Source organism: Lepidochelys olivacea, assembly GCF_965140295.1.
Source record: "Lepidochelys olivacea isolate rLepOli2 genome assembly, chromosome: 7".
NCBI lineage: Eukaryota > Metazoa > Chordata > Testudines > Cheloniidae > Lepidochelys > Lepidochelys olivacea.
Genome location: NC_140417.1, coordinates 60435498 through 60542558, shown reverse-complemented (window position 1 = coordinate 60542558; position 107061 = coordinate 60435498). Strand labels below are relative to the sequence as shown.

General features: G+C 54.3%; 5 protein-coding genes and 1 long non-coding RNA gene across 14 annotated transcripts; 3 read left to right on the top strand and 3 right to left on the bottom strand.

Moving 5' to 3' along the window:
* Positions 1-15821: 15821 nt before the first annotated feature.
* Positions 15822-30784, bottom strand: ECHS1 (enoyl-CoA hydratase, short chain 1). Of its 2 annotated transcripts, none has more exons than XM_084633247.1 (8): positions 30646-30784; positions 23299-23558; positions 21581-21781; positions 20831-20930; positions 19546-19650; positions 17493-17612; positions 16307-16374; positions 15822-16217 (listed from the first exon to the last, which is right to left on the bottom strand). In XM_084633247.1, exons 1-8 carry the CDS (start codon positions 30731-30733, stop codon positions 16152-16154), a joined length of 1008 nt encoding a protein of 335 aa, XP_084489373.1. In that variant the 5' UTR covers positions 30734-30784; the 3' UTR covers positions 15822-16151. The 2 variants fall into 2 exon arrangements, with proteins under 2 accessions (XP_084489373.1, XP_084489374.1); XM_084633248.1 differs by having other exon boundaries at positions 21581-21708; positions 23361-23558.
* Positions 30785-35879: 5095 nt separating this feature from the next.
* Positions 35880-44055, top strand: SPRN (shadow of prion protein). The gene is made up of 2 exons (XM_084635400.1): positions 35880-36049; positions 40277-44055. Exon 2 carries the CDS (start codon positions 40297-40299, stop codon positions 40714-40716), a length of 420 nt encoding a protein of 139 aa, XP_084491526.1. The 5' UTR covers positions 35880-36049; positions 40277-40296; the 3' UTR covers positions 40717-44055.
* Positions 44056-45090: 1035 nt separating this feature from the next.
* Positions 45091-57227, bottom strand: MTG1 (mitochondrial ribosome associated GTPase 1). 3 transcript variants are annotated; one of them, XM_084635399.1, is made up of 11 exons: positions 57095-57227; positions 56262-56326; positions 54936-55040; positions 53148-53228; positions 52050-52106; positions 51236-51326; positions 50569-50630; positions 49431-49527; positions 48629-48710; positions 46624-46736; positions 45091-45987 (listed from the first exon to the last, which is right to left on the bottom strand). In XM_084635399.1, exons 2-11 carry the CDS (start codon positions 56313-56315, stop codon positions 45890-45892), a joined length of 840 nt encoding a protein of 279 aa, XP_084491525.1. In that variant the 5' UTR covers positions 56316-56326; positions 57095-57227; the 3' UTR covers positions 45091-45889. The 3 variants fall into 3 exon arrangements, with proteins under 3 accessions (XP_084491525.1, XP_084491523.1, XP_084491524.1); XM_084635397.1 differs by having other exon boundaries at positions 57016-57203; XM_084635398.1 differs by lacking the exon at positions 57095-57227 and adding an exon at positions 56901-57060.
* Positions 57228-57343: 116 nt separating this feature from the next.
* Positions 57344-58180, top strand: LOC311524364. The gene is made up of 2 exons (XR_014712537.1): positions 57344-57430; positions 57667-58180. It is a non-coding gene; the product is annotated as an uncharacterized lncRNA (long non-coding RNA).
* A 3718-nt stretch (positions 58181-61898) lies between these two features.
* On the bottom strand, positions 61899-97206 carry PAOX (polyamine oxidase). Of its 5 annotated transcripts, none has more exons than XM_084634089.1 (7): positions 97155-97206; positions 73435-73924; positions 72043-72242; positions 65425-65680; positions 64227-64339; positions 63321-63478; positions 61899-62366 (listed from the first exon to the last, which is right to left on the bottom strand). In XM_084634089.1, exons 1-7 carry the CDS (start codon positions 97180-97182, stop codon positions 62217-62219), a joined length of 1395 nt encoding a protein of 464 aa, XP_084490215.1. In that variant the 5' UTR covers positions 97183-97206; the 3' UTR covers positions 61899-62216. The 5 variants fall into 5 exon arrangements, with proteins under 5 accessions (XP_084490215.1, XP_084490218.1, XP_084490217.1 ...); XM_084634092.1 differs by lacking the exon at positions 97155-97206 and adding an exon at positions 87592-87717; XM_084634091.1 differs by lacking the exon at positions 97155-97206 and adding an exon at positions 75261-75279.
* On the top strand, positions 97165-102959 carry DEPP1 (DEPP autophagy regulator 1). Of its 2 annotated transcripts, none has more exons than XM_084634096.1 (2): positions 97165-97252; positions 102224-102959. In XM_084634096.1, the coding sequence occupies exons 1-2, from the start codon at positions 97173-97175 to the stop codon at positions 102906-102908; spliced, it is 765 nt and encodes a 254-aa protein (XP_084490222.1). In that variant the 5' UTR covers positions 97165-97172; the 3' UTR covers positions 102909-102959. The 2 variants fall into 2 exon arrangements, with proteins under 2 accessions (XP_084490222.1, XP_084490223.1); XM_084634097.1 differs by lacking the exon at positions 97165-97252 and adding an exon at positions 100591-100758 and having other exon boundaries at positions 102224-102958.
* The last annotated feature ends 4102 nt before the right edge of the window (positions 102960-107061 follow it).

Here is a 107061-nt window from a genome sequence, read left to right as displayed (position 1 = left end):
CAAGGCGGATGGGTTAGGGTTAGATCCTGCAGCCCCCTGTCCCCTGGCTCTGGGACCAAACTCTGAGTCCCGCTGGGGGTCCCAGTAGCATGTGAGCCAGTGGCTGGTGTGCAGCTGCCGGGGCCTGAGCCCAGGCCGGCTCTCCAAGGGGAGGCGCCCCACAAAGCTCCGCTGGGAACAGCTCGGCAATTACTCGCCTCATTTGTTGTGTGAAAGGCCCCTGTGCTGCTCTACGGGGGATGGGCCGGACCAACACGTCCATGTTCGGCCATTAATCAAGGGGGCAGGGTTGGCACTGTTCCTGCTCCAGCGGCCCAAACTGCCCCATCAAGCCACCGCAAAGAGGGGCCTTTCCCATACCACAACCCTGCTGAACCCTGCTCTGGCATGGAGAAGGGACCTGTGCCCTGGGGCAGCAACAGTGTCTACGAATAGGGGTGGGGCTGGGGGCACTGTGTAGCAGCGGGGTGGGGCTGGGAGGCTGTGTATTTGAATGGGGCTGGGGCAGGGGGGCAGTGTCTGTGAATAGGAGTGGGGTGGGGCAGTGTGTAACAGTGGGGGGCAGTGTGTAAAGGTGGTGAGGGGCTGGGGGCCAGGCGGGGGGCAGTGTGTAATAGTGGGGTGAGGCTGGGAGGCTGTGTATTTGAATGGGGGTGAGGCAGGGGGGCAGTGTCTGTGAATAGGAGTGGGGTGGGGCAGTGTGTAAAGGTGGTGAGGGGCTGGGGGCCAGGCCGGGGGCAGTGTGTAATAGTGGGGTGAGGCTGGGAGGCTGTGTATTTGAATGGGGGTGAGGCAGGGGGGCAGTGTCTGTGAATAGGAGTGGGGTGGGGCAGTGTGTAACAGTGGGGGGCAGTGTGTAAAGGTGGTGAGGGGCTGGGGGCCAGGCTGGGAGCAGTGTGTAATAGTGGGGTGAGGCTGGGAGGCTGTGTATTTGAATGGGGGTGAGGCAGGGGGGACAGTGTCTGTGAATAGGGGTGGGGTGGGGCAGTGTGTAAATGTGGTGAGGGGCTGGGGGCCAGGCTGGGAGCAGTGTGTAACTGGGGCTGTGGGGCAGTGGGATTGAGGGCAATGGGGTAGCATCACGTGCTAGAACTGCTTCACAGCAGCCGCAGCCCTGTGACTGCAGTGAAGTCCTGGCTCTGTGGAGCCAAGGGGAGTTGGGCTCTGACTGAAGTGGAGCAGGACAGCCCCCTGGGTGTCAAACCCAGGAACCCTAGCCCGGGGGGAGGAGGATGTACAGGGCACACTGGGAGGGGAGGGGGACACTGGCAGTGCTGGGAGGGCAGCAGGTTTATTGGTTACACGGGTGTGCCAGTACAATGCGAGGCCAAAGGCTCCCATGCCAACATGCCACCCAGCCAGCCAAGCCCAGCGTGCAGCTGCTGCCCATGCAGCGGGCACCTTAGCTGGCAGCCCCGGGGCTGGAAGGGCTCCCGCTCGCGTTCCCTGCCTGGGAAGCAGCTGCCGGGCCGGGAGAGGCCAGGGAGCGGAGGGGCTGTCTGCACTGCGCTGCTCAAAGGCCCTTTCTTGGCGCAGGCCCCATGCTGCTTGCCCTTTGCCAGAGGCGTTTATCACGCTCCGAGGGGCCGCCCGGCCCCACTGCAGCGCTCCCTCTCCTTTGTGTGCCCCGAGCGCTGCCAAGGGCCCTACATTTATTAGTTTGACCTTTGGCTGGGGAGGGGAGCCATCAAAGCAGAGCCGCCAGGGCTCCGGCTCTCTTGTGAGGGGCTTTGTGCCGGGAGCGCCCCGCCCCCTTTCATGGGCCTTTTGTCCCAGGCGCTGAGAAGAGAGCTCCCTCGGGGGCGGCCCTGAATGCCAATACAAATCGATTCGTCTCTGGGCCAGCGGAGGCGGGGAGGGGGGTGAGAACGGGGCTGCGCGCTAATCAAATCCGCCATGGTGCCGGCGCTGTGCAGAGCAGGGCGGGCGGGCCTGGCATGGGCAGGGCTGGCAACAGACGCAGCTTGCCTGGCCCGCCAGGTGGCAGCAGAGCACCGGGTGCCCTTTTCCTCAGGGTGTTTCGGGGAGACCCAGCCAGGGGCTACCCTGACAATCCTGCCATGCCAGCTGCTCGCTGCGAGGCAGATGGGGCAGCTCAGCCAGGACTTGCTGGGGGCAGGATTATGGTCCCCAGGCTCTGACGTCAATGGGACTGGGGTGACTGTGACCCCCAGTGGGCAGATCCCATAGATGGGGAGGGGCAGTGACTCAGGGAACGAGGGGGCATTGGCACTGCCAGCTGGCCCAGCCTACCAAATGCACAGGGCACCTGCTAGTCCAAGCCCTATCCCAGCTGGCTTCCCTGCAGTGCCCAGGGCTTGGGCCCCAGGCTCTGGTCTGCAGAGGTCCCTCTACCCTGGCTGTGATCCTGGGCTGCAAGCCAGCCTGGCACAGGGGCTTGAGGCTGCCCTCACCTCCATCTTTTGTTACCTCTACCTGAGTTCCTGCTAATGGAGCTTGGATTGGCCCCTGGCAGGGGCCAGGCTGCTTCGGGAGCCTCACACCTGTGGCAGCGGCTTTGCCCACCTGGCCTGAGCTGCGAGGTGAACCTAGACACCTGCCACCACTTCACTGCAGGCAGGGAGAACAACCCAGGCTGAGCCCCCGTCCACAGAGCATCCAGGGGCAGGACGCTGGGGGGCAGAGTATATTAGTGATTAACAACACAAAAAAGGGCTAATACCCAGGAATCAGCCATGGTTAATAATTATTAGTAATGAACCATAATCAGTAACGATCATAACCCCACTGCCTCCCTCACTGGCATGGCCTCTGGTGGGCCCTCACACAGAGCCAGCCGGGAGTGTCCCGGACGGACCTTGTTCCACTGCCTCGAGCCAGCTGTGGCCTGGGGAAGAGGGTGGGCCAGGGCTTGGCTGTCTCTTGCTGCCAAATCCCGCCCTGGTCTTTCCCCCACCGGCTGTGCCCACGCTCCTTGCCGGAACTCCTGATTTTTCTCTCTAGCTGAATTTCAGACACTGGCAGTTGATTTCCCTGCATCGGCTGCTGCCCTCTCTGATCACAGGCACTAAATATGGTGCTTTTACAACGAGAAAGAGCATGTGCTGGGGGCCAGGCTGGCCCCTCAGGGCTGAGGAGGGTCCTGGAGGCAGGTTCAGGGGTGCTGGGCACAAGCCACTGTGGCCAGGGATAACTGGGTCTGCATTGCCCAGAAGGCTGCCTCCAGCCCTGGATATTTTTGCCTTGGATTTTGCAAGGACAATGCATCCCCTTTCCCTGCCACTTCCCAGCCGGTTAATATTCAGCCCGAGTGCCAGACACCAACGCCCCTCCGCTCTCTTGTCAGCATTCTATTTTAGGAAGGGGCCCCCCCGTATATCCCCCCACACACACACACACAAGGGCAAACAGCAGCCGCTGCCTGAGAAGCCCCTTTCTCTTTTTTTGGCTGATGTGCCTTTGAAAACATCTCCCCTTCCCCTTGCTGAACAAGCCGGAGGCTCTTCGCTCTGCAGCCGGTGCTGGGTGGATGTTGGAAACACACACACGGTACAGGCAGACTTCAAAGGGAAGCCCCCGAGCTCTTCCCGCGCCCAGGCTCTCAGACCATGAGAGCCGTGACCCTGATGGACACAATATGTGGGGGAAGGCAGCAGGACTGAAGTCAGGCTCATGTGTTTGCAGGATTGAGGCCCTCCTGCCTGACACTCAGCAGCGTGATTTAAACCCTCACTATCATCCTCAACTTTTCATCCAGGCCTCTCCCAGCAGGTCAGCAGCATCAACCCCATTTTACAGATGGGGAAACTGAGGCATTGAGGGGCAGTGACATGCCCAAGGTCACCCAGCAGGCCACTGGTAGAGGTGGGAACAGAACCCTGTGCTCCTGTGTGCCGTCCAGGTCATAGAATCAAATCATAGAATACCAGAGTTGGAAGGGACCTCAGGAGGTCATCTAGTCCAAGCCCCTGCTCAAAGCAGGACCGAGCCCCAATTTTTGCCCCCGATCCCTAAATGGCCCCCTCAAGGGTTGGACTCACAACCCTGGCTTTAGCAGGCCAATGCTCAAACCACTGAGCTATCCCTCCCCCCAGGTCACTGTCTGCCAGGCCCTACTTATGTAATGGCTGGCAATCTTCCCTCACAATGGATTTTCATCTGCTGCCCCTGGAGAGGCAGAAAAGCGTGTGATTCTGCCCCCGGACTGCTGGGCTCCAGCTTGTTCCTGGCCCTTTGCCCACTTCACTCCAAGGAGACTGGCATCGACACTGTGCACAAAGCAAAACCCAGGCACCCGCTGCACTCTCCAGGCTGAGACAATCCCTGGCCTACCGGTTGCGTTTGTACGGTGTAAGTAGGGGGGCTGGGAGGGTACTGCTAGAATTCCACCAGCACCCCCTAGCATAGTTTCAATGATCCCAATAGAAAGGTGCCTTATACCAGTGGTCTCCAAAGTGGGGTGGGCGCACCCAGGGGGTGCGCCAGAGGATCCCAGAGGGTGCGTGGCAGGAGGAGCGCCACCAGACAGCACTCCGCCCTTTTCTTTTCTTGGGTGGCAGCTCTGCATACCTGCAGCAGGTCTTCCCCTCCAGCGGAACGCCTGCGGCAGGTCTTCCCTCCTTCTTTCTTCGGTGGCACCGTGGGAGTGTGTGATCCAAAAACTTTGGAGACCACTGCCTTATACAACAGAGCTTATTCTCCTTCCCGCATGGGAGTAACGAGCCTAGCATAAGCACTTTCATACCAGTATAACCGGGCCCACACCGGGGACTGTACCAGTATGATTACACTGGTGTGTCTACATCGGGCCAATTTTTGTGCAAGCTTCCTCCCCTCACCCCTGGCTGGAAAAGCTGGCCGGTTTCTCTCTGAGCTGGTGGGTGTTTATCAGGGAATTCGGAACAGGTGGGTCATTTTCAAATCCCTGTCTCTGCCTTTAATCATTTGGAGCCTGACCCTGCAGACAAAGCTGTCCCGGCCCAGAGGGGGCTTGAGGCTCCAGTTCTTTTAGGTCTGGTCTACGCTGGGGACAGCGCCTGGCCTATCACGGTGCCCCATCTCTGCACACTGGGCACAGCATCTGGAGTGGAAGCAGCTGCCCCATTGCAGACAAGGGAAGCTGCAAGGCTCAGCTCCACCAGTTGCCTGTGGGTTGGCACTGGGGCAGCTCCCCACATCACCAGCTCCCAAGGGCTGCAGTAGGGGGTAATTCACAAGGGTCGCCATGCCCACAGCTGCAAAGCGGGCATAGAGTGGAGAACTCTGCTCTGGGCGCATCTGGTTCTCATTGGAGTAACCAATGCCCATGCTTCTAGACACAGGCAATCAGGCCTCTGGGGCTCTCCTTTACACTGTCTAAATTAGGGCCCTTAACCCCAGGTTTGGCCTCATGGTTTGACTCCATGGTACAAACCTGACTTGGGAGCAGTCGGGGGCAGCAGAGAGGAATGCCAGCCCCAGCCCAGGGTGTGGGGATGTAACCACAGGCTCCAGCTGGAAGCAAGAGGCTGGTCCGGCTAGCCCAGACAGCCTGCCCCATCTGATATGTATTTCAATAGCTGCACCAGGACGGGAATTCAGCCTCACGTGATCTATTAGGCTGTGAATGCAGAGAGGACAAAGGCGATTAGAAGAGCACTGGCTCACAGCCCGAGGGGGGGGGGTTAATGGGCACCACATGGGTCCAACTGTGCTGGGGGTGGCGGGGGGTTCAAAGGATGAGCTGTTGCAGGCAACGCCAGGAGAGGCAGAGTGGAGCAGGGCTGCTCCCCCCGCCACCTCCGGCTCTTGCTTGATGGACGCACTGGCTTCCCGTGCCCAGGGCTATAGGAACAGGCAAAGGTCCCATCCCCATGCCAGCACTGAGCACCCTCTGCTCCTATGGCACCCAGCACAGGGCCATGGGCGCAGCAGAGGGCCCAGACAGACCATTTGGGAGGGTTTACTCATAGGACAGGCCAGCCTGCCACCAAGCATACCCATCACCAGTGCATGCCTCAGTCTTGCCCTACCCTTCCCCGCCCCAGCAGCAAGGCAGCCCAGACAAAGGGTGGAGGGGGGCAGTGGGTTCTGCTGAGCTGTAGGCAGCTTCCCCCCAGGGACTGGACTGAGGCCCGCCAAACTCACTGCACAGCAGCTAGTGGCACCCCCTGGCAGCCATTCCATCCCTGCACCACAGGGGAAGTGCCAGGTCCATGCCAGCCAGTGCCCCCTAATTGCTCTGCCATGGGGGATAATGGGAAGCACATATATTTATGCCCAGTCCTTATTCATGCTGAATGGACCAGAAATGTTTCAATAGGAACCCTGGGCTCTGGCTAGGTACCCCCTGCAGAGCAGCTGGGAGCAAAGCCCCCCACCCCTCCCCTCACTAGGGAACCCCCACACCAGTCCGCGTATCACTTTTACGGCGGTGAGATTTGCAGTCAGCAATGCAGGGGCTGGAGCTGAGGAACACTGGGCAAGCACAGGCCCGTTTGGCTCCATTTCCCTACACTTATCTGCACCAGTGCCCCCAAGGCTGCATCCGTGCCAGCCTTGCCCTGGCAGGGCCAGGGTCCATCCTCTGGGCTCGCTCTGGCAGGGGGGGAGGGAGCCGGTGACCTGGGGTACTCCTGGCAGGGGAGGGGGATTAGGAAGACAGACCTTGTTCACAGTGTAGGCAGTGCTTTGGGGGTGCATTGGTTAGGGCCCTGGGGCTACGTCTTTACTGCCTATAGTGACATACCCACCGCCTACAGCTCTAGCCCAGTGATTGCCATGCAGATCAGGGCTCGGGGCGGCAACCTGGACTCTGCCACTCAGCCGAGACTTGTGCCAAGGGGTGTTTGCACGGAGGCTAACCTATGGTCCCATGGACTGCATGTGCTCAAGGTAGCTATACCTGCCGTCTGTGCTGAGGAGGGAGGAGAATCTGCAAGGGGGAAGCACAGAGAATGCCCACGCAGTGCCAGACACATGCCCCACTTGGGGGGGGGGTGAAGGGCCCTAGAGCTCCCCAGCACACAGGGGGATCGCTGCTCTGCCATTCCCCTTCTATTCCTTGCCCAGCTGGGGGACCCTGGGCAAGTCTCCTCCCTGCCTGTGCCAGGGAACTACGCCCCTGCCCTCCTGGCTGAAACATGGGGAGAGCTGGGATGGAAAATGGCTAGAGGAGCTGGGCATTGGTTATTGCTGTTATAGCCCCGCTGCCCCCTCCCAGCCACAGTCTGGGCACATTCCATGCACCCGCCCTCAGGCTCCAGCCTTACCTCACCTCCTGGGAAGGCAGGAAAAGGCCCAAGCCCTGGTCAAAGCTGGGGAGTACAGTCCTTCCCAATCTACCTCCTGAGCCCACTATTACCAGTGTTTAACCCCTGGGGACCCAGAGTCAATCCCTCTGCCCCACCCTCACCCCCCTCTTCAGCCCCATTGCTTTCCAGATGCAGATAGAGGGACAGGAGCAGCCATAGGACCACAGGCAGCTTTGACGGGGCCAGTGCCATCTCCCCCCAAGGCCATCCTAATCCACTCTGTGAACCCAGTGGTGTGCGAAGGGCACCACACTGTGGAAGGCCCAGCGTAGCACACAAGGGAGGCCAGTGGAGGGGGCTGGGTTTATTTGCTTGTCACTGGGGCTGGTGACTGGAGCAGGGGGCACTAGCCCAGCATGGGGCAGCAGCCCGCACAGCACTCAGGTTGCCCAGCCCAAAGAGCCATACAACAACCATGTCTAAACCTTGGGCGCCACCTAGTGACAGCCCCGCGCATGTGCAGAGGGAGCAGGACCCAGCTTGGACAGATGCAAGTTGGGGGGTGGGGGAGAACCCTACAGTCTGGGGCTTGGGGGCTGCACACGGGGATCCCCAGGGGTGCACCCCCTGCTAGTGGCTCTGAGGCCTCGGGGCTCTGGTGCAGGAGAGCACTGCTGGAAGGGGGTCTAGTACACAGGGCAGGAGCAACAAAATGAACCATCTTCCCTGGCTCAGCTTGGGAAGGCAAATCCCCTGGCCTGGGGCAGGGCCGCTTCCTGTGGCTTGCAGGGGCTGCTCTGCCCTCACAAACATGAGGAGGGTGGCTCTGGGGCTAAAGCGCTGAGTTGGGACTCCAGTTAAGTTAGGTTCAATTCCCATCTAGGCCTTGGCCTCGCTGCCCCCTCTGTAAAATGAAGGCAATGACCCTTCTCTCTGTCAGGCCTTCCTAGGCCCATCCAGTGCCTGGCCCGAAGGGATGCTCAGGAATCGCCAGGGGCTCTCTACCTGCAGACCCCACATGGGTCTCTTGGTCATTGGGGCAATTCAGGCTCAGGTCTCACTGGCCTCTCTGAACCACTCCTGACCTTACATGCTAGCCCTAACATGATGCCCTGGGTACAGGAGCCCAGGACTGGCAGTGCCACAGCCCACTGAATTTTCTGTTTGGAGGCAGCTGGTCTGTGCCGTGGCCTCCAGTGGGAATGACCCTCTCCAGCCATGCTGCGTCTGGGTCATGGCGTTCTCCTCCTCCTGTTCCCTGCCAGAACCAGGCAGCATGTGGACTTTCCTGCTGCACCGCACAGAGACACCGCATGGCAGTGCGGGCTCCACCAGGACCACCAAACAGCCGGCACCCCCACCTGCTGGGGCTCAGGAGGGCTGCTGGCAAGGCCCGTCCTGGTACATTATTAAATGCACCAAACCCCCCTGCCTGCTGCCCCCCAAACCACACCCAGGACACAAACCAGGCTACCTAGCAGCGCACAAGCGAGAAACAGACTGAGCCCACTAGGGCATGGGGCAGCCCCATGTGGGGGTGAGCTCTCAGGGCTGGAGGCAGCAGGGCTGGTTCAGTGACCAGAGCCGCTGTGACACATTTGCTTTCCCAACAATATTAACCAGACCCAAAGCATTGCAAAGGGCAGCAGTTCATCCAGGTCTCAGCTAGCACCCCAAGCAGGCACTGCGAGCCCCACTTCTAGCTAGAACTGGTGAATGCCCAGGGCACAGCTGAGAGTGGACTCAGGGCCTTGGACAGGCATCCATCCCCGCTTTGCCTAGTGCAGCCAGCCCAGAGCTCGGGAGTCCTGCAGGGACTGCCTCCCTGCTTGGAGATTGGGCAGCACCTAACCTAGTGGGGCCTGGTCTCTGGTTCCTAGCCTCCCCCACAATACATCACACTAACTGCTGCTGGGAGGCTGGGTCCAGCCAGACCCGCACAGCGAACGTCAGCTGCATTCCCTGCAGCACCGCAGGGCTCCTGAGGGCGAGTGAAAGCATGGTGAAACTCAGTGGGCTTGGAAGGCCCGTCAGCGCGTGCAGCTGGCAAGGAGAGGCTGCCCACCTTGGGGAGGGATGGAAACCAGCTTCCTTTTCCCACAGCCATGACAGAGAACATTAGGATGAAACCACTCCCTGAGGCTCAGGCCCAGCCCTGCGGAGGAGAGAAGGGCTGTTCTCCCTGCTTTACACCCAGAGGAAACTGAGGCACGGAGCAGGAACGTGACTTGCCCATGATCACCCTACAGGCTATAGGCAGGAGCAGAACCCAGGAACCCCTAGTCCCAGCCCTGAGCTTTTCCCCCCCTCCCCCCATTTCCAGCCTGGTCGTTCTCATGCGCACCCCTTTCATGGGTCTCAGGGAATAGCAGCTAGAACAGCTGCTCCCCTTGGGCCCATTTCATCCTGTGCCAGGGCTTCATGCCACCCTCATGCCTCCTGCACCTCCTCCTCCTGTTTCAAGCCCTGGCAGGGATCAGAGCAACCTGAGGGTTGCCCACCTCAGCACCTGGCTACCTCTGCCCCCATGGGGCCATTGCAGTCACTGGGACAACTGCCTCCTCACCACCAATTCTGCTGAAATGAGGCCCCTGCCTCTAAGGGGCCAAGAATGGATCAATCAGGGTGCACTGGACTCAGGCCCCTCTAGTCACAGCACTGGGGCTCCACGCTCTATGGAAGCTAAGCAGAACCACTGTCCCCAAAGGCTGCTGCTCCCCCCAGCCCGAAAGGAGATACTGCTCTGCCTGAGCACAGCGCCTGCCAGCACTCCCGGGCAGCAATTTCAGCTCATGAAAAGCAACAGAGAAGCTGGCTCACCTCCTGTTGGCCATTGACAGGGAACAATGGACCCTCCTGGGTTAGCACATCAAACCCCTTGGCAGAGGGTAATGTGAGCTGCGGATTGCAGCCGCTGAAAGGCACCCACCTGGCAGCGAAACCCAACACGCCCCACACAGTGGCATCCATCAGCAGGGAAGGCAGGACAGGCGGCTGGGACAGGACTAGTGTTAATGCCCAAGTGGTTTTTAGCTAATTAGACTCAATGCTAATTAGCAAGAAGGAAGGGCGGCGGGGGGAGGAAGTCTGTGTCCCCAGCCAGCTTGCTTCCCACACTGACGCCAGTATCAAATGCTGGTGCTCAAAATTCAACAGCCAGGCCTCAAAACCTCATGAGGCTGGTTTGAAAAGCAGGAGGTTCTGTAAAAATACAGGTGGGGTCAGTTGTATTTGGCTGCCGGCTCGGTGGCCTGCAGCTCACGCACTCAAATCAGTTTCAAGCTTTTCTCTGCTACTAGCAGCTGTGTGTTTTCAATGCCCACCGAGAGTCCCAACTCGTCACAAGCATCCGGGAGCTTGAGAAAAACACCAATGAGCATGAGGCTTGCCACGAAATCACAAAAGCTGCCAACACTACGGAGAACATCAGGTCAACCCAATTCCACTCCCGCAAAACCCCACCGAGTCAGTGGAGTTGAGTTTGGCCCTTCCTAGATCCCCTTCACACTCAGTAACTGCAGGAGGTGACTGCAAGGCAGCAAAGGCAATCCGCGCTGCTGGAAGAGGGCAGGGGTGCTCTGATAGGAGGGCGGTGCACAAAGGGGAAAAGCACCAGCAGCCAGAGGCCAGGCAGGAGCAGGCTGAGTGCAGGCCCAGCATACCAACCTGGACACGCAAGATGCCAGCTCCTGCCTGAGGGGGCCTGTGAGGATGGCAGCAGGGCAGGATTTCACCCGTGTTCCACTGGAGCAGCTAGGAATCTCGGGCCTGGGGAATAGACAGGACCGGTGGCTGTGCACGGGAAGACGGCTTTGGAGCCGCTCTGATGGCTCCAGGGCGGGCGTCGGACGCTGAATCGTCAGGGGGAAGCCAGCACACACGAGAGGGTGGGCTGGGGAGCAGAGCGCTGGCCCGGCACATGAGAGAGCGGAGCTCTAGGCCCCCGCTCTGCCACCACCTCTCCAGACGACCTTGGCCAAGTCACTGTCTCTGCTTGGGCCTCAGTTCCCAGGTGTGCATGGGGGACAGCAGCAGTCCCTGGATCTGCCTTGCCTAGGAGTCTGCAAGCTCTTTGGGACCGGGACCCTGTTTCACAGCTGGCTGAACAGTGCCTCACACAGGGGATCCTGCTCCCAGCTGGTGCTCCTGGGATACTAAAAGGGCAGGGGTGTGGGGAGCCGGCACAGACCCCAGCCTACAGGCCTTGGGAGGGAACGATGCACTTTCCCTCACACTGCGCTCAGCTGATTCCCAGCGGCCTGCTGCGGAGGTCCATTCCCCCAGATTTGTTTTTGTACTGCTCGCTGGCCAGCTCTGCCGGGGGCCTGGAGAGCTAGTGGGGTTTATGACAGCTCCAATTCCACACAAGTGAGACCTGATCCTCCAAAAGGGGAATGAGATCTTAGTCAGTTTGTTTTTTTTAACTCAAATGCTTGAGATACAGATAGGAGGAAAGAACTCGCTGTGAAAGCTCCACCCCCAGGCTCTTGAGGTTAGATTCCTGTGATGCCTTCTGCTTGGGGTGACTCCGTGGGACTAGCTAAACAGGGCAGCTGCTCCTCATATGGATCTTTACCTTGCAACACTCTGGAGTTGTTCCCAAGCTGTGCAGGCTGGCTGGGGGCCTCTGCGGGGAACTCAAGGGGTTGGTCTTGCCTTTTAGAATCCTACATCATGCAAGCTTAGCCTCAAAGGCTTGTCCTTATGTTCAAGGCACTCACTGGCCTGGGCCCAGCAGATCTGCAAGAGCCTCTAGCTCTGGGATGAACACTGCCATTGGGAGCAGAGTACTTGAAAGGCGGAGCCTGTCTGTGCAGGAGACAGAGCTTTCTCAGGGGCCAGGGCTGAGGACCATCCTCAAACATGCCACCTGATGCTCCATATGCCAGCTGCTGAGAGAGTAGCCAGTGCATGAAAACCAAACCCCCAAACTGCAGTTTGAAGAGGAAGAGTCTCTCTACTCTGCCAGAGCTGAAGTCTAACCTTTCTCCCCGACGTTGTCTGTCCCAGTGATATGTGCAGTGCTAAGCAGGGGCCAGGTATTTTTCTATGATTTCAACTCTTTGCTAGCTTTGCACTTTGAGATGGGACTGTCAGAGGGTGGTTGTGACCATGCTTGTGAACTGACCCCAAACCTGAAATGCCTCAAACCCTGTGGGGTTCAGCTGCAGATTCAGGGATTTTCTGAGCCCAAAATTACTTCAAGGGGGAAGATGCATTGTTTGCATTAAGGTGACCTAATCAACCCTTGTTAGGTCATGCCAGAAGGGGAGTGCCCTACTCCGAGGCAACAAACCACTCCCGGGCCAGGCCACCATCCCCACAAACCGAAGGGAAAGCAGCAGCCACCGCTGTCTGGCTGTCAGCCTCTGGTATTCACTTGCTTCTGGCTATGCTGGTCTCCAGCCATGCAACACCACCATGCCGGATAAAGAGGCCTTGCTCCCTGCACCCTGCCGTCTCACCACCGGAGTCCCACAACATGCAAGAGTTGCAACAGCCGTGATCACTTTAGATAAGCTATTACCAGCAGGACAGTGGGGTGGGAGGAGGTATTGTTTCATGATCTCTGTGTGTATATAATGTCTGCTGCAGTTTCCACGGTATGCATCCGATGAAGTGAGCTGTAGCTCACAAAAGCTCATGTTCAAATAAATTGGTTAGTCTCTAAGGTGCCACAAGTACTCCTTTTCTTTTAGCCCATTACATAGCGCTTATAAAGGATTGGTGGTTTACTGTATATAGTTTCATCAACTTGATAATTAGACTAGCTCGATTATTTGAGACTCACCTGCTTCGTTAATCTGATTTGTTTGCATGTCTTCAATTTTATGCTTTTGCTCATTTACTTTAGTTAACACAAAGCTAGAAGCCTCACTTGTTTCTTACCCAGTTATAAGGGGCCAGGACCAATGGAATCCCAATAGAGAGCTCTGTTCCCCACCTAGTGGCAGCCCACAGAACTGCCCTGATAGTCCTCAGCATGTTTTTTTGACCCACCTTAAATAAGAAAAACAGAGTCCTTAAAATTTCATGTGATTTTCTCCCTATGGGGAAAATCACAGGTAACAAATGCCAGTAGTCGTGTTGCTTAAGACACTCTGGTAACGAGGGTGGTATCAGAACTGGAATAGCATATTAGCTCACACTACAATATTGCACAGGTGCCTCTGATGTCATAAGCCTACCAGGTCTGCTATTGTCCACAGAGTCTTCCATGGTCAACAAGACATGAATGCCAAAAGCAAAACAACCCGAGAAGCCCTTTACAAGCCCTCCCAGGCCTCCTTCAGACAGGGTATAAAGCAGCATGAAATCACAAAGAAGATGGAAGGCAGCACTTTCTCTCAGATCCCAGGTTGGTCCTCTTGGGCTGGAGTCAGAAAACCCTTGTCAAATGAGCACAGCTGATCTGGCATCACTGTGTCTACACTAGCAAACTCATAGCGGTGATCGCCACCACTGTAGCACTGCTGCCAAAAGCTGCGGTGTGCACAGGGCTCCACTATTCTTCCCATGAGGGCATCTAACCCTGGTGTTAGAGCAGTGGTGCGCAAACTTTTCCAGTGGCGTCCCCATTGCCGCTCATGGAATTTGTCGTGACCCCCACCATTATTTGCAATCGGAAGTCATCCCTTACTTCTGTGCTGCTGCTGGCAGCGGCACTGCCTTCAGAGCTGGGCGGCTAGAGTGACAGCTGCTGGCCGGGGCATTCATGTTGTTTGTGGTGTGGGAGGACTATTCTTTTTAATCCCACTCTGCAGTGGCCACTCTATTTTTATCCCGCTCCTGCTATTACGGAAGTGGGTCCTGTGAGATCCCAGTTTCTTCTCACCCCCTACCCCACCCAGAGAACCTCGTGTCCCCCAGGAGGGCACTCCCTCCAGCTCACGCACCGCTGTGTTAGAGCACACAGTGGTAAAACACTCACGCCTGCCCAAGCTAGCACAGTGCAGCGCTACCCAGTGGTAACAAGGGCAGGAGACCTGCTAGGGCAGCCATGATCGGATAGCTACAGCAGGAGTCTGGTGGGGCTTAGAAGTCATTGCTCTTGTTGGGGTCAGGATATGGATGGAGCCTCGTCACCACATAATCCCCAGGGATGTGGTGGAGTCCCTAGCAGAGCTTGCTGGTGTGACAAACTCCTAACAGGCTACTGCCAAAGGGGCTGAGCTGAACGCCCGTAAGGCAGCTGATGGGGCAGTTAGCGTGAGCTGGAGACCAACGTACACCAATAAGCTGCAATGTACCCACCTGGGACAGGATCAATAATTCCCTGCCGCAACGGCACCAGGATTTGTCCTCCACTGTATAACAAAAACTAAGGAAACTCCCACTGGAAAAAAAACTTGGTTAAATTGTTCAGGCAGAGAGTGTAACTGAAAGGGTTAGGTGATAACATTGCACTGTAGCTTTTCAAAGAGCCAAGGAATTCTACATTAAGCTCATTCAAATATCCTTAACTCTGCCCCTCCTTGTCACCCCTTAGCTCACAACTAGCTCAATAACGAGTTTAGCCACTGGCAGGTAAAGGAGATATTCAATGGCCAAGTGGCTTCCCCTCTCCATTTACCCTCTGTTGGCTGAGCTCATGATCTGCGCAGGGGTGGAGCCTCCTGCACGGCCACTAAGGGTATGCCTGCACAGAGGGGAGGCATCGATGCCAGCGCAGGCAGGCAGACGTGCTAGCAATCCTCCAGCTAGCGCATGACAAACAGCAGTGGGGCCGTGATGGCACAGGCAGTGGGGTGGGGTTAGAGTGTACTTGAGTGGCTCACGCACCCCAGCTGCTGTGTAGACATATCCTTAGCACGTCCAGTGCAGCCATCCTGGTGGTCAGCCCTGTGCTCCAGGACACAAGCCAACCAGTCACGATGGGTCAGGAAGCGACACCCCTAGGGTTATTCCCACGAGTGGGTCTCTTTGCTTGACACCTTCTCCCATCAGTGACAGGCCATGGGATGAGACAGCCTCCTGCTCTGATCCAACCTGGCCACTCCTACATTGTAAGAGTAAGAACACCTCAGCGCGTCTCTGCGAGCCGGGCCACCGGTCCTTCCATCCCGTCTGTGAGCCAGGGGCCGACAGCTCGAAGCCAGGCACCAGCTCGTGGTCACTCAGCACTAGGAATCAGACCCACTTCAGCACAGGGGCTTCCAAAGGCCACTGCCCCCCAGCCCGTAGGAGAGCACTGCACCAAGAAGCTGGCAGGCAGAGGGACTGAGCTGGCTCCAGAGCCCCCTGTCAGAGACCCGCATGCCCAGCCAGGGGAGAGGTGGGAGCCAGTTTCCTGCTCAGCTGGGCCGACTCAGAGCAGGAAGGAGTCTGAGGACAGAGAATGTCCCCTGAGTTGGAGGTTTCCTATTGTTTGTTACGCTCATTTTACCACGGCCACCTCCAAGGCTGGAGCACTGAGTCCCTGCCATGGGGAGAGGAGAGCAGCATGGCTGGGGCAGTGGCGTTTTGCTTAGTGACCAACCCAAACCCCAGAGCCCTCCTTTGTCTCCAGCTCTCAGAGCTGGAGCACCAAAGCGTTTGGCACATGAAATCTGAAGCAACCCTCCCCGGGCGAGGGCAGTGCCGCCAACACAGCCAGGGGAGCCCTCGAGTAAAGATCACACGACAATCTCCATTTCCGATTTTCTTATCGTGAACAAAAGCATTGGGTCATTTGAGATTCAGATCAGACGTGTTCCCTATTCTCCGTCACCTGATTAAATGGAAGGGCCCAAACTGTTAGGCTAGCCTACGGCAGCTCCTTCCCCAACACCCCGTGTAATGTAGCGTTTGTGAATCAAAGGGCCTTTCCTCCCAGGGCAATGGCACAGGATTTGCCACCCGCACTGGTTACTGCCGGGCGCAACCTGCTGCGACGGTTATTTGTTAGTCCCACCCTGCAAGGGGATCAAGGCAGAGGCTCCAGCTCAGCAGCTTCGAGAGGACGAGGCACGCTGGCATTCAGTGGTCTGTGAAGTTTGCCTTTCTCTTCTCCACGAAGGCTGCCATCCCTTCCTTCCGGTCATCCTGAGAGAGAGAGAGAGGGGCTCAGGGGCACGGTTTGTACAACAGTCGCTCTACAGACAAGCGGTCCACGGGGCAGCGCCTGTACTCACCGTAGCAAAGGTGGCATGGAAGAGCCTCTTCTCCATTTTATTCCCCTCAGTCAGCGTCATCTCAAAGGCTGAAAAAGAGGAGCCAGTGGCAGACGCAGGTGAACACGGAGGGCGTGGCTGGGTGTTTAACAATCTCATCTAGCCTGCTCCCTGAGAGGAGAGCCCTCCAAGGAGAGCGAGAGGGTTTGTACTGCCCCACCGCAGCCTCACCGGGGGAAGGCCAGAATCATGCACATTCCAGACCTCTCATCCCCTCCTTCCACGTTCCTTTACCAGGTCCTGGGTGGCCGGGCAGGGAGCTCTCCCCAGACTGCACCCAAAGCCGGCTGACATGAAACCAGTGAGGTTTCAAAGAACCCCTCGCTCACGCGGAGCCACAGCACATTCGATTCCCTGCCATCCCCACCTGTTTGTATGAACCCAGGACTCACTGTCTGGCTGGGGCTTTGGCAGGTGGGTGGACCAGCTGGGACGGCGGGATGAGCATGCCCGCTAGATGTTTGCGCGAAAAGCATCGGCAGTGAAAGGGTAAACGCTGGCCTGCCCATAGTCCCCGTTAACCCCAGGCTGTCACCCTGTCTGGGCTAGCGCACCAGTCTGACTGCACGCAAATCACTGCAGCAGCCACACTCGGGCCACAGTTGCAAGGTTTTAGGCCCAACCAGCAGAGCCGACGAACCCAGGCTTATCTTCAGAGATCATTATACTGAGATTGGCCAGACGTGAGCCTGCAGAACAGGGGTCACAGAGCTGAAGGCCAGAAGGGTCCCCCAGATCATCTCGTCTGGCCTCCTGTCTATCACAAGCCACCAACCCCACACATTCCCCACATGCAAACCCAGCAACCAAAACGAGACCGAAGCATTACAGCCCGCAGGAGGCTAGACTGCCGTGTGCCACAGGCAAGGAATAGGAGGGGCGGGGGACAGGTGACGGCTAGAGACCTCCGACCCGAGGGGCGTTCCTGGAGTGGGCCATGGCGGGGGGCTAAAAGGTGTAGTTGCCATTGAAACCGTGATATTACTTTTTTCATGCAAGTGCCTATTCCGGGACACCATTCCTCAGCAAGGCTGGCCTCTACGGCCATGGACCCAGAGCACCTCAGCCTCCCATTGGGTCCTGGTGGGGTCACTTCAGCCCAGTGAACCCACCCCCATGTTCAGCCATCTCTCAGCACTGCCTGCACCTGCATTGACAGCTTCCTTGGCCATTGCTGTTACGAGCTTAGAATTCCCTGCAATCTTCTCCCCACAATTGATGGCTTCTTCCAGCAGCTTCTCCACGGGGTAGATTTTGCTGACCAGGCCTAGGGAGGAGGGGGCACGTTACTGGACTGTCAGCACTTGGCGCTCAGCATTCCCGTGTCCTCCCCACACACCACCATCCGAGAACATGTTCACAACTCCCAGCTTCTGAGCAGCGGTGCTCGTCGGACAGTCTTGCCCGGGGTCCAATGTCTGACACCGGTAACGCAGAGCAGCTGCCGTCAGCAGACCCAGCGCGTGAACCTCGGGTCAGTTAGCAAGCTCTGCACATGGCACAAAGCCTAACTGGAGTACATCGTGGGCATGGCCCGAGGCGCGACTGTGCACGAGCATCCCCTTCCATCCCCTACACCCACTCCCATGTGTACTCAGAGCTGCGGCTGCCACCACTTGAGCTGGATAGTTCGTAGTGCCCAGCACCAGAGTGCGGAGGGACTGGAAGCAGAGCACGGAGCAGCATTCGAACCCAGCAGCTTCGGCCTGGCCACGCAGCCGTCTCGCCCTCAGGTGTGTGGGCTTTGCAGGGCTGTGTGAAAGGCAGCTGGAGTCTTGGCCCCAAGTCAGCTCTTTATTGCTGATGGGGCCAGAGCCCAGGCTGTGTTTCCCATTAGCAAACCCCTCTTCCTTCTAAACCGAGCACAGCTGAGGGAGACACCAGCACGGAGCCACGGGATGCCACTGCAGAGCCCACAGAAAGCTCCCACTGTCACCCCACTTTGGAGCTTCCCCTGCAGGAGAGAAATGCCCGAGTGAAGCCTGCGGAGGCCATGGGATACCACCAGCCAAAAGCCACCCCATGCCGAGCTCCCTTTGTGCTTCAGACTGAGCAGCGGGAGGCACCTCGCTCCCAATCCCCGTTTTACCTCCTGGCAGCGAGTCCACATGAAACTGTAGGATCCAGAGCGGACAATAAGCGTGTGCCCAGCTACAGGGACAAAGGCCAAACTCTGCCCGGGAGATGGAATGGGGGAGGGTTGTTACCCTTTCTATTCTAGCTACGAGGCAGAGGGCTGCTGTCTACACAGCCAATTGCACACCTAACTGCTGTTCCAGTTGACAGCAATTTGGTCCCCTCCACCCAGCATCAGCTGCTGAGTGCAGCCCTTCCTGCTGGGGATCTGGACACCCTCCATAAGGCCATGGTGTGCAAAGAGCTGCCTTCCTGGCTGGACCCCTCGCCTGCTGGGTTGGTCTGAAGAGCCCCTGAGCTGATTTATCACGATCAGCCGGGATTTGGGGAGTAATAGTGAAGGGAGAATGCCTGGGGGAGGAAATCCTACTCAGGAACGTCCCCTTCTCTCTGAATGATCTATCCCAGGACACTGAAAAGAGAAATAATGCGAGGCAGCAGACCCTCTGCACTAGGAGCGCCAGGGAGAGCGGCTGGGCAAACGCCTGACAGAGACGGGATCAGTGTGGAAGAGCGAGTCGTAAGACAGAAGAGCCACGTGCCCCTAGCAGCCTCCAACCAGGTATGTTCCTAGGGAACAACTTCGCATGCTGGCTGGTCTGCAGCCTGGGGAAGCCACCTCCTGCTCCGTGCTACAGGGATGGCTGGGCCACGCATGCAGCAGGGAACAGCCGGCTTTAAGGGACAGTGATGGATTTGTACTCCGGCAGGGCTCTGAGGCCCCGTTGTGCCTGGCAGCAGAGAATGCACTCTCTGCCCTGACTCATTTAGTTACCTGACACATGCCCAAGGCACGGAGCCAGGAGGATCTCAGTCGTCCATTGATCCACAGATGGGGAGCCCTCCCCAGGAGCCATGAGTTCTGGAGAAGGGCATGAAGTGACTTGCCAGCTTCAGTCAGCTCATCAAGGACCAGAAATGATGCGTGAGCAGCTCTCACGGATTGCCCTCTCACCCACAGCATGGGTACAGATACCAGCCCTGTCCTCAGCACTCTCCCCTCCCTTCCCACCTAGTGCCGCAGGAGGGGCCTGGTGGGAAGCCGTATACACTTGTGCCCATACCTGCTTCTTTGGCTTCCTGAGCAGAGATCCTGTCTCCGGTGAGGACCATTTCCATCGCCAGGGACTTGCCCACTGCTCTCGTGAGTCTCTGAGTCCCGCCAGCTCCTGTGGTTAATTAGAAAGGCTGCAATGAGCTTGCAAGGGTCAGTCAAGAGGAATTTCCTAAATAAACGCACCCCGATCACACACCTGCAACGGGTCAGGTCTGTGCACACGGGGGCGGCAGCACGGCAAGGAGAAGAGGAAGGGTGAGCAGGGAGACAAGCTGTTGGATCCTTATGTAACACGCAGTAAGAGACAGGCGCATTTCTACCTGTTGGCTGTTTTATCACAGGGCTCTAGCTTTGTCCTGGAGCTTAAGGATGTCACCATATCCCATACCCCCACCCTGTGGAATTATGGGGCACCCTTGACTGCCATTCACTCTGTATGTAACCACTTGAACTATTCTCGACACAGATCTAGGCAAAGGGAGTGTTCTGGACCCCGCTACAAGTACATTTCTTGAGCATCTGGGATCTGAGATCGGGGCGAGCTCAGGGATCCCATTCCTTTTATGGGTCTTTAAAGTGACCACATGATTGACAGCTGCCCTGTGCTCGGACGCAGGTCTATCAATAGCTACCAATCAAAAATCAGAGGGTAAATCAGGCTAATTACTGAACGCAAGGCTCCAGATGACCCAACAACAGCATCACCTGACCTTGGAGGAAATGGGGTGTGTGTCTAATGGACAAGAAAGTATCCTGACAACACATCTAGCAGGTGGAAGACCTACAGATTCCTGATGTTAGATACATACATGAAAAAAATGATACCAGCCAAGCCCAGAGCATTGAAAGGCAGCAGGAACAGTGAAGGAGGAATGGGACCAGAGATTGGTGTGGTCATTTAAAAAAAAAAAAAGCGGGAGGAAGACACATGCCAGAGATCTGAGCGGGCTTTCACTGTGAAGCAGGAAGTTGTCAGACAGTGATATTTGTCTCTGCACACCACAAGAGGGCTGTCAACATTTGAAAGCCTGGTAGTTCGGGATTCCGAACTAACCAAGCCCATAAGAGATGCCTTGGTCTGAACTGATTGCACTCATGTCTTTATCTGAGTAACCAGAAAGGGTCGGTTTCAATGCTTCGTGTACCACGTGTCACTGGGACTCTCACAGTACCTTTCAATACGTCCTTTTAAAAGCATTCATTTCCCTAATGCCACCAGCCAGTGCCAGAGCTGGGAAGGAGCTTGGCCACCCTAGACGCTCGCAGGCAGGAGTGTGCTCAACATGGGTTACCTGGAATGGTTCCCAGCAAGATTTCGGGTTGCCCAAACTGCGCCTTCTCACCAGCAAAGATGATATCGCACATCATGGCCAGCTCACAACCACCGCCCAGCTTCAGGGGAGAGAGGGGCACGGGTTAGAACTGGCATAGCGCCACCCGGCACACAAGGGTTTCTTGCAGTCGAGCTAGGTCCCATGGGATCAGAGGCCTCACAGTCTGCGCTGTATTCATCCAACGCAGGAGAGGGGGAACTAAAGTCACTTGCCCACAGTCACCCAAGGAGCGTATGGCTGAGCCAGGACTTGAATCCCCTTCGTCCAAGTTCCCCTCTGATGCCCTAACCAGCACAGGGCTATAGAACTCACTCGAGGAGCCCGAAGAGAAACAGCTTAGTACAAAGCATTCCACTCCTCTCTTCCAGAAGAGACTAGGGGGTGAGGGATGGGACATTCCTCAAGGGAGGAAGGCAGAGCTGCTTCCTGGGCAAAGCAGGAGCAAAAAACTCCACAGCCAGAGCTGCAGGGAAGGAGGTGGTGTTTGGATGCACTTCCCTTATCCTGCTGCTTTGACTCAGAAAAATTTCCCATCAGCCCTCTCCATAAAAAGTATATTAAGACTACCACAATTCCCAGTTAAGACTGGCATCTGGGTCTGCCCGGAGCTGGCTGAGACAATGACACAGAAGTTAACCACGGTACAATATTTACCAAGAAACATTTTAGACTGTGGGGTAGATTAAGGAACGGAAAACCCAAACTCACCGCATATCCATTCACAGCTGCTATGACCGGCTTCCGGACCAGAGAGACTCTGTTCCAGTGTGCAAGGAAATTGCCCCCGTAACATTCCTGGAAGGTTCTGTTCTGCATCTCCTTTATATCTGCTCCAGCTGAGAGAGAGAATATTGTGTAGACAGGTTGAACTGGGAAATGACCATCCTTGGGCCACGTGGTGTTGTAGCCCTGTTGGTCCCAGGATATTAGATGTTATGCAGCAGAATGGAAGAAGAGCTCTGTGTAAGCTTGACAGCTTCTCTGTCCCACCAACAGAGGCTAGTCCAATATAAGATATTGCCTCCCCCACCTTCTCGCTAACATCCTTTGATCAGTAAGCGATCAGCACTAGATTGGTTTGTCTAAAACTTACAGGGGCCTATTGAAAAAATTTCAGGTCCAACCCCTGTCTCCAAGTTGCCCTGATAAGATTTGTGATTTGCCCAAAAAAAAAAAAAAATCCCAGAAATCGTCCTATTTTGTAAAAGTTTTCTTGCCACCTGTTACTGTGTGAAAAACTGATAGATGCGGGAAAGGCGCTCAGACTGCGCTGGGGAACCCGGGAAACTGACTCTACACTCAGAGCGCCCCCACTGAAAGAGAGAGAAATACTATTTTCTCTACTCTCTTTCCACACAGGGATCTTAGGGCTTACTTGTAGGAAGAGCAGTAGGTAACATATGCTCAGAGAGAGGCGTGATGCTTAAGCTGAGTGTCTCTTTAACAAAAGCACCTGTCACATTGCATGCCAGAAAGACATGGTTATAAAGCATCTGGCCTTAAAAATAATCCCCCATCCTTGGGGGCTTCACACTGGGTTCTCAGTGGCAAAGCCAGACCCTCGCCATGATCCAGGTGCGATTTGTTTTTTCACCCAGGGGAAGGGCTGGAACCTCTAGTGTTTGGACATTTAAAATCCAACTGGACAAACACGGAGGGTACGTCTACCCTAGAAACGCTGCGACTGCGCCTCTGCAGTGATGAAGCGTAGACGCTTCCTGCAGTAGCAGAAGGGGTTCTTCCATCACTGTAGTAAATCCACCTCTGCGAGGCAGCAGCTGGGTCAAAGAAAGAATTCTCCCATCGACCTGGCAGCGTCTACACTGGGATGAAGGTCAGCTTCATTACATCACACAGGGGATGACAATTTTCACAGCCCTGAGCCATATAGTTAAGCCCACCTAGCTCTGGATTGCAGGCCAGCCCTGGGAAGCATCCTTCACTAACCCCTGGGTACGAGGGGGGCCTTTCCCATCTCTAATGCTCACAAGTCTCTGAACATTCTGGGGGAGCAGCCAACCACTCGGGATCCCCAGAATTTTCAGCGGCTTAATGCCTTGAATCTCTCACACAGCTGGGTTCTCCCCTTTCCAAGAGAAGTGGGGATGAGGCTCTTCCATCCAAAACCAGACCCACAACAGGAGTCAGCGATTCCCCTTCCTAAACTCAAGCCCTGTTTTCCTCTGAAAGTGCTCCTGTAAGGAACAGCAGAGCTCCCTAGCATCGCCATCCACAAGGGAGGGCATCCAGAAGGCAGCTCCCAGTTGGGCTCAGAGTTTTCCTGTAGTTCTCACACATCCTCTTCACCAGGAGACAAAACATTTAAAAGCGAAGCAGTCACCCCGAGGCCTTTGCAGCCCCTGCAAGCCCACCACCTGCCAATGGCAAGTGGGTGGCTAAGGCAAAGCATCTTCCAGCCCACTCACCTTGCTATGGGACGTGCTGAGTGAGCCGCCCCAGAGAGCCCCAGGGTGCCCTCTCTGCATACCTGCGAAGGCTTTCTCGCTGCCGGTGATGACAATGGCTCCCACATGTGGGTCCTTCTCGAAGGAGTCCAGGGCCTGGTTCATCTCGTTCATCAGGCCATCGCAGAGGGCATTCAAGGCCTTGGGGCGGTTCAGCTGGATCACTCCTACATTCTGCTTCGCCCCCTTCTTCTCCACCACAAGGTACTGGAACTGAGTGCCTGCCAGGAAGGGACACCGGCACATTGTTACAGCAGTGGGCGGCACTGCACGGGATGGACCTGCTTTCTGGTGAACTGGGATCCCCCTCCTATCCTGCAAGGGCAAGCACCCGCCCCTCCTCTGCCAAAGCCGTCGCACTTCTGCCAGGGCCCCCAGTTACCAGGCCTCTGCACCAGCGTGGAGCAGTTCTGTGGCTTGCTGACTCTGGGCTTCACAAGTCTGCTCTGCTGGCTAGTGTCCTGCACTGAGAACGACTCAGGACAGGGCTGGCTTCCTGTGGTTATGAGCACACAGTCAGCACCCGCCTGCTGCTTTCCCTGGCGTTTCCTACAATGCACAGGGCTTGCCCCTGCTAGCTGGGGACTGCACAGCCTGGCCAGAGGCTGTGAGAGCTGGGCAGACTGTAGGGGCCTGCCCTTCAGGGCAATGCCCAATGAGCAGCTCAGCTATCCCACACCCAGGCTGCTGGAACTCCTACCCTGTACCTTGGGTGGCTCCACATTTCATTTCAGCCTCTGGCTGACAGCTCTTTAAAGCCCTCCCTACCTGCTGGACTGGAGAAGCATTCTGTGCGTCTCCACCTGACTGCTGCAGGACTCTCTCCCTTACTGTACCCTCTCCTAGAGCCTCTTAGCGATGTGTTGTAGGGAGGGTTGGGAGAGATGACCTCTATTATTCTGTCCCTTCTCTCAGCCTTCAACGTTGGCCCCCTCCCCATGGATTATCTAGGCTGGTCTCCCTTTAGAGCTTTCCCAGGGAGTAGTGACACTGACAGAGTCTTGTCTATTTCACAGCTGGGGCTGGTTCAAACCAACCTTGATAATTTCACTATACTGCTGCTCTGGAAAGTTCTGGGCAGCAGCAGAGGCACTGGGGAGTTTGCAATCTCAGGCAAATAGGGCTGCATCTGGTATCCCATTTGGAAGGTTTTGTTCATAATCATTAAGGCCAGCAACCTACTTTAAAATAATTCACACCTAGCTCTTGCTTACCAATTGTCAGCAGAGGATAGAAGCACTTTACAAAGGCAGGTTGTACCATTATCCCATTTTATAGATGGGCCTTGCGGGGTAAGGACTACCCTAAGATCACACCAAAAGTCAATGGCAGAACTTTGCACCGAACCCAGGAGTCCCGGATCCTAGCCCAGCAAAAAGTGACAAATGAAAGTGTAAATTCTGCAGAAGCTGATGGTGTAAACCTAATCCCCTTCCATTGGTAGTGGGCATTACTAAGCCCCCCAGGACCTACCTCAATGGTAGCAGTACACTACAGAAGATGGCAGCAGTACACCAACAAGGACAGCCTGCAGAAAAGCAGCAATAATCCAAGGCACTTCTGGGTTAAAAGGTGCAGCCTCCACAACCAGGAGCCTCCAATAAAATGCATTCCAAAAGAATGGGCCAAAAGAAATCTGATGAGGTTCAACAAGGACAAGTGCAGAGTTCTGCACTTAGGACAGAAGAATCCAATGCACCGCTACAGACTAGGGAACGAATGGCTAGGCAGCAGTTCTGCGGAAAAGAACCTAGGGGTGACAGTGGACAAGAAGCTGAATATGAGTCAACAGTGTGCCCTTGTTGCCAAGAAGGCCAATGGCATTTTGGGATGTATACGTAGGGGCATTGCCAGCAGATCGAGGGACGTGATCGTTCCCCTCTATTCGACACTGGTGAGGCCTCATCTGGAGTACTGTGTCCAGTTTTGGGCCCCACACTACAAGAAGGATGTGGAAAAATTGGAAAGAGTCCAGCGGAGGGCAACAAAAATGATTAGGGGCCTGGAACACATGACTTATGAGTAGAGGCTGAGGGAACTGGGATTGCTTAGTCTGCAGAAAAGAAGAATGAGGGGGGATTTGATAGCTGCTTTCAACTACCTGAAAGGGGGTCCAAAGAGGATGGATCTAGACTGTTCTCAGTGGTACCAGATGACAGAATGAGGAGTAATAGTCTCAAGTTGCAGTGGAGGAGATTTAGGTTGGATATTAGGAAAAACTTTTTCACTAGGAGGGTGGTGAAACACTGGAATGCGTTACCTAGGGAGGTGGTGGAATCTCCTTCCTTAGAAGTTTTTAAGGTCAGGCTTGACAAAGCCCTGGCTGGGATGATTTAATTGGGGATCGGTCCTGCTTTGAGCAGGGGGTTGGACTAGATGCCCTCCTGAGGTCCCTTCCAACCCTGATATTCTATAATTCTAATTGAAATCCCTTCAATTGTTCTAGTTATATTTATTCCTGTGTGTGTATGCAGGTACGATGGGCTCCTCCCAGACTATCTGCTCCTCTTAACCTGAGCCTGCCATGTCCTCAGAATGGGGATTTTGTGGCACTTTTTGCCATAGCAACCCTGTCCCAAGCACTGGTTTAGGGGCTTTGCTGCAGCATCTAGCAAGAGACAGATCTGCCTGGGAAATGATGCCCCATTCTTTGGCCTCCTTGGATTATTGGGGGAAACCATCAAATTTTCAAATTGGGGTACCTGAAAATCCATATGTAGGCTCATAATGAAGTGGCCTGGATCTCAGAACTGCTGGAGTCAGTGCGAGCTGCAGGTGCTCAATAATGTTGCAAGTCAGGCTGCTTTTACATAGGAGCCTAAATACGGATGACAGGAAGCCAGGCATGGAAATCAAGGCCCATATCATAGGCTTTTAACTCACAAAAGTTGCCTCCCCAGGCTTGTGTGAACCTGGACAATGATGGGGTTCAAGCTCTGTCCTCACTATAGCTGGCCTTACAGGACCTATTTTTCTATCCAAACCCTGCTTCACATCATATTAGCCACGGTGACCCCTTTGGCAGCACCACCAATGACAGACCCACCAATCAGCCTGGCTGCAGGCATTGATTAAAGGGGCACTGTACATTGGAATTGTAAGAAAAGCCATTTTCTGATGCTCTGTGCAGGAGCACCATAAATCCGGATTTTATTCTTAAATTCCATTTTTAAAGCGTCCAAGAGGTTTCCCACTCCTCTGCTGAGTTTTATAAGGATCTTTTTCCAATTAGCTGTCTCCCCCTCTCCGACTAGCCAGGAGACCCCTGACTTTGCAAGATGCTGTCACATGCATGATGCACAACTGAAAAGAGGAAAATAGTTTTTCCTCGATCAATCCTTCAGTTACGGGAATGTTGTGCCGACAAGGGGCTCTGTTCAGGAGTCTGGCATCATATGGGAGGACAGGGGCCTTACGTACAGCTTTAACAACAGATGGCACAACAGCAAGGTTGATTTTCAAGTTGACCTTGAAGTTGGTGCCCTCTGAAGTCAAATTCCGTAAACCACTGAATTAACTGCATGGAAGTGGACTGATCGAGTAAACTGATCTATATATGCACCACCAGTATGAAAGTCTCATACAAGAGCAGCAGATCTCCTCTTGTGTAAGCAGAATCAAAGCATTCTACATACACGTCTCTCCTGTGTGTATTTCTGTATTGCACCTAACTGGTGCAAAGTGTAATTCATACACTGCTCTCAAAGCATTTGTCAAAGGAAGATCAGGATCATCATCCCACATTACAAATGGCAGAATGGAGGGGAAATAATTACCCATGTGCTTTTCTGATCAGGAGCCGCAATTGTTCTGGTCACTTACTCCACACCTGATGACATAACCCTCCACTGGTGAGGTCACACTCACCTCCACAGCAGCCAACAGAACCTTAAGTGAGGACATTAGCAGGCAGATGCTTAAAGGAACAAACATCCTGTTTACACACCAGGTCCCAAGGAAGGTTTAGTTAGGCTAAATAAGTTTTATTGCCCAAAAGCATTATGATGGCTAGCATCTACCTTGAGTAACCAAAAAAGGGAAGAAGAATACATGGAGAAATCACAAGGATTCCACCCCCAAGTTTAAAGGAAAGCATAATTTAATAAAGAATGATTTAGTTGGGGATTGGTCCTGCTTTGAGCAGAGGGTTGGACTAGATGACCCCCTGAGGTCTCTTCCAACCCTCATATTCTAGGATAACCAGATCCAGCTTCCAACCCAGCTCAGGCTACAGCTCCCCTCAAATACACCAGGAGCATCAACTCCAATATAGTGCTTAGCACGAACCTTCCACTGAGAAAGCACAATGCCTGAATCCTGCTTCATTGGTCGGATTTGAAAGAATGTTACATACAAAAAAAACCAAAACACATTAATCATTTCCTGTATGAAAGGTATGGGAGGCAATCAAACATGCACCCACACTTCAGACACTCATTCATAGAATCATAGGACTGGAAGGAGCCACAGCGCTAAGTATTGTCTAGACCAGTGGTTTTCAAAGACGGTCCGCCGCTTGTTCAGGGAAAGCCCCTGGCGTGCCGGACCGGTTTGTTGACCTGCCGCATCCGCAGGTTCGGCCGATCGCAGCCCCCATTGGCCTGGAGCAGCGAACCGCGACCTGTGGGAGCCACGATCGGCCAAACCTGCGGACACGGCAGGTCAACAAACTGGTCTGGCCCGCCAGGGGCTTTCCCTGAACAAGCAGCGGATCTGCTTTGAGAACCACTGATCTAGACCAGCCCTGACAGGTGTTTGTCTAACCTGTTCTTAAAAATCCCCAATGATGGAGATTCCACAACCTCTCTAGGCAATTTATTCCAGTGCTTAACCACCCTGACAGTTAGGAAGTTTTTCCTAATGTCCAGCCTAAACCTCCCTTGCTGCAATTTAAAGCCCATTGCTTCTTGTCCTATCCTCCGAGGTTAAGAACAATAATTTTTCTCCCTCCTCCTTGGGGCAACCAATCCACAGGACTTTCCACACACACACGTGAAGAAAAGCAACCCAGGCATACTAGAGGCTGTGTGAATAGATTATCCAGCAGCTACAATACCTAGAATTGCCAGATATATATACACAAGCTAAATATAGCAAGTCTTTTCACTCTAACCCACTCACTAACACTCCTCAGCAGACCTGCAATCAAGTGAATTTGGCTCTAATTTCTTTTCTTAACATTAAAAAAAAAGTTCATTGAGACCATGCGAGCAATATTTTTATGCAAGGCCCTGTGTATCAGCTCCTATTGCATCAGCCCTCTCCCCTGGTCAGTAATGCCAACTTGGATGCACAGTGTGTTCCTCCCACAACTATTTTAGTTCCATTTCTCACCCCCTGCCCTTATTCCAATCTGCCAAGCCACTCCCTGTGCTGTGTGTAAATCTCTCCTGAAGCCTCACTTCTCCTCCTGAAGAGTGAATAATTTCACATATGACATTAAGGCTTTGTCTACACTGGCAAGTGAAAGATAAAACTTGTGTCATTCAGAGGTGTTAAAAAAAGCAACACGAATTGTTCTCCGGAGCATTCAACTAATGCCCAGAGAAACAACAGTACCAAGCAGGAGGAATCTGTAAAAGGCTCTGACCACACTGAGCTAGAGTTAGTGCTGCAAAACTGAAATTAACATTCCCACGACTATGTCAGAGCAGCCTGGCAGAACCCAGCCTGTGAGAGGTCAGTCTTTTGGTCTGCAATTAAAACAGACCCTTATTTTTCCATCATCCTCACCATAGCAATGATGGGTGAAGAGATTTGGGCCTAGACCCACTGGTAAATTTTACAAGGCTGGTGTCAGAAAAGAACCTGGTACAAAATAATGGCTAGTAGGAAGCCAGCTGGGGGTAGCTCCCAACGGCCATTCAGTTTCCCACACGAGTGGCAACCCAGCTCCTAGCACCAGCAGCATCCCAATGTCCCCTTACCAGCACGCCTGGAGACTGACCTTGCCTCTCAGCAGGCCTGAGGCACACTGTGGGGCAGCATGGGGAAGGCTTGCGCTGCTGCCCACTCTAAACCTGACCTTGGATACAGGTTTTCCTTCTCCAGGGCAGCACATCCAGTCCCTTTCACAAGCCCCGAATTAACTGAGAAAGAACTGAATGTGGAGGTCTCGCAGACGGGCTCCCGTCACCCTGAGCCCTGCTGGCATGGCTCTTGACACATCCACGTCAGCCGCAGGAACTGTCTGCACAGGGCGAGGGAAGAGGGTATGACCAGGTGGCCCCTAGCCAGTCCTCAGGCAAGCCCCTAGAACCAGGCTGAGGCACTGACTGCTGCGAGGTGCTGTCATGAGTGCCCCATGCCCACAAAGCAGGGTGGGTGCAAAGAGTGCCTTGGAAGTCACCAGGACTGACGGCTCCCCAGCCAGCTTGAACGGGAGACAGGGCACCGGGCACAGCTCTGGCATTACTGCCGCCCACAGTGCAATGCAGCCCTGAGCTCCTGGGCGGCAACTCCAGGGGTGGGCAGCAAGCAGCAAGAGAGTGAGACAGGAGCTGCTGGGGGAACCGTATTTGTTTGGATAGGCAGAGCTCAACTCAGGAGAACTTTGCCCTCTGCTTTTGGGCAACAACTCCTCCTCCTCCAGAGCTGGTCATGCTGGCTGGGCCTTAGGCCCCTGCATGAACTTCCAGACAGCACCCTCCCCACTGCCCTACAGAATCCCCAGGCCGCAGGATCAGGCGGACAGAGAGGGACGGGGCAGTGCAGGGAGCCAGCTCTATGGGGCAGAACCCTCTCCCGAGGAGGTGGGGGAGCACACACAGACAAAGCACATCAAGGCCCAGCAATACTAGCCAGAGAGGGGAGCGACCGCCCGAGGAGCCAGCCGGGCAGGGGCAGCAGGCTCCACAGCGGGTGTGCCGAGCACCCTGCAGGGAACTGAATCACCCCTGTCCCGCAGCCCCTGCGCCCCAGCCCCCCACCATACTCTGGGACACCAGCCCCTGCACCCCAGCCCCCCACTATACCCCGGGACACCCCAGCCCCCCACTATACCCCGGGACACCCCAGCCCCCCACTATACCCCGGGACACCCCAGCCCCTGCACCCCAGCCCCCCACTATACCCCGGGACACCCCAGCCCCCCACTATACCCCGGGACACCCCAGCCCCTGCACCCCAGCCCCCCACTATACCCCGGGACACCAGCCCCTGCACCCCAGCCCCCCACTATACCCCGGGACACCCCAGCCCCTGCACCCCAGCCCCCCACTATACCCAGGACACCTCAGTCCCGGGACACCCCAGCCCACAACCGGCCCCCACTGTACCCCCGGCCCCGGGACACCAGCCGCCGCTCACCCGCCGAGCAGAGCCGAGCCGGGGCTCGCAGCAGCAGGCGAGCTGGGGCCCGGGCCGGACAGAGCAGCGCGCGGAACAAGAGAGCCATGGCGGAGCTGAGCCACGGGACCCGGACCCCGCCCCCAGCGCCTACATCGCATAGCCCCGCCCCCGCCCCCAGCGTCTTCATAAGCACAGCCCCGCCCCCCAAGACCTTCGTCGTATAGCCCCGCCCCCTGCCCCTGGGTGGGTTCAGAGACCGGGGAGAAGCAGGGGCTGTGGGTGAGTGGGTGGGTTCAGGAGAGCAGGGATGATGGGCTGTGGGTAAATTCAGGGGAGGATCAGGGGTGTAGGTCGGCTCAGGAGAGGGGGTGGGTGGCCAGCCATGGGCAGGCCTTCTTATCTCACCTGATGGGTCCTGAATGGGTACTGTCCCCTCCCGGCCCTTCTAACTGCTGGAGGACCACGTTTTGTTGGTTCCACAGATAGAGAGGGGGAGCAACTTGCCCAAAGTACAACAGGTCAATAGGAAAACCAGCAATGGAACCCAGGAGTCCTGCCTCCCAATCAGTGATGTCCCTAGGCAGTGCAGGGAGGTCTAGACCCCCTCCCCTTCTATTCCAGGCAATGCTCTTCGTTTGCGTTTTTATGTCAGCTTTCTACAAGGACTCCAGCAGGGGCCAGAGAAGTCTTGAAGCAGCCATCACAACACTTAGTTGTTTATTAGCTCACCAGGAATGCAGTATCTTAAAAGGTTCTCATACTTCCAGGGAGTGAAGGATCAGATGCTCTAGTCTTAACCCAATTGTAGCACTGGTGGTCCCTCCCTACTAAGCCAAGTGTCCAGTACCACTTTTAGGTTCTGCAGTTTATTTGTGGGTTGGATCACCTGGGAGCTCCCACCCCATGACTTCAGTTTTTATATTCGGGGTGTTTACAGGGTTGAGTGGTGACTCTCTTTTTTTCTATTGTACCCTTGCTGTCAGAGCTCTTAGATTTCAGCTCAGTTTCTCTGATGCTTCCATCAGTATCAGGTAGATGGCACTGTTGGATAGCACACATCTCACCTTTTCTTGCAAGGTTTTTTGTTTTCTTCATTTTAAGGATTATCTTTCTCTATTAACCCCTACTATTAGATGGAATTTCCCCCTACTTACCCATTTCTTTTAATATTCCAGGCTTACACACTGATTAAGTGCTTATCTCTTTCAATATTCTTTCTCCTTCTGGTGCCATAGCAATTCTTATCACTTCTATAATACAATAGTCATTTGAAAAGGAGACCTCTTTCATACCGTTTCTAAATTAAAAGGACATAGCCTGTACATTCTTTGATTATATAGTACCATTAATTGCTCATCTTTCAATGCTTGCAGCAGAACAAGAGACATTCTGCTGAAGGAACAAGACAGGTCAATCACATATAGAGAGGGGGTCTAGCTGATCCCAACAGTGGACCAATATATAGATCTGAATTTGAAGTAAAAGCTAGTTTGTTTGGATTTGCTGAGGTATCAGGAAGTGTGACCTCTGGAAGGTTTCTGGGTCTCATGGGAAGCTATTCCTTAAACACTACCTCCCATTCCTTAACTAGTTTATTTGATGTAGAGTTCTTGACTCCCTCTCTCTGGCACTTACTTTATTCACAGGACACAATTGGTCAATGGTCCACTCTACAGCAGAAAGCAAAATGCTACTCTTTGTTTGTCAACCTGTGGGGTTCCCTGGAGCCAACCAGCAAAATGGGAAGCTCTTCCACATGCAAATCTTGTCTGCGGAACAAGCATCTGAAGAATTCGATGAACATCCCATATCTTATTTCTGGTGTTTGGCATTTCTGAGGTCTACACTAAAAAAGATAGGTTGACCCAGCTACACCCCCTGAGGGGTGTAATTAAGCCTACCTAACCCCAGGTGCAGACAGTGTTAGGTCCGTGGAAGAATTCTTCTGTCAACCTAGCTGGCGGGTTCTTGGTGAGGTGGATTAATTACAGTCATTGGAGAATGCCTCCTGTTGGCATAGATGGAGTCTACACTGAAGCAGTACAGCAGCACAGCTCCAGAGTCACACCCAGTATTGCTGTTGGGGCCGTGAGTACTGGGGCTTGTGCCTTTGCGTTACAGTAAGGAGGGAGGCTGTAGCTAGGTAAACAAAGAAGTTGTCGCTCTGTGTGGGTTTGCAGGGAGTGGCAGAAGAGGGCACCAGAGGGGTTTGCTGGGGAAAGTTTACTGATGCCAAAGACAACCAGGAGCAGCCAAGACTCTGCCAAACTGGAACTCTGCCCAGGATTCCTGAACTCTGAGTGTAGATGCTCTGCTCAGTGACTACCGCTCCGTATTGTGGTAGCACTGCACGGGCGGGTCCTCTTGTTGGGTGTAATGCTGTTTTACCACTCCCCCTATCTTTCCCCCCATTTTTATCCATTCATTCCTCTGTAAATATTTCCCTTTCCTATATTCATTGTACTATTCCAGGCAGTGTGTGTGTGTGTGTGTGTGTTTACTCCAGGGGGCTTGGAACTGGTGCCCTGGACAGGGTGGAAGGGAGTTTCTCTGCTGCATTCCCGTGGGCGTCTTTTCTTGGCCGGAACTGCCGGCAGAGCGGACTCCATCTTGGCCACGAGTGCACTAGAGTTACATGTGTGAAGTACCATGTGCTCCTGAATCAATCCTTCAGCTAATCAAATGCTCATGTGCAAAGATCAGATGCCCACAAGCCTACAAATGTTGGGCCAGTAGCCTGCCTTGTACAGAGATGTGTGTCAGAAACTGGGATGGAGATGGCCAGGCCTAGCGGTCAGAGCTGGAATTAGGAGTCCATGATGGTCAGCGTGAGGCTGGAAGACTGTGAGCAGGGCAGCAACAAGAGCAAGGCTAGGGCAAGCTGAGGCCTGGGGAGTCTTGCCACCATCAGGCAGGAGAGAGTTCCAAGCCCTGAACTCTCACTGAGCAGACTGAATTGCTGTTGCTTCTGTGGGGCTTATATACCTGCCCCGGAAATCACAGTTCCTGGCTTGTGGATTGGCTGGAACCTAGCACAGGAGTGACTCATGGGATTGGCTACAAGCGTTGCCTTTTGTGTGAGATCTAAGGTGCAACTGACCTGGGGTAAATAGCTGGTCCCTTGGGACTGGAAGTAACCTGAATATTGCTGTGATTCTTCATGTAAGGGACCATCTATCAAAGGCAGGCTCATCTGGTTGGCAAGACAAATTGGAGCAGTGAGGGGACTGTCTGTGACTCCATGGTTAGGCTGTTATAGCATTTGAGCAGTTTACGTTTGATAGCTGGTTGGTGAAATCTAAGTATAGAACTCACAACCAGTTTGGGGGTGTGCCCTACTTCCTAACAGTCTGCCCTGAGGTTGGTACTCACGCTCATGAGATGCTGCCCACAGCATTACAGGCAGCAGAGTCCTTACAGGCATAACCCTGCAGTACCTAGAAAACAAAGGCAAGGCAGCCACATAACCAAGCCCTCTGCAAACAGCTGGAGATAATTCCTAGGAGTGAGCGGATGAGAGACAACAGGAGTGGTGGAAGCCCATTCCTCGGGGGTGGACAAAGCGCTGGAGAATGCATCTGTCACTGGAACAATCTGTGCTAACCCCTGCGGCTGGGTGGAGGAATGTTCCATCTCTTCTGTGATTCTATAAATAACATCTCCACCCCCTCTGTGCAGACATATGCACAGCCCGGCATACGTGTCCCCAAACACAGGCATGCATATATGTGCACACATGCACTCCCCCCACACCTACATATGGGTACCCTCCCACACCTGCACACACACGTAGGTGTACCCACCCACCCCTGCACGCAAGCACCCACACACATTTGTGCACATGCATGGGTGCACCCACACACACAAGCACCCATGCACACAAGAATAAAGAGAGCAAATTCCTCCCCGCAGGCCCAAGAGATCGTGCTCTGGGTCTCTCTCATGGTGTGCTGGCTGTCCCTCTAAGATAGCAGTGCTACTGCAAGCCCCAGTCTCAGAGCAGACACAAGAGCCCAGCCTGGGCACACAGGACATGCCAGGTCCCAGCTGCAACCCCCTTTGCACCATTCCTGAGCCCCCCTCTAGCCCCCCATCAACATAGTGGGGGAGGGGGACTCCCAGCAGTAGCAGGAGGAAGACAAAGAAGCATGCCCTGTCTCCCCACCAATCCCCTGCCAACCTGCCTGCATGTCCCCTCCCTGGCCCTATCCCCACTCACCCCTGCCCCTTCCCCCATCCGTTCCTCCCCCCCAAAAGGGCCCCCCAGCTCTCTGCCCCCTCTAATCCCAACCGCTTCACATACATTGCCCTGAAAATACACTGAGTCCCACCATCACATAGTGCGGTATAATCCAGCCGTGCCCCAGATATAGATGCCAATCTTCATCATTGTCTGCGGCACTGAGAGGGGGAGGGGTGGGTGGGGACTTGGCAAAAAGATCCTGTGGGAACGATGAGGGTGTCACTAAAAATAAGAACCCACCGCACCAACACACACACACACAGCACCCATGCGACACTACAACCCCCATATAGAGCAACTGTGCCACACCGCAACCCCCCACACAGAGCAACCATGCCGCACTGCAACCGCCCCACACAGATCACCTGTGCCACACCACAATCCCTGCTGCACAGAGCAGCCGTGCCACACCGCAAACCAACACACAGAGCACCCATGCCACACCGCAGCCCCCCCACATAGAGCACCCATGCCACACCGCAGCCCCCCCACATAGAGCACCCATGCCACACCGCAACCCCTCCCCACAGAGCAACTGTGCCACACCGCACCCCAACACACAAAGCACCCGTGCCACACCACAATTCCCCCCAGAGCACCCGTGTCAAACATCCCCAGAGCACCCGTGCCACACCGCAGCCCCCCCCCACATAGAGCACCCGTGCCACACCGCAACCCCCCACACAGAGCCTTCGTGCCACACCACAGTCCCCCGACCACCTGTGCCACACCACAATCCCCCTGAGCACCCGTGCCACACTACAACCCACCCCACAGAGCACCCATGCCACACCACGACCCCTCCCACACAGAGCACCCGTGCCACACCACGACCCCTCCCACATAGAGCGCTCATGCCACACCGCATCCCCGTAAACAGAGCACCGGTGCCACACTGCAACCCCCCCCCCCCCAACACAGCACCGTTGAACACCACAACCCCCGCCCACAGCCAACCACACGGCTCTCCCTCCGCCCTGCTCCGCCCGTAGCGCTGGGCGGGGAGGAGTCCTGGGCGGAGCAGGAGAGACCGGAGCTGCCCGCGCCGCCGCCTCTGCACCGGGGACCCGGGAGCCGAGCCCAGGACAGGGGGGTCCCTCGTGCCCGCAGCGCCCATCGGCAGCGCGGAGCCCAGGGGGATCTGGAGCCTCGGCCGCGGGGCTGGCCCCTCCCTGCCCGGTAGGCAGCGTGGGACAATAGCTGTGTGTGTGTGTGTCTGCCTGTCTTTGTGTGTGTGTGCGCGCGCGCAGAGGATGGTGTGTGTGTGTGTGCTGTGTTTGTGCGGAGAGGATGGTGTGTGTGTGTGTGTGTGTGCTGTGTTTGTGCGGAGAGGATGGGGTGTGTGTGTGTGTGTGTGCTGTTTGTGTGTTTGTGCGGAGAGGATAGGGTGTGTGTGTGCTGTGTGTGCTGTGTTTGTGTGTTTGTGCGGAGAGGATGGTGTGTGTGTGTGCGCGCAGAGGAAGGTGGGGGTGGGCACCGGGGTGTGCAGAGGATGGCGGGTTCTCTGTGTGCGTGCAGAGGATGCTGATGTGTGTGTGTGTGTGCAGAGGATGGCGGGTTCTGTGTGTGTGTGTGAGACAGGATGGTGGGGTGTGTGTGTGCAGATGGTTGTATGTGTGTGCTTGTATGTTTGTGCAGAGAGGATGGTATGTGTGCAAGAGAGAGGAAGGCAGGTTGTGTGTGTGTGTGCAGAGGATGGTGGGTTCTCTATGTGTGTGCGCAGAGGATGGTGATGTGTGTGTGCGCACAGAGGATGGTGGGGAGCGTGTGTATGTCTAGAGGATGGTGGGGGTGTGTCTGTGTGGGGTGTGCGTGCAGAGGATGGCAGTTTGTGTGGGTGTTTTTGGGTGTGCACAGAGAATGGCACATGCACGGAGGACGGTGGTGTGTGTGCACGCAGAGGATAGTGGTGTGTGTGCAGAGGATGGCAGGGTGTGGGGGTGTGGGTGCAGAGGATGGTGGCATGCATGTGGATGTGCGCATAGAGGATGGTGGAGTGTGTGTGTGTGTGGGCAGAGGATGGTGCAGTGTGTGGGCAGAGGATGGTGGGGTGTGTGTGCAGAGGAAGCAGTGTGTGTCTGTGTGGGTGTGTGCAGAGGATGGCAGGGTGTGTGGGTGTGCAGAGGACGGTGGAGTGTGTGTGTGTGTGTTTGTGCAGAGGAAGGTGGTGTGGGGGTGTGTGCCAAGCATGGCAGGGTGCGTGTGTGTGTGTGTGTGTTTGCAGAGGATGGCAGGGTCCGTATCCCTCTTGGTCATGCAGTGGGGGAGCGGGGCTGGCCCTGCCACGATGCTGGTGGCTGCGGGTGCAGTGGGGCCATGCCCTGGGCTACCTGTGCTGCGGGAGCAGGCAGCGAGTGCAGATTGACTCCGCTCAGGTGGCTCTGGGGCGACCTGACCCCCTGCGGCCAGCGGGCGGTGAGGTGTCCGGGCCCGGGCCCATCCCCTCTGCAGAGCGCCAGCCCCACAACCCTGTCCCTGCCTCCCAGGGCCTGCCAGCCCCGCAACCCTGTCCCTGCCTCCCAGGGCCTCCCTGCCCCCATCCCCTCCCCACCTCAACCCTGCCTCTGCCCCGTCCTCTCCCTGCTCCCAGCCTCCTGCCCGCCCCACTACCCTGCCCCCGAGTCCCTTCCCTGCCCCACAACCCTGCCCCCGAGCCCCCTCCCCACAACCCTGCCCTTGCTCCCAGCTCCTCACTCAACCCCCTGTCCCCTCCCCGCCTCACAACCCTGCCCCCTCCCCGCCCCTATTCCTGGCTCCCTGCCTATAAACAGTGGCAGCTTGGCACGTTTGGAGGCAGCTGGGTGAGCTGTGGGGTCACCAGCAAGACCCTGGCCCATCCTGGGGCGAGGGGGGCTATTCGAAGTCAACCTGAGCCATTAATGCTCTCACTGCTGATGGGATCCCCTTGGTGTAGGGGGCTCCTGCGTGCTCGGGGTGTGGGGGCGGACGTGGGCATGCTGGCCCTGCATGGCTCAGGCTAGGAGGCTACTGTAACCGCTTACTGGGACTGACTCTTCTCATCCGGGCAAAACCAAACCAAGAGGAACAACCTGCCCCAGCCAGGTGCTGCTGCGTCCAGCATGGGGCACTGAAGGAACAGTCCCGCCCCAGCAGAGGACTCTGCCCTGGCTGCAGAGCTTACAGGGATGCCCACAGCTTGCTGGCCTGGGGGGACCAGCAGGGAAGGGGGCACTGTAGTGCCAAGACTAGCGTGGTGCGTGCAGCGTTAACGGGACCATCTGGCAGAGGCCTGGCCCCATGCGGGCTGTGCAGGCTGGCCACCTGGAGCCAGCGGGGACAAGGCAGGAGTTGAGGTGCTCAGGGCCACAGAGCAGATTTCCCCCTCGGAGCAGCTGCACAGAGGCGCTGGGGTCTCTGGCTGATGGGGTGGGGGTTTTGCAGCCCTCAGGAAACCTGGATGGGCATCCTGGCCTCTCACCTGCCCGGCCTGGGGGGCTGGTGCCAAGGGAAGCCAAGGCCTTAGCTATGAGGGAGGGGTTTGCTGCTCTGCTGGAGCTGAATCTATTTCTCGTTGCTTAGAAACGAGCATGCTAATGCCTGTGCTGTGTGCAGCCTGACGCTCAGCGGAGGGCGCGGCTGGGATCAGCATGGGCACAGCTCTGCTGCCTGGCATGGATACAGGGGAGGGGGGAGCAGCAGCTGCGGGGCATTGCTGACTCCCAGCCTGGCCGTGGGGGATGCTGCTATTCCATCTCTCACCCCTTCCAGAAGCCAGGCACCCCTTCTGAGCCTGACTCCCCCTTCCTGGCAGGCAACCCTTTCCCCTCGTCCTCAAGGGGCTTCTCTTTGGCACAGTTCCCCCCTCCCCCACCCCTCACTCTATTGCCAATGTTCGGCAGCCAGCTCCAAACTGCCTCTGCTGGGGGGCTCCATGAAGGGCCACGGTGCAGCTTGGCCCACATATGCAGGGCTACAGGCCTGGGCATCCATTCCCTGCCCTGCAGCTCCCAGCCCAGCTGTACCCGGGGGCCCCCATGGCACCCAAGCCCGGCTGCCTCGTATTCTTCAGCAGTGTGGCTCCCAGGGGTTTGGGGTGCTAAGAGCTGATGGTGTCCTCCTTTCATTCCTGGCCTTGTACAACCACTGATTTGTGTCTAGAGTCCTGGGGCCAACCCGCTGGCAGGGCCAGCAGCTCTGAGTGCCCATGTGAAGGGCCAGGTGGGAGCGTGGGTGGCCAGGACACAGAATGGAGCCCCACACATATACTACCAGGAGCATACCCATTAGCTTCTACAGAGGGAGCCCTGTGCCTGGCAGGACTGGGCCATAGGCGCTCGGGGCACAAGGTGGTGCCCATCTCTCTGGATCGGCTCCTTCGGCAGCAGAGGGTCTGACAAATCGCTGCCTTCATGCTTCTCTGCTGCCAGCCTGAGGATTGGGCACCATGTACCCACGGCTGGCTTCCCAGCCAGGCCCTGGCCTCTTCTGCACTGGATCCCTGTCAGGGCCTCGCAGCCCAGCCACACACGGCAAACCTGAGCTCTCGCAAAGCCAAAGGGCAAGGCCCTGCCTGCTGCTCCCCCAGCCCAGCCCCTGAGGGTGCTGTGCCTAGGAGGGGAACATGGGAAATGGGCCCTCTGGCACAGGGAGATGGACTGGCCGGGCTGAGTGAAACAGTGTGTGATGGTTACTGTTTTCTCCTGCCCTCCAAACCCCTGCAGCCCTCAGCCCCCCATGTTACTGAGCCCCCCAACTCCACTCCAGTCCCTTGCACCCCCACATTCCCTGAGCCCCCCAATCCCACTCCAGGCCCCGGCACCCTCCACATTCCCTGAGGCCCCCAACCCCACTCCAGCCCCTGTACCCCACTCATTCCCTGGAGCCTGCCCACATCCCCCTGCACTCCCTTGGTGGTGGGAGGCAGTAGATCATGGCCAGGAGGAGCAGGGGGCAGGGGGAGGGATTTCAGAATCAGAGTTCAGTTTGGGGCTGGCCGGGCTGGCTTTCAGGGGCAGCCGTTCCTGTGCTTGCCTGGGATCCAGTCCCCGTGGGCCCCCCACGTCAGCCAGCCCCAGGCAGAGCCCAGCAGCCGATCCCTGCTGGGAGGGTAACACTCAGGGCAGCACGCCGGGCACGGCCAGACTGTTGCTAAGGCAGGGCCCTGGGTTACCTGCCCGGCCGCTCCAAATTTGAGTGGCATTGAGACCTGGTGCACAGGGGCGCAGCTGCGCTCAGATTTGGCCCGGCCGCACCAGTAGAGGCGGGGCTCTGCCATTAGCACCCAGCTCCAGTCAGGGGCCGAGGCAGGGGCATGGGTCCCCTGCAGCCCAGCCTGACCGCTGGCACCACACCTGGCCCTCCCCGCCCCGGGGGACGGCACCGCTCGTGCTGACGGCCCCGCCCGGAGCCTGGCGCTGACGTGCCTTTTGGTCCCTCTTGTTCCAGGTGCTGGGGGTAGCGCTGGGATGAAAAGACGCACCGCCACCTGCTGGACGCTCCTCCTGCTGGCCGCCGCCTTTTGCGACAGCGTCACCTGCAAGGGCGGGCGGGGCGGGGCCCGGGGGGCGGCCCGTGGCAGGGGCATGGCCCGCAGCCGGGCCAAGGCTGCCCCTCGCTACGGCTCCTCGGGAGCGGGGCTGCGGGTGGCGGCAGCGGCGGCGGCGGGCGCGGCGGCGGGCGCGGCAGCAGGAGCGGCCCACAGGAGGATGAGGATCTCTGGGGAGCTTGGTCCAGATGATGGCTCCGAGTTCCAGGAAGGCAACAGGACGGGCAGCGGCGTGTACAGCTACCGCTCGTGGACCTCGGCTGCCGGGGCCCAGGACACGGCGCACCTTGCCATCTCCTTCTGTCTGGCGACTGGCTTCTTCCAGCTCCTTCCCCTGTAAGGGCCTGTGGCGCCCGACCGACCCTCCCCGTGTTGGAGCCTGCAGAGCGGCACCACCCTGCTGGGGCTCGGCAGCACCAGCCCCGTCCAGCTGCATCTGCCCCAGCCTCCTGCAGGCCAAGCGGCTCTCCCGCCTGCTGCGGGGCCGGAGCAGCCTGCGCTGCCCAGCGGGCTGGAGCCGGAGCAGCTGCCAGTGAGACGGCTGGGGCAGTGCCCCAGGCCTGATCCCGCTGCGGCTTTGCCCTTGGCTGTGGTGAGGGCGGGTGGTGCAGCAGGGGAACCTAGAGCAGCAGCTGTGGGTGGCGTGAGGTTGCCAGGCACTGCCATCGCTGCTGCTTGTGACGGCCCTACTCAGGCTGATCGACATGGACATTTCCCAAAGCACCGGCCCTGCTAGCCTGTGCCACGAAGGGCGGGGCTTGGGCCCACAGGCTAAGGCAGAGCATGAGGGGCAGAGCCTGGGCCCACAAACCGGGGTAGGGCCATGTGTCCCAGCCCCAAGGAGCTGCTGCCAGCCCCCTGCCTCGGGGCCCCGCTGTCCTGCCGAGACATGGAAGGGAGGCCGGAGCGGCCTTGTGTGTCCCGTGGGGGCTGCGGTGAAGGCCGGCTGGGGTGAAGCTGCGTGGTGAGGGAAGCAGCTCCACTCCTATGCCGGTACCAATGTGGAGCAGGATCTCCTGGGGCGGGGATCTGGGACTCTGGGCCAGCCTGTCCGAGCATGTGAGGGGCCGGAGCTGGGTGTGAAGCGGGATCCAACCTCCCCCTGCTTTGAACCCCAGCCGCTGGCACTGGCTCAGGCTGGTGAGGATGGTGCCCATTGATTCCACAGCTGGAGGCAACGATTAGAGCCAGCCGCTCCCAAACCAGAGACGAGTGCCCTGGCTCCTTCACACCCAAGGACCCTCCTTGCCCAGCTGCCATCTCCTCGCCACTCACAGGATCCCCCCAGACTGCCGGACGTTGGCTGAGGGGGTCTGACCACCACGGACCTCAGCAACGCCCCACCCCCGCAGGACGGACTGGCTTCCGTGAACTCTCTGCCCAAACGAGGCCCGTCAAGCCAGGCTGCTCGGGGGGAAGGCCCGAACAGCACTACCGGCCATCGCCCTGCCGTGGGAGCCGCTCAGCCTGCAGGGTTGCCCTGACCGGGCTGCACAGCCACACAGAGCCGTGCTGCGTTCCTGACCCAGCCGCGCCACGTCCCAGCCAGCAAACATTCCGGCTGCTTTGGCTAGGGCCGTGGAGCGGGTGCCCGTTACAGCACAGGGCCAGCATGGGGAAGGGTGGGCTCAGGTTCGCACCTACACCAGGTGGTCAGTCTCTTGGTTTTGCGTGACGACCACAGTGCCTCAGCCCCAAATCCTCCCCACCTAATCACAGCGCAGCACTGGCATGTCAGAGGCGTTCCGGGAAAATCGGTCCGTTGACATTTGAACTGCTGATCGGTCAGAAACTGGCCCCAGAACGAGTTCCCGCTCTAAATGCCCTGATTTTGCAGGCCCCTCGAGCTTGAGAACAACACAGTGTTGGAAGCCCAGAAGGCGGGTGGCAGAGCAATCAGGCGGGGGGAGGGGGAGCCCACAAGCTCAGTGCTCCTTTCTCCTGCCTGCAGTCACTGCCTGCACTCCCCAGCTCCTAGCCCCCTCCCCCCCACTACCTTGCACTCCAGGCCCAAGGGGCAGTCAGGTATTAACCCTACCTCCTCTTACTATGGGAAGGTTGCACAAGGTCACTTCAAGCAAGGTGGGACTAACACTCCACCCTCTGGCATGGCCAACCCAAACTCAGCCACGCTGCCTGGCAGAGTGACTGTGCCAAATATAGGCATTTTGGCTAACCTGTCCCTCACCATGAGATGACACTCCCCTCCAAGAGCAGGAGCAGGACCAGAAGTCCTGTGTCCCGTATTCCCACGCTGTCTAGCCACTGGTCAAGTGTCCATTTCCTCCTCGAGTGGCCAGTCCCCACAGGAAAGCCGGTGGCACCAGCAGACCTGGGTGGTAGGTCTCCAACAGGCCAGAGCTCAACCCTACTGGCTGCTGCAGCAACCATGGTTCCCAGCCTGTTCTGCGCTATAAATGGCAGAGCCCTCAGTGCAGTCACGTGTCCCACAGTGGCGGGTCAGGGGTGAGGCTCATGGGCCTTGGCCAGCGGCTGTGCTGCCTGCTGTCCCACTGGTAGGTTTGGGAAGCTGCTGCAGCAGGAAACTCCTCTGGTACCAGCAGCAAGTTTGCCAGGGAGCTCTGGGCACTGGCTGAGGGAGAAACTGGGCTCAGGTGACCGAGGAGCTGATGGGGGAAGTGCAAATGGGAGGGGAGGAAACAGGCAGATCCATGTTTGAGGGGGGAGGGATAGCTCAGTGGTTTGAGCATTGGCCTGCTAAACCCAGGGTTGTGAGTTCAATCCCTGGGGGGGCCATTTAGGGATTTGTGGCATAAATTGGGGATTGGTCCTGCTTTGAGCAGGGGGTTGGACTAGATGACCTCCTGAGGTCCCTTCCAACCCTGATACTCTATGATTCTATGTGGGGATCCAGATTGGTTGGAAGCCAGTTCCAGTCACCGGCCCTGCTCTGGCTCCAGCCTTAGCTAGCAGCCAGGGGGCCTTTCCCAACACAGCCAGGAGTTAATATAGTCTCAGTCCTTGCAGCTTTTCCACAGGCGGTGGGGGGAGAGTGCTCTTCCCAACATCCAGGGGGCTCCGGCCTGGAGGGGTGCAGATCCCCCTGCTCTACACAGGCTGTGGGAGGAGGCTCCATGCTTTCCACCCACCAGGCTCACTAGCAGCCGTCCATCAAACAGCTTGGCCTCCCCACAAGCAGTGGGGTTTGCTGCCTGACACTGGCCCAGACGCACAGGCTCTGGCCCCTGAAGAGCACAGGGAGGGGGCTGTTCATGGAATCACTGCACTTGGGCGCACAGGGGTTCTGAGCTTTTATTTAAAAAAATGCCCTCTACATTTTGGACCAAACTCCCCCCACTCCCACTTAACCCACCAGCAGCCAGAGGCAGGGTGCAGGTGGTAGATTGGCATTGAGCTGTTCCTCAGTGCCCTAGGACTGGTGGGGATCCCTCCACACCCTGTGTGGCAGGCTGGGCTTTGGGCAGTGTGTGTAGACAGGCCCCTGCTCGCTGTATGTGCATGTGAACAGGGTAGTTATGACACCCCCTCCTCCTCATGCAGAGCCCTGCCCCAGCCCCTTTCCCAGGCCTGATGCCAGCTCGCCCAGCAAGCAGGAGGCCCCGTGTACTTGCACTCACCTGTTTTTAATGTTCCGTGTTTGTAATGGTTTTATACGTGTGTTCACAGTGACGTGGAAATAAAGTCTAGGAGGAGAGTCTGCTGGTGGGAAGACTTCATGTGATGGAAAATCCCCCAAGTGCCTGGTCAGCTATTCCAGGTGTTAATTGGCCTCACTGTTAAAAGTGTGTACCTTATTTCCAGCTGGAGTTTGTCCAGTCACTGCTTCCAGCCCTTGGAACTAGGGTAGCTGTTGGATTTAGGAGCTCTCTCCTGGTAGGGATCCCTACCTCAGGGAGGTTGACGGACGCGGTGATCAAGCAGAGTCTGGTCTGCAAGGAGGATGCCTGTGTGATACCCTGCCCTGGCAGACTCAGCCCCACATGGAGGCAGCTCAGCTGGGCCCAGCTACTTCACTCCCCAAGGGGCCTAGTGACAACTGCACAGGGAAAGCAGCCAGCTCCTGTGGGGCAGCATGAGAGGTGCTGCACTGTCCCCTCAGTCCTTGCTTTGCCCACCCAAATACAGGGGCAAATGACACTACTCTTGGACAGACCACTGCCCACTACAGCAGGGCCCTCAGGGGCTCTGCAGGGAACTCACTCTCTGCCTCTGCCAGAGAACAGCTGTCCTATGTCTGCAGGGAGGTACGAGCCCTGCCATTGCAAGATCCACCACTTACATCAGAACCATGTTCACAATCTCGGCTTCCATCACTCCCACTGGGGCCTGCAAAAGGAACCATGGAAGTGTGACCTGAATGTAAGACACAGCCTGAGCCCATTGCTCTGCGAGGGGGTGGGGAGCTGCCCAGAGTATGACTGATACGGCAATGCTGCCTGAGTGTGCAGAGAGCCTGAGCGCCTCGCTCTGAGGGGAGAGCTGCCCTGAGTGTGACCGACACAGCGACACTGCCTGAGTGTGCAGAGAGCCTTAGCACCTCGCTTTGAGAGGGGGGAGCTGCTGCTGCCCCTCGGGTTGTATCTGAAACTTGAAGACAATTTACATCACATCACAACACTTAGCTCCCCCCACAGATCACTGCAGCACAAACATCCAGCTCACACGCTTGCCCCCAGTGCCAGCCTCTGAGAATGCCAGCGACGCAGTGGTGTGTTAATAAATACCAATGTGGTGACAAGGTGGAACTGAATTTAATGGCCAATAAATCCCAGCAGCAGAGGGCTTGGATTTCATTACATGTGCCCCAGTTTTTATTTTAAACTAAGCTGCCACCACACGCTGTACCTGCCCTCAGGGTCCAGGCCCAGCACCTGGGGCTTGCTGGCACTGGAGAGCAGTGGGCTGCCAGCACTGTGGCAGTGACAGAGCAGACGAGGGTTTGCCTGGACACAGCAGGAGCATGTCTCTTTAAAGGGTCCCTGGTGATCTGTTCTTCCAGGAAACACAGAGGCTGGCTCTGCCCACGGGGGCAACAGCCCAAAGGAACATGAACCTATGCCGGCGAAAGGCAGGGCCCTGAACTGCCCCGAGACCTCCCTGCCCCCGACAGAGGATGGGGGAGTCCCTGGGCTAGGGTCTGTTCATAGCACGTCATCTCTGGGGATGACGGGCAGGCAGAGCCCACCCAAGCAATGACAGGGGCCCTGGCTGGGAAGCCAAACACAGACCCACATGAGGGCTGCTCCCCTGGTCACACCAACCCCAGAGCTGCATGTGCATGGGGCAGGAGGAGGGAAACAGCCTGGGCACGGCCACATCCTGCTTTGCCTGTGAGCCACCTCCATGCCATGATCAACCTGGCCAAGAGGATGGCGGCTCGCCCTGAGGCCAGGCACTCTCAGCCCTCGGTGGGCAGCACTAAGGGGACAAGGCAATGGCTGAACCCACTGGCAGGTCTCCGAGTGCCCTGCACTGGCAGGTGGGTCCATCCTCCCGCTGAGCCCGAGCCAGGCGTGGGGGCTGGGCAGGGCTCAGTCCAACAGCACCTGGCCCAGCTCCCCCTTGCGGAAGGTGCGCAGGAGCTCATAGGCGGCTGCAGGATAGTCGGGCGCAATCACGTTCACGTCCCCTACAAGAGAAGGCAAAGGCTGTAGGTGAGGGGGGAGCTCATGGCCCATCCCCTCGATGGGTTCCAGACTGTACAGACACTGCCCCAAAAGCAGGCCAAGAGGGAGGGGAGGGAAAGGAGCTAGCTCTGGCTGGTCCCTGGGCGCTGCACGGCCCTGGCTCCATGCAAAGGACACAAGAGGCTCCCCCACAACACACCAGGGCTCAGAGATCCTCCCTCCCCCCACCCACAGTCACCAGCCTCCATCGCCCCAACAGGCAACTCCTGCCAGCCCCCACTGCCTGTCCTCGTGCCAGTCCCACGCCCTGGCCACACCTCTTGAGGCGATCACGCTGAACAGAGGGTCTGAGTCGGCAGCAGCTGGGGCCCTCCTACCCCACCCCGCACACCTTCAGGCTGGGGCACTCCCCCAGCACCTCCAGCCAGCAGTGGGTGGGGCATTCCTCTTCTCTCCCCCACCCACCCAGCTAGGGGGCTCCCTTGTCCTCCCCTCCCCCCTTGGAATCTCCAGGTGGCATGGGCACAGCACTTAGCCACCTCCCGCCAGGTTCTCTGCCCAGTATGGGGGGGCCACCCCACCCCCAGCTGGCTCTCACCCATCCCCCCACGGGGTCCCAGGCCTGCAGGGGCACTCACCTGTCCCTGTGAGCACCTTCACTTTGTGCTTCTTGCCCAGGTTCAGTGCCACCCGCTTGAGCACGCTCTCGATGTCATCACTGGGCTCTCCCAGCCCATAGCGCTCCACGTAGCTGTGCCAGGGCAGCGAGAGCGGGTTAGCACCAAAGGGCAGGGGCAGAAGCACCAGCCAGGTCAGGGCAAAGGGCAGCTTTCCTTGTGCAGAGCACCTCACCCAGGGGCCGCAGCGCTCAGGGTGCTCTGGAGCGTGCAGAGGGATGGTGTGGCTGCAATGCATGCAGTGCCTGCTCTGGGGTACGGCCAGCACCCTCCATGCCCCGGCTGACCAGCCAGCCGCATAGAAGACAGGCCCCATGGCCCTCCGGGCTCCTTTCGGCCCCATCAGTCACCCGAGCAGCTCTACCACCACCTCCTAGAGACCGCAGGGATTTCTGCACATTCCTACCTGTGCGGTGTCCCCAGCTGCCACTCTACAAGGGCGGCTGCCAGCGCTGGCTGGCTACGGGGCCTCAGGCAGTGAACACCTTGCTGCTCTGGCGTGGGGCAGCAGGGCTGATACCTGCCCTTTCTAGGCAGGAGCTTTCACTGGCAAAGCCACCCAGAAGCCCCTGCAGACCCGCTGTCAAGGAGGCTGGCTGTCCCTTTCAAGCCATGAGCGCTGGGCCTCCCAGCGGCCAGAAGAGAGCACTGAAGGCACCAGCAAAGTACAGCAGAGCTTCAGCTGATTCTGGGACAAGAGCTGCATTTTGTTCAACAGGTACCAGCTCTTGCCAAGGCTTTAGGCCTCAGCCAAGCACAGACAAATTCACTGCTGGAAACGAGGTCTGTTTCCCCTGTGCGTCAGTACGGCCAAGGTGGGTACTGAACTTAGACTTTTATGAAATGTCTGAAAGTTGCTGCTCACATCAATCACACTTGTAATATCTTTATTACATGATCTAAGATAAATAAGCTTTTGCTTTGTAACCGTAAACTGTTTGCGCTCTGGAATGGTGAGCCTTGCAGGAGGGATGTCTCCTGCCCAGAAGGCAGGGCTATCAAAACTAAATGAGCCATTGTGGAACATCACAATACAAAGACTTTGTTGATTGTCCCTTCCACACCCATAAAGAGGCCACAAAGGAAATAAAAATAGCGAACGAGAAAAACGTGCATCTCATTTGACTCTCCCAGGACTGGAGCCACAAAACAGAAGCAGAGATCCGCAGGGTCAACCTGGGTTAAACATTCTGTGCTGACAGATCACTACAGCTCTGTCACCTTTAAAAACCATAGGCACACATCATGTGTGTCTATACGGTTGCCTGCTTTAACCTTCTAAGAGCTCTAGCATTTCTTTTCCTAATTAATGCATCATTCATTAGTTTACCATAGGCTTGGCTACAAGTGTTGTCTTTGGCATGAGATCTGAGGTACAAACGGGACTAGCAGCAACCCAAATCTTGTGTGATATTTGATGTAGAGCAACCAGCCTTCATGAAGTCCAGCTTGCCTGGGTGGCAAGACAGACCGGAGAGCCCAAGGGGACTGTCTGTGACTCCACAGTAAGGTTGTTCTAGTTCTTCAGTTCACACTTGTTACTGGGTTGGTGCAATCTAATTAGAGACCATATTACCAGCCTGGGGTGTCGCCCTGCTTTTGACAGTCTGCCCTGAGGTTGGCCCTCAAAGTCATGCAGCGTGACACTCTGCATATGACACGTTCTGGGCACCACTCCATCTCCTACAGCCCCTCCTGGCAGCTCAGTGCGGGGGCACCGCCAGCCAGGCTCACATCAGGAGCGGACAGACCCTCCGCTCTGGCAAGGAGTGCCCCCGCTGCAGGAGCTTCCCTGCCAATGGTATGCACAAGAGCAGACTCCAAGCAAGAGCTGAGAGGTGGCACTGGGGAGACATGGGCAGGAGCCAGCCCCCACAACCAGGGAAGACCCTGGGGTCTCAATGCATGAGCCCAGCCAGCTCCACCCCATGACCCCACAGCAGCCAGGTGCTCAGGAAGTGCTCACCTGAACTGCTGCTGCTTGTTCAGGGTGTACAGCAGGTAGTCGGCCATGACGTCCTCGCCCACCAGGTGGTCCCGGATGGCCCCTATAAGAGACAGAGCAAAGCCTGAGTGCCATCCATGCAGGGCAGAGGCCAAGAGACAGCCCCTCTGCACTGGCCTGGGAGCTGTGCCTCGACCCCTCTCCCACAGGGCTCCAGGGCTCAGGGGCCGGCTTGGCCAACCTGAGACTGTGTGCACAGGGCACCTCCAAGGCGCTGCTCCCGCGGGGCCACCCTGGGCACAGCCAGGCTCCAGCCCACAGCGCCAGGCACAGTATGGAGGCAGCCACTGGCCTAGTAAGAACTCCCCAGGGTGGGGAGATGGGCCATTCCTACTGAGCTCTAGAGCCCACAGTGCCCCCCTCAAGCCCCGGGCGAGAGCCCCAGCAGCTGATCTGGATGTTCACCAGCTGCAGCTCACAGTCAGTATGGCCAGGCGGGGGAGAGGGCCAGGGCAGACAGCTGGGCTGGAGCACATGCGCTGGGTGATGCTCCCTCCTCCAGACAGCTGGGAGCAGTAGCCTGTCCCGAGCTGGGCTCCTCAGGGTAGGGGACAGGCAGTGGCTCTGGCCCAAGCACCCAACAACAACAAGTCTCAAGGCAGGACCCACGCTGCCTCCACAACTCCCTGCTGCCTGGGTGGAGCGTGCCTCCCTCCCCCACACCCTGCCCGCGATCATGAGTTCCGGGGATTCCTCTCTCAGCCCCAGCCGAGTAAGGACAGGCCCTGGCCAGAAGCAGCTGCAGCTCCAAAGCCCTTCTCACCGCACAGGGCCAGCTTCATGCCCGTCTCCACGCTCTCTATTCTCGGAGCCAGCACTCCAGGCGTGTCCAGCAGGTACATAAGGGGCCTCTCAGAGACCTAGACAGGCGGAAGCAGGCTTGTTATGAGGCCGTACGGGTCGGAGAGCAGAGTCCAAAGCAGCACTCTGAACAGCACCGGCATGAACGGAGGGGACGCTGGCACTTCCGAGCCGACCCCCACCCCACCAGCTGGCTTGGGAACGGCACGACGACTCTGTGCTCCACCAGCCCAGGGAAGAGACTCTGTGGAGCACAAACACTGGCACTGGAAATGGCCCATTACAACCAGGCACCCCAGCTCCGCCCCAGAGGGTCCCTCCAGCAACCTGCCAGCAGCCCAAGGGCCAAAGCAAAGCACAAAGCAGGGCAGAGCCCAGCCCCCTCCTACCCGGGTCACCCGCAAAGAACCAACTGGGCTGGCGCTGTCCAGGACCTGTCCTGGCAGGCAAAGAGGCCCAGGAAGGTTCCGCACCAGGTGTGGGGTCCTGGCGCTTTGGCTCTGCTGGGGGGGATGAATGGAGGTGGGTTCGGAGCTCCCAGCCCTTATCCAAATGGGTGGGATGCTGAATCCTTAGAGAGCTCTCCCCCAACACCCCTGGGGCTGCTGGAGGGGCCCCAATCGTCAGACAGTCTGCATAAACATCGCCTCCCTCCTGATGCCAGCAGGTCTTCTAGAGCCAGTTAAGAGGGGGCCCGAACCTAGGGTCACTTCCTTTAAAGGTGACCTTTACCAGCAGTGCAGTTTGCAGAGACTACAGATCCTGGCATGCACTTCATTACAGCCCTGGGGACCTGGCCAAGCAGTCCCTGGGACCCAGCCCCATACTCTAGCACTATGGAGCGACTGGGAGGCCTTGCCCGGAGAACACAACCAGGCAGTGCCCCACGGTTACTTTGAAAGCTACCAATGTTGTGTTGTCCCAGGGGTCTCTTAACCCAGCCACCTTCTGACCATTTCAATTGAATGGCTACTGGCCTCACGCAGCCCCTCGCACTGTGCACACACTAGCTACACAATGCAAGCGCACACACCTCTGCCCATGGCCAGTACAGCGCCCCGGCCGGCCATGCTCAGGGGCACAGCTCCCAAGGATAGTACCTGGATTCGGGTAAGCACGGCCTTGGTGATCCCCGGCTCGCCACCCACGGGGGACGCTTTCCCTTCAGGAAAAGGAGAGGCCCAGTCAGCTGGAGAAGGAAGGCTCACTCTGGCCTGGCCTGCTCCCAGGGCAGTGACAGAGCTTTGCCACTGGCCTCACGGTGCAGGGGTGGGCCCTGTGCATACCCAAGAGGTCTCCCAGCCATCCCCCTGACTGGTGTGCCTCATGGGACTGAGGCCCCGTTCAGCCAGCACCTGTTCCCCAGAGAACTCCCTGGTTTCTCTCTTGCTGCTCCTAAGGGAGCTCTGCCAGCCCCTCTGCATCCCTCATCGAACTTCACAGCAACGGCAGAGCAGCTGCAGAGAGGGGAACAAGGGCCCAGCTCCCCCTGCTGCCTCCGGGGCCTCCCAGCTAAACACTGGCTAAGCCCAGCCCTGCTCAGCTTGGGTCACTGAACAGCCAGGGAAAAGATGCAGCATGCAGGGCCAGTTCAGCAGTTGGGAGAGCCAGTTCCCTGCAGGAGAGGGTTGAACCACTAGGAGGTCTGATGAACCCGCCCTACGGCCACCTCAAAGCCCCCAGCCCTCCAGGGATTTGTGACCCACAGGCAGGGGGTGCTCTCCCCCCGAACCGAGGGGCGCAATGGAAAGGCACACAAGGAAGTACCCTTTTTGAGATGCAGCCTCCGCATGGAGTTGATAAGGGAGGATTTCCCCACATTGGGCACCCCAATCACCATGATGCAGTACTCCACGTTCTGGAACAACAGAAAGGGAGATGGATGAGATGCCCCTTCCCTCGGCAGCAATGCCAGGCAGCACCGCGCCAGGCTCCCCTTCCCACCCAGCCAGGCCCCAGATCTGCCAGCTGGCACCACACCAGGCTCCCCGTCCCGTTCAGCCGGCCCCCTCCACACACCAGGCAGGGCAGAGCTAACAACAGGAGTGTGGAAGTGTCAAGGCAGATTAATTTGGATCTGCATGGAAACCACGAAAGTCATAAACCAGACATGCCAGGGAATGGAGGCTCGCACAGTTCATTACACTCCTGGCTTCAGCGCAGCCTCGGAGAGACCAGCTGGAAGCCCAGGCCACCAGTGGAATGTTTCCATCTGAAGAGAGAAGCCAGACTCTTCTCCCACTCAGACCGTGGAAAACCAGATTCACTCCACTGGAGTCAGCTGCTCAGCACTGACTCTCGCGTAACTAGGAGCAAGACTGAGCCCCAGGAGTTGAGTGCATGCTGGGGGCCCTGCAGCCATCAGAGCACTGTAACTCCCGCTGGCTCCCGTGGGGACAGAGGGCGCTCAGCACTGAGAACCAGGACCTCTTCAGGTGCCATCTACACGTCTAATGTGTGTGCAGGTTCCCAATCAGTGTGTCCAGCTGGACAAGCCCTTTGCCCATGTGGGGAACTGGGCAGCAGTGTGGGGGTCTCACTCACACACTTGCCCCATTCTCACTCTGGCCCGTTAGCTGACCTCAGCTCTCTGGTAGCGCTGGCTGCTGCTGACCAGATCCGTGATGAGAGGGATGACCTGCAAGGCAATACAAAGACAGATGTTAAGCAAAGCACTGGTGGCTTTGTCCTGAGAGGGTAGTAACCTGCCGTTAGATTCCCTGGCTAGCACAGTGCTGATATGAGAAGCCAGGCAGAATTCACTGGCAGGACAGGCGTGTCTCCTGCTGCAACTCACCAGCTAGTGGGAAATCCAGGGACTTCTCTGCAGCTAGCCTGTACTTTAACACAAATTTAAGTGGCAACTGCTTCCAAATGAAGGTGCTAACAGGATGGACAGAGACACAGTGGGGTGAGCCCTTCCTAGCCAGCTTTCACTTCCAGGTGTGTTCAGAGAACAACTAATGCACAGCCTTAATGCATGCAAAGCAGGGGATGTTCACACTGGGGTGGTTTTGTTCCACATAAAAGGCAGACTCTCCTCTGCCCTCCAAAGGGTGGATGCCAACTGATACCGAGCTCCTTCTGCATGCACAGATCTTCCACTGGCAGGGCAGAATATGGGAGCTGAGGACTCCCCTGCAGGTCTGAGAGAAGCGTTTGGCCACAGATGTGGCTGCATGAGCATTAGTGTCATTTTAACAACATTTAAAAGAATCAAACCTTGACCCCGATGTCCCTGGCACGAGTGCTCAGATCCTACTTCTGCATGTACTGCAACGGCCATGCCCACCACTAGGGCACTGCTCAGAAAAGCACGCTGTACCGATGCCAGCAGGCAGTGCTGCCTAGTGGTCTCTCAGCAAGCCTAGGGGAAGGTGCACTCAATGTACGAGTAAAGAGATGCTCTTTCTAATTGCCAGCACCACAAACTCCCCTGGGCTGAGAGATTCAAGCTGGGCTCTTAGATCTGAAGTCAACAATTCCGAGGTGGCATCAGCTAAAGCGGAATCCTGTAGTAAAAACGTAGGGCAGTCACTAATGGGACCTGATCTCACTGAGGCGCCCGGGGCGCTGAACAGCTGAGCGCAGCGCAGCTTGCCCTCAGCTCCAAGCAGTCACATTGTAGAGCGGACACACACCGAAAGGAACTGCTGTTAGAAGAGACAGGGGCTGTTACCTTCTTGACATTTTCATCTTTCACGCAGTTTGTGAAGAGGATGTTTTTGAGCCCTTCCTGCTCCAAACGCGTCAGAATTCTCTAGCAAGAAATGAGAGAGATTTCCATGTTAGAGAATGCAGTGGCCCACGGTGACCCCTTGCCCCAGTCACACAGGGCAAAACGACGGTGAGGTTGCTCAGGCTGGAGCTAACTGGGGTGAAGTGTGCTGTAGCCATCTGCTCTGAGTTACCATTTGCAGAGAAGACACAATGCTAAAACACAAACATCTGTTCAGCTCCCCACTACCTGTCTGGAAACCATGAATGCTGGCCAGCTCAGAAAAGCAGACAGGCTCCTGTGCGTGCCCCCCCTGCTCTATGCCTCCCTTTCCCTATCAGTAGAATGGGGATGACAACACTCAGCCAACACACCATAGCTCACAGGGATGCGGTGAGGACCAGGGAGCGTTACATGGCCATGCTATCTACAATGGAGACTGCAGGCTGAATCCAGGATCGTTCAGCCAAGCGAGGACAAGGGGTATATGACAACAATGACAATTCCACTGCCTCTGCCACACAAGGACCCCAGCCCCATGGTGCCTCTACCCTGGCCCGGAGGGCAGCTCTCTGGCCTTAGCCTCACTGCTAGACTGCCGAGAAGACAGTGTGCAAAGGGATGGTTCAAACACGGAGCTAGTGGCAGATCAAGCCAGCAGCAAGGGTGCCCCACACAGGTCACTGAACAGCCAGGTACCACCAGTGGGGATTACTGCCAGCTGGGTGAAGGAGACGCCCATGGGGAACCTCTCTCCCCCACTGCACCCACTGTGTGGCTGGGGGCCCCTAGCTGGACGGTCTCTGTAAAGAGCTGCAGCTGGCTCAGGCCCTGTAAAGACGTGGCCTGTTTGACAGTCGGGGGTGTTGGATCTCCTTAGTGCCATCTTGATGGAATGCTGGCCGCATCCTGCATCCGCAGCCTAGCGCTGGGAGATGGAGGACTAAAGGAAGAGGGAACAAGGGATGTTGATGAACTGAAAGCCATACTTAATACCTCCCCATTTCAAACACTTCAACTATTTTTTCTTTTCTTCTGGATCTTTATTAAAAGAATGTTTCATGGTGTATTTGCCATGGCACTAAGCTGAGGCCTCTGTATACCAAACTCTGAACCTTGTTTAACACTGTTTAACGTTGGGTTCTGTTAACACATTTGGCCTATAGATCCATCTGCATTTATACAACGGATCAATGGACCCGTGGACTGGTGCCAGGGCCTCCCCTGCCAGCAGCTTGACCGGACCACGCTCTCAATAGAAACCCCAATTCTCCTGTGATAACAGGAAATACAACTGCACAAGGCTCCTTGTAACTGATGGGCATTGCCTATGATAACTCCAGAAAACCTGCTGCCCTGCTCGGAGGTGCCATGTGGTTAGTACCATCAGGGCAGGTCTATACTTAAAACGCTGCAGCGCTTTAGTGAAGATGCTACTATGCAAACAGGGGAGCTTCTCCCACCGGCATAACTAACCCACCGCTGTGAGGCGCACTAGCTAAACCAACGGGAGAAGCCCTCCTATCGACATAGAGCTGTGTGCAAAGGGGGTTAGGTCTGTATGACTGTGTTGCTCAGGGTGTGGATTTTTCATGCCTGAGCCACATAGTTATACCACTGTACGATTGCAATGTAGACCTGGCCTCAGCCCAAACATTTACTTTAGATTACAAGAAATTGTATCAGTGAATTAAACGGGAGGATGGTTGTGAAGAGTGGGAGGAGAAAGACTTTAAACTCGGTTCTTACTGCTTTGTGAGTCAGATCAGCCAGGTCCATTTTGTTCAGTACAAGCAGATGAGGTCTGATTCCCAGGGCTTCCTGGAAGGCCGGGTTCCGGCCCGAGAATGGGATGTGCCACCGTTAAGAAAGCCAAACAACTGAGATACCCACAGTGACGGGAAAGGGCCCAGCCTGCAGAACTCTGCCCCATCGGAAACAAACTCTCACCTCTCAAACTCACAAGGCAGGCTCCTGTAGCCCTGTCAGCACACCGTGCCACTGCAAGAATCATAGACTATCAGGGTTGGAAGGGACCTCAGGAGGTCATCTAGTCCAAACCCCTGCTCAAAGCAGGACCAAGCCCCAACCAAATCATCCCAGCCAGGGCTTTGTCAAGCCTGACCTGAAAAACCTCACAGGAAGGAGATTCCACCACCTCCCTAGGTAACCCATTCCAGTGCTTCGCCACCCTCCTAGTGAAAAAGTTTTTCCTAATATCCAACCTGAATCTCCCCCACTGCAACTTGAGACCATTATGCCTCATTCTGTCATCTGGTATGACAGAGAAGTCTAGATCCATCCTCTTTGGAACCCCCTTTCAGGTAGTTAGAAGCAGCTATCAAATCCCCCCCTCATTCTTCTCTTCTGCAGACTAAACAATCCCAGTTCCCTCAGCCTCTCCTCATAAGTCATGTGCTCCAGCCCCCTAATCATTTTTGTTGCTCTCCGCTGGACTCTTTCCAATTTTTCCACATCCTTCTTGTGTGGGGCCCAAAACTGGACACAGTACTCCAGATGAGGCCTCACCAATGCTGAATAGAGGGGAATGATCACATCCCTTGATCTGCTGGCAATACTCCTACTTATACAGCCCAAAATGCCATTAGCCTTCTTGGCAACTTCTTGTCCACTGTAACCCTTAGGTCCTTTTCTGCAGAACTGCTGCCGAGCTGTTCAGTCCCAGCATGGGTGCACGGGATTCTCCCGTCCTAAGTGCAGGACTCTGCACTTGTCCTTGTTGAACTGCATCAGATTTCTTTTGGCGCAATCCTCTAATCTGTCTAGGTCCCTCTGTACCCTATCCCTACCTTCCAGCATATCTACTACTCCTCCCAGTTTAGTGTCATCTGCAAACTTGCTGAGGGTGCAGTCCATGCCATCCTCCAGGTCATTAATGAAGATATTGAACAAATATTTCAGGGAGGGAGGCAGTGGGGACCGAAGTGAGGACATTGCAGTGCAGTGCAATGGGGACCGGCTTTGGGAGGACATTGCAGCCCAGGGGCTACACAAGGTGCTGCACAGGGGGGCAGGGCTGCAGCCAGGCCACCTGCTCCAGCCACTGAAGGATATTCGGGCATCGTGCACCTCGATAAGGCAGTCCACCTTGCGCAGCCTCTCCTTCATCCGCCGCAGGCCTGCCGAAGTGGAGCCAGGTCAGCTGTGCCCACCAAGCCTGGCCGCCAGGGGAAGGGACTGGCTCAGCCCCGCCAGTGCTGCCCGCAGCTCGGGCCAGGCCCCGGGCAGATGCCCCGCAGGCCTGGCCTGAGCCTGCCTGGCCATAATAAGGCACCTGCAGGAGCCGGGACTTCCAGCGGGACCCCAAATATCGCGAGAGCCGGTGAGGCCACGGCTACCGCCTTTGAAATGCGGCAAGTCCGGTCCCCCGCAGCCCGGCAAGCCCCGCCCCGCCCCCCGGGCACGCTTAGTCCCTGGAGAGCGACGAGACCCCCCCGCGGACCGATCACATCGGGCCCCCCCCCCGGACTCAAACCCGCTGCTCGGGGCTGGGACGGGCTCCCGCGTACGCTGCGGAGGGGGGCGCGGCAGGCTCCGCAGCGGGCACAGAGGCGGCTCCCCCTCCCCGCCGGGCGATGGGAGAACAAGCGAGCCCCACGTCACAATAAGCCGGCAGATGACACGGTTCCTGTGGCAAATCCCTGAGCCGGCCCGGGGCCCCCCGGGGCAGAGCGCCGGAGCCCAGCCCCGCACCTTTGGCCATGTGCCCGGGGAACCAGGCGGCCACGTCCCGGCCGCCGAAATCGAAGCGCTCCCGCCAGGCCCGCAGCGCGCCCGCCGCCAGCCGCATCCCGCCGCCGGAACCCACCAGCCGCCACTGGGAGCGACCCGGAGCGCGCAACCCGCAACCCCCCCCCTCCAGCCAGCTTCCGGTTCCGGCCGCTCACAGAGCCCGCCCCCAGACCGCTCAGCCGAGCCGGGAGTAACGGGAGGAGCCAAGACGTCACGACCAGATCAGCGCCCCGATAACCCTTCCACCAGCGGGGATCCCTCATCGCCCAGCAACAAGGCCGTCATAGGCGCATCTGGCCCCGCCCCTGCCCGAACGCTGCGGGCCCGCGCTGTGGTGTGACCCCATTGGGGGCCCGGCTATGTGACGCAGATGTTAGGGGCGGGGCTTTGTATGTGTGTGGGAGGGGTTGGCGCGCATACGCTATTAGGGCGGGGCTTTGTCGGGGGCGGGCCAATGGTGGCTGCGCGTGTGTTGCCGGAAGCGGCCGAAGGTGAGACGGCGGCGCGGGCGCTGCAGTTCCGTGACCTGGAGGGGCCGGGCGGGCTGGTACCGGGGGACGGGCTGTTTCCGGTGGGCACGGCGAGGGCAGCCGGTTCCGGCGGCCAGGGCCGGGCGGGCTGGAACCGGGGCCAGTACTGCGGGTGGGCTGGGGCCGGGGGTGGTAGCGGGGCAAGGCAGGGTCCGGACCGCTGCTCCCGCGCACACTCTCTCTGTCTCTCTTCCCAGGCAGCGATGGCAGAGCCGCAGCGTGAGAGGCAGCCCGGGTGTGGCACAAGGAGCACGGACTCGGCCCCTGGCCTGCCGGGGACATCCCCCCCCGCTGGGACAGCAGCCCCTGCAGCTCCCCTCGCCGGGGTAGCGCCCCCTGGGCCAGGCCTAAGCCCCCCTCCCAGGGCCGCTCCCCCCGTGGCGCCCCCTGCCATGGCATCACCACCTGGGCCAGGCCCAAGCCCCCCTCCCAGGGCCGCTCCCCCCACTCCGTCTGAAACAATATCCCCCAAGCCGGCTGAGGAAACGCCCGTGCTGCTGGATGACGTGCGATACCAGATCGCATGCACCAACTGGTACTAGAGCTGTCCAGCGCCACAGCATCTGGAGGGCAAGTCCCAGACCCCGGTGTGCCAGGCACCCAGGGATACAGATGGGCTCCATGTCGTCCCCAGGAGCACCTGTGTCACTGTCCCCCTTGAAGATGGCATACTGCTGCATCTGATGCTTTGAATAAAGAGCCAGGGTCAAAGCTGCTGAGTTCCTGCTCTTCTCTCCTGCTACTAAGCTCCCAGTTCTACCAGCCTTCACGCTGATATCCCCAAATCACCAGGACAGCGACCCTGGCCGTAACCATGGGGCTTTACTCTCTCCCCTCACCCACAGAAACTTTCCTTCCCAAGGGGCCATATCCCCTCTCTCCCCCATGCACACGTGTCCTGCCTTCTTGTGCTTTGTACGCTAACAGAGCACGCAGAATCAAATCCACTTTTTGCTGGATTGGTGCTTCTCCCCCACAGAAGATATCAATTCACCTTCCAACCCACCACCCTACCCAGTTGAGCTACAGAGTTGTTGAACACATTAGGCCAGGTATTTTTAATAATGGTGAGTGTATTCCCTCTCCCACGGCTCTAATACTTCAAGGCAGCTGAAACCTTTTTTAATACTGTCTTCTGCCAGAAAGCAAGTGTGAATAGCAGGAGCCCAAACTGCATGAGGTTTGCAGACCCGTGAGTGACTGGAAGCGGTGTGAAACAGAAACCATTGTATAGCCTTAGTTGGAGAAGTTGGGGCTGCCTCTATCATCATTTTTGCTGCTCACTTCCTGAAATGCTGAGTAAAATAACTGCCTTTAGGCAACATTTGTCCTTTTGCTAGAAGTGTGAAAAGAATGAAATAACCAGCATGCAGACCTCCTTCAATGTGGCCAATGCCATGTACGCAGGGGAACGTACAGAGGTATGTGGTAAGATTCCTCCAGCCAGAAAAAATACATAGACTCTCACATGACGGGGAATTGCCACAGGGTCGAAACGTGACTCACCACTTCATTACAGTAGGTTTCTTAGAGTTTGCACTCACTTAGCGGGGAACAGCACTGGGCTTCATGTGTTCAGATCTAACCAGACTTGGTCTATGGGGGTTTAAGTGCATGTCAGATCTGAACTTGTGCTATAGGTCTGAAATTAGCGGTGTAAATGGTTCTCAAACTTATTTGGTCACACCTCCCTTCTTTGTGTCCGTACTAGTTTACAGCCCCCAACTCTGAGTGCCGCATAGCAGCCACCGCTCTGTGACTGCCCAGCTCTGAATGTGTAAAGTGTGGGTTTTTTCCCCTAAAGCTTCTTGTGCTCCCCAGAATACACTCTGCACCCGCAGGGTGAGAACCTCTGGTCTAAGAAGTCTCTATCTTCCCGTTGGGCAGAAGGAGGGGAGGGTGGCGCTTTATTCAACTGACAGAATGGCAATGTATTAGTTTTCTAAGAATAAGGGCTGGGGCTCAGAGTACTTGCCTGAAACATGCAACTCTGTGTGGTGCCAAGGCTGCTGGGAGAAGGCTAAGGGGTGCTGTTGACACCTCATTCCCCCCTCCTTTATCTCTGAGTGTGGCGGGCATTGCTTGAGCTCATTTCTAAGTTACAGGCGACAGCCCCACTGGGTCTGTTGTGTTCCAGCCCCAACAGGTGCAGTCTCACTTCACAGCAGCTTGGCTGCTGGCCGCAGAGGCTGTCTTCGCAGCAGGCTGAACCTTGGTCCTGATAGCACGGTAGATGGGACACTCCTCTGCAGTGATTTACTGCCTGGGCAGCTTCTTGTAGCAAATCCTCCAACAAGTCTGTCCTGCTTGGGACGTTGCACAGCAGCTGGCAGTTCAGTGTGACCAGCAGATGGTGCTTTGGGAGGGGGACAGAAGGGCACTAGGGTTTCTGGCTCAAGAGCAGGGTGATGGCTGTGAAATGGAATTGTTCCCAGTGTCACTGTAGACAGGACAGTACCCCACATCAAGGCTGGCTGCTCCTTTCCTTACCACCACCCCATGCTGATTTCAGATCCTCCCTCCTTCCTTTTGCCAAGTGTCCAGGGCGGGCCTCCCTCCTTTTGTCCTAGATTGTCCCAATGGATTCTCTTCCCCGCTCCTCACGCCTACAATCTCCTCCTTTCCCTGCTATCTCTCAGTGCTCTAGGATCTTCAGGCCAGCAGCCTGGGAGGATAGAAAATGAGCCCCTACCCCCTCCTGTAGTTCAGTTCTGCCCCCACCACCTATGCCTCCTACGTTGCCATTCTTGTCAACAACTCCTTGGGCTTTGGTGCTACTAAATCCACCTGTCTCTTCCCAGGGCTGGGCTCACTCCCTAGCTCAGCAGAGTGCTGGGTGTGTGTGTGTGTTTGTGTTCCTAGTCCCCCGTTGCACAGTCATGTTGCTGTGGGGGTCCCGATGGCTACAAGCAGAAACTGCCCTTTCCATGCCTCTTCTGATAAGGAAACTGAAGCCACTGGACACCAGCTCTCCTGGGTGAGAAGAGTCTCCACCCACAGCTGCATGTCTGCCCCTACTAACTCCACCCTTCACTCCACGCCATAACCTTAGCATCATCATTGGCCCTGCTGTTCCCACCCCTGCAGCACTGCCTGAGTACACCACAGCCTCAGCTGCTGTTGTCCTGGCTCCCGCAGCTCATCTCCATGGCTTCTGCCTTGTACATGGCTTAAATCTGGGCAGCTGAGTTTGGAGGAAGTTTAACCTGGCACTAACCTTTTCCAGGGAGAAGATAAGCCCAGGCCAAATTATGCTTTCACACTCCAGGACGTGTGTAAGATTCATGGGGTATCTCCTGCTGGCAAAGGGAGGGGATGCTCGGCCCCAGGAACTGCTCTGCTTTGAACAGGAGCAGCATGTTCCAGGCCTTTGGGCACCAGCAACGAGAGCCCAGTGCTCCTCTCCCTCCTGTCTGCACAGTCACAGGAACGGGGTGAACGAACTCCTAGACCGGGGGTGGCCAACCTGTGGCTGCAGAGCCGCATGCGGCTCTTCAGAGGTTAATATGCGGCTCCTTGCAAAGACGCCGACTCTGAGGCTGGCGCTACAGATGCTAACTTTCCAATGTGCTGTGGGGTGCTCGATGCTCAACCCCCTGCTCTGCCCCGGGTCCTACCACCACTCCACCCCTTTCCCTGAGACCGCCATGCCCTCGCTCCTCCCCACCAGAGCCTCCTGCACACTGTGAAACAGCTGATTGTGGTGGGCGGAAGGAGTGGGGAGGGAGGGGGAGGTGTTGATTGGTGGGGCTGCCAGTGGGTGGGAGGTGCTGGGGGCTAAAGCGGGGTAGTGGATGGGGGGCTGCTGATGTATTACTGTGGCTCTTTGGTAATGTTCATTGGTAAATTCTGGCTCCTTCTCAGGCTCAGGTTGGCCACCCCTGTCCTAGACAATGGAGAACTCATGCTATGGCCCAAGAGAGGTGGCTGCCCCTAGGTTTCCCTCAGACTGTATTACCTGGACTTGCTGCTGGTGTCCATGGAGCAGGCTGAGGGGCACAGCACCCAGTTCTATCTTCCCCACACCTTGGGCACAGGCCCATACTGGATACGGGGCCACCAGGCCTTTTCCATGGGCTGACTCCCACCCTAGCGGTGAGAATGTCGCATGTGGTCAGAGCTGAAGTCAAGGCTCGCTGGAGAGAACGGAACTCTGCCCATTGCTTTCACCGGGGCTTGTGCGTCACACATTTACACCGCCTGTCTCAGGAGTGTTCGGGGTTTGTGACCTGGCTTGTGGGTCACAACTTTACAGCGGCTGTCTCAGGAGTGTTCGGGGCTTGGGTCACACGTTTACACCACCTGTTTCAGGAGCGACCGGGGTTTGTGGCCTGGCATGTGAGTCACACATTTACGCCACCTGTCTCAGGAGCATCCTGGCTACCATGCTGCTCTCAGGAGCAGACAAAGAAGACAAGCTGCAACCGCAAAGCCCTAACGATAGAGATTTACTTGTTTCTACTGACAGCACTCCATTGCATAGTTAGGTGGCATTTCAGTTCCCTAGTCACCCTCATCCGTGGGGGTGCTGCAGCTCCCAGCGCTGGGTTCAAGCCTACAGCCACCCAGCCTTTAGTCTGATCGCAGGGAGATCAGAGAGACAAGCCACAAAGAGCGGGCATGCCAGCTAGACACAAACTAACCCCTTTCCCTTGGCAACAGCAGGGGACAGAAGAAATTGGAGGTTGAGGAATGAGCTGGAAACCAGAGACCTCTGCATCCCGGCAGCAGGGAGAAGCGAGCGGCATCAGAGCTGAGGCTTGTGCTGGTGGGATTCAGACGTGTCATACAGGCTGAGCAGACGGTCGGCCTCCCGCCAGCCCGACAAAAGGGCCCCATGCGTGGTGGAGTAGAAAGTCCGGTGCGTGGCTTCTCCGGCAAAGAGAACCTGCAGCGGCTGCAATGGGAAGGGCAGAAGCAGGCGTGAGCACAGAACAGCACTCGCAAGGTTAATCACGGTGTTCTTAGACTCACGCGGAAAGGTGGCTGCGTGCCCCTTTCAGGGATCATCATCCAGCTTCCCACAGGATGCGTCACGCACACAGAACCAGGGAGGGGGACTACCGGGGTGATCCCCACTGCAGCCACAGCTTTGTACGTGCACAGCACTACATATACCACACCTCCCATGGCACTTCCCACGCTGGGTACAGCAAATGTCCCAGTGACCTGCCCAGGGTCATGGTGCCTATGGCATTTTGTTGAACCATCCACACGGGCTTTGCTGCAATATACCCATGCCCTGTAGGTTCATTATGGCTGGGGGAGGCCCAGAGCCAACCTCCTAGTTTAGCTCTTGATGAATGGGGCTTTGTTAAGCAGTGGATTCCCTGGGTATTTCAATGCCAAGCTGCCCTTCCCATTTTCCTTGGCACATGCGCCAATGCTGCAGCCATTATTCTCGTGCTGTGCTGCAGCAGGGATTGGGCATTTTTGCCCAATCAGCACATCTAGCCCTGCTCACAGTTGACAAATGCCAGCATCTGGTGTGTCATCCATCCCCACATTAGCCCTACCAGAGCTCCGGCTGCACTAGTGCAAGGGGGGAGATTTCCCCAGGGCGGCAAAGCCTGTTGCAATGCCCCATGCTATGCCAGCCAACCAGGGAGAAATGCTCCAAACCGCAGCAGAGGGATACAATGCAGCAGCTGGGCCCTGACCAGTCAGAACAGAGGGAGCAGCAAGAGACGGTGGGGGAAAACATCAGAAAGGACGGTCACAATCAAACAAAGACAGCTAATTCCCATCTCCAGCCCCACACGGCAACTGCAGTTGTTCACCCCACAGGCCGTGCAGAAGGAACACGGCACTCCTTCGCTACTGTACTCAGGTATGAAAACAAACCCATTACCCAGGGGTCAGCTGCATCCTCGGGAAGGGGTTGAGCCAGTGCGTCAATGTCGTTTCCTGAACTGCCGACGGCCACGTAACTGTAGGAGCCTCTGGTATATGGAGCGCTGTGCCACTGAGATCGCAGCACCTTCTTCGGTGGGGCGAGGTGAGGGTTCCCTGCACCACAAACACAGCAGCTGAACACCCGGCAAGGGGGCCTGTATCTCAGAGCACAAGCTGCATTCATAGAGCATCAGGTGCTAGGACCCTGCACAGACATGCAGAGCTGATCTGCAACTCACCCTAGCAACCAGACCAGGTGAGTCACCTGTTCAGCTCCAGTTCAGGATTATAACAGGGCTTCAGAGTGAACAACAAGGGGCCATGCAGGAAGGGGTCATTTGGGATCCCACCCAGAGTGTGCTAGCAGATGAGGAGGGGGATAATGCCATCTGCTTACGCATCATTTACAAACCGGGACATGGCTGAAGAGCCTAGCTCACTGTTCCACACCCTACAGGCACCTACCTCCGCAGTCAGCTCTGCGAACCAACGCGAGGCCTCACACTTCAACTAACGCAGCAAAGCTGGAATCTCAACGGCCGCCATCGCCCCAGGCAACCTCTTCCTCCACATGGTGGGTGGCTCGCTTCCTACGGTGGGGCTCTGGTCGCGTGGAGCGCTCGGCTTCTGGTTCATGGCCTCCATTTTCAAAAGAGGCTAGTGCTTTGGGGGGCCTCAGCTGGAGGCACCAGGGAGAGGCCTGATTTCCAGAGGGAGGGTGCCCAGCACTTGCTGAAAAGCAGGTCCCTTTAAGGCAAGTCAAACTGAGGCCCCAGGCAGCAAGGCCCCAACATCACTAGTCCCTTTGAAAGCTCAGGCCAATGGACCGAAGAGTTCACATGTGGGCCAGTAGGGGGGTTACCTGCTAGTCTACGGATTACATCTGTTAAGGCCGTAAGAACTTCAGCGTCACTGAGGGTCTCCATGTACTCAGATTCCTTCCCAGCAATAAAGCCACAGAGGACGTGCCCATACCTAAGAAAAGACAGGTGAGCAGCTTCATTCAACAGTATGATGATTTAACTGGGAATTGATGATTTAACTGGGAATTGGTCCTGCTTTGAGCAGGGGATTGGACTAGATGACCTTCTGGGGTCCCTTCCAACCCTGATATTCTATGATTCTATGATTCCAGAGCGAGGATCTTCTAGGCATGGGGGGGACACTGGTACAGCTAGGTAAATAGCTGGGGGACACAACTCCGCTGAGAGCAAAGACGACTGCTGGGAATGGTGGGAAAGTTGCAGGCCAGCGCTTCAACCAGCAGGGAAACTGAGGCACCGCTGGCAGGTGCTGTGGCCCAAAACTCCCAGGTGCGGTGAGTCACTGGTACAGGTAAGAAATAGCTGTGGGCCTGGACTCTGCTGGGAGCAGGGGAAATATGCTGAGTGAAGAGAGACTGGCACACTTAAGGATGGCTGTGAGCCAGAACTCTGTTGGGAGCAGGGCACACTCAGGGTGGCAAGAGAGCTGCTTTCACGCTTTTAGGGGTGACAGAACCCTTTGAATTAATACTGTGATAACGGAGGGGTGGGTGGAGTGAGTTGGAAGGTCTGATGGGAGACAGTGTAACCTATGCCAGTGGGCGTTAGGGGCTCTTAGGGTTACAGATGCACTCTGCTGCTTGGCAGAGCTCTGAGCAGCACTGGAGCTGCCTGTCGGCAGACTTAGGAAAGCAACACTGCAACAGTTACACTTGGGCCACACTCAGAAAATTCTCTGTGCTGCTACAAGGGCAAGAACCAAGGGTTTTACATAAACTGGAATGGATGAATCAATTCTACAAGGCCCGGTCAGTAACATTCATTGCCCAGTATTTGGCCCCTGGCATCCTGCCCACTTAGCTGGGTACTGACAGTTCTCAAGGGGCTGAGTGGGTAGACTTTGCTGGATGGCTCCAGTGAGAAAAGGCCACAATGCTGCCATGAACCAGTCCCCTGAATGACAGGGAAGTGTGGGGCTGGTGTGTGGCATTCTTATAAGCTGAAATGTACCATCTGTTCTAACCCAGAGCACCCCCAGACGCCAGTTACCATGCCCCAACCCAGGCCCCCACATACTGTTCCGGTGGCTGGAGGACTACGAAGCAGGGAAGTTTTCTGAACCAGCCGGCCTGCAGGTCAGTCCCAGCCTCTATCAGAGGAGACTCGTCCTCCCAGACAACCTTGATCAGTTGGCAGTCCGGTGGCCAGAACGGCTGCTCAAACTCCAGGAAGATCTTGTTGTTCGTCCCGAAGCCCAGCTTTCTAATGGCGTCTGCTTTCCGGGGTGGCAGCGGAGGGTCGATAAAGGTCTCATGATGCTCTTTAAGGAATCCTACGAACATAGGCGGTGAGTTATATGGGCCCATGGTGCCTGCGCTCCACCACTATTCAAGAATGTGGGCCCAGCTCCAACAATGTTTGGGCTTATATTTTACATACATTTTGACGTGAACAATATCTCTGTTCACAGTTGTCCACTGAGCATCAACTTGAAGGGCACGCTTAACCTTATTTCTTAAGGTAGCGCAACCCTGCGTCGTGAAAGCAGGCTAAATTATCAAGGTGCTTTTGCAACGTGCAGGCTTCAAACAGTCTGCAAACACAAAGATGACAATGACGTGGGACTGTGATGCAGACTGGTGTCATTTTCGTCATTGTCTAAGCAGAAGGTTGAAAGTCTGTGTCGTGAATTCACCCACTCCGCACTGTTGCATCTCTTACAAATAAGGCCCTGATCCGGCTTCATTTGAAAGGCGTCCGGATACTGTTTGGGTGCCTGAGGGAAAAAACAGGCAACTTCGGCGGTCTTGGGGGATGATAGTGTTTAGCACAATCCTTGATTATTTTATACTCCTTAAAATAAAGTATATAAGTGGTTGTGTAAGTGTACCACAAAATATAACATATTGAAGCAGGCGAGTGCTGCTGCTGACTTTCCACTTTTAATTGGCCCTCGCAATCTTGTGGCCCCGGCGTGTGTAGCTTCATCTTATGCCTGCAACAAATTCTCGATTTGTAAGACCAGTAATAATGATCAACAATGGATAAATTCTTAATAAAAGTTACCCAGAGAAAAAGAAAAAAAGGGTCATTCATCAAGTGACGGCAAAACGACAAGATAAGAACAGGAGTTTTCAGCAATCTTGGCTATCAAGATTTACGTGATTGGAGTACAATAAAAAATTAGACAGAGAAAAAAAGGTTCTGAAAAGAAGATCTTAATATTGTGTCTGAAGGCTGAACCAACGTTTATTTTCAAGATTGGTTTTACAGCACACAAAAAATCCTCCTGTCACAAGGAAGCAGTAATGAAGCAGGCTGCTCTGTAATCACAGGTAAATGTTTCTGCACTAATGTCAGCAGTTACAGAAAAGAATCACAAGCAGCTAGGAATAAACTACAAATTTGTTTACAGTATTCAGTACCTACCTCAACAAGGCATAGCATTATGTGGACCTAATGAGAGTGGTTCAAATTTGATGCAGCCCTTGTTGCTTCACAGCACAGATTCAGAGGAACTGGGACAGTGGCCTAGTCACACAAAATACAAGTGACTGTCACATGAGGTTATTAACGAAATAAGCAAAATGATGGCAATGATGGTGTTAAGAGAAACTGTGCAAAAGATAAAGGCTTTTAAGTTTATGCCATTGTAATGGATGAGACTGCTGAGTCGTCAAGAAAAGAACGAGTAAGTTCTTCTTTAAGGTTCTTTTCTAGCGAAGACTGGGAGATTTATGAGGTGTTTTTTGGGTTTTACCAAACCGACGCAATGGATGCTGCTTCTCTTTTCAAAATTGTGGAAGATATGCTTCTCAGGTGTGATTTGCCCTTTTCCAATTACCGGGGGCAGTGTTACCATGGAGCCAGTAATGTGTCTGGCAAATTTACTGGGGTCCAAGCCACAGTGAAGGATCAAGAGCGGAATTTGTGCACTGTGCTGCACATTCCCTTAACCCTGCTACGCCGGATGCCCTGCATCCAGAATGTCGTGATATGTTTTCAATGGTGAAAGATCTCATCAATGCCTTCAGGGAGTCACCAAAGCATATCGCAGCATTCAGAGAGAAGAGGAGCCTTCTTTACGACCATTGTGCCCAATAAGATGGACACTAATGATCAGCAGCGTTAAATCACTGTTCAACAACTACGAGGCCATGATCAACTGCCTGGATGAATTTAGTCATTCTTCAGATGAATTTGGCTCAAAATGCAGTGGATTCTTGAAGCAACTTCAATCTTTTTCAACGCACCTCACACTAACAGTTCTTGTGAAATGCATGGGTTCTGTAGAAAACGTTAATGCAAAAATTCAAAACCTAAACATGTCATTGGCAAGCGTTATGAAGAAAGTTGGCCTGTTGCAAGAGGTGCAAGTGGGATGAGCACCAACTCATCATACAGTCACTTCTGGGAAACAACAAGAGAGAAGGCAAGAAATCTTTATTTAGATGATCCCACATTCCCGAGAAAACACAAGCCACCAAGATAGCTTGACCAAGGAAGCCTTCCTCACACTTTCAGTGACCCCAAACAGTATTTTCATTAAATATATGTCAGGATCATTTATGCTTGCAAAGCTGTCATTGAACAGGGGTTTTCAATGGAAAGCTTTACATTCCCAGTAAAATTGGAGAAGCATATAACTGATGCAGTAAATGGCTTGAAATGGGACAGTGTCCCAATAAGTGAAGCTTTCCATGGTGACATTAACACGGAAAGGCTCTCTCTTCATTTAGAAATGTTGAGTGATATTTGCAGATCGAGAAATTACCAGCTTAATTCGGTGAGCAAAGTGAAGCAATTTCTGAAACAAAATGAAGGCTTGAGTGACATGTCAAAAGTTACAACTCTCCTGAAATTGTGCTACGCAATTCCAACTACAACCTGCACCGCTGAGCGATCATTCAGTTTCCCGTGCAGACTGAAAAATTATTTGCGAACAACAATGGGCCAAGAATGTCTAAATCACTTGGCATTTCTGCACATTCATAAGAACTCTACCTCTGAACTGGACATTGCAAGTCTCCTGGATGACTTCTTTTCAAGAACCGAACAATGACAAAAAGTGTTTGCTGCCTCCTGAATGCTGGAGAAGGGATCTGACCCAGGGGAGAGAGCAGGACCACGCCAGACAGGCTAGATTTAATCCCCAGACTGACTGCAGTTAGTCCTGCCCCTGCTTGGCTGGGGGCGGGGCAGGAAGCCATCAATCCGGGGCCCTGCCAGCGGGGAGACAATGGGCTTGGGCCATGTTTTGCTCCTGTAGGACAGGTAGAGGCAGAAAGAGTTTTAAGGGAAGGGGTTCTTTGCTGCAGAGATAGCAGGGGTGTTCGGTTTGGGGGAGCACTCCTTGGCTAGCTGAGATGTGGATGGGGCATTCTCAGCCCTTCACACACTCAGCTGGGGTGTGGAGAGCTTCCTTCTATAGTGCTGGGCTGAAACGGGCGACAAACAGCACTTTTAAACAGCTTCGAGTACCAAGGCTTTCCCCTTAACCAGCCAGCAGGCACTGCCTGGAGGCCCTGCCAGGGTGGCCAGGACCCAAACATCCCAGCCTCCTGCACTCCTCCCAGAGCAGCAAACATGGCCACCACCCTTGCTCTTCCTCGGCAGGTCCCCTCAGCTCTCACGCAGCTGCTCCACACCCTTGCCAAGGGCCACTCAGCACGGCTGACATCTCATTGTCTCTCTCCCTCGCTGAGCAGCATGTGCTCCACCCCCTGACCTTCCCAAGCCCACCGGGGTTTCAGTTCCCCTAGTATGTGGTGAACTGGCACATCCTGGTTGACAGCCATCTGTCCTCACTCAGATCACACCCAGCTTGGCAGTGGGGTCAATTCCTGGGCTTGGTCTGAGAAAGTTAATCTGCTGCTGTCCCTGGCACTGCTGCAGCAGCCACAGCCAGCGATCCTGCCCCTCATGGTGCCCTTCGCAGAGCTGCCTCCAAGCCCCTTGTTGGATGGGCTCCACCTCACCTGGGCACCGGCACACTGAGACAGACTGCAAAAGGGGAGCTGGCCCCTCTCCCTTGGTCTCTGCTACAGAGAGCAGATTGACCCATACACTCCTCCTGGCAGCCTTACCAGCCATCCCAGCACGCTCTAAGTCTTGGCTCTTTATAAAAGCCACAAGCATTGTTTGAAGCGGCCATGGCCACTTCTCTGCTCTGGATACATGGCTGCGATAGCCCAGGGTCCTTCGTCATTAACCACCCAGGCCTCTGTATAACTGAGCACAGCATGGATGCCACCCGGCACCAAGGTCTCGGCCTCATCCACAGCCTGAGCGTACGGTTGCTGCAAGGAGACCAGGTCAGGGCAGAGGGACCTGGCCGAGCTCCACACCCATCCAATTGCTCCTGGGGGTCAGTTCTGGTCCTGGGCCGTTGGCTGGGAGAACTCCATCCCTGCGCTGCTCAGCTGCTCCTGCAGGGCTCTCAATGCCCCTGCTGCAGCAGGACAGAGCTGGCGAGGGTGGGCGTGGCTGGCAAAGGCCAGAGCCACATTTTTGGTGGGTGCTGAACAGGGTGGATAAAAATCAGTGATTTTTTTTTAAAAAAAAAATCGATTTTTTAATGGATTTTATTTAAATTGGATTTTTTTGATAAAATGCTTTTTGAGGGAAAAAAACTATCTAAAAATAGTTTTAATTAAGATACATTATAGCTCAAAGACATCTCGTCATGGAATAAGGATTATAAATTCTAATTCTATAGTATGAGACAATATATTCATGTAATGATTAAGAAAAATTTTGTAAATGAGTTTCAATAGTTCATGGATTAGGGATCCAATCTTATGGGGTTCCAGGGGCTTCTGTATAGATTATTTAGGTTAATCTTTCTATCTATCCAATGGGACTCAGGGTTCAGTCTAGAAGATACCATCAGAGATGCTTAGTTTTGCAGTTCTCAAACTGGATTTGTCTCTCCAGAGATAACATGCTTGTTAACAGCAAAAATATTTTTAAATAAATAAATAGAGGTGAGAAATAACAGACCGCAACCCTATTGTTCCTCTGCAAATTTGTGTACACAGAGCCAATCCCTTACCTCTCTCTAAAAGTGCAAAGTTTCTAAAAGTTCAATGAAGTGTTGGGGGCAGAATAGATCTGGACAAGGAGATGAAGTCTGGAGATAAATGTGAGAAGGGAGGGACAGGCAACAGAAACAAAAGTGAAACTGTTTGAGCAGTATATTCCAGAAGTCTCGAGGTCTTTCTGAGTGTAGCCTTCATTGATTTGAGATCTACCATACCATTCTCCCACTAGAAGGGAAAACCTATACTGGCAGCAGGCCGTAAAAGAGACCCAGTTTGGGAATATTTTAATGAAGTTCCTCTACCTGTGGGTAAAACAGGCATGTGTGCAAAATGCAAACAAAGAAATGCAAGGCCTGGTTCCCCAATGAAACATCACGAGAAGTGTTCGTTCTCAGGAGAAGCTGCGCTGAAGATGATGAAAGGAAGATGTCTGAACATGCAGGATCTTCAGGTTGGTAACAACCAACAAGAATGCACTTTTATGTAGAAATCCATGATTAAATCCGAGTCTTCCTAACTAGTGATTTAAATCATGATTTAAATCAATTTGATTTAAATCAAATCCACCCTGGTGCTGAAGCAGCAGACACAACACGTGCCCAGGCGCTGAATCTGCAGGCACCTCATTGTCCAGGGCACAAGCCCTTGCTGTGGCCACTGCGACTCAGTGCTGGTGTCTGCGATCATCTGGGAAAGGGCAGGCCTGGATGGTAGGAACCACTGGGCCAAGATGGACAATCCATCAAGGGGCCTCCAAAGGTGAGGCTGTCTCCAGAGCCCTTGGTGAGATGTGCAGCCGCGTCTCTGTCCTCAGGGGCCCTGCACACTGGTTCTCTGAACTGGGGGATGCAGTGGAGCTCCCACATCCGCCCCCTGCGGGAACCAGCTGCTGCATTACCGATTGGGTTCGCCCAGCATCAGGGCAGAGATCTGGGTGCCCTTCCTGGCGAGCCCTCCCCATGGGAAGCCTCCCAAGTCTGACCAGCTGGAAGGCCTTTCCTTCAGTCCCACAGGGTGCACAAGGGCTGCCCCCATTTATCCTGCTACCCCCTCCGGGCGTGGGTGCTGGAATGCCGTACTGCCCAGCTTGTACTCTCTGCGCAGCTGGGCATGGGCCCCTCAGCTTCTTCAGGAGGTACAGAGATGCTACCCAAGGGTCTTTCTCCTCCTGGGTTTTGACACTGGAGGTTTGGGTCTTCTCTGCCCTGAAGACTCCCTGGGGCCAGGAGATCTAGCAAAGCGCATCCCAGGGGACAGGTGAGCGAGGGGAATGGGGTCTGTCGGACTGATCAAAGCCGGCTCGTGCTCTTGTTTTACAATGCACTGAAATTTGGTTTCTCTTGCACAGAACCCCTTGGTGGGGGAGGGGAGGCTGGGTTATTACCAGAGCTCCTTCCTCCCCGGCATAACACCCCACAATAGGGTTTCACCAGGGCTCGGTCTGGGAGGACGGACAATGCCACAGCTGGGGTGTCAGACAGCTGGGAGCTGCCCTTCCCGCGGGCAGCAGACAGGCCAGCGAGTCCTGGCAGGGCAGGGCTCGGCCAAGCCAGCCCACGGGGCAGTGTCTGATTCACCACAGAGGGGCCACGGTGGGAACAGCTGGGAGTGAGGCGCTCGGGAGCAAGGGTGGGGGCGCAAGGCGGTTCACCTAGAGGCACTGTGACGATGACGTGATCTGCCAGGAACCTCTCGCCGTCCTCGCACTCCACCTGGACTGGGAACGTCCGCCCCTCTTGGCTCTCCTCCCGGTAGGAGCCACCCCAGCGAACTGCTGTCACTGGCTTGTGGAACACCACGCTCTCCTTGGGCAGCGAGGTCAGCATGCAGTCTGGCAGGCCTCCATAGCCGCTGCGGGAGAGGAAGTGCCCAGCATCAGCGCATCAGCCTGGGCCTCGCTGGGGGGCCACTGGCCTCCTCCCCAAGCTCAGACAGACCCACACGCAAGTTCAGCTGCCTCCCCACAGGGAAAGGCCCAGAGCAGCCCCAGTGCCCCAGACCAGGCTTAGGAGAGAGGGGCAGCAGAGTGGGCTTTAATTCACCCCCTCTCTGCCACGGGCCTGGCTCCCCTTGGGGAGCCTGACACCCCCTCACTGCCTCCCTTGCTGCTGGAGTTGCCCTGGACTACTGGGGTGCCCCAGCACATGGGCGACTGTATGACTGCTGGGCTCCCTCTGTGCAGGGCAGACCAGAGAAATACCTGGAGAGGGGTGAGGGAGACACACACACAGATGGGCACACGCACGCCAGCAGGAGACTCAACTTCCTAGGAAGGTGGAGGGTGGGGGGTCTCTCTTTTTACGGGCAGTGTGCCCCAAAACGGCACCACCACAAGGGCTGCGGGCACCTGGGGCTCTGCACCCTGCCGCCCAGTGAGCTGGTAGTGTTATTATCACTTTGCACAGACATAGGAGACAAGCTAAGCATCTGGCAATGCAGGATAACACGAGCCCACCCTGGACAAGCGAGAGGTCACCCGTACCTGCTGAGCGGCACTAAGCCCTCGGCTCAGCAAACCGCACCCCGCGCTGCCCTCTGGGACAACGACACAAACAACACTGCAACAAGGTCACTGCTTCTTGAGCAGCCAGGGCCTTGCTCCCAGCTGTCTGCAAACACAGCACTGTGGAAACACTCCCCTGCCTGCATTCCCCATTTTAAGGGCTCGGAAAAGAGCTCTCAGCTCCTCCTAAACAAGGGACACAGCTCCTGTTATGCTGGGCCCAATGCAACACCTGCAAGAGCCTTTCCCACTGCCTTCCATGGGAGAAAGCCCCACCCACCTTCACCTTTCCAGCTCCAGGCTCAGGCGGGGCCAGCTGGGACTGTGCAGGCTCCCTGCACTGCGGGCTAGGAGCCAGTTCTTTGCTCTGAAGGGCCATTTTTAAAAGCAGAGGCTGGGTTGTTTGCAGAGCCTGGAAGGGGGAGCTGGATTTTCCCACTCCACGGGACTCTACTTATGATGGGCGGACGCTGCGCCAGGTCACTCTCAAACCCTGCAAGCACTGAGAAAGCGCAACCAGCCCCAGCTTGCCCTACTCACCCAGGGAAGGTGCAGTCCAGGCCGGGGAGCATGGCATACTCCCCAAAGGGCCCCAGCGCCACGTGATCCATGCTGTCGGTCCCACACACGCAGCACTCCAGCTTGAAGTACGTGTTAAGGACGGCCAGCTTCAGCCACTTGGTTTCATCATCGTCCGACCACTCCTTCACCTGCTGGGCGATCTCCTTCCGCAGATACTCGCCCACACTGGGCACGGAGACCTGCGGCACGTGCAGGAACTCACGCGTCTGGTCCAGCAGGGTGGAGAACAGGTTCCTCACCCCCTCCCCCAGCTCTGGGGTCAGGACTCGTCCCGCGTTGGAGTAGAAAACCGTGGGCAGGAAGGGGTGGCCCCCCACCTCAATCTGCTGGTTCTCTTCGGACATGGCTTCCTCGTCCAGCAGCCCGTAGTCGGACGCCAGCTTGAAGACAGGGTTCTCCTTGGAGGGTCCATGGATCCAGTGTGCGCCCATCTCCACCACTTCACTCCCTAGGAGGCAGGGGAAACATTACACAGCACTGGCACAGACTCACCCAGCCTGCTGCCCCCCCGGCCTGCTGCCCCCCCGCCTGGCACAGCTCCCCAACTCCTGTCCCAGGGATGCCACCCCCCAGCCTGGCACAGACTCACCCAGCCTGCTGCCCCCCAGCCTGGCACAGCTCCCCAACTCCCTGTCCCAGGGATGCCACCCCCCAGCCTGGCACAGACTCACCCAGCCTGCTGCCCCCCAGCCTGGCACAGCTCCCCAACTCCCTGTCCCAGGGATGCCACCCCCCAGCCTGGCACAGACTCACCCAGCCTGCTGCCCCCCAGCCTGGCACAGCTCCCCAACTCCCTGTCCCAGGGATGCCACCCCCCAGCCTGGCACAGACACACCCAGCCTGCTACTCCCCCCCGCCAGCAGAGAACCCCAACCCTGTACCCCAGAGATGCTGCCCCAGAGCCTGGCACACACACACACAGCCAGGCGCAGGGACACTGCCCCCACAAGAGGTCTCATCCTGGTCTCTAACAGGGAGGGGGAGGGTTAAGAAGCACCCAGAGTGGTTGTTCTCACTAGTCATGATCAGGGTGCACGTTTCCAGGAGGGGATCGTTCACCCACAGGCCACTCAAAGGCAGAGCCAGGTTTCTGTGTCAGAGCCCCGGGGGAATCCCCTCACCCACCCACTGACACATGCTGGGCCGCAGAGCAAGAGGCAGCTGGACGCAGAGGGGCGCTGTCCCAGAGCCTGCCACACCAGCCTGCTGTCCCCGCGTCTGGCCCAGCTCGCCAGTGCCCTGCCCCAGGAAGCCACACCCCGGCACAGCCGCCGGGTGGGTCGGGGCCCAGCTCCCCGCGGGGCCCGGCGGGTACCGAATGGCTGGGAGCAGACGCGGCCCCCGGCCCGGCCCGTGGACTCCAGCAGGCGCAGGTGGGGGAAGGCTCGGGAGCTGGAGAGCCGCTGCGCAGCGCCGAGCCCCGCCAGCCCCGCGCCCACCACCAGCACCCGGGGTCGGGCCCCGCCAGCCGCCTCCATCCCGCGGAACTCAGCAGCGCCCGCCGCCTCCGGGAGCCGCCGCCTCCGGCCCGGCCCTTCGCCGCCTCCTGCCCCGCCCCAATCCTCCGTCCCATGTGATGCGTGGGACTGAGAGAGGGGCAGCCCGGGGCGGGGGCAGAGCCTTTCCCCTCACCCAGCACCGACCAGCGGGAACTCAGCTGGGGCACGCATGGTGTCCTGGCGGTGTCAGACCCAGCGCCCGCAGCCTGCTCCCCAGGGCGCGTGATTCCACACACAGCAGCAGCCACAGCCCTTTAGTGGGACCAGACTTTAGCTCAGACCAACCCATGTCATGTCCGTCTAAGGGAGAGCACAGAGTGCGTGCCTGCCCAGAGTGGGCCCGGGCTCTGCAATGCGCAAACAGTTAAAGAGCAATAAGTCACCAGGGCCAGATCGCAGTCACCCAAGAGTTCTGAAGACACTCAAATGTGAAATTGCAGAGCCACTAACGGAAGTCTCAAAAAGAAAAGGAGGACCTGTGGCGCCTTAGAGACTAACCAATTTATTTGAGAGACGAACCAATTTATTTGAGCATAAGCTGTAGCTCACGAAAGCTTATGCTCAGATAAATTGGTTAGTCTCTAAGGTGCCACAAGTCCTCCTGTTCTTTTTGCGAATACAGACTAACACGGATGTTACCCTGAAACCTAACGGAAGTCTGTAACCTATTGTTTAAATCAGTTTGTGTGTCAGATGACTGGAGGATAGCTGATGTGATGCCAATTTTTAAAAAGGGCTCCAGAGGCAGTACCGGGTTTACCATAGTGCCACTGGCACTACGGGACTGGGCCCAGAGTCAGAAGGGGCCCCGGCCAGCCTGATCCCCCAGCTGGCTGAGCGTGCCAGAAAAGCTGCCCCCACCCCTACTCCGCCCCACCCCATCTCTTCCCACTCCCTTCTGCCCCAGCCTGGGGAGGAGATGGAGCGGTGGGGAGGGGGCGTGGGATGGGGAAGAGAAAGGGATGAGGGAAGCGGGGGAAGAGGCGGGGGGAAGGAAGGGGGTGAGATGGAATGGTAGGGAAGAGAAGAGAATGAGGGAAGCGGGAGCCCAGCATGCGGCATCCCCTTGGCAAAAGCTGGGGCTCCTCTGTTAAGCAGGCCTATCGAACCCTCACCCTGACCAGCCCCACCTCCACGGCATCTGTACCACCCCAATGAGCCTCCCCAGATACCCTCCCCACTGAGCCCCAACCACCTGCACCTGGACCCCCACCCAAATGAGCCCCACCTCCCCTGCACCTAGACCCTGCCACTGAGTCCCAAACAGCTTCACCTGGATCCCCTACAGAGTCCCATTGCCCCTGCACCTGGAACCCCGCAATGAGCTTCTGTGCATCCAGATCCCCCACTGAGCCACCCGCACCCAGACTGCCCCACAGAGAACTCTCTTACCCCCACCTGGATCCCCCCACACTAAGTCCCTCCACACTTGGATCCTGCTGCCGGGCTGAGCCTGCTCACCCACACCTGGTGCGCCTGGCACGGGGGGCAGGGCCCCAGGGTGTTTCTGGGGCAGGCCTGGCCCTTGCACTGTCAGGGTCAGGTGCAGCCTCACTGCCGAATCCCTGTCCCAGGGTGGGGTGGGGGGAGGTTGCAGGGTAATCTCCCACCTCCATGCAGCCAGTGGCCTGTGCTCCCCACTTCCATGTTGGAGCCTCCACATCTATTTATTGACAAATAAAATTTGCAGAATTTTAAAATACTGTGGGCAGAATTTTAATTTTTGGTGCAGAATTCCCTCAGGAATATGGGGTACTGTGCAGCTGTGATGGTGGGGCTGTGAGGAAGGTGGTGGGCAGGTCTATGGGTGGGGGGCAATGGGCGAGCGGTGTGGTGTGCAGGGTGCTGTGCAGTTGTGGCGGGAGGCCAGCGGGAAGGGGTGTGGGATGGGGTGGGGGCTGGGCATAGAGATCTGTGGTGGAGGTCTCTGGGCGAGGGGGCGCTGGGCATAAGGGTGGGGCACTGGGCAAGGGGCCAGTGTGGTGCGGGCCCTCCCTGAAGGGGATGGGGGATGCTGGCAGCACAGGGCTGGGCAGGCCAGTGTGCGTCTGGCAGCTACAGGTTCGTAAACAGTGCCCTCCTGCTGGGCTGTGCAGAGCGGGGCAGCTCCTGCCGTGCCATGCCTCATTGCCCACAGCCTGCCCTCACTCTGGAGACTGACCATCCCGCCCCCCTGCACCTTGCCCCATGAAGGCCCACAAATATGTTTGGCGCTGAGCCCACAAAAAGTTTATCCAGCCCTGTCCAGAGGTGATCCCGGCAATTACAGGCCTGTAAGCCTGACTTCAGTACCGGACAAATTGGTTGAAACTATAATAAAAAACAATATTGTCAGACGTATAGATGAACATAATTTGTTGAGGAAGAGTCAACATGGTGTTAATAAAGGGAAATCATGCCTTACCAATTTACTAGAATTCTTTGAGGGGGTCAACAAGCATGTGGACCAAGGGGATCCAGTGGACATAATGTACTTAGATTTTCAGTAAAACCTTTCACAAGGTCCCTCACCAGAGGCTCTTACGCAAAGAAAGCTGCCATGGGATAAGAGGGAAGGTGATCTTATGGATTGGTAACTGGTTAAAAGATAGGAAACAATGGATAGGTATAAATGGTCAGTTTGCAGAATGGAGAGCGGTAAATAGTTGTGTCTCTCAGGGGTCTGTTCTGGGACCAGTCCTATTCGACATATTCATAAATGATCTGGAAAAAGGGGTAAACAGTGAGGTGGCAAAATTTGCAGATGATACAAAATTACTAAAGATAGTTAAGACCCGGCAGTCTGTGAAGAGCTACAAAAGGATCTCTCAAAACTGGGCGACTGGGCAACAAAATGGCAGATGAAATTTAATGTTGATAAATCCAAAGTAATGCACATTGAAAAACATAATCCCAACTATACATATAAAATGATGGGGTCTAAATTAGCTGTTACCACTCAAGAAAGAGATCTTGGAGTCATTGTGGATAGTTCTCTGAAAACGTCTGCTCAATGTGCAGCAGCAGTCAAAAAAGCAAACACAATGCTGGGACTAATTAAGAAAGGGGTAGGTAATAGGACAGAAAATATCATGTTGCCTCTATATAAATCCATGGTACGCCCACACCTTGAATACTGCGTGCAGATGTGGACGTCCCATCTCAAAAAAGATATATTGGAATGGGAAAAGGTTCAGAAAAGGGCAACAAAAATGATTAGGGGGATGGAACGGCTTCCGTATGACGAGACTGGGACTTTTCAGCTTGGAAAAGAGATGGCTAAGGCAGGGGTGAAAGTAACTTAAAGGATTTAACAGTACTAGGGAGTCCTGAGGAGGGGGAAGGGCCTCAACCGGAAGAGGCGTGGCCTCTACTGGAAGAGGCGGAGCCTTTAAATCCCCAGGCCCCTTTAACTTTAAAGGCCCGGGGCTAGGGCTGTTGTAGCAGCAGCTGGGAGCCCCGGGCCAGGGGGAGGGCAGGGTTACGTTTCAAACAGTGGCGTTGGAACACTTTTACTAATGGGGGTGCTGAAAGCCAGCCTTCTTACCTCTGTCCGCTCTCCCTACCCCCCACCCCCTGGAGAAGGGCCGTGTCTAGGGGAGGGCGGGTCCTGGACAGGGGTAAGGGGGCCAAGTCTGGGGGTGGAGGCGGGGCCAGCAGCTGGGATCTCGGGGGCGTGGGGCAGCAGCTGGGATCCCGGGCATGGGGCCGGGAGCGGAGCCCCAGGTACGGGGCCAACAGCCAGGACCCTGCATTGGGGGCCAGAAGGAGAGTCCCCCGTAAAACCTGGGGGTACTGTAGCACCCCCCGCACTCCTAGTTCCCACATGTACATGTGCGGCACTCCTCTGTGTGTGTGTGTGTGTGTGTGTGTGTGCGCACGCATGTGTGGTACTCCTGTGTGTGTGTGTACTCGTGTGGTATTCCTCTCTGTGTGTGTGTGCATTTGTGCAGTACTCTGTGGGGGGGGGTGCGTGTGCATGGGGCTTACTCTTCTGCGTGTGCATGTGTGTGTGTGTGCCCGGTAATCCTCTGCGTGTGTGTGTACAGGTGTACTCCCTCTGTGTCTGTCTGTATGCATGTGTACTCCCTCTGTGGACGAGAAGCTGGATATGAGTCAGCAGTGTGCCCTTGTTGCCAAGAAGGCCAATGGCATTTTGGGATGTATAAGTAGGGGCATAGCGAGCAGATCGAGGGACGTGATCGTTCCCCTCTATTCGACATTGGTGAGGCCTCATCTGGAGTACTGTGTCCAGTTTTGGGCCCCGCACTACAAGAAGGATGTGGATAAATTGGAGAGAGTCCAGCGAAGGGCAACAAAAACGATTAGGGGTCTAGAACACATGACTTATGAGGAGAGGCTGAGGGAGCTGGGATTGTTTAGTCTGTGGAAGAGAAGAATGAGGGGGGATTTGATAGCTGCTTTCAACTACCTGAAAGGGGGTTCCAGAGAGGATGGCTCTAGACTGTTCTCAATGGTAGCAGATGACAGAACAAGGAGTAATGGTCTCAAGTTGTAGTGGGGGAGGTTTAGATTGGATATTAGGAAAAACTTTTTCACTAAGAGGGTGGTGAAACACTGGAATGCGTTACCTAGGGAGGTGGTGGAATCTCCTTCCTTAGAGGTTTTTAAGGTCAGGCTTGACAAAGCCCTGGCTGGGATGATTTCACTGGGAATTGGTCCTGCTTCGAGCAGGGGGTTGGACTAGATGACCTTCTGGGGTCCCTTCCAACCCTGATATTCTATGATTCTATGATTCTGTGTGTGTGTGCGCGCACACGTGTGTGTGGTACTCCGCTGTGTGTGTGCGTGAGCATGCAGTACTCTGTGTGTGTGTGCGTGCGGTGCTCCTGTGTGTGTGTATACGCATGTGTACTCTGTGTGTGTGCATGTGTGTATATGCATGTACTCTCTGTGTACGTGTGAGTGTGTGCTCCCTCGGTGTGGTTTGCACACCTATCCCTTGCCGTGTATGTGCATATGTCTATCTGGATCAGCATGCGTGCGTGTTCCCCACGTGTGCCACTGAGCTGGCACTTGTGTCCCTGGGCAGCACAGGCAGACCTGTTAGTGCGTTTAAACAGAGCTCAGCTTTTCTCTGTAACTAAAGGGGACAGGCTGCAGCTTTCTTGTCAGGGGATGTTGGATCATATTAAAGAAGTTCTGTATTAAAATCACAAATGAGTTTGATTCCCCAGAGTTTAAATTCCAGGGTATTACTAATTAAGAGGTCTCTTGGTTTTTGGTGCTGTTTCTCTCCCTCTATGTGTGAAACTTGCAAGCTGCTAATTGTGTTAGTGCATTCTAAGACAGAGTCTGTTCCCAAAGCAATTCACAGAGAGAGAGAGACTCAAAGCAATACTCTAACAACAGAAACAGCACCCAGAGACTCCCCGCCCTTTTGTTGTATTAACCATTGTGATTAAAATAGAGATAGAGGATGTATGTGGATGGATGCTTGGTGTGGATAATAACTGAATGATCAGGGAGGTGCCAGCCTAAGAATCCAGTGTCCATCGGCTGAAGAAGGCGTCAAGTGGAAATAACCAGAGGACTCCCCCCCCACCCCACCCCCGGAGGGCAGACTGGAATCCACCCAACAGCCTCAAGAATGGGAGAACCAAAGAACAAGATAACATCTTGGAGCCGTCAGGAATGTGCTATCTGCTGATTGATTCAGCAACAGCATGATGAAGCAATTCCCATAGACTGGCATAGGAAGAAATTCCTATAAAAATAGACTCTAAAAAGTGAGAACTTTGGGGTCTGATTCTGCAAACCAACTTCCAGGAGCATCAGATGAGCATCTGACAAGGCCCTGCTCCCTCCTCATGTCCAGGCCACCTGGCCAGTGGCTTGGCATGAGCAACTCTAAGGCTGGTAACTATGATAACAACCTTGCAGAACGTGTGTGGGTGGGTGTGTATGTGTGTGTGTGTGTGTTTGTATGAATGAATGTGTGAATAAATATGAGATTGAATGGAATGTTATAGCCATAACTAACTGCTTACTATGATTCTTTCTGTATTCACAATAAATGTGGTATTTTGCCTTTTTCCCTTTAATAAGATCCTGCTGGTTTTTATTTTATTGGTACAACATTTTGGTGGAGAATTGCGAAAGGGGGAATATTGTTTAAAACCTCAGTTATTGTAAATATTGGTGTGCACACCGCCAGCTCTAGTGAGCTAGGCATTTCTATTAGGTTAACCAGACCTGCTGGCCTCCGAGAAGGTAGCAGGGGACCTGCTGGCCTCCGAGAAGGTAGCAGGAAAAACAGATTAAACCAGACCTGCTGGCTTCTGAGAAGGTAGCAGGGGACCTGCTGGCCTCCGAGAAGGTAGTAGGGAAAACAGATTAAAGCAGACCTGCTGGCCTCCGAGAAGGTAGCAGGGAAAACAGATTAAACTAGACCTGCTGGCCTCCGGGAAGGTAGCAGGGGACCTGCTGACCTCCGAGAAGGTAGCAGGGAAGAACAGGTTAACCGGACCTGCTGGCCTCCGAGAAGGTAGCAGGGAGAAACAGGTTAACCAGACCTGCTGGCCTCCGAGAAGGTAGCAGGGAGAAATAGGTTAACTGGACCTGCTGGCCTCTGGGAAGGTAGCAGGGGACCTGCTGGCCTCCGGGAAGGTAGCAGGGGACCTGCTGGCCTCCGGGAAGGTAGCAGGGGAAAAACGCATAGATTAAGCTATGATTTCAGAATCTAGGCTGTGTCACTTGCTAAGTAATACCAGCAGTGACAAAGAGATTGAAATATCCATGTTAAGATGTTTAAAAGAAAACAGGGTAAGCCAGTACTAGAGGGAGGAATGGAGTCAGAAGGAACTCCAACCTCACCTTTTGTTAAAGAAATTACACCTTTTAAACAAATCCTTCAAAAATTTGGGCACAGTCATTGGACTAAACAAGCCCTAGCTGATGTCTGCACTATTTCAGACCTAGAGGATAGATTGGCTCAGTATATCCTCATATACAAACCTTCTAGTGCTGCCAAAAGAGATGCAGCAGCAATTTGGTTGTTGTGGGAGGCATGTAAGGATTCTTCCCTCCGCTTGTCTTCATGTAAAGAGGAAAAGGCACAAATGGAAAAGGGAGCAGACAATTGGAAGGTGCTGGCTACAAATATCCAAAGCCAGCTGAAAATAGTGAAAGAGGCATTCCAGGAATACAAAAAGAGTGAAAAAGTTAACTCTGCAGAGGCTGGAGGGAGGCAGGTAAAGGGGGAGAAGGTCCTATGTACGGCACCCCCAGGCATAATTACAAAGAGAAAAGAGAGTAAAAAAAAAAAAAAAGTTAACTCTGCAGAGGCTGGAGGGAATTAAGCAGTTAAACTTTGTATTTCACCCAAACAACTTTTAATCGAAAATGTTAAAAAGGAAAAGTGTTAGAGCATTCTTGGTTTCTTTGCAGCCATTCTGAAAGAAAAATGGGCCCTTTTCCAAAGGAATATCTGTAAATTAGCCAGGCAAAAATAAACTATCTGATTAAAATCATTTGACTGGACAATTTTTAGTCAAATTTGCTAAAAGAACATAAGAGGGTTCTATTGGAACTTAACTGCCTCAAATGTATAAAGGGAATGTAAGATGTAAAAAACAGAGCAGTGTGGAAGGGATGTTAAGGAAAAGAAAATGTGTATGTATCTGTCTGTGTGTGTGTAAATATGTAAAGTTCTAAGGACCAGTTAGTTTTGTTTTTGTTTTAAATAATGCCACTAAAAATCCATTTGACTCTTTAATTCAAAGTTGCAAAACTGACAGACCTTTTTGCTAGACACAGGTAATTAGTGTTGTTTGGCTTTGGGATTTGGCATTTAACCCTTAAAAGGTAACTCAATGCTTTACAAAATTTAAAATGTTTTTAAGTTGTGGCTGCAGCAGGGCAGTCAAAATCAGGAGAATATAAAAAAAAAAATTTTGGATTCTTTTTGTTTGTTTTTTGTTTGTTTGTTTTTGTAACAAAATAGCAGATGAGAGTTGTAGTAAAAAAAAAAAATTAAAAAAGACAGTGCCTCTCTGAAGCAACAGCAGGGGTGAGGTGCACAAAACAAAAAGGAGCAATGTTAGAAACACTGAGTCTTAAAATGGCTCTGAGTAATCAGACTGTCACTTTGATAAAGGTACATGAAAACTCTGTAAGCAAAAAAAAGAAATAGTGACACCTTATGTAAAAATGGATCTGGATAATGTTATAGAAGTTAAACTATGGAAGGAATGTGCATTTGCCCCAGAATACGTGCAGGGTATATTGTAGAAGGGGCAAAAGAAATGCAAACATACCATGCTACTTAATTAAAATGCTATTAGGGCTCCAAAGGGAGCCACAATAGGTTGGGTTTTCTTTTTCAGATTGCTGTGTGTTTTGGAAGCAGAAGTTAAAAGTAATCAAAACTCTGGTGAAAGTTGATTGTGTCCCTTTTAAGATAGAGTCTCTGAGCTGCTGATGGCTTTAAATCCAAAAGCAGGAAGTTTCTGTGAAAATGCAAATTACCTAAATGATAAAGGAAGGAAAGAACTAGCAGCACAAAGGAGCTGCAGATAAAGGACATACCTGGTCAGCAAACAAATTGTCTAAATAAAAGGCATGGGATAACAAGATAATTTTAATAAATTTAATGATAATAAGTATCCCTATAACAACGTATAGTGTGTATGATTTTTGGAAAAATCCTTTAAGGTCGTATGGTAATGATGCGTCTCAGTTATTACCTGTAAATAAAACTTAAAGCTTAACACAGCAGGAAAAACATTATAAACTTGGTCTGCTGTATAAGAAGGAAAACTCAGGGATTTAATGACTAAACAGTGGGATAATTTCCCCATAACCCTTAAAAGATAAAAGCCTTTGAAACCTGGCCTGCCTATAGAACAAAAACAGGAAAATATGGGGGCAATTTCTCTGTTTTGCCTGCAATCAGCAAGGGTATTTGTAAAAGAAATATTTTAAGCAATAATCTGCCACCCCAAAAGGGGTAGAAACATGTTCTTTTTGTCTTTCAGAAAATCAGGAAAAGCTGCCAGCTGAAAAGCAACCCAATACCATGAATCTACTGTCACAACAGAAATTGTGTTCTGTGTTCTATGTTTTGTCTTGTGTTTTGTGTTGTTGCTAGCACTGTTGTGTGTTTAAAAAAAAAAGTACTGAAGACCTGCAGGAACTTAAAAATAAATTAAGCTTTCTGTCCCAGCTACAGGACAGCCTGATACAAAAACAAGTACATGCCAATGTAGACTTGGTCCAAATTGGTCTGGGTAACCTAAAAGGCCGATGGAATCTTTAGTAATGGCTTAATACTACCACGTGGCTTATCCATAAGAAAAAAAATATATTAGAAATAGGATACTACACAGCCATAGCTATGGGATGCACTGAAATGCAGATACTTGCACTAGCTACTTTGGAACACAAAATGTTCTGGGTCATATTGGGAAATATTAAGGGTTTGATGCATTTGTTAAAAAAGAAAGAGATCATTGTTTGACACTTATCAATATGAATGGATGCAATATGTTTCCAGCATTGTAAACCAGACTTGTTAATGGGAGAAATTGTTGTCAAAATTGCACACCAACAGTCCCTGGAGGCAAAGGTATTGAAGGTTAACCCACTCCCCATATTACACATGGGATCCTTTTGGCTACCCTGGACCTTGAGCCAGTGGGCTGGGGAGGGAGGGAAGCTATTGGACACTAGAGGTTGTACCGAATGGACTCCTCAAAAGTGGGTGTGCCTCACCTTGCCTGTTGCCCCAGAACCTTGTAGTAAAGATACATCACTAGGATCATGTATGTGGCATGAATTGGAATCACAAACTCAAATTGCCTCACAGTACTTTCTCTTGAATAGGCTACATAGAAAGTGACACTGACGATTATAAATCTTAGTGTCAAAAGGGGGATTATGTTGGATCATATTAAAGAAGTTCTGTATTAAAATCACAAATGAGTTTGATTCCCCAGAGTTTAAATTCCAGGGTATTACTAATTAAGAGGTCTCTTGGTTTTTGGTACTGTTTCTCTCCCTCTATGTGCGAAACTTGCAAGCTGCTAATTGTGTTAGTACATTCTAAGACAGAGTCTGTTCCCAAAGCAATTCACAGAGAGAGAGACTCAAAGCAATACTCTAACAACAGAAACAGCACCCAGAGACTCCCCGCCCTTTTGTTGTATTAACAATTGTGATTAAAATAGCGATAGAGGATGTATGTAGATGGATGCTTGGTGTGGATAATAACTGAATGATCAGGGAGGTGCCAGCCTAAGAATCCAGTGTCCATCGGCTGAAGAAGGCGTCAAGTGGAAATAACCAGAGGACTCCCCCCCCACATCCCCGGAGGGCAGACTGGAATCCACCCAACAGCCTCAAGAATGGGAGAACCAAAGAACAAGATAACATCTTGGAGCCGTCAGGAATGTGCTATCTGCTGATTGATTCAGCAACAGCATGATGAAGCAATTCCCACAAACTGGCATAGGAAGAAATTCCTATAAAAATAGACTCTAAAAAGTGAGAACTTTGGGGTCTGATTCTGCAAACCAACTTCCAGGAGCATCAGATGAGCATCTGACAAGGCCCTGCTCCCTCCTCATGTCCAGGCCACCTGGCCAGTGGCTTGGCATGAGCAACTCTAAGGCTGGTAACTATGATAACAACCTTGCAGAACGTGTGTGTGTGGGTGTGTATGTGTGTGTGTGTGTGTTTGTATGAATGAATGTGTGAATAAATATGAGATTGAATGGAATGTTATAGCCATAACTAACTGCTTACTATGATTCTTTCTGTATTCACAATAAATGTGGTATTTTGCCTTTTTCCCTTTAATAAGATCCTGCTGGTTTTTATTTTATTGGTACAACAGGGACCTGTCCTCCCTTGGCAGTTGGATCCTTCCTGCGGCTCTGCCTGTTCATGACACAATGGAACAATCATGACTTCTGCATTTGTTCCCTCCAGAGCAAAGATCTCTCCCATGAAGCCACTAAACCCCTCCTGGGACTTGGCGGCAGGTGAAGACGTCATGTGTAATCCGTCTGCCTAGCTCAGCTCCTCGTGGGAACCTAGCGGTGACGGGCAAGGCCTGTTTCTGTGCGGGGAGTGGTCCAGCGGCCTGGACTCTCCACTGGCTGCAGCAGGAGTACGGCGGGGGAGAGCCATGGCCTGGTGCCCAGCGCGTCTGACTGCACCTGGCCAGCGCTGCTGCTGTCCCTGGGGATTGCTCGCCTGTGCAGCTGTGGCCTCCGCCTGAGGCCCAGCCCTGTGGGGGATAGCAGGGATGGGGGCAGCCAAGGCCCCCCTAGGTTGGACCCTTGCACGTCTCCAGCCAGCATGTGCTCCCTGCACCAGCAGCCTCATCTGGTGGGCAAGGCCCGGGGGGAGCCCAACTGTCAGCACAGGGGCCATGCATGTCTGAGGGGAGCCAGCCTCCTCCACCTGCATGACACCAGCCCCTCCTCTTAGACTCTCGGGATCACTCTATAGCTGACTCCGTGCCTCCCTTCTGCTCCCTGATCCTGGGCCCGCTGCAAGGCGAAACTAGCCCAGCATAACTGAGAGCAGCCTCACCCTCAAGGCTGCTCTCAGTTATGCCGTTCTGTGACCTTGTCCTGCCCTGCCACCTGCTGCCCCACCCATCACAGGCCCCCTTGCTGAGCCCTGTGCTCCCTGGCACCCCTGTGACAGGGCAGTCCAGAGCTGCCTTGTCAGGGCAGCCCAGCAGCGCAAAGCAGCCAGGGCCCAGGACTGAGCTGCTCTTCCACTAAGGGCCCATCCTTCAGAGGGAGAGGGCAAGTGTCTGTTCTTCCCAAAGGGCCCTGGCATTGCTAAGGTGGTCCACCCAGACCCCTGCCCGGGAGCATGCAGACCCTCCCCTTCCAACCCCATCACCTGCCCCAGGAACCCAGAAAACCTTAGTTTTAGGCATTAGTTGGATTATGGTAAGCCTTTTGGTACATGGGGTTGGCTTCTTACGCTTTCATAACATGTGGGAATGGTTTCAAACTGCAGCGCCATCTTTCCCATAGTAAGCAATGCCGGTTGGGTTTCACATTTAAAAGGAGGGGCTGTGGTTTTCAAGTGGATGTGCAGCACACACCTCCCCCTACCCCAACATGTGGCTATTCTCTGGGATGATCCCTTCATCCCTCCCCCTGCCACGTGGCTATTCTCCGGGATGATCCCTTTTAGCCAAGCACAAACAACCCAGCATGAACGGGGTCCTTTTACTGTTCCCTTACAAAAATTCCCTTATTTCAACCAGGTGACCATGAATGATATCACTCTCTTGAGGGTAACACAGAAAGATACAGACCGAATGTTGCTTGAATGTGACCAAAATCCAGGACCATTCGCTGACATGCTTTGTGCTGCAATGATTCCAGACTACTTGCTACTGGCTTGGCGTGGTAAAGGATGAAATAAGGCAACCCTCACCAGAAACCTTCTGCAAAGACTTTCATAGTACCTCCAGGAGATCTTCATGGAGATGTCCCTGGAGGATTCCCGCTCCATTCCCAGACATGTTAACAGACATTTCCAGTAGCTGTACTGGCCACGAATGCATCCCAATTCTTCAGGGCAAATCAAACATTAAACACTATTGCTTTAAAACCCTGTACTGTAGTTACAAATGTGCACTCACCAGAGCTGCCTTCTCTGGCTTCAGGGTCGGTGATCCCGCCTTGGGAGGGTATTGGCTCCAGGGTGATGAAAACGTCCTGGCTGCTGAGGAGAATGGATTCACTGATTGCCTGCTACGCATACTCCTCCTCCTCCTCCTCCTCCTCCTCATCCACAAAATCCTCCTCCCAGTTGCGTGAGACTCCCCGCTTGCAGGTGTCCATGGACAGTGGTGGGGTAGTGGCAGGGTCCTCCCCCCAGAATGCCATGCAGCTGATCATAGAAGCAGCATGTATGGGGCTCTGACTCAGAGTGACCATTTGCCTCCTTTATCTTTTGGTAGGCTTGCCTGAGCTCCTTGACTTTCATGCGGCACTGCTGTGTGTCCCTGTTGTAGCCTCTCTCCACCATGCCCTGTGTGATTTTGGCATATATATTAGCATTTCTTCTTTTTGATCAGAGTTCGGCCTGCACAGATTCTTCTCCCCATACAGCAATCAGATCCAGTGTCTCCCTTTCGGACCATGCTGGAGCTCGTTTGCGATTCTGCAATTCAGCATGGTCATCTGTGCTGCTGAGCTCGCCACGCTGACCAAACAGGAAACAAAATTCAAAATTTCTCCGGGGCTTTTCCTGTGTACCTGGCTAGTGCATCAGAATTGAAAGTGCTGTCCAGAGCGGTCACATTGGAGCAATCTGGGATAGCTCCCGGAGGCCAATACCATTGAATTGTGTCTGCACTATCCCAAATTCGACCCAGCAAGGTCAATTTTAGTGCTACTCTCCTTGCCATGGAGGAGTACAGAAGTCAATTTTAAGAGCCCTTTAGGTCGATGGAACGGGGTTGGTCGTGTAGATGCATTCATTTTAAAATCGACCTAACGCGGCTACATTCGACCTAACCACATAGTGTAGACCAGTGCTATGAGTAAAGGGTAGTAGAACTGTACTTAGCCTGTGCTGATTGAGGGCACCAAGAGAGAGGGTGGGGACAGGTGTTTTGCTTAATGGTCTGCCTGAGTGACAAGTATTATTTGTCCTGCCCCTCTCCACTGTTTAAAGACAGAGCTGATTAGGCTCCATAGATAGTCTTTTGTTTTGTTAAGTGACCACTACAGCTGAAATCACTGATAATTAGGTCTTCCTGCTTAGACGTGCTGAGGGACAGTGTTTCTGTGGAAGAGACAGCCGAATCTGCATGAGCAGTGAGGTTTCCGCACTGAGAGCTCAGCTGAAATCACTGAGAGCTGGGTGGAACCTCAAGAGACCAACTTGCAGAGGTTACACTGGCAGGTGGCAGCAGAAGGTGATGGTGCAGGGCCATGGGCAACAGAGTGATGGAGTGAACAGTGGCACAACAAACAACAGTGGCCAGAGTGAACAGTGAGTAGCTGGAGGAACGACCACGGTGCCTTCTTGCGCCCCACCTGGGAGGTGAACTCATGTGAAAGCACCTCTGAACTCTGAGTCTCCATTGACCAAAGACAACACCAGTGAGTGTTAATGAGTCTGTTAAGAATGCTGGAGACACAACACAGTTCAAATTCAAATCTCTGGGACAATACTTGAAATGGTGACATCTGAGCTGAGGAAGGTGTCATTTTGCAAGATAAGTAAGTGATTTAAGGGGGAAAAAAGTTAACTCTGCAGAGGCTGGAGGGAATTAAACAGTTGAATGTTCTAAAAATGTTAGAGGCAAAGAAACAATCTGATTTAAATCAGTTGACTATGAACAATTTAATCAAATTTCTTAAAGAACATAAGGGTTTTCTACTGGAATTTAACTGAGCCCAAATGTATAAAAGGGAATGTAATCTATGTACAGCTGTGTAAAATAATTAAAGCCGTGCAGTGAATGTTAAAAAAAATTAAGAACCTAAACAAACACTCCTGGTTTGTAAAACCCTATTTTGTAGTTTAACATGAATTGGTTTTGTTTTGTTTTTAAATAATGCCACTAAAAATCCATTTGAATCTTTCATTCAAAGTGGCAAAACTGACAGACACTTTTTGCCAGACACAAATAATTAGCGTTTGGCTTTGGTATTTAGCATTTAACCCTTAAGGTACCACAATGCTTTATACATTGGCCAGACTGGACAGTCTCTACGTAAAAGAATAAATGGACACAAATCGGATGTCAAGAATTATAACATTCAAAAACCAGTAGGAGAACACTTCAATCTCTTTGGTCTCTCGATTACAGACCTAAAAGTGGCAATTCTTCAACAAAAAAACCTTCAAAAACAGACTCCAAGGAGAGACTGCTGAATTGGAATTAATTTGCAAATTGGACACCATTACATTAGGCTTGAATAAAGACTGGGAGTTGATGTGTCATTACACAAAGTAAAACTATTTCCCCATCTTTATTCCCCTCTCCCCCCTTACTGTTCCTCACACGTTTCAGAGTAGCAGCCGTGTTAGTCTGTATTCGCAAAAAGAAAAGGAGTACTTGTGGCACCTTAGAGACTAACCAGTTTATTTGAGCATAAGCTCACTTCATTGGATGCATAAAAGTGGAAAATGCAGTAAGGATGTTTTTATACACACAGACCATGAAAAAATGGATGTTTATCACTTCAAAAGGTTTTCTCTCCCCTACCCCACTCTCCTGCTGGTAATAGCTTATCTAATAAGATAAGGGTGTGCCTTATCTTCAATGAAGTCACACAAATGAGGGTCATTCTTGTCAGTTGCCAGCTTGTGCAGATCGAGGAGTGACTGGTTCACATTCTTTTCCAGGTTTCAGAGTAACATCCGTGTTAGTCTGTATTCGCAAAAAGAACAGGAGGACTTGTGGCACCTTAGAGACTAACCAATTTATTTGAGCATAAGCTTTCGTGAGCTACAGCGAAAGCTTATGCTCAAATAAATTGGTTAGTCTCTAAGGTGCCACAAGTACTCCTATTCTTTTCCAGGTGCAAGGCACACCCTTATCTTATTATATAAGCTATTACCAGCAGGAGAGTGGGGTGGGGGGACAGAAAACCTGGATTTGTGCTGGTTTCAGAGTAACAGCCGTGTTAGTCTGTATTCTGGATTTGTGTTGGAAATGGCCCACCTTGATTATCACTACAAAAGGTCCCCCCCCCCCCTCGCTCTCCTGCTGGTAATAGCTCACCTTACCTGATCACTCTCCTTACAGTGTGTATGGTAACGCCCATTGTTTCATGTTCTGTGTGTATATAAATCTCCCCACTGTATTTTCCACTGAATGCTTTATGAAGTTTTTAATATGTTTTTAAATAAGGACCAAAGTCATGATTGTAATAAGGGACAGCCAAGAGCTGCAGTAAAAATTAAAAAAAAAAAAAGGGAAAAAGATAGTGAGTGCCCTCTGGAGCAACAGCAGGGGTAAGGTGCACAAAGAATCAAGATTAGAAACACTGAGCCTTAAGGTGGCTCTAAGTAATCAGACTGTCATTGTCACTTTAATAAAAATACATAAACTCTGAGCACCAAAAAAAGGCATATAGTGATAATGCTTCTCAGCTATTACGTGTAAATAAACTTAAAGCTTAGCACAGCAGAAAAACTATTACAAACCTGGTCTGCTGTATAAAAAGGTTTCAGAGTAACAGCTGTGTTAGTCTGTATTCGCAAAAAGAAAGGGAGTACTTGTGGCACCTTAGAGACTAACCAATTTATTTGAGCATGAGCTTTCGTGAGCTACAGCTCACTTCATCGGATGCATACCGTGGAAACTGCAGCAGACTTTATATATACACAGAGAATATGAAACAATACCTCCTCCCACCCCACTGTCCTGCTGGTAATAGCTTATCTAAAGTGATCATCAGGTGGGCCATTTCCAGCACAAATCCAGGTTTTCTCACCCTCCACCCCCCAACACAAATTCACTCTCCTGCTGGTGATAGCCCATCCAAAGTGACAACTCTTTACACAATAGAGACTAACCAATTTATTAGAGTATAAGCTTTCGTGAGCTACAGCTCACTTCCTCAGATGCATATCGTGGAAACTGCAGCAGGCTTTATATATACACAGAGAATATGAAACAATACCTACTCCCACCCCACTGTCCTGCTGGTAATAGCTTATCTAAAGTAATCATCAGGTGGGCCATTTCCAGCACAAATCCAGGTTTTCTCACCCTCCACCCCCCACACACAAATTCACTCTCCTGCTGGTGATAGCCCATCCAAAGTGACAACTCTTTACACAATGTGCATGACAATCAAGTTGGGCTATTTCCTGCACAAATCCAGGTTTTCTCACATCCCCCCCCACCCCCATACACACACAAATTCACTCTCCTGCTGGTAATAGCTCATCCAAACTGACCACTCTTCAAGTTTAAATCCAACTACAATACCCACCTGCAGAAGTAAAAAAACAGATTGATAGAGCCAGAAGAGTTCCCAGAAGTTACCTACTACAGGACAGGCCTAACAAAGAAAATAACAGAACGCCGCTAGCCGTCACCTTCAGCCCCCAACTAAAACCCCTCCAACGCATTATTAAGGATCTACAACCTATCCTAAAGGATGACCCAACACTCTCACAAATCTTGGGAGACAGGCCAGTCCTTGCCTACAGACAGCCCCGCAACCTGAAGCAAATACTCACCAACAACCACATACCACACAACAGAACCACTAACCCAGGAACTTATCCTTGCAACAAAGCCCGTTGCCAATTGTGCCCACATATCTATTCAGGGGACACCATCACAGGGCCTAATAACATCAGCCACACTATCAGAGGCTCGTTCACCTGCACATCCACCAATGTGATATATGCCATCATGTGCCAGCAATGCCCCTCTGCCATATACATTGGTCAAACTGGACAGTCTCTACGTAAAAGAATAAATGGACACAAATCAGATGTCAAGAATTATAACATTCATAAACCAGTCGGAGAACACTTCAATCTCTCTGGTCACGCAATCACAGACATGAAGGTCGCTATCTTAAAACAAAAAAGCTTCAAATCCAGACTCCAGCGAGAAACTGCTGAATTGGAATTCATTTGCAAATTGGATACTATTAATTTAGGCTTAAATAGAGACTGGGAGTGGCTAAGTCATTATGCAAGGTAGCCTGTTTCCTCTTGTTTTTTCCTACCCTCCCTCCCAGATGTTCTGGTTTAACTTGGATTTAAACTTGAAGAGTGGTCAGTTTGGATGAGCTATTACCAGCAGGAGAGTGAATTTGTGTGTGTATGGGGGTGGGAGGGATGTGAGAAAACCTGGATTTGTGCAGGAAATAGCCCAACTTGATTGTCATGCACATTGTGTAAAGAGTTGTCACTTTGGATGGGCTATCACCAGCAGGAGAGTGAATTTGTGTGGGGGGGTGGAGGGTGAGAAAACCTGGATTTGTGCTGGAAATGGCCCACCTGATGATCACTTTAGATAAGCTATTACCAGCAGGACAGTGGGGTGGGAGGAGGTATTGTTTCATATTCTCTGTGTATATATAAAGCCTGCTGCAGTTTCCACGATATGCATCTGAGGAAGTGAGCTGTAGCTCACGAAAGCTTATACTCTAATAAATTGGTTAGTCTCTAAGGTGCCACAAGTCCTCCTTTTCTTTTTGCGAATACAGACTAACACGGCTGTTACTCTGAAACCTGTCTTTACACAATGTGCATGATAATAAAGTTGGGCCATTTCCTGCACAAATCCAGGTTCTCTCACCCCCTCACCCCCCTCCCAAAAACCACACACACAAACTCACTATCCTGCTGGTAATAGCTCATCCAAATGAAGTGAGCTGTAGCTCACGAAAGCTCATGCTCAAATAAATTGGTTAGTCTCCAAGGTGCCACAAGTCCTCCTTTTCTTTTTGTATAAAAAGGAAAACTGAGGTATATCACTTCATAACTGCACAGTGGAATAATTCACCCTAACCCCTTAAAAGGTAGAAGCCATTGAAACATGGTCTACCGATAGAACAAAACCACAGGAAAGTATGGGGGTAATTCCTCTGTTTTGCCTGCAATCAGCAAGGAAATTTAAAAAAAAAAAAAAAAAAAAAGTATTTTAAGCTATAATCCCCCTACCACAAGGAGGTAGAAAAATGTTTTTCTTGTCTTTCAGAACTTCAGAAAAAAATGGTACCATCTGAGGAGCAACTCAGAATACTATGGATCTACTGTCGCGACAAAAATTTTGTTTGTCTTGTTGCCAGCATTGTTGTGTATTGTTTGTGTGTTTATATATTAAAAAGCATATAGCGTTAGGGAAAAAATGAACATGAATTTTAAGCACAAAATAAAATTAACAAGGGAAAAAACAGTATGTAAAAACTTTGGTTACTAAAATAAATAAATCTGTAATTGGCAAATCTTAATCTACTTCAAGCCTCCAAGCCCAGCTAAGTGTACCCAGGTCTAGTAATCAGGAGAGAGGCCAGACAAGTAGATCAGCGAAAAGGCACTGCTAGAAATGCCAGCCCCCACAGATGTACTCTCCTTACAAGTCTTGTTGGGTGGATTCAATTTCCTGTGGCCACAAATTTACAAGTATGCTAAGATTATGCTTCCTTTATGAAAACTGTTAAAGAAAAAGACTCAGTGGGAATGGGGGCCAACACAGGATTCTACCTTAAGTACTTTAAAGCAAAAAGCAGTCACAGCTCCAGCTTAACAAATGGCCTTGACTCATCGGGAAAGTGTAATCTGTCTGGCTGCTTATGACCTCAGTACTAGCAGCTACTCTACTGCAAAATAATGAAGGAAGAAAACACGTATCAGTAGCCTATGAATCAAGGAAACTGCAAGGCACAGAATTAAATTTTAATCCCTGTGAACACGAATGCCTAGCAGCTGTCTGGGCAGTACAATCCTTTGAACCACTCACAGGCACAGCACCCATTACTATTCAAAGGACACACACTCCCCTTAAATACATTTTATCAGGCAAAATGATGGAAGGTAAGGTTTCTAATACCCAGTGGACCCTCATTCTAGTTAACAGAGAGGTCACTACTGAAACCGTGTCCAAACCAGTTATGCGGACGCATGTTTTAATTGAAAAAGGAAATAAACATGAGTGCCCAGAAATCACTCTGAAACAGGGGATTGCTTTAGTGTAAGCACCACCTCTTGAGGAATTGGATACTGTAGGCCAGGAAAAACAATTGGTTTACTAATGGGAGTTCAATGGTAACTGAAGGGACGAGATGGATTAAAATGCTGCTATTAACCTAGAAAAGGAGGTTATTCAGGGACATTTGGCCTGCGGATCAACTCAGCATGCTGAACTTCACACTATATACCAAGTTTTAAAACAGTATGAAGGCTCCCCCCGGACCTGTGTATATCTATGCTGATAGTGATTTTCTGTGAAAGGAATACAGAATTGGATGTATGACTGGCAAAGAAATGGGTGGAAAGCAGCTGCTGAAAAGGATACAGAACTGGTCTGCAGGTTTGGGGACCCCCAAGGTTATAGATGTAGACAATGGGGTTGCATTTGTGGGGGAAATCTTTACCAGAATAATGCATGCTCTGGGAATTAAACAAAAGTTTCATATCCCATACTGACCCCAACCGTCAGGACAGGTGAAAAAAAAAATCGTACCATTAAAGAGACATTGAGAAAAGTGGTAGACCACACCGGTTAAAAACTGGCCTGATAAGCTGCCCTTGATCCTGGCTGCCTTCTGCAGCGGTGACAGGCTGGAAAGAAAAATACAGTCATAACAAATTTTGTTTTGGCAGTCAGTGTGGTTAATAATTGATCCTGAATGCCTAACTAGAGATTCTGAGGAATAACCTACTGTGAAACAGCATAACTACTTCCAGTGGCTCAAACAATTGCAAGAAAACAAAACTACCTTACAATACAGGAAGAAAAGGAGTATTTGTGGCACCTTAGAGACTTACGAGTTTTTTCATGAAGTTGATAGATTTCCACTCCATACGGGTAAACCAAGCCATTGAGGAAAAGAATACAAACTGTATAAGCAAAAAGCCACTGACTCTGAGCTATGGAAAGTTGGTGACCAGGTAATGTATTTAAAGCGAGGGGAAAAGGCTCATGCCCTGGATTTTAAGTGGAGAGGTCTTTATTCCATCATTGACTGTCTTAGCTCACTAGTGTACCGTATTAAAAAAAAACAAACCAACAGCAAACTCAGATGGGTTCATGTGTCACAGATAAAATTGTTTTCTTAATCTGTTTAATTATTACAGGTATTAAACATGAACTAGGAGTATATACCTGCCAATAATCATGTTGCACCCCGGTAAAGATTCCTCGTACACGACCTGATCCTAAGGGAGTCCTGCCAGGAACCTGCTACGGGCAAGATGTTGCTTTGGGGGATATTTATACACTTTTTGGGGTTCAGGGACAACACATGCACGGGGGAGCTACAATAGTTTAACCGAAAAAGCAATGCGTAACAATACCTCGTATGGGCCCTTCACACAAACTACAATACAAGCCTGGGTTAATATAACCAATGAGGATTGTAACTGCATGATTAAGGTAACAACCCCTATGGAGCCAAATGTGGATTTTAATCCTTTTTGTGAACCTGGTTCACACACCATTCACACCAGGACCATTAGAGGTGCTCACGATTAAAGTATGGGTGAACAGAACGATTTTAGTGGGCAACATAACAGTGTTACAGTTAAATGGTCCTCCAATCATGGAAAGACCCTACCCACATTTACTTAAAAAACAACCACCCATTAAGGCACACGTGGCACCCATAATAACAACGCTACACATCACAGTTAATTGGACAAAGAATAATCTAACCACCACGCGGCCTGAATGTGCACCATTGGGCTCATTGGCCGGGCTCATCGGCTGGCAGAGGGCAGTGTCCACACTTCCTGCCAGCATCAGCGTGAGCTAGCGCTAGCCAGGCTGGGCTGTGTGTCAGCGAGACCGCGCTGCAGGGGGCACAGCCAAGAGACAGCCTCGGAGCCTCCACATGCCGGGGACATCTCACCAGCCCCACACACGCTCCCATCAACAGCCCCAGCTGGCCCCACATCCCAGTTCATACGTCTCCGTGCAGGGGGCCTCACATGGGCGACTGTCCCACCGGGCACTACAGAGCTGCTCACAGAAGAGGGGGGACATGACCACGTTTCGTTGGGGCCTGTGATTACGGGCTGCCACCTGGGATGGGCAGTTCCTTCCTCACAGCTCTGGGCCCTACCCACTGTTACCTTGGCAGCCAGCACCAGCTCACAGGCAGCCCGTGGTGCTGGGCAGTGCGTCACCCTGTCCACACCAGCTGCAACTCCCATGGCCCTGACTGCTCCTTGGCACGCAGCCAAGTGACAATGGGCCCCAGCCTTAGCTGCCTCCCAAGGGCAGCCACACCCATCCTGTGCTCAGGGACAGCAGGAGTGTGATCAGCCAAGCACGTCCTGCCCAGCACTGCAGGACTGCCCAGGCTGAGCGGGGCTGTGGAGAGCCTTGTCCTCTCTCCAGATCATTCAGAGGAGTTACACAGAAGCAGGAATATGGGCCAGCCCATGCAGCCAGGGTCTCTGGGTCAGCGCTAGCCTAGCCCCCTCATCCAGCGGGCCCTGGGCACTGTCTGGAGCTGCCAGGCAGGGCCCCCAGCCTCGGGCATTGCTTACTGCTGTCAGGCTCAGTCCATGGCCTCATCGTCCCACCTCTTCCAGGTCCTTTCAGCTCCTCACGTTGCAGATCCGCACCTGGAACAGACGACAGAACAGTGAGTGGGCGGGTTAGAAGGGTTCACCCCATGACGTTCCCACCCCGCTGCCCAACTGACTCAGCGAGAACTCGGCTGCAGGGGCCTCCCTTCTCCACAGGCCTCTTCTTTGCAGCCCTGACCCTCGGATGTGCTATCTCCCCCTCCAGGGGAGCGCCCTGCTCCCACAGGACCCAAGGGCTTATCGACAGGTGGAGCTATTCAGAACAGCCATTCCTGAAGAACTCCCTGTGTGGCCCAGGCAGCCCTTATACAGATGCACAAGGCAGGGAGTGGGATGCAGCCACCTCTGGGGTGGAACATAGTTTAGGGCAAGAAGTGAAGAATAACATACCCAGTTGAAACTGCAGTGGGAATTTCAGTCAGGGGCTGTGTTGGAATGGAGTTGGGGCATGGGGGGTAATGCCCCTGCCGACTGCCGGGAGAGCTTTGATGACCACAGGTGCTCATCACCAGCTCCTATCTTTGGGAAGCACAGCCCCTCCCTCAGCACAGCACCCACAAGCAGTGTGCTGGGCACTAACCCTCGTGGAGTCTCCCTGCTGCGTTGGGGCCTTTCCTGTAGGAGTCTCCCATCCAAGGCCCAACCCTGCTCAGCAATTGCCTGGGGCTGTATGCGTCCAGGGAGAGTCAGGAGGTCTCCATTGCCCTATGCCTTGCACACCATTGACAGCAGGGTAGACGGGCATGAGGCAGGAGAATTTCATGCTATGCTCGTGCCCAGGGCTGCCCATAGCGCAGGGCCCTGGAGACGCAGGCTCACAAGGGCTGAGCTGGGTCACAGTTACGTGGCCAGGAGCCTGGGTAACTCCCTGGATTGCCAGTGGAGTGGGCGCTGTTGGGAGCTAGAGAAGAAGCGGGTTCAGTGGGGAGAGAACAGAGCTGGGCCCTGCATGCATGAGAGCAGACTTGGGCTCCATGCTCTGTGCCCGATGGGCATGGCAGGATCGGTGCTCAGGCAGTGGCAGCCTGCACTCTGGAAGCACAGTTCCTGCTCATCTGTGCCCGAGTATGCCCCGCTCCCCTGGCCATGGCATTCACCCATATGCACCAGCAGCCACTTCCACCTCCCAGGGCTTGGGGCAGGGGAGGCAGATTCTCTCATTCTCACCCTCCATCTGCAGGAGGACAGGCCGGCACAGGCCCCAGGATATATTTAGCAACCCCTCAATGAGCAGCTTGCCCTCTCCCTAGGGTACTGCCAGAGGAGACAAGAATAGCCTCGCAGAGGGGAAGCGGGAGGGCCGGCCAGCTGCTCACACCTCCCTACGTGCTGTGCAGCATGGCAGTGGCTCCGCAGAGGAAGGGATCCCCCCACCGCTCCACCTGCAGCTCCTCATGTGCTTGGCTGGGATGGAGCGGCATGACCAGGGGCAAGGTCCGCCCAGAGAACAGCTCCACGCAGCCAAAGTCACGTATAGCTGGGCTGACTGGCGGCATACAGGGAGTGATCTGTAGGGAGAAGCCAGGAGCCTCCCAGTTCCCTGTCTGCATCCCAACCTGGCTATGCCCTAGGGCCCAGAGTGCACGCGGCCCTGGTGCAAGCAGGTCACAGGAGCCCCAGCTGCCTTCACCAGGCCCAGCGGATCAGGAACTCCTCCGGCCACCTGCTCAATGCTACGCCGATTGCACTGCCAGATGCAGCCTCCTTTGCTACCTCTGACAATTCTGCACTCGGCTCCTGGTGCAGCACACTCACGGCCACACCCAGATCCAAGTGGGATGGGCCCCATGGCATCCAGCGCCAGCCAGCCCCAGTGCTGCACTGAGCTGAGAGCAGCTGGCAGGCTCCCGTCCCTGCTGGAGATGCCACTCCAAGGAGACATGCATCTAGCCCCAGGCTGCTCTGGAGCTCCCCCTCCTGTACTGCTCCACTGCCTCGCAGGCCTGAGCTGGGCCCATGCCTGAGGAGGGGGGCCTGGAGCAGGCGGGGCTCTAGCACTCTCCTTGGGCAAGGATTTTGGCAGCTCCAGTTCTGATCCCTCAGGCTCCATTAGCCCCTTCCTATAAAGGGCGAAGCGCAGGCATGGCACTGCCAGTGACTGGCCCAAGGCTGCTCAGCAGGGCAGTCACAGAGCTTGGAATGGATCCCTGAGCCAGGCTCTGCGCCAGGCACATGCTGCCTCCTGTGGCCCTATTCTGGGGAAAGGCTGCCTCATCTGGGAACCTGCCCCTGCTTGGCTATTCTGGTTAGACGTTGATAGATGTTTGGCTGCATGTGTGTGTTCCCTCTGTGTGTCGCCCCAGCCCAGCCCAGCCAGCTGGCACAGCAGACCTTGAACAAACTGCCCAATGACGACAAGATCCGTGAAGGGATGAAGGCACCCAGCCAGGTTTATTGTTGATGAAGCACGGGGACAGTGGGGCTGTGAGCGCTGGGCTGGCTATGCAGCCCTGTGACATCCCCATCGGAGCGTTGCCCATTGACACTAGTGGGGATCCAGACCATTGACTCCAATGGAGCGATGCCCATTTACTCCAGCTGGGGATCCGGCCCATGGACTCCAAAGGAGCGATGCCCATTCACACCAACTGGGGATCTGTCTTTTTGACTACGACTGATTGACACCAGCTGGGGATTTGACATCACCTTTACATTAAAAAGGAGATTTTCCTGTTTGTGTTTGTAACTCTGAAACTGCAGAAAGGCTCCGAAACTTGATGCCATTCGCCTTCCCTGGAGCTTCACCTCCCCTCGCCCGCCCCAGAGCTGACTGGTGTACGGAGCCTGGTCCTGTGACAGCACTGCACAACGGCAGGTCATTCCTGCGTTCCCAGCTGTCAGGATTTCATTTTGTTCATTGGCCCATTCCCTTAAACCTTGAGAGATTTGGGGATCTTTTTCCAACAACTGGGCAGATTTCAACCCCCCAACATGCTCTGGGGCAGAGTCCTTTCAATGCTGCCATGATTATTTTAGTCACCTCTTGGGTCCCTGCAAAAACAGATAACCAGTGGGAGCTGGGGTTTTTCCATAGCGCACTTAAAAAACCTCAAAGCCTCAGGACTGGCTGTGCCCAAGAGCAGTAAACTGCCGGAGCTCTCCCCACAGAATAGCGCAAAGTGAAGACTCCTTCAATCAACAATAATTGAATCTGCTGGGACATTAATCTGAAAGATAAACATTTGCTGAAAGGTCACAGAAGTTACCCAGGCCCCTCCTTCTGCTAGCCTGTGTTTTTCCTATGAGGACACCATGCCCCTCTGCCTTCCTGAGTTCGCCTTGTTCACTGCGGCTTCTATTTTAGGCACTTGCTGGCAGTGAGTTATAGCCCCTGGCAGGAAGGTATAAATTCAAGCACAGGGAGCAGGGCTGTTGAGCAACATCCTGGCCGTGATTTAAAACACTACTCCAGGCTATATAGTGGGGTGCGAGCAAACACAGGGTTGGAAAGAAAGCTCTCAGTCCCTCACAGCAAACAGAGGCAGTTTCAAGGACTTCATTCCACAGCTAAAAGACTGTGATCTCATTTCGTAGGAAAACAGCAACTTCTCACACGCACAAGGTAACACGATGCGGTTTCTCAGTGGTAGCAAAATGAGGGATTAGTGTTCAGTACTGTACTGCTTTGTATCCTAACAGCTCAGCCGGCTGAGGAGTAAAGGCCAAGCTGCGTCGAGCCAGGCCGGATTGAAAACCCAGGCATTGTGGAGTTTGAATCAAAAAGACAATAGCCACCTAGCCTGTCTGGCTCCAGGTGCAAATCTATAGGCAAACCAACACCATTTTGCGGCATGGGAACAAGCCCGTCTACTTCAGTGCTAACTGGCCTGGACAGTCAGGGATCCGGACCGTCCAGTCTGAAAGGGCATCAGCTTTGCCAAAGCCTAGATTGCTTTGGGTCCCGCCCTCGCCTTTGTCAGCCGCAACTGAGGAGGCAAAGCTGTCTTGGGCTCCAGCTGGGTTACAGAAGGACTCCCCCAGTTTGACAGGGCTAAGGATTCTTTGCTCCCTGTGCTTTGTGTAAAGGTGGCTGAGTGGCAGGAGTATCACCTTTGCGGAATGGGGAAAAGAACCAGATTAGCTGGACAGGGAAGGCAGGCCCCGAGTTAACCCTTCCCTGTCAGTCTGGGTGAATGGGCGCTTTGCATTCAAACAACTTCACTACTGCGCATCAGACTGAAAAGTAAATTGTTTGCTCACCTGCTCCAGCCTTGTCCTGGATGCTGAGCTGCTTCTGGCTGTGCTGTGTGTTTGTACAAACCTGGCTGTGCGAACAGGCATCTGGCTCCAACTGTGGCGGAGAATTTATTGCCTTAGTTGTTTTTCACGCAGCTAGTTTCCTCTGCCCCCACGGGGGTGGCAGCCTCCTGGGTAGCTCATTGAAAGTGGCATCCTGAGTCTGAAAGCAGAAGCCTCTGCTGGCTGAGCTGAAATTCCCAGATCCACTATCCATGGCTGCAGCAGGTTCATTGAGTCTCTGTGTCCCAGTCACTAGATGGGACAGTGTGTTGCCTGGATCTAGGATTACCAGAGCATTTCATGATGGTGCGCGCCAACCTGGCAGCTGGCACTTTGGGATCCAGACGCACGCAAGACCAGCTGCGGGGCTGTCTGTTCATTGGCGCAGCTGGGTAAGCCAGCTACATTGGGGATTCTCCATCTCTGAAAATTTTTAAATCAGGACTGGACGTTTCTCTACATACAAACTCTGCTCTAGGAATTATTGGGGGGCAGGTCTCCAGCATGTGTTCCACAGGAGGTCAGACTAGATCATCGCAAGGGTCCCTTCTGGCCTTGGGAATCTCTGGATCTCCTGGATGTAAGAGTCTTTTCAGATCATGGTATGCACAGTCACTGGGTCTGACCCTGCTCTCAGGGCAGCAGGGTAAATCCGGAGTAAGTGGAAAGATTCTGCATTTACACTGGGGGAAGTGAGGAAAGATTAACAGATGTGACAGAAGGGGTGGGGCTGGGGTATTCTGACAGTGGCCAGCCCAGTGCCTCATTCTCTCTCTCTGTCTTTGCAGCATGAGATCCAGGCGGCTGATCTCCGTGACCCACCTGCCTACAATCAGTGAGACAGGAGAGATGCTGTTTGTGGGAGGGAGCCACGCGCAGGCCGAGGAGCCCCTGGCTGGGCTGGATGAGTATGTCCAGTCCATTAGCCAGCTGGCCCAGCCATCCTCGCTGTCCAGCGGGCTCCCATGTCCTTGCCAGGGCAGCCAGAACAAGCCTCACAAGCTCCAGAGGGCACAGGGGAAAGTGGCCCAGAGCGGGGTCGCACTCCCCAGCCCTGAGAAGGTGCAGGGCAATGCAGCGTCACTGCAGGACATCACAGCCCAGTTCAACCAGCAGCACAACCTCCAGGGGCTCACCGGCAGCGCTGACCCGCTAGCCTGGCTCTTCGGATTCTCAGAAGCAAAGGAGCAGAGTCCGGGCCTGCGGAAACGGGCAAGTCCTTCTTCCCACTCCTCCCAGACGGCCACCGACGCAGGCTGCCCAGCAGCCCCCCAGCAGACAGCCCAGGGGAACCTCAGTGCCACCAGCGATCCCAGCAGCGCAGCCCGGAAACTGAGCGGCCCAGCTCTGCCTCTGGAACGGAGATGCCGCTGGCAGCGAACACGCAGACGGCCAGCTCTTCCCAGCTGTGTGGTGAGGGGCAGGCCCAGCCGGGCCCAGAGCGCCCGCCTACCTGTCATTTATGAATTGTGATGGACTCTAGTAAAACTCACTTGTCAACGGTGCTCCATGTGGCTGTACTCTAGGGTGGGGGTCACTGCCTGGGTGCGCAGCCCAAGGGCCTGCCTGGATTATATAGGCACACACCACTCAGCGAACGGCGCCCCATACCTCTTACCAGCCCCACACCCCTCTGGCCAGGGGCCCAGGCCTGCCCAGCAGCCAGGCTCTGCCAGGGGTCTCCTCACAGCCAAGGGGCACTCCTAGGGCAGGGCACAGGGCAGCCAGTGCTTTTCCAGTCAGATAGAAGGATGTTGCCCTGAGTGACGGGCACACAGGCCAGCCGGAGCCCTGGGCACAGGCATTATCTTGGCTCAGTCCAGCTTTGTGCTGGGGGATCTCACTCTTCCCGGCTCAACAAAGGGAGAAAGTGGAGCGCAGCGCTCAGCAACTACCACTGTGCATCTCTGTCCTGACACTGCACCACTGTCCTGACCCCCTGCCCCCCCCTCCCCTGCCCTGACACTGCACTGCCCCCTGCAGCCCCTCAGCCCCCCCTCTGCCCTGACACTGCACTGCCTCCTGCGGCCCGTCATCTCCCCCCTCTGCTATAACACTGAACTGCCCCCCTGCCCCTCAGCCCCCCCCCCGCCCTAACACTGAACTGCCACCCTGGGTCCCCCCGGCCTCCCACTGCACCACTTCCCCCCCTGCCCTGACACTGCACTACTGCCTTGTGTCCCCCCAGCGTCCTTCTGCCCTGACACTGCACCATCCCCCCCGCCCCACCCTGACATTGCACTGCCTCCCCTCTGCCCTGACACTGTGCTGTTGCCTTCAGTCCCCCCAGCCTCCCTTTGCCCTGATACTGCACCGACCCCCCACAAGCACCCTCTCTGCCCCGACATGACACCAGCGCCCTGGCGCCCTCTCTGCTCTGAAACTGCACTGCCACCTTGGCCCCCCTCGCACCCTCTCTGCCCCATGCTGGCAGGTGACATGTAGATTGCAATCCCCCCTGCTGGTGAGGTTAGTGATCTGCTGTCCCCATGGGGTCCTGCTTCCCGGCGGGGGACAGGGACGGGGATGATGGGGCAACCCGGCAACCAGACCCTCTGCTCTAGTGCACTGGAGTCCTGCATGCACACACGTATGTGAGGTCACGTTACCGGCTATGGCTGGCCCCACGGAGGGGAGAGGACAGTGCTGCCAGAGCTCCAATGGCCAGAGCCTGACTTGAGAGCAGAAGTGGGCGAGCTGGGCTGGGGAATGAGCGACTCCCTTCCGGCCAGCTGTGTCTGCAGCATGCATCATCACATGGGGTGCGCACGCATGTCATGTTGGTAACGTGTTGCACATTAGCAGCGCAGGCATGCTCCCACTCCGCCAGAGGTGGCCTTGGGCGGCGAGTGGCCCGGCCAGAGGGGAAACTCTGCTCACTAAGGTAAAGCTTGTCTGGGCAGATGCCAGAACTGCCTCAGCTCCTGCTCAGCACTTGCCGTGGGGACTAAGGCCCGTCCCAAACTGCCCCCGTCCTGGAACCAGGCCCACTGCTGCGACCAGCCCCTGGATACAAACCCAGAGTGCTGGGGACACTAATCCAGCCCCAGACACTGCTCCACTGGGGAGGGGCAAGAGAGACCCCCCACCCCAGACCTGAGGTCAGTAATGTATGACCACAAGGTGCCCAGGGTTTGCAGGCACCTCCGGGGTGAGAGCACCTGGCCACTGCACCTGGGCCCTGCAGTGACGAGAGCAGGATGAGATGCTGCAGAGAAACAAACACAAAGTGGGCAGGGTGTGGGATGCCTGCTTTCGGAGCAACTGTTACCAGATTTGCCCGTTACTTTGGGGTACGCTCATTTATTAGGGTTACTCTTCTGGGGCGGGTTCTGTAATTCTGTCAATCTACTGCCTGTGTCACTTGTGTTCTCATACGGAGCTCTACTTCTCCCTGCTGCAAGTTCCCTCTCAATGGAGCTATCCTGCAGGACCTAGGTTCCCCAGGGCTGGGGTCTTGCAGCACCTCCAAGGTGTCACCCTCATACGCCATGGGCACCGCACTGGAACAGAGTACACCTTGTTATACCAATAAAATAAAAACCAGCAGGAACTTATTAAAGGGAAAAAGGCAAAATACCACATTTACTGTGAATACAGAAAGAATCATAGTAAGCAGTTAGTTATAGTTATAACATTCCATTCAATCTCATATTTATTCACACATTCATTCATACAAACATACACACACACACAGGTTCTGCAAGGTTGTTATCATAGTTACCAGCCTTAGAGTTGCTCATGCCAAGCCACTGGCCAGGTGGCCTGGACATGAGGAGGGAGCAGGGCCTTGTCAGATGCTCAATGGAGACTCAGAGTTCAGAGGTGCTTTCACATGAGTTCACCTCCCAGGTGGGGCGCAAGAAGGCACCTTGGTCATTCCTCCAGCTACTCACTGTTCACTCTGGCCACTGTTGTTTGTTGTGCCACTGTTCACTCCATCACTCTGTTGCCCATGGCCCTGCACCATCAGCTTCTGCTGCCACCTGCCAGTGTAACCTCTGCAAGTTGGTCTCTTGAGGTTCCACCCAGCTCTCAGTGATTTCAGCTGAGCTCTCAGTGCGGAAACCTCACTGCTCATGCAGATTCGGCTGTCTCTTCCACAGAAACACTGTCCCTCAGCACGTCTAAGCAGGAAGACCTAATTATCAGTGATTTCAGCTGTAGTGGTCACTTAACAAAACAAAAGACTATCTATGGAGCCTAATCAGCTCTGTCTTTAAACAGTGGAGAGGGGCAGGACAAATAATACTTGTCACTCAGGCAGACCATTAAGCAAAACACCTGTCCCCACCCTCTCTCTTGGTGCCCTCAATCAGCACAGGCTAAGTACAGTTCTACTACCCTTTACTCATAGCACTGGTCTACACTATGTGGTTAGGTCGAATGTAGCCGCGTTAGGTCGATTTTAAAATGAATGCATCTACACGACCAACCCCGTTCCATCGACCTAAAGGGCTCTTAAAATTGACTTCTGTACTCCTCCATGGCAAGGAGAGTAGCACTAAAATTGACCTTGCTGGGTCGAATTTGGGATAGTGCAGACACAATTCAATGGTATTGGCCTCCGGGAGCTATCCCAGATTGCTCCAATGTGACCGCTCTGGACAGCACTTTCAATTCTGATGCACTAGCCAGGTACACAGGAAAAGCCCCGGAGAAATTTTGAATTTTGTTTCCTGTTTGGTCAGCGTGGCGAGCTCAGCAGCACAGATGACCATGCTGAATTGCAGAATCGCAAACGAGCTCCAGCATGGTCCGAAAGGGAGACACTGGATCTGATTGCTGTATGGGGAGAAGAATCTGTGCAGGCCGAACTCTGATCAAAAAGAAGAAATGCTAATATATATGCCAAAATCACACAGGGCATGGTGGAGAGAGGCTACAACAGGGACACACAGCAGTGCCGCATGAAAGTCAAGGAGCTCAGGCAAGCCTACCAAAAGATAAAGGAGGCAAATGGTCACTCTGAGTCAGAGCCCCATACATGCTGCTTCTATGATCAGCTGCATGGCATTCTGGGGGGAGGACCCTGCCACTACCCCACCACTGTCCATGGACACCTGCAAGCGGGGAGTCTCACGCAACGGGGAGGAGGATTTTGTGGATGAGGAAGAGGAGGAGGAGGAGGAGGAGTATGCGTAGCAGGCAATCAGTGAATCCATTCTCCTCAGCAGCCAGGACATTTTCATCACCCTGGAGCCAATACCCTCCCAAGGCGGGATCACAATTGTTAATACAACAAAAGGGCGGGGAGTCTCTGGGTGCTGTTTCTGTTGTTAGAGTATTGCTTTGAGTCTCTCTCTGTGAATTGCTTTGAGAACAGACTCTGTCTTAGAATGTACTAACACAATTAGCAGCTTGCAAGTTTCACACATAGAGGGAGAGAAACAGCACCAAAAACCAAGAGATCTCTTCATTAATAATACCCTGGAATTTAAACTCTGGGGAATCAAACTCATTTGTGATTTTAATACAGAACTTCTTTAATATGATCCAACAACCTGAGCAGGCTGGGTCGAGCAGCACTTTCAATCTGCCACCCTCGTATGTCCCAGGTTCAGCACGTCCCTATCCCCACTTTCACCTTACAATTGTTCTGGTAGTAACCCACTTGATGAGCAAA

Excerpts from the sequence above, each read along its gene's own strand:
- ECHS1 (XM_084633247.1), bottom strand. The coding sequence starts at position 30,733 with ATGGCTCTCTTGTTCCGCGCGCTGCTCTGTCCGGCCCGGGCCCCAGCT. Across the intron at positions 20,931-21,580 it reads CAGCTGTGAATGGATATGCG|CTGGGCGGTGGTTGTGAGCT; the intron begins GTGAGTTTGGGT and ends TCTCCCCTGAAG. Across the intron at positions 19,651-20,830 it reads CTTGCTGGGAACCATTCCAG|GAGCTGGCGGGACTCAGAGA; the intron begins GTAACCCATGTT and ends AATTAACCACAG.
- SPRN (XM_084635400.1), top strand. The coding sequence starts at position 40,297 with ATGAAAAGACGCACCGCCACCTGCTGGACGCTCCTCCTGCTGGCCGCC.
- MTG1 (XM_084635397.1), bottom strand. The coding sequence starts at position 57,202 with ATGAGGGATCCCCGCTGGTGGAAGGGTTATCGGGGCGCTGATCTGGTC. Across the intron at positions 56,327-57,015 it reads GTCGCTCCCAGTGGCGGCTG|GCCTGCGGCGGATGAAGGAG; the intron begins GTGGGTTCCGGC and ends CCACTTCGGCAG. Across the intron at positions 53,229-54,935 it reads CTGATCTGACTCACAAAGCA|AGAATTCTGACGCGTTTGGA; the intron begins GTAAGAACCGAG and ends ATTTCTTGCTAG.
- PAOX (XM_084634088.1), bottom strand. The coding sequence starts at position 74,954 with ATGGAGGCGGCTGGCGGGGCCCGACCCCGGGTGCTGGTGGTGGGCGCG. Across the intron at positions 73,925-74,791 it reads CGTCTGCTCCCAGCCATTCG|GGAGTGAAGTGGTGGAGATG; the intron begins GTACCCGCCGGG and ends CCTGCCTCCTAG. Across the intron at positions 63,479-64,226 it reads TGTAATCCGTAGACTAGCAG|GGAACCCTCACCTCGCCCCA; the intron begins GTAACCCCCCTA and ends TTTGTGGTGCAG.
- DEPP1 (XM_084634096.1), top strand. The coding sequence starts at position 97,173 with ATGGCCTCATCGTCCCACCTCTTCCAGGTCCTTTCAGCTCCTCACGTT. Across the intron at positions 97,253-102,223 it reads CTGGAACAGACGACAGAACA|CATGAGATCCAGGCGGCTGA; the intron begins GTGAGTGGGCGG and ends CTGTCTTTGCAG.